General features: G+C 41.1%; 3 protein-coding genes and 1 pseudogene across 3 annotated transcripts; 2 read left to right on the top strand and 2 right to left on the bottom strand.

Moving 5' to 3' along the window:
* Nucleotides 1-2,381: 2,381 nt before the first annotated feature.
* LOC101447747 (olfactory receptor 1L8-like) lies at nt 2,382-3,314 on the bottom strand. The gene has a single exon (XM_004482563.2). It carries the CDS (start codon nt 3,312-3,314, stop codon nt 2,382-2,384), a length of 933 nt encoding a protein of 310 aa, XP_004482620.2.
* A 43,915-nt stretch (nt 3,315-47,229) lies between these two features.
* On the top strand, nt 47,230-103,555 carry LOC101411218 (olfactory receptor 1J4-like). Its single transcript, XM_004482564.3, has 2 exons — nt 47,230-47,726; nt 102,613-103,555. Exons 1-2 carry the CDS (start codon nt 47,230-47,232, stop codon nt 103,553-103,555), a joined length of 1,440 nt encoding a protein of 479 aa, XP_004482621.3.
* Nucleotides 103,556-107,477: 3,922 nt separating this feature from the next.
* Nucleotides 107,478-108,872, top strand: LOC101411668 (myb/SANT-like DNA-binding domain-containing protein 2 pseudogene; annotated as a pseudogene).
* A 26,290-nt stretch (nt 108,873-135,162) lies between these two features.
* On the bottom strand, nt 135,163-137,103 carry LOC139439388 (endogenous retrovirus group K member 24 Gag polyprotein-like). Its single transcript, XM_071216535.1, has one exon. It carries the CDS (start codon nt 137,101-137,103, stop codon nt 135,163-135,165), a length of 1,941 nt encoding a protein of 646 aa, XP_071072636.1.
* Between the last annotated feature and the right edge of the window lie 7,076 nt (nt 137,104-144,179).

Below are 144,179 nucleotides of genomic sequence, written 5' to 3'. Positions count from 1 at the left end.
CATAAAAGACTAACTATTCAGATTTTCTATTTATTCTTGTGAAGAATTATTTTTTTAAAAGGAATTTGTCCATATCATCTTAGTAGTCTAATTTATGGGTATAGAGTTGTTCATACTATTCTCTTATTATATTTGTATTTATTGTTGTATTTATAGTGATATAGTTGTTTTTGGCTTTGCTGGTATGCTCTGTTTTGTGCTTGTGTTCTATTAATTTCTAGTAATTCCTACTGATTTTTTCATTCCCTTGTTCTGTCAGTTTTGGAGAGATGACTGCCAAAATTTTCTACTATGATTGTAAGTTTTATTTTTTCCTGTTATTCTGCCAATTTTCTGTAAATATTGTGAGGCTAAGCTATTAGGTGAATAAACATTTATTATTGTTGGATCTTCCTGTTGAACAGATACTTTTGATTTAGTGACAAAATTCTTCTTTAGTCCTAGTAAAAGTTTTTAAAACTATTTTTTAAATTAGAGAAGTTGTAGGTTTACAGAAATATCATGCAGAAAATACAGAATTCCCATATACTCTCCCTCACACAGTTTTCCCTATTATTAACACTTTGTATTAGTGTGTCATCATTATTACAATTGTTGAAAAACTATTATATATATAATATTATAATTGTACTATTATCTATAGTCCATGTTTTCATTAAGTTTCATTGTGCTGTATAGTCCTATGTTTGTTTTTAAATCTTTAATCATGTGACATATATAAACCTACAATTTTCCCCTTTAACCACATTCCAATATGTAACTCATGTTAATTACATTCACAATGTTGTGCTACCCTTAACAAAATTTTTCCATCACCCCCAACAGAAATTCTGTATTAATTAAGCATCAACTCTCCATTCCCCATCCTACGCTGGCTACTGGTAACCTATATTTCAATTTATGATTCTATAACTTGCTTTTTTTAGTCTTTTCATATCAATGAGATGATACAATATTTGTCCTTTTATATCTGCTTATTTCACTTGACTTGATGTCTTCATGGTTTATCCATGTTGTCATATATATTACAACTTCATTCCCTAGTAATGCTTTTAGTCTCAGAATTTGTTTTGTCTGATATTAATAAAGTTATAAAGCTTCCTTTTAGTTAGAGCTTGCATGTTGTATCTTTTCCCATTTTTTCTTTCACACTTTCTTTTTTTTTGAAAAGATTTATTTTATTTATTTATTTCTCCCCATCCCCCATTTTTTGTGCTCACTCTGTTCATTGTGCACTCCTCTTTCTTTTAGGAGGCACCGGCAACCAAACACAGGACCTCTCATGTAGGATGGAGGTACCTAATCGCTTAGCCACCTCTACTTCCTGCTTTTTTGTGTGTCTCATTATGTTTTTCTCCTTGTATCTCTTGTTGCATCATGTTTTTATGTCAGCTCACCATGCCAGCCCATTGCATCAGCTTGCTGTCTTGCTCCTCTTCTTTAGGAGGCACCAGAAACCGAACTTGGGACCTCCCATGAGGTTGGCAGGAGCTCAATTGCTTGAGCCACATCCACTTCCCTTTCAACCTTTGTATGTCCTTATATTTTGGATGTGTCACCTTTACGGTCCAAATAATTATTGCTGTTGTTGTTTTTAAACCAAGTCTGAAAATGTTTTTCTTTTAACCAGGGTATTTAGTTGATTTTAATTTAAAAAATGTAAATTATATATCTATGCTTAAAATGATCAAATTACTACGTGCTCTCTAGTTTTCCTGTCCATTCTATGTTCCTGTGCCACTCTTTCTTGACCTCTTTCCAAATGATTTTTAAAAAAATATTTCTTCTTCTCCCTCTATTATTTTGGAAGTTGCATCATTTAGCTCTCACTACATACGAAAACACATCAAAACATAGTGGCTTAAAACAAGAATTATTTTATTTAGATCATAATCTGTGGTCTGGTTTGGTGCTTCTCCTCTCTCTCTCTCTTCCTTCTTCTCCTAATCTCTTCTCTTCCCCTTATATCCTTTCCTCTCTTTGTATGTTTTCAAAGGCATTCAAATTCTAATTGTTTTCAGCAATATACTGGATTGTGACGTAATTATTTTCAGCAATATACTGAAATGTGAAGAATTTTTGAAGGTCAGTCTTAATAAACAGATATAATTTGTTCAGTAAATATTTGTGGGAAAAGATTAATTTAGAGCAATATTTGGAGAAAGAAAAGGGATGAAATTTCTGGGAAAGAGAAGGAAAGGTCTCTTGATTTAAAAAGATAGAGAACTAATTGTTTGGATGTGATCAATGGTTTTAAGTGCCCATGAACGACTTGCTTCATATGCATTCAGCACACTAATCGCTAACAAGTTTATGAAGCCCAAGAAGAAACTATGTCCAAGGGAGCAGATCCTACTCCTGGGTTTGTCAAGAGGTGCTGACTAGAATTGCCTTTTGCCCATCAGTTTCTTCAAACCTCGTTTCAGGTCTTTATTCCTCAGGCTGTAGATAAAAGGATTTAGCAGGGAGGATAAAACTGTGTAGACAATAGTTGCCACCCGGTCCCTGACAGTGTAGGCTGACAGGGGCTGTAAATAGACATAGAAGATGCTTCCATAAAAGAGGGTCACCACAGTGAGATGAGAACCACAGGTGGAGAAGGCTTTGCGTTTGCCAGCAGCTGAGGGAATCTTGAGAACTGTGATAAGGATTCGTGCATAAGAGAAAGCTATGAATAAAAAGGGGGTCACCAAAACAACAAGTCCTTCTGTCTTTATCACAAGTTCATTGACAAATGTGGAGGAGCAGGACAATTTTAGCACAGGGTTGATGTCACAGATGAAATTGTGAATAATATTGGAGTCACAGAAGGTGAGACGATTCAGCAACAGAATGTGTAGGAGGGAGTGGATGTGAGAGAAGGAGCAGGAGAAGGCCAGCAGCAGGACGCAGCGACGCTGGCTCATCATGGTGATATAGTGGAAGGGGTCACAAATGGCCACATAGCGGTCAAAGGCCATGGCTGCCAGGAGACAACTGTCAGTGTTACCCACAGCATAGAGGAAATACATCTGTGTCAGACAGCCAGCATAGGAGATGGTCTTCTTCTCTGAAAGGAAGTCCACCAGCATTTTGGGGACAGTGTTTGTTGTGAAGCAAATATCAGTGAAAGATAGGAAACTCAAGAAGAAATACATGGGGGTCTGGAGCTGGGGGTCAGAGTAGATGGCTAGGATGATGATCAGATTCCCTATTATGGTGACCAGGTACATGGTGAGGAAGAGGACAAAGAGTGGTGTCTGGTCTTCAGTCTGGGAGGAGAGTCCCAGGAGGATGAACTCAGAGACAATGCTGGTTTGGTTGATTCTTACCATGATGACAGAGCCAGCTAATAGAGAGAATGTCCTATTATCTAACACAAATATCTTTTATCACTGTAATAAAAAAAATCCAGAAGTCTATGCTTCTCCCTTCTTCTACTTTGCAACCTTGGGGTCATGATTAGCCATTATGTGAACAACTTGCCAGTCTCAGAGTCCTTGATGTTAACCCCTCCCAAATGTAAGGCTTGACAGGGCTCTTGTGGTGATAGCATGGGCTTAGGAAGGAGAATTTCCTTCAGGAACCAAGTTGTACCTCAGGCTGGAAGGAGATTCCCAGGAGGATGAAATTGGGAGGCAATGCTGCTTTGGTTGACTCTTTCCATCATCTTGACCCAGTTTTATATAAGAACTTTCTGTACTTACCATGCTCTGATTCCATAACTCATGTGATCATAATTAGTCACTGTTCCAGGACAGCTTGTAAACATTGTGGTTCTTTGTGTGGTCCTCACTTCCAAAATCCATGGGCCTATGGTAGAAAGTTGGAGTGACAGAGTTTTCCTTTAGAAATCATCAGAGGTGGATCTCTCTGATACTTTTCATTGGTTTTTATTCCATGAAAATTCACAGTTCCCCTGATGGAGACAGTGCAATAAAGTTGACATATCCTTGCCTTTGTGGAACTTAAATTTTAATTGGGAGATAAAACATAAACAACAAAATCTGTATTATAGTATCATTTTGGGAAAAATTTTATGAGCAAATTCAGTCGTGTCATGCTGAAGATCATCTTTGCATTGCCTTTGGGAAAAGTAAAAGGGATTTGGAAAGCTAGCCAAGGCAAATCTAGGAGGAATGCTAGACTCAGTTCAACAAAGTGGTTTTTCCCACTCGCCTGGGGCACAGAATGAGAAGCTTGTTCTCCTTATCATTGGCATTCTGTCATCATCAGTCTAAGGGAGCACCCCTCTTTTTTTGTAAATTATTTTTCCTCTCTTTAATCCTCCCCCCCTACAGTATGAACACCCATTGCTGAGTATTCAATTATGTTCTTCTACGTCATTATTCATGTGTTATCCAAAAGTATCTGTGAAGAATTTTTTATATATATGTTTTTTTTTTCAGTTACATCTAGTCACTTAGTGACAGAGATCAATGTCCCTCCATTTTTTTTGGTAAGAATGAAAAACTCTTGTTATCAGGTATTATTTTAAATCAATTCTTTAGAGTTAGCATATTCATCTATGACATGGGAAAAGACATGCTACATAAGGAATTTAAAACATTTTAAGACATTGTCATTTACATATTTTTGGTTGCCATCAAAATCTCTACAATGAAAACACTACATCAACAAAGTTGAAAATAATATGTTTAGAATCAACTTATTCTTTCACACTTGTGAACAGGCTTATTTGAGACAGTCACACATTTTAAAACATTGTCCGTTAAATATTTATTCATTTGACAATTAAATGCCTATATTTTAGGTACAAGTTATTAATATCTTTAAGACTCAGTTTCCTCATGTGTAAAACTGTATATTATTATCTTTATTTGTCAGGATTTAATAAGATAATGGATTGAAAGCACTGAAATGAGAGACAGGCATATAACAAACAGTCGGAATGAACTGTTTTTTGCCATCATCCATAGTGTCCTCTTGCCTTATCTGCTATTCCTGGCTATTCTCAAAATTAATTAATTCACACATTAAAAAAAAATCTAGTCCTACTGCCTAATTTGCAGACTAATGTCATGACTTTGCAAGAATTTATAAAAGGAAATTGGACATGTGTTGAAATGAATTAAGGCTATTAATAACCAATGTTTGTTGAAAATTCGTTGTGTCAGATGCATGCTAAGCATCTCATTAAATCCCACAATAACAGATTGTGAGGAATGTGCAGTTATTACAGCCATTTTACATGTTAGAAAACAGGCTTAGAGAGGTGAAGTGGTTGCTCAAGGTCATTGAACAATGCCTAGCAACAGGATTTGAACCCAAAGCTGCCTCACTCTGAATCCCACACCCTTAACTCCTGCTACATATCCCCATGCTTTGGTAAAATTATATACTTTTTGTCTGTCTCAATCATGCACAGGCACTGTGTTTTCCTCACTTTACATTCTTTGTGGACTTTTAAACTCTCTTGAATACCAAGCTTTCTTTTCCCTTGATGTTGCAAGAGAAGTGACCTATCTTTCTCTGCTGTATGGATGCAGGATTTTGAACTTTGATTATCTATGACTGACAGGTAACAAAGAGATGGAAAAAATTGCACTGTGTGCCTGGGATGTGTGTGGTGTATGCAGTTGTGGTGATGCATGGATGGAGTCCTGGCTTTTAGGCAGAGAAGGGGGGTTTTATTTGTCTTCCATTACTCCCTCTCAGCTAGTGACATACCTGTTCTGAAAAGCAGTTTGTCAAATACAGATCAGTATTAATGGGGAATGTGGAGTACAAAAATTAGTACATATCAGTATGGATTTGGGTTAATTAAGTGAGAATTGGTGCTTCAGGTTGAAGATGTGAGGATTACCCATGTAGAGAAGTAGGATAAAGGAAGATGGTTTTGGATATTGGAATCAGGAACCATATTTCTAAAAGCATAGGTGAGTGAATGAGGCTGGGAAAAAAATATTTTTTCATTTTTTGTGATTGGGCTTTATTTTGAGCATCAGTTTTGGTGTAGAGGTCAAGCTGAACGGACCTAACTCAAAATCTGAATAGAGGTTTCAGTTGGCCCCTATGACTTCTTAATTCATGGCATATTTGAAACTATCAAGGAGGAAACAATAAATGCGAACTGGATTGGTTTGGCAAAGAGAAGGCAGGTTTACTTAAGCTCACCTCATATCCAGATGCTTTTCTTTTCTTCCCAGTTTCTTTAGAATCTGATCTTTCTTCTGCACCACATCTGCTAATTAGTTCCAAGTCCACATTTTAGCCAAAGGCTGGTCCCTTCAAGTGTCATCCCTGAACTTCTGGCTGTTTAGCAAGGAGAGATGCAGGAAAGGAAAGAAGACCTGCCACACTTCTCTAGAGGCTTAACACATTTCCCTGCTCTTGCCTCAAACCCCTGTCTGTTTCCTAATGTCTAGCTCTCAAGAATCCTGCTTTTCTCGATTCCACATTTCAGAAGACAGACATATCCCCCATTCAAGGGCAAGGACCTCTTGGTTGTTGGAACTCTGTCAGCTCACAGGTTTGTGCTCTGCTCCCCTGGCTGCTGGGGACCTTGCAGAACTGAGAGAGTTGTGGTGTGCTGACCTCTCAGGGGAGTTTGTTCTGTGATTTCTCCAAGAAGAAAAGCAGCATGTGTGTTTCAGGTAACAGAGCTGATCCAAGCCACAGGGGACTCCTGAGATATCCCATCTAGGTGCTGGGGCTATTCTCAGAGCCTCTTAATCTCATCTCAAGGGATGCTTCAGTTTCCCCAACTATGAATCATCAAGGTGGATAAACATTTAAGATCATCTCAATAGATAAAATAATATTTGATAAGATGTGTTTATTTATGATAAATATATTAGGAAACAAGTACTGAAAAGAAACTTACTTGATGTAAAAAGGTATCTACCTTATATTTATAATAAATTGGATAGTAAGTAGTAAAATGTCAAAATATTCCCTTTAACATCAGGAGGAAAAGAATTTCCATTCAACATTATAGATGAGGCCATAGAGAACATACTTAGGGTAATAGAGCAAAGGGGCATAAAAGATACAGCTGCATGAAAGTTTGAATATGTGTTTTCTCTAAGACTTTTATGGAAGAAATCATTGAATTTTATTGAAATACAAATAAATTCAGGTTCATGAAGACATGGCTCAATTTCTTTTAAATATAAGTTCTCTGTCAATTAATCTGTAAATTTATGGCAATTTCAATTAAATCTGAGGCAAGATTTGTGGAACTTTACAAGCTGATTGCATAATTTAAATAAAATGTAAAAGGATTGTAGCAGTTTAGTTTGGCATTGTTTATGAATTTCAAAAAGGTATTGGATTATGTTTGTAAACAGGTCTGTCAGAGGTATCACTTTTCAATGATTAAATTATGATTAGGACTTTGATTGGGCTATGTCAATAAGGTGTTGAGTCACTGCCCACCAAGGCAAAAACACATGGCAAAGGACAGAGTTGGGAGTTTTGGGTTGGAACCCTGAAAGTGAACACACAGGAGAAGAACACAGAGGAATAGAGACATCTCCTTAGACAAAGCAAAGCCCTGGGGACAGAGTCAGAGCCATTCACCTGATATTTTACAGCTGGCCTTGTAGAAAGCAGCTGAGCCCAGGGAGAAACAGAGCCCTAGGAAGAGAGGAACCCAAGAAGCATGAACTCTTGGCAGATGTTTACAGTCATCTTGCCCCAACACTTGGCAAGAGACTTTGGTGAGGGAAGTAACTTATACTTTGTGGCCTTGTAATTGTAAGCTTCCACCCCAAATAAATACCCTTTTATAAAACACAATAGACTTCTGGTATTTTGCATCAGCTCCCCTTTGACTGACTAATACAGAATTTGGTACTGAGGAGTGGGAAGTGCTTTTGCAATTACCATAATGCTGGAATGTTCTTCTAAATGGGTAAGGGGTATATTTTGGAAGAATTGTAAGATGCTTGTTAGAAAAGACTTACATTGCTTTGAAGAGACTGTTGACAGTAATAAAGATGCTAAAAAAACTTTTTTTGAAACCTTAGAAGTAAATGATAAAAATATTATTGGAAACTGGAGGGAAGGTGATCTGTGTTTTAAAGTTGTGGAGAACTTAGCAAGATTAACTCCTGATGTTTCATGAGGGACAGAATTTGAAAATGGCAACCTTGAGCATTTAACTGAAGAACTTTCCAAAGCAAACTCGGAGAACACAGCTTGACTTCTCCTTGCAGCTTATTGCAAAATGCTAGATTAGCAAGATAAACTGAGACTGAATTATTGGGCACAAAGAAACCAGAAATGGATCCCATAAATTCCAAGCATCTGGAAATCAAGTTCCTAGACAATAGTGTCCCATTTGAGGACTTAACTAAACTTGGAACTTGTCAATCAAGTGGAAAGTGTAGTTATCTAGGAAAGATTTGTGTAATGTCTTACTGTCTGATGGCTTGGACCCCTGCTTCTTGCGTACTAAACCAACAAGCTTTCTGAGCACCCTGTATGAAGTAAACCACTGTCAGCTTGGACAACAAAGGGCGCTGATGAGAGAGATAGAAGGGGAGACAGCTTTAAGAGGTAAACCATGGAAGATGAGAGCTGGAATTATGACAGTGCCTTGGGTCAAGAGAGGATCCCCACCCATGTGTACAGAAAGGGTGAGTTTGCCCTGGCAGTTGAAGAGGATGGATGTTCCAACCTGATGTACAGTGAGAGTTTTGCCATCTCAGGGTACAAAGAGGGTGGGACACATTCCTCAAAGATTAGGGTGGCTAAATTTAGCACCCCATAGGTCTGAGAGGGGTATGCCTGTCCCCCATGGATTAGGAAAGGCCAAATGGTCAACTCATTGTTCTGAGAGGGTTGCACTTATATACCAAAGGTTAGGGGAAATGTTTTCTTCATGTCACTGTACTGGGAGGTTAAGACTCTAACCCAAATTTGGGTAAAGTGTGGCAATTACCCTAATACTCTTGGAGGGTGATGTCACCCCACAGATGCTTGATGACTATGGAACCAAGAAAATGGCCTTTGGGCAAGCCTGTAGAATGGGTGGGCTCCCACAAGGCCCCAGGAAGAAGAAGCCATCATCTTAAGAATTGCTCTCAGACTTTGACATCTAATGAAGTATGTCCAGCTGTTTTATTGAACTGTAGAATACCCATGACTCATGTTTCCCTCCTGATTTCTCTTTATGGTAAAGAATATGTTTATCCTTTATGTGTTCATTTGTGTACTGGAAAAAGATAAATGGTTGTGTAAGTTTCAGAGGTCTACAGCAGACAGGACTTGGCCCCAGGACAAACTATTTCTTTAAACCAATTATAATATGATTTTGTACTTAGTATTGTTACTGATTTAAAGTTTTTTGAATATTGTAATGTCTTTTTGGAAATCAGAGGGTGGAGTGTAGCAGTTTGGCATTGTTTATGAATTCCAAAAATATTTATTGGATTATGTTTGTATACTGGTCTGTCAGAGGTATCACTTTTGATTAAATTAAGATTAGGACTTCGAATGGGCCATGTCAGTAAGGCATTGAGTCCCTGCCCACCAAGGCAAAAACACATGGCAAAGGACAGAGTTGGGCATTTTGAGTTGGTGGCCAGGAAGTGAACACACAGAAGAAGAACAAGGAATAGACCTGTGTGGGCAGCGGCGGGCCTCTGGGAGGGTCGACGTGGATGGCTGGGCGGGCTTTCTGGACGGGGGCTGCCTCATGGTCGAAGGAGAGGAGGGGGTCGGCACGAAGCCGTTGGGCCCTCGCTCTCTCCGCTCAGGCACGGGGGACGCGCGGTGCAAGCAAGAACACCACGGAGACAAGGTCTGGCCACAAGTCTGCTTTATTGTAGAAGGGGACATGGTTTTATAGGGTCTAGGGATACGTAAAGGGACTTGATTGGTGCCGGCGGGTGCTGTTGCTTGCGTAGACGGTTACTGGACAGTAGGCGGTTACTGGACAGTAGGCGGTTACTGGACAGTAAGCTGGCTAAGGGGTTAGGAGCAAGGGAGGGGAAGGGGAAAGTGTGGGCTGTCTAGATAACGGCTAGGCGGAAGACGGAGAAGGGGAGAAGGAGGGGCAGCGCCGGCTGCCAATACTGGGCGGGAAGGAGACGGGGACAATTGCTCCCTTTTGTTTAAAAGTATGTGCTTCGGGGGAGGTGAACTGGTGGCAGCAGGGGCAGTATGGGACGGGGTACTGGGGTAAGACGAGGGGAGGAGGGAGACCACGAGGATCGGCTGGTGGTGAGAAGCAGAGGGCCCTCCCAGCTGCTCTCAGCTGCAGAGGACACAGCGTCTGGCCAGGATGCATGTGCCTGCTGCTGGGGTCGGCGCACGCCGGTGCCTGGCGCGCGCCGAGCTCTGCCAGCAAAACGGGGTCGTGATGTTCCTGAACCCCTCACCCGATTGGGGGAGAAGGAGGGAGATGAGTGAGGAAAGGGAGACAGGAGGTTACAGGCGTGTGGTTCGGTGTTTGCGGCGGGGGCGGGAGGAGCGCGGCGGGTGGCTTGGTGGTGGCTGTTTAGTGGCGAGACGTTGATAATGAACCTGCACAAAGGAGCTGAATACTGCGTTGGCTTGGTCTTTGGCGAGGCGGACTATTTTTTTGACGGCCCAGGGTCCTACAGTGAGGGCTAAGATGATGATGATGAGTGGGCCTAAAAATGGAAGGAGGTATGGGAGGAGGGTATGGAGAACACTGGAAAAATAGTTCGCATTTTCTCGCTCTTTGCGGCGCTTATCCAATCCCTCCTGGACCTTTCTCAGGTTGTCCTCGACTAAGCCGGTGGAGTTGGCGTATACGCAGCACTCCTCTCCAAGGGCGGCACAGAGACCCCCTTCCTTAAGGAGGAGGAGGTCGAGGCCGCGGTGGTTCTGGAGGACTACCTCAGAGAGAGAATTGAGAGAATTTTTTAGATGTTTTACAGCATTTTGAAGGTAGGTGATATCTTCATCGACGGCCTGTCTGAGAGAGGAGAGGGCAGAGGACTGTGTGGCGAGGGCGGCGATCCCTGTGCCTGCCCCTGCAAGACCTAGAAGGGTAGCGACTGTCAGGACTGCGGTGACAGGCTCTCTCCTTTGTAAGTGGAGGGAGGTTTGTCTGCTCAGCACGCGGCAGAAAAATTCGTGGTCAGAATGGTAAACGACTCGAGGAGCGAGAAGGATGAGCAGGCAAGTCTCATGGGTATCGTTGAGGGTGGTGACATTGAGGCAGGGGGTTAGCCCGGTGGAGGTGCAAAGCCATTGGGAGGTGTTAAGGGGGATTAAGAACTTGGCAGAAGTGCTGGGAGAGGAGTAGTTAGAGCAAGCACTAAGGGAGGGGTGGGAACCTTGACGAGAATGAACACAGCGCCCTGTGGAGGAAACAGATTGAAGGGTTAGGGGGACGGAGGAAGTGTTCCAGTTGCACTTGGCTGGGGCTACTGAAGTGGATTCGTTGAACGTGAAGTTAACGGCGACAGGCTCATAGATAGGAAGGGAGGGGGAGAGGCAGAGCCAACAGTTCTTGGTGAGGTTGGGTTGAGAAGTATTTAGAGATAAGTAGGATGCATAGATTAACGCGAGAAGGGGACTGGAATACTTGGTAGGGGGGGCCATAGCTGGGGAGTGATGGACGAGGGGGGGGTGCCGCTGGAAGGGGGGGGAGGCGGGGGGATTGAGGACTTTATTGGGGCCAACGGCGAGTGGTGGGGATTCAGGCGTGGGCAGTAGATTTCTGATGATGAGGAAGGCTTCCTCTTGCCAGCACTGGAGGGTCCAATTGGAGCGTTGATGGGCCGAGTTGACAACGGCCGGGGAGATGAAGGGAAGCATGATGATGAGAGCAATGGGAAGAACGGAACTACCCGCGTTGCGGCGAATCATCTGTGGAGACAAAAGAGAGAGAGAAAACTACAAAGGAAACAGCGATGGGAAGGAGGCAAGTTAGGTAGGCAACTTGTTAAGATGATCATTGGTGTCAGCGTTAGTGGAAGCCTCTGCGGTGTGGGGCTTGATGAGACGTCCTGGGACCCAGATGGGCTGCGGCTCTGATTCAGGGAAAACGCAGGCGAATCCCCGTCCTTGGGCTAAGAGAGGGGCAGGTCCATGCCATTGGGTGGTCTGCGGGTCACGCCAGAGGACAAGCGGTGCAGGGGTGGGCCGGAAGGTAGGCCCCCAGTGCATGTGGACCGGTGAAAAGCCTTGGGCATTGAAGGTCATCAGGTTGTGTCGGATCAGGGCCTCTGTGACGACGTCGCGAGGGGTGCGACGCGGCTGGTCGGCAGATGTCTTGAGAATGAGGGTTTTGAGAGACTGGTGAGCACGCTCTACTAGGCCTTGTCCCTGCAGATTGTAGGGAATGCCGAAGTGATGGGTGATGTCGTAGAGTTTGAGGAATTTGGCAAAGGAGGCACTCCGGTAGGCAGGTCCGTTGTCTGTCTTGATGTTCCATGGAACGCCCATGAAAAGAATAGATTCTCTGAGCGCTTGGATGGCGTGCTTGGCCGTTTCTCCGGTGAGCGCAGTTGCGTAGCAGAGATGAGAGAAGGTGTCGATGGCCACGTGGAGGTATTTCCATCGGCCAAACTGGGGGACGTGAGTGACGTCCAGTTGCCATCTGGAATTGGGGCGGAGCCCATGAGGGTTAACTCCCTGTGGTTGGAGCGGCCCCAAGGGCAGCAATGGAGCGCACGTTCGGCATGACTGCACAAGGTGTTTGCAGGTATGGATTGGGAGGTCTGGAAAGAGTTTGTGGAGGCCAGCTGCTGAGAAGTGAAATCTGGCGTGCAGCAGCTTGGCCTGATTGATGAGGTCTCCGACGGCGACGGTGGTCTGGGCTGGAAGCAGGTGAACGGCCTGATCAGCAAGGTGGTTGCCGTGGGCCAGGGGCCCGGGAAAGCCGGAATGGCTGCAGATGTGAGCGATGAACCAAGGCTGTCGGCGGTTCTCTATGAGCTCTTGAACGTCCAGGAGAGCGACGTTAATGCTTTCACTCGCTGAGTTGTCGGGCAGAAAAAACGCAGAAAAGGCGATGACTTGGCAGACTTGTAGGCAGTAGAGGCTGTCTGTAAAGATGTTCAGTGGACAGTGGTGATGGGTTTGGAGTGCTAAGATGACAGCACACAGTTCGGCCACTTGCACAGAGGATTGATGGAGGCGCACATGTGAGCGTGGCTGGTGCTCGCCGGGTGCAAAGACAACGGCGGCAAACTTAGTCTTGGAGGCGTCTGTGAAGATGATGGTGGTGTCTGGAAGAGGCTTGCTGGATGGAAAAGGGAAATGGCCGGGAGCGGCGATTTCTAGCAGGGGAAGGCCCTGCAGTAACCGATGCTGTGGAAAGTGGTTATCGAAGTTGCCATGATAAAGCTCCATAAGAGTTTGCATATCAACGGAGCTGCGTAGCAGGGTGGTGACTTGCCCGGCGGTGAAGGGCCACACAATGGTGTCAGGTGGGCACCCATAATGATGGGTGGCTTGTGTGACTAGGACGGTGGCGAGCTGAACGAGTAGGGTGGTTTGAGGTCCAATCTTTCGGAGCTTGCTCTTTGCCATATGGACCCAGAGGAGCGGTCTGTCTTGCCAAAGAAGGCCAGTAGGTGTTCCCCGAGTGGGTAAGACTAGGCCTAACAATGGTTTCCCAGGCTCATGTCGCTGGAGTTGGCACTGTTCGATGGCTCTATTTACCCGGGCCAGGGCATTTTTGACCTTGTCGGTGAGGCGAATCCTCTTTCCGGGTGCGGATGATGGCGGAGCGTTGGAGCAGAGTAGCCAGTACAGGGGCTGGAGTTGCTCTGTGGTAAGCGGCAGCGCTGGGCGCAACCAATTGATCTGTCCGCAGAGTTGTTGTAATTCGAGGAGCGTAAGCAGGTCAGGAATTCTGATGTGTGGCGTTTGGGGCGCAACGGTGGAAGTGATGGAGAACCCTAGGAACTGGTAGGGTGGATGAACCATTAGCTTCTGTGTATTGACTTTGAGATCTAGGTCTCGAAGGTGGCGCAGCAGTTGCTCCAGGACTGCATGCAGGCCTGACTCTGAGGCATGGGCCACGAGCAAGTCGTCCATATAGTGGATGATGTTAGCCTACTTCACGAGTGGCTGGATGGCTTCGCGTACATACATCTGGCAAATGGCAGGGCTGTTTCGCATGCCCTGAGGCAGAACGCGCCAGTGGTATCACAGTGCCAGTTCCCGATGGTTGGTCTGAGGAACCGTGAAGACGAATTTCAGTCGGTCGTCTGGGTGCAATGGGATGGAGAAAAAGCAGTCTTTAATATCTATCACTGCAACAAACCAATGCCGGGGCACCGCGGTAGGGTGGGGGAGGCCGGGCTGCGGCGATCCCATAGGCTTGATGTGTTTGTTGATTTCTCTTAAGTCTTGAAGTAGACGGGACTTCCCGTTCTTCTTTTGAATGAAGAAAATTGGTGAGTTGTATAGGCTGGTGGAGGGCTCGATGTGGCCCGCGTGAAGCTGCTCATCAACAAGCCCCTTAAGAATGTCCAGTTTAGGGATTGGGAAAGGCCACTGCTCCACCCAAATGGGCTCCTCTGTATCCCATTGCAGAGGAACGGGTGCTGGAGGTTGAACGCGAGCAATGGCCGAAACTATTGGGGGGGCAGCTGCGGTGGCGTGGCAGTGAGAACGGCTCCCGACTGATGCAGGATATCACGGCCCCAAAGAACTTGCGAGGTTTCCTTCAGAACGAGGGGGCGGAAGGTTCCCTGTTGACCTTCTGCGTCTCTCCAGACGACGTCCTGGGCAACTTGCTGGGAGGGCGCTTGGCCGGTGGCTCCCACCACTAGGGGGCCATCGGTCAGAGGGAGGTGCCCGGCCTGGTCGAGTGGGATGCAGGAAATTTCTGCTCCTGTGTCGAGTAGCCCTGTGAGCCAGCAGCCGGAGACTTGGATAGAGAGAAGAGGCCTGGTGGAGGGTGCGATGGGAATAGACCAGAGTACTTTCATGGGCGGGGGCGCTGAGTTGTTGTGGCCTCTTTGTTGTGGGGCTGAGGCTGCGACGGTTTGCTCGGTCGGTAGAGGTGGGGTCTGGCTGCGGACGAGGGGTCGGTCCAGCTCTGGACGAGGGGTCGGTCCCACTTGGGACGAGGGGTCGGTCCCACTTGGGACGAGGGGTTGGTCCGGCAGCAGACGAGGGATCGGTCTCACAAGGGGTTGCTCGGTTCGGCTGACGGGGTCGCCCGGAGAAGCCAGCGACGAAGGGGTCGCCTGGAGAAGCAGGCGACGAACTGGGGACAAGGGAGGCCAGGCCCTTGTCGGGGGCTCTCAGGACTGGAGGGCGCACGGCAGAAGAACTACCGCGGAGACAAGGTAAACACGCAAGTCCACTTTACTGAGGGAGAGGCAACAGTTTTATAGGGGCTGGGGAAGGCTGATTGGTCGAAGCCACGCCCTGTTCTGATTGGTTGCCGGTGAAAGGTCAGTGGGCGGTACTGGACGGGGGAGGGGTGGTGGTTAGGGATTGGCTGTCGCTGTTGCTGGGGGAAGGGGCAGGGTTTAGGGATTGGTGGCTGCTGTTGCTGGGGTGGAGGGCAGACTGGATTTTTCCGCCCACACCTGGCTATTGCTGCTGTCAGGGGAAGGGAAAAGGGCGGGCTGGATTTTTCCGCCCACACCTGGCTGTTGCTGCTGTCGGGGGAGGGGAAAAGGGCGGGCTGGATTTTTCCGCCCACACCTGGCTGTTGTTGCTGTCGGGGGAGGGAAAAAGGGCAGACTGGAATTTTCTGCCCTGCGCCTGCGCAGGGAGAAGGAAGAAGAAGGGTGCCGCCCCACAAGGCATCGGGTGGCGCCATCTGGGAGGAGGGGCGGCCGCGGAAGCATGGCTGCCGAGAAGGGGAGACCCGAGGGCACTCTGCGCCCATGCCGAGTTCCTTTCAGGGGTGGCAGTGAGTCCGACCAGCCACCCTATTATGGGGGCAGCGGCTTGGCCTACCGCGGCTGCTCCCCCGCCAGGCCAGCAAACCACACTTCAGCCCGACTGGTGACCGCATTTCCCCCTTCTTTTCAAATAAGGGCCAGGATGGCAGCAGCAACAAGTAGCCGAGGCCCAAGAGGCAGTAAGCAATGAGGGAAGTGGGGCTGAAGAGGGAGGTGAGTATGACGGGGATACAAATGTACAATTTGGGGGGCGGTATCTTGCCGTTGCAAGCAAGGGTGGCTAATGTCCAATTCCCGTTGATCTCGGTGGCTATAAGGTCTATCTGTTGTAAGTCCAGGATGATAGCGCATTACAGGTGGTTGATCTCTTCTTGGTGGCGAAGAGCGGCAGAGGTAGACTATGTGATGGTCTGGAGGATCGCAGTGGTGAGGACAAGTTGCGTCAGGGCACCAGCGACGGTGGTGGCGGCAGCGTCGGGAGTAGTGGAGACGTAGGCGAGGACAAGAAGGCCAAGGTCTTCACGGGTGCGAGAGAGGCCGATGTTAATGGGGCGGGCCGACATGGGGCGGCCCAATCTGCAACGCAGTAGGGGTTCAAGCGAAAAAAGGAGGGGGGCGGGGGACGAGAAAGGACGCTTTGGATGGCTGAGAAGAGGAGTGAGGTCAAGACAGGAGGAAGCTCCGCAGAAGTATGGGGAGCTGTTAAAAGCAGAAACGTTATTAGATGCTAGAAAGCAGGCCGCAGGCCGGGGAAAGCAGGTTGCGGGCCGTTTCGCGGGGCTGGAGCTGCTTGAGAGCGATGGCGGCATGGGGGGCCGTGGTTACAATCTTCTGGGGTGGTAGTGGCTAGACAGATGGCAGAAAATATTATCAAGAAAGCAAAGGTTATGAGAAAGAAATAGAGTATTAAAGGCTGTGGGGGAAGTGAGAAGATCATTTAGAGGATAGGGTTGAGAATGGTATGTTTAAGACAGAAGCTTTGTGGTTTGTAGGAGACTGCTTTATAAACGAAGGAGAATGAGGGCAGTAAATATAATAACGATAGATAGGAAGATGACAGTGAGGAGGAGTCTTTGTTTAAGGTTCCAATCGTCCGGCGCAACAGTGGCTAGGCCGATAGCGAGGGGTGTTGCTAAATAGACAATAGCTGCAAAGACAAAATCATCTTCTGTTTCCTCAAAAATAACTTTTCTTTAAATACTTAGTAGCATGCAATATTAGAAACCGTTTCCTAAAAGCAAGTTGGTAGGGGAGCTTGGTTGCTGTTAATCTTTCCTGTTATAAAATTACCTTTTATTATTATTATCATCAATTCAGTTTTATATATATATATTTAAGAATGACCTTTTGGAATTAGCCATTTAATACCTTAATGTAAACTATTGAAGATAAATTTTATCCTTACAGAACACATTCCCTTACGTAAAGTTATCACAATACCTTTTACACTTGCCGCATGCAAATTAAATTTCAAGAGTTTATGAAAAATTAGCCATCTTACTTTAGGACAAAATACGTCTTTTTGCAAAACTTATTACATTTCCGTTAGCATTTTTACAAAATTTTAACCTTTTTAATATTCATATAAGTTTTGCATTCTTTATATTATCCTGTGAAGAAAAATAAGTTATTCATTTTAATCTAGGCAAGAACAACTTTTTATGAAGACGTACAGTTAATTTTGTTAATTAAGACTTACAATTTTTTTTTAAATTGTAGATATCTTATTAACATTTAAACTTATGTATTAATATAATAAACTTAAGTATTAATATAAGCGCTTATTTAATTTTTGGCCATTTGAATAGAGCTCTTTTAAAGATTTCTAGTAATTTATATTTACCATCCGGAGGTATCACAATATACGTTGACATTGAACGAACAGACAGACAAACACAGAACAATTACAACACATTAACAGAAATATATAATTTATTTACAGTTGACTCATAACTCTTACTTTCTTGGTATAGCTGCTTTTAAATCCTTTTTTATATAGCATATCATAGATTATAAGCTGTTTGAAAGAGATCTTACACCGGTGAGTGTCTAGGAGACCGGCGAGGGCCCGAACTTGTGGGGCTTGCTTAGCAGATAGGATGTTACCCATTGCTAATGGCCTTTTGGAGCCGATAAGAAAAGGGGCCCTTACCTTGAGAGCGCGGCGATGGGAGCCGAGGTGCGCGGTGAGACGAGGGGTCGGAGCCGATGGGACTCCGACGGTGGTCGCGGGCCAAGAGAAGGCCCCGACGAGGGGAGGGCGGGACGACGAGCAGTGGAGCAAGGCAAAGGGGAGCAAGCACAGAGGGGAGGAGGCAGAGGTGAAGGCAGGGGTGGAGGTGCTCAGGCACGCGCTCCTGAGAGTTTTATTGGCGCCTCTTAATCATAGCGGGTCGGTATAAGCCCCCGACATGGAAGGAGAAAGCCATCCAGCGATTCTCCCAGACCGCCGTGGATCGTATGAGGTCGCCAAGGTTCAGGAGCAGCAATGCAGAGCGAAAAGATAGGGGTGAGAAGAGAGGAGAGTGTAGGGCTATGGTAGGATTACTTCAGACGTGCAAGCGTGTGCTCCCGAGAAATCCAAGGCTCCTCTTAATCATAGCGGGTCGGTATAAGCCCCCGACATGGAAGGAGAAAGCCATCCAGCGATTCTCCCAGACCGCCGTGGATCGTATGAGGTAGCCAAGGCTCAGGTAGCAGCAATGTTGCATGAGAGAAGTCCCAAGGTGAGAAGAGAGGAGGGGGTAGGGCTGTGGTAGGATTACTTCAGACGTGCAAGCGCACGCTCCCGAGAAATCCAAGGCTCCTCTTAATCATAGCGGGTCGGTATAAGCCCCCGACATGGAAGGAGAAAGCCATCCAGCGATTCTCCCAGACCGCCGTGGATCATATGAGGTAGCCAAGGCTCAGGTAGCAGCAATGTTACACGAGAGAAGTCCCAAGGTGAGAAGAGAGGAGGGGGTAGGGCTGTGGTAGGATTACTTCAGACGTGCAAGCGCACGCTCCCGAGAAATCCAAGGCTCCTCTTAATCATAGCGGGTCGGTATAAGCCCCCGACATGGAAGGAGAAAGCCATCCAGCGATTCTCCCAGACCGCCGTGGATCGTATGAGGTAGCCAAGGCTCAGGTAGCAGCAATGTTGCACGAGAGAAGTCCCAAGGTGAGAAGAAAGGAGGGCGTAGGGCTGTGGTAGGATTACTTCAGACATGCAAGCGCACACTCCCGAGAAATCCAAGGCTCCTCTTAATCATAGCGGGTCGGTATAAGCCCCCGACATGGAAGGAGAAAGCCATCCAGCGATTCTCCCAGACCGCCGTGGATCATATGAGGTAGCCAAGGCTCAGGTAGCAGCAATGTTGCACGAGAGAAGTCCCACAGTGAGAAGAGAGGAGGGGGGGGGCCGCCAGGTTATAGAGTGAGGCTGTGGTGGAGTTACCTTGCCCCACGTTGTGCTGTGGTGGGGTTGCTTTGCCCCACGTTGGGCGCCAACTGCGGCGGCTTGCTCGGTCGGTAGAGGTGGGGTCTGGCTGCGGACGAGGGGTCGGTCCAGCTCTGGACGAGGGGTCGGTCCCACTTGGGACGAGGGGTCGGTCCCACTTGGGACGAGGGGTTGGTCCGGCAGCAGACGAGGGATCGGTCTCACAAGGGGTTGCTCGGTTCGGCTGACGGGGTCGCCCGGAGAAGCCAGCGACGAAGGGGTCGCCTGGAGAAGCAGGCGACGAACTGGGGACAAGGGAGGCCAGGCCCTTGTCGGGGGCTCTCAGGACTGGAGGGCGCACGGCAGAAGAACTACCGCGGAGACAAGGTAAACACGCAAGTCCACTTTACTGAGGGAGAGGCAACAGTTTTATAGGGGCTGGGGAAGGCTGATTGGTCGAAGCCACGCCCTGTTCTGATTGGTTGCCGGTGAAAGGTCAGTGGGCGGTACTGGACGGGGGAGGGGTGGTGGTTAGGGATTGGCTGTCGCTGTTGCTGGGGGAAGGGGCAGGGTTTAGGGATTGGTGGCTGCTGTTGCTGGGGTGGAGGGCAGACTGGATTTTTCCGCCCACGCCTGGCTATTGCTGCTGTCGGGGGAAGGGAAAAGGGCGGGCTGGATTTTTCCGCCCACACCTGGCTGTTGCTGCTGTCGGGGGAGGGGAAAAGGGCGGGCTGGATTTTTCCGCCCACACCTGGCTGTTGTTGCTGTCGGGGGAGGGAAAAAGGGCAGACTGGAATTTTCTGCCCTGCGCCTGCGCAGGGAGAAGGAAGAAGAAGGGTGCCGCCCCACAAGGCATCGGGTGGCGCCATCTGGGAGGAGGGGCGGCCGCGGAAGCATGGCTGCCGAGAAGGGGAGACCCGAGGGCACTCTGCGCCCATGCCGAGTTCCTTTCAGGGGTGGCAGTGAGTCCGACCAGCCACCCTATTATGGGGGCAGCGGCTTGGCCTACCGCGGCTGCTCCCCCGCCAGGCCAGCAAACCACACTTCAGCCCGACTGGTGACCGCAGAGGCCTGCCCCCTTGGCCGTTTAAAGGCTTGCGGCTGGAGTTAGGGACGCAGCAGTCGCGGGCCCAGTGGTATCCTTTTCTGCACCGCGGGCACGGAGTGGAAGGAGGCCGTGGTGGATGGCCTATGTTGGGCACGTCCGGCGGTGGCCGTGGCTGGTTGGGGCAGTCTCGAGCGAAGTGGCCGAGTTCACCACAGCGGAAGCATTCGTTGGAGGCCGAGACGGCAGTGAGGACAGCCTGGGCCACGGCAGAGGCCTGGGTGTTGACTCCGGAGCAGGTGAGGACCCAGTTGTGGAGGGACTTGTCTCTCAGCGGCCTGATGATCGCCTTGCAAGTTGGGTTTGCACCCTCCTGAACAATGTCCTTGATGAAGGAGGTCGGGGCCTGCGTGCCAACGACCTTGCGCTCGGCCGCAGCCTGGACACGCGCCATGAAGTCGGAGAACGGTTCGTCTGGTTTCTGGAAAAGTCTGGTGAGTGGCTCGGGCGCGGAGGCGGAGCAGTTGCGGAAGGCACGGAGGGCACACTGCCTTAGCTGGATGTAGAAGCCTTGAGGGAGGGCTACGTAGCTCTGTGGCATGGCGTAGCGCCCCAGTCCGAGGAACGCGTTGGCAGGATATCGGGTGCTGTCGCGGGCATTCTCCGTGATTTGTTTTTCGTTCTCGGCGGCGAAATGTGCGCGCCAGTCAATAAACTGCCCCGAGGGAAGTATGCCTCTCGCGAGGGATATCCAGTCGTAGGGGAGACAGCGGGCAAAGGTCATACGTTCAAGGAGGTCTTGAGCATGGGGGCTGGCGAGACCATCCTCTCGGATAGCGCTGCGGAGGGTTTACACGTCTTTTGGGGAGAAGGGAACCCATATTTGGGGGTTCGCTTGAGAACGATTGGGATTTAGCGGATACATATCAGCGATTGGAGCAGTGGGGGGCTCAAAGAGAAGATTATTAGAGCGCAGGAGGGGCTGTCTATTCGGTGGCACATAAGATGGCGGGCGCTCGTACGCATCATCTAGGTCGTCATCAGAAGATGGCGGATGAAGCGCTTCCGGTTCCGGGTAAGGGCAAGATGATGCCGGTTCCGGGTAGGGGCAAGATGGCGCCGAGGCAGGAAGGGGAGGGTACAACGGTGGATAGTCCTTCCGTGAAGAAGCAGGAAGGGGCGGGGAGTGCGGCTTCTTCCTCTTTTGGGAGGAAGAAGGAGGGAGCGTGCCCTCTTGGGTGGGCTTTTCTTTGTTTCATGAGGAAGAAGGTGGAAGTGCGCTATCCTGGTCAGAGTCAGAATCAGCGGCGCAAGGGGGGTCAAGCTCAAGCGCGGCCTCCAACTGAGCCGAGAGCGATTCGGCATCGGAGTTGTTACCGGGAGCGCCGTCTTGGCGGCTGCGCCCTTCCCCTGACTCATCCACGGTATCGCACGGGAAGGCCTTGGCCTCGGGAGCGGGCACGCCTTGCAAACAAGCATGAATGGCCACAAGAGCGGGGAGGAGGCCGGGGGGAAAGATCCGGCCCTCATGTTCTATGGCTGAGGCTACTCGTTCGATTAGCTGGGCATAAGTCTGAGGACTCCAGAGCGGGCAGGTGATGAGCCAGGGATTGAACGGGAGAAGTAAGTCCCAGTAGCGCTGAAGCTGGCGGGTGGAAACTCTAACCTGGTTAGTTTCCAGGAGGGCAGCCAGGGCCCGAACCTGCGTGACCTGACGGGAGGAAAGCGAAGCACCCATTCTGGTTTGAATGGAAGACGCTGAAGAGTCCCTACCTTGAGCGAAGGGTGGGGGGTAGGCGTCAGAGTGGGCCCCACCCACGTTGGGTGCCAAATGTGGGCAGCGGCGGGCCTCCGGAAGGGTCGACGCGGATGGCCGGGCAGGCTCTCTGGACGGGGGCTGCCTCATGGTTGAAGGAGAGGAGGGGGATCGGCATGAAGCCGTTGGGCCCTCACTCTCTCCGCTCAGGCACGGGGGACGCGCGGTGCAAGCAAGAACACCACGGAGACAAGGTCTGGGCACAAGTCTGCTTTATTGTAGAAGGGGACATGGTTTTATAGGGTCTAGGGATATGTAAAGGGACTTGATTGGTGCCGGCGGGTGCTGTTGCTTGCGTAGACGGTTACTGGACAGTAGGTTACTGGCTAAGGGGTTAGGAGCAAGGGAGGGGAAGGGGAAAGTGTGGGCTGTCTAGATAATGGCTAGGTGGAAGATGGAGAAGGGGAGAAGGAGGGGCAGCGCCGGCTGCCAATACTGGGCGGGAAGGAGACGGGGACAGACCTGGGCAGGGAGACAGAGCTGTTCACCTGAAACTCTACGGCTGGTCTTGTGGAGAGAACACAGCAGCTGAACCCAGGCAGAAAATGAGTCCTCAGAAGAGAGGAACCCAAGAACACTGAATTTTTGGCAGAAGTTGGCAACCTTCTTGCCCCAAAATATGGCAATAGACTTGGTGACAGAAGTAAATTATGCTTTGTGGCCTTGTGACTGTAAACTTCTACCCCAAATAAATACCCTTTTATAAAATCCAACAGATTTCTGGTATTTTGCACCAGGACCTCTTTGGCTGACTAATTCAAGGATCATGAATATTGGAGATGCTCTTGAAAAAATGATGGGACACTAGTCTTATCAGATATCGATATTTATTATAAATCTGTATCTATTAAGACAGTACAATACTAGTGCACAAATAAAGCAGAAGACTAAAGGAACACAATACGATGTGTTCTTTAGTATAAGAACTAGGCATGTGACATCAGTGGGGTAATTATAGACTATTTAACAAACAGTGCAAGGATGATTGGTTATCAATCTGAAAAATAATGTAACTCATTATTTCACTTAAAGCTCAAAAATCCAAAAATTGTTGCTCAGTTTCCTCATCTGTAAAAAGGGAAATAATATGCAGGTTTGTTGTGAAGAATGCTGCATAAAAATATATGAAGAACAGTTTCTGAAACATAGGGTTACTTAAATGTTATCTAACATAGTAATTATTATCACAATTATTATTAATATTAAAGGCTTATATATGAGAAGCAAAACCAAAATTTTTAGATAAAAATACTGAGAAAAATTTTCTGTCCTCAGTGGTATTATTTCTCAATGATTTTTAAAATTATAGTAACATATATATAAAACATAATTTTTCCCTTTTTAAGCATTTTTAAGTGTACACTTCAGTGATATTAATTACATTCACAATACTGTACTACCATTCACCACAGTCCATTACCACGACTTTTTCATGATCACATCCCCCAAAGCAACTCTTGCCCAATAAGCAAAACCTCCCCATTTATCCCTCCCTGGCCCCTGATACCCTCTAATATACTTTCTGCCTCTTAATTTGCTTAATTTAGTTATTTTATGTAAGTGGAATCATACAATATTTGTACTTTTGTGTCTGGTTTATTTAAGTCATCATGTTTTCAAGGTTCATTCATGTTATATTGTATTCCAGAACTTCATTTCTTTTTACAAAATTGAATACTATTCCATTACATGTATATACCACATTTTGTTTATTCATTCATCTGTTGATGGACACCTGGGTTTTTCCATCTTCCAGCAGTTCTGAAAATGGCGCTATGAACATTGGTGTACAAATGTCTGTTCACATCTTAACGTTCAGTTTTTCTGAGTCTATACCTAGAATTGGGTTTGCCAGATTGTATAGCAGCTCTGTACTTAATTTCCTGAGAAATCACCAAATAGTCTTCCACAGTGGATACACCATTCTCCACTCCTACTAATAGTGAATAGGCATTCTTATTTCTCCACATCCTCTCCATCACTTGCAGGTTTCTGTTTTTTTTAATAGTGGCCATTCTAGTAGGTGTAAAATGATATTTCACTGTAGTTTTGCTTTGTATTTTCCTTATAGCTAGTGGTATCAAACATGTGTTCATGTGCTTTTTTGCCATTTGTGTTTCCTCTTTGAAAAAATATCTATTCACATCTTTTGCCCGTTATTTTAATTGGTCATTTGTTTTTTTATCATTTAGTTGTAGGATCTCCTTATATATTATGGATATTAAACTCTTCTTGGAGAGTGGATGTAGTTCAGTGATTGAGAACCTGTCTCCCACGTATGAAGTCCTGGCACCTGCTAAAAAACACAAAACCCTTGTTGGATCTGTGGTTTCCAAATATTTTCTCCAATTGAGTCAGCTTTCTTTTCACCTCTTGACTAAATCCTTTGAATTACAAAAGCTTTTAGTTTTGAGAAGATCTCATTTTTCTATTTTTTTCTTTCATTGTTTGTGCTTTGGGTGTAAGGTTTAAGAAACCATTTCCTACCAAAAAATCTTGAAGATGATTTCCTACATTTTCTTCTAGGGATTTTAACCTCCTGGCTTTTTTTCTTCTTTTTTAAAAATATTTTTGTCTGTATTAATTTTTTTAATATTACATTAAAAAAATATGAGGTCCCCATATACCCCCTACCCCCCTCACCCCCTCCTTCCCCCATAACAACAATCTCCCCCATCATCATGAGACATTCATTGCATTTGGAGAATACATCTCTGAGCACCGCTGCACCTCATGTTCAATGGTCCACATCATAGCACACACTCTCCCACAGTCCACCCAGTGGGCCATGGGAGGACATACAGTGTCTGGTAACTGTCCCTGCAGCACCACCCAGGACAACTCCAAGTCCCAAAAACGCCCCCACATCTCATCTCTTCCTCCCACTCCCTACCCCCAGCAGCCACCATGAATAAAAGGGGGAAATGGAAAGGACAAATGAGTTTATATGGCTATGAGTCTCCAGAAAGAGCATGAGGTGATCAGAGGGGTTGCCCTTATGTACACCTCAGCAGAGTCCCAGAGACAGATGAAGTAAATACAACCCCAGGTATTGCTTCTTCTGAGGGCTACAGAGACCCATAGGTTCTATGGTCATGGCAGATGGAGTTCAGTGCCATGTCAGTTGGTCCTACTTTGGAGTTTGTCTTTCTGTGGGATGGAGCTGGACTCAGATGTGATCTTTGTCCATAAGCCTCTCCTGTTACTTTTACCAGAACTGTATTTGGTGCTGGGGGTTAATGTATACCCAGGGGACCTGAATCTCCGGACTGACCATGTGATAGCCAGGCCCTGAGCCTCAACAGACTTCAGCTTCTACACTATGGTTTATTGGACTTACCCTACTCAGCTAACATGGAGGTGAAGAAGGTCAACCACCACACCATGGAGCCAAGAGTGCCTACAACTGAAAGCAGGAGAATTGCATCCAGCATCCATGTGGAATCTAAGCTCCTGGCTTTTATATTTAGCTCTTTGATCTATTTAGCTCTTTGATCCATTTTTTAGTTGATTTTTGTGTAAGGTGTGAGATAGGGTCCTTCTTCTTTCTTTTGAATATGGTAATCAAGTTCTCCCAGCACTATTTGTTGAAGAGACTGTTTTGTCCCAGTTGAGTGGATTTGGTAGCCTTGTCAAAAACCAATTGACCACAGAGGTGCAGGTCTAATTCTGAACTCTCAATTTGATCCCATTGACCTATACGTATATCTTTACTGAAAACCATGCTGTTTTGACCACTGTAGTTTTCTAATAAGCTTTAAATCAGGAAGTGTGAGTCCATCACCTTCATGCTTCTTTTTAAATATAGTTTTGGCTATTCAGGATCCCTTTCCTTCCCAAATAAATTTGGTAAATGACTTTTCCATTTTTACAAAGGATGCGGTTGTAATTTTTTTTTAAACTTTTATTTATTTTATTATTTAGTAGACCCCTCCCCCCCCCGGCTTGCTTGCTGTCTGCTCTCTGTGTCCATTCGGTGTGTATTCTTCTGTGTCTGCTTGTCTTCCTTTGTTGTGTAATCTTGCTGTGCTAGCTCTCCACAGGTGCAGGCTGTCAGCTCTCCATAGGCGTGGGCCATCAGCTCTCTGTGAGCGCGGGTCATCAGCTCTCCGTGGGCATGGGCAGGCTTGCCTTCACAAGGAGGCCCTGGGACACAAACCCAAGGCCTCCCATATGGTAGATGGGAGCCCAATTGATTGAGCCACAGCTACTTTCCATGTTATTGTAATTTTAATAGATTTACAGATTGCATTGAATCTGTAAATCAATTTGGGTAAAATTGATATCTTAATGATATTTATTCTTCCAATCCATGAACATGGAATGTCCTCCATTTGTTTAGGTCTTTGTTAATTTCTTTTAGCAATTACTTTGTTAATTTCTTTACTGTACAAAGTACTGTAATTACTTTGTTAATTACTTTTAGAAATTAACTGTACTTTGTTAATTTCTTTTACAGTACAGTAACAGAAATTACTGTACTGTTAATTTCTTAGTACAGATCCTTTACATCATAGGTTAAATTTATTCCTAGATATTTTATTCTTTTAGTTGATATTATAAACAGAATATGTGTGCTTATTTACTCCTCAGAGTGTTCATTTCTAGTGTAAAGAAACACTACTGATATTTACATGTTGATCTTGTATCCTGCCACTTTGTTGAATTCATTTGTTAGTTCTGGTAACTTCATTTACTATTTTTCCGTTTTCTAAGGATAGGATTGTGTCATATGCAAGTAGTGAAAGTTTTACTTCTTCCATTCCAATTTGGATTCATTTTTATTTCTTTTTCTTGCCTTATTGTTTGGTTAGACCTTCTAGTAGAATGTTGAATGACAGTGGTGACAGTGGGCATCCTTGTCTTGTTTCTGATCTTAGAAGAAAAACTTTTAGACTTTCACCATTGAGTAGGATATTGGCTGAAGGTTTTTTGTATATGACCTATGTTATGTTGAGGAAGTTTCCTTCTATTTATATTTTTCTAAGTATTTTTATCAAGAAAGGATTCTGGATTTTGTCAAATGTCTTTCATCATCAATCGATATCATCATGTGATTTTTCTCCTTCAATTTGTTAATGTGGTGTATTACATTAATTGATTTTCTTGTGTTGAACTACTCTGGCATACCTAGGATAAAATTCACTTGATTGTGCTGTATAATTCTTTTTTTAAAAAAAGATTTACTTTTATTTATTTCTCTCCCCTCCTCCCCCACCTCCCAGTTGTCTGTTCTCTGTGTCCATTTTGCTACATGTTCTTCTTTGTCCCCTTCTGTTGTTGTCAGCAGCATGGAAATCTGTGTCTCTTTTTGTTGCGTCATCTTGCTGTGTCAATTCTCCGTGTGTGCTGCGCCATTCCTGGGCAGGCTGAACTTTCTTTCGTGCTGGGCGGCTCTCCTTACAAAGCACACTCCTTAAGCGTGGGGCTCTCCTACGTGGGGGACACCCCTGCATGGTAGTGCACTCCTTGCATGCATCAGCACTGCTCATGGGCCAGCTCCACATGGGTCAAGGAGGCCTGGGGTTTGAACCACGGATCTCCCATATGGTAGATGGACGCCCTAACTACTGGGCCAAGTCCACTTCCCTGTGCTGTATAATTCTTGTAATGTGCTGTTGCATTTGATTTACAAATATTTTGTAAAGGATTTTGCATTTATATTCATTAGAGATATTGGTCTGTAATTTTCTTTCCTTGTAGTATTTTTATCTGGCCTTGGTATTGCAGTGATATTGGCTTCATAGAATGGGTTAGAAACTGTTCTTTCCTCTTCAAGATTTTGGAAGAGCTTCAGAAGTATTTGCATTCATTCTACTTGAAATTATTGGAAGACTTCACCAATGAAGCCATGTGGCCCTGGATTTTTCTTTGGGAAATTTTAAAAATATTTTTTAAAATTTTATTTTAAAGAAGTTTCATATTACAGAAAAGTTACATCAAAATATAGGGGATTCCTCTTTACTCCACCTCCTCCCCTTCCTACACTTGCCCCATTAACAATATCTTTCATTAGTGTGGTACATTTGTTACAATTGAATGCATATAAAAGCATTACTACTTACTGTGGTCTATAGGTTACATTATGGTTTACACTTTGTGTGGCACAGTTTTATAGGATGCTGAATTTGCTTAATTCATATCAGTGAGGTCATGTAATATTTTTCCTTCAGTGCCTGGCTTGCTTCACTGAACATAAGGTCTTCAGGATTCATCCATGTTATCCCATCTGTTAATACTACATTCCTTCTTACAGCTGAGTAGTATTCCATTGTATGTATATATCACATTTTGTTTATCATTCATCTGTTGATGGACATTTGGGTTGTTTCCAACTTTTGGCAATAGTGAATAATGCCACAATGATCATTGGTGTGCATATATATGTTCATGTCCCTGCTTTCAATTCTTCTGGGAATATATCCAGCAGTGAGTTTGCTGGTTCATATGGCAGTTCTGTAGTTTCCTGAGGAACTGCCAAACTGTCTTCCACAATGGCTGCACCATTCTACATTCCCACCAGCAGTGGATAAATGTTCCCATTTCTCCACATCCTCTCCAACACTTATAGTCCTCTGTTTTTTGTTTTTTGTTTTTTTTTAAAATCACCTCCAGTCTAATGGGTGTAAGGTGATATCTCATTGTAGGTTTGATTTGCATACCCCTTATAGCTAGTGCTGTTGAACATCATTTCATGGGCTTTTTAGCCATTTGTATTTCTTCTTTGAAGAAGCATCTATTCAAATCACTTGCCCATTTTTAAATGGGTTGTTTGTCTTTTTATTTTTCAGGTGTAGGATGTCTTTATATATGGTGGATATTAGATCCCTATCCTATTTATTGTTACCAATTATTTACTCCCATTGAGTAGGCTTCCTTTATTTACACTTTCTTGACAAACTCCTTTGAGGTGCAAAAAATTTTAATTTTCAGGAGATCCCATTTATCTATTTTTTTCTCTCATTGCTTATGTTTTGGGTATAAGGTTCATGAAACCATTTCCTAATACAAGTTCCTGTAGATACTTCCCTATGTTATCTTCCAAGATCTTTATGATCTTGGCTTTTACATTTAGATCTTTGATACATCTTGAGTTGGTTTTTTTATAAGGTGTGAGATGGTGTTCTTTCTCATTCTTTTGAATATGGATAGCCATTTGTCCAAGCACCGTTTGTTGAAGAGGCCATTTTCTCCCCATTGAGTGGCCTTGTAAAATATCAGTTGACTGTATATGCGAGGATCTGTACCAGAATTCTTGATTTGCTTCCATTTGTCATTTTATCTATCCTTGTGTTAATACAGTGCAGTGTTGATCACTGAAGCTTAGCTTTGTACTATGTTTTATTCTTATTTATTTTTGACATGAAATATATATATATTTAATTTCATATTTTAGCAAATTTTAAAATTGTCCTTTTTTTGGGATACATAGATCACAAAAAATGTTACATTAAAAAATATAAGAAGTTCCCATACATGCCACTTCTCCACCCCCCAGAATCCTCCCACATCAACATCTTTCAGTAGTGTGGCACATTCATTGCATTTGATGTATACATTTTGGAGCACTGCTACACTGCATGGATTATACTTTACATTGCAGTTTACACTCTCTCCCAGTCCATTTAGTGGTTTATGGCAGGGTATATAATGTCCTGCATCTGACACTGCAATATCATTCAGGACAACTGCAAGTTCCAAACTGCCCCCTTATCACACCTCTTTTTCCCTCTCCCTGCCTTCAGAAAGTCTTATGGCCACTGTGTCCACATTAATGTAATTTCTTCCATTGCTAGAGTCACAATAATTCTATAGTAGAATACCAGTAAGTCCACTCTAATCCATATTTTATTCTTCCATCCTGAGGACAAATAGTACATGACCTCTCTGATATGTATTAAGTAAATCAAACTGTCTCAGAGAACTAGAGACTGGAAGATAGGCTTACAGGAAATAGAGTGGGGGAGAGGAAGGTTGTGAGCTGATGCCTACAAGGGCAAAATCTATGATAGGGTGGAGGTAAATAGTTGTGCAGTGAAGGGATAAGATGGATGCACAGGAATACTATCGGGTGGGGCTTTGCAGGCTTGAGGGGGAATTGGATTTGGAGGATGGTTTTGATGGTCCCAAGAATTAAGGGAAGAGTTGTGGGGAAGAGGTGAACACAGGAGATTGTCGGGTATGTGACTGAAACTGCAGTGTTGAGAAACTCTTTAGAAAATATAAGAAAGAATGGTTACTAGTTTAAGGTGTTTGATGGGGACATCTGGCACAGGGTTCACCTGGGGCAGGCTTCTAGGGAGCTTGTGAGTGCTCCTCTTGTCATAGTGTGTTATATCAGTGTGTGGAGACTCATACAATGAGCTGTATGAGCCATTCTGGGGAGGTCTAATGTTCTCAAACTGAAGGGAGGTTGTCTCTTGAGAGCATGGGTGACTCCCTTCTGGGAGGACAGACTACTGTGTCAAGCCCTCAGCATTGTTGCAAGTATCTATGAATCTTGTCCAAGCAGTGAAGCTTGGTTTTCACTGTGCGCCCTCAGGGGAGGGGGAGAGAGGAAAAGAATAGATGGAAGAGGAGGTAAATGAGGACAACAGAAGGGTTCTGCATGACCCTGCAATGATGGATACAGACCATGTTAAATTTCACCAAAAAATTATAAATGTGTATAGTTTAAAATGTCAACAGTTATGTAAAACATAATGGAACCATGGTTAGTAGCTATGTTTCAATATCTGTACATCAGTTGCAGTAAATGTAGTATCCACATGTAAAAGGATCATTGCTGGAATGAGGAAAAAGGGTTTGATGTTGGGTGTATGGGAGTCCCCTATGTTTTATATGTGACTTTACTGTGACCTAAAACTTTTTTGAAGACATAATTTTTAAACAAAGGATGTCAGCACTGAGGAAAAATGGAAAAAATTGCCTTGCCAGTATACATACAGGGCAATACCTATTACAGTGATGAAAGGCAAAAGTTCAAAAATAAATTTATATGATATTTTTCATTTTTTATACCCCAATTTATTTTTTACTTTATTTTAGTTTTTCTAAATTATTATGTATTCTATTTCTAATACAATTTTCTACTAATTGAGTTTGGCAATCTATTAGGCTTCATTTTTGAAGAAGTTTTGGATCACAGAGGGGTTCAACTAAGGCAGATGAGGAGCACAGGTGTTGAGTGTCATTGATGGGGGGATGCATGGGTGGGAGGGAGTTCTCCAGGGCATGCATATAGGGTATATAAATATGTTCAGATATTCATTGGCTATTGTCATGGTAGGTAGAGTTACACACAACAACTGAGTGAATGCTGAGTTCCCATCTGGGGGAACTCTGTTGCATTTCCCAATGGAACAGCAACAATCCCCCAAGGGCAAGGGCAAAGACCAGTAAAGAAGGATGGTCCAGTGATGTGCCCTTGATACTGATGACTATGCTTATGAGCCTATGTGCTTGAAATTTTGATGTTGCCTAGAGTTGCAAGGTGTCTAAGAGTCACCTCCTGAGAGCCTCCATGTTGCTTGAATGTAGTCACTCTCTAAGCCAAGCTCAGCATGTAAATACATTACCTTCCCTGCAGCATGGGACATGACTCCTGCGATGAGCTTGCCTGGTGCCGAGTGATTACTACCAATCACCAGCTGGTGATGCAACTAGAAAAAGACCTTGAATAAAAAGGAGAAATGGTAAATACAAATGAGTTTATATGTCTAAGAAACTTCAAAATGAGTCAGGAGGTCATCAGAGAGGTCACACTTATGCACATCTCAGCAGGATCACAGAGACAGCCAAAGTAGATACAACCCCATGTAGTGGTGCTCCTGAGGGCTACAGAGACACCCAGGTCCTATGGTCATGGCAGATGGCTCTGGAGTTCAGTGCCTTGCCAGTGGGCCCAACTTTTGGAATTTGTGCTCCTGAGTGTGGTGGGGTTGGACTCAGATGTGACCTCTCTACACATTCTTTTTCTTTCACTTTTAATGAACCTTTGGTTGGCACTGGGGTGAGTGTATGCTCAGGAGACATGAATCTCTGGATTGTCCACATGCCAGCTGGGCCCTGAGCCTCAACAGAGTTGCAACACCTACTTTCCAGTTGGTTGGACTTACTGAGGTCAGCTAACAGGGAGGTGAGGAAGGTCAACCACCACACCAGGAGAGTGTACAACTGCAAGCAGGAGAATCACATATATCAGCCATGTAGGATCTAAGCCCCCTCTTGATTTAGAGGTGGAGTGGATCTTGCCATCCCAGGGTCCACAGGATGGAGGAATAAAGTATGTATTAGAGTGGACTTATTGGGTATTCTACTATAGAGCTATTGTGACTCTAGCCTTAGAAGGAATTGTATCCTTGATGTAGAGATAGTGGCCACAGGAGTTGTTGAGGGCAGATAGAGAGAAGAGGTGTTATGGGGGTATTTTCGGAGCTTGGAGTTGTCCTGAATGATATTGCAGGGACAGATGCAGGACATTATATATCCTGCCATAAGTAACTGAATGGGTCAGGGAGAGTGTAAAGTACAAATGTAAACTATATTCCATGCAGTGTAGCAGTGCTCCAAAATGTATTCATTAAATGCAATGAATGTACTACATGGATGAAAGAGATTGTTGATGTGGGAGGAGTTGGGGTGTTGGTGTGTGGGGTATATGGGAGCCTCTTATTTTTTCTAATGTAACATTTTGTGTGATATATGTATTTTTTTTAAAAAGGCAATAAAATATTTGCTAAAAAAGCATGCCCTCAGAATTTCCCCCATTTAAAGGAAACTGAGTGCCCCTTCTTCTTCTTTTGAAATATACTTCCCCCACCTCCATTGTGCTTTATTGTATTATTTGCAGGCAATCTTTTGCCCCAATCTGCTTTGACCTATTCATTTTTAAAAAACTTTAGTTGTTCTCAAATGCTCTTGCCCACAGGGCAAATTTTGGGAGGGTGAGGTAGAGTTAAATATCCTAGTTTAGTATTTCCAGCTGCCACTCCAAAATTGACAGCAACATGTAGGCACCCCTGTATGCACATAAGGTTTACCTGCTCCTTCTGGAACAGGGCCAGGAACCCTCAAGGTGAGTGCAGGCAAGATCCACATCACACCACACTAAGGAGTAGCTTAGTGAGGGTCCAGCAAAGGTACAAGGTGCTTCTCATATTTTTTTTAAAGTTGTATTTTCTTGGTTCGGCACCTACCCATTTGCTGCAAATGTTTAACTTTTTTCTAGAGTTTTGAGGAAGATTGCACTGCTGATGTGCATAGAAGACAATGCTGAGTGACTAGGATTTTGAGAAAAGAAAGAGTTTATTTAGTAGTCAACCAACAAGGAGACTGGAGGCACACTTCAGATCAATATCAATGAACAAAATGGGCATTGGGTTTTATATCATCTAGAAAAGGGTGGGCTTAAGGGCATGGCTAAGAATGGTGTGAGATGGTGTGGGACAATTCAGTTGGGGAAAGCTCGCTATGAGGTATGGTTATGGATAGGGTGAAATGATGTGGACCAATTCAGTTTGGGAAAGGTGGGTTTAAGGAGAGCATGGTCACTTGAAATTAGGCTTTGTCTTAAAATGGAGGCCTAGCATGCTCTGTGACTTGAACTGATCAGAGCTGGTGTTAGCAGGTACTGCAAGGGGGAGAAGAAACAGTAACTTGTCTAGTGAAGGAACAAGCCTTCTATGATTAACATGAGGAGGTGGGCCTTTGGACGAAAGGGAAATAGAAACTTCTAGAAAATTTTACAAGTCAGTAAGGGAGGGCTACTCTGAAAAGTGGGTTCTTAAGTGGTTATTTCACTGCCATCTTTGATAGTTGTTCAGAAATTCTAGAGAGAATGGAACCCTGGAATATCTTATGCTGCCATCTTGCTAGAATGCTTGATTGCTCTCTAAAACCATTTTACAGTGGAGGAAACATTTATTTATAGCCAACCTTTGAGACCCAAAGATATTAAATGAACATTTTCTTTAATTTAAATTTTTGTTTTTTAAAAGTACTTAGATTACATAAATGATACATAAAAAATGTAGGGGATTTCCATATGCCCCACTCCCTATCCCTCCACTCTTTCTCACATTAATAACATCCTTCAATTGTGTGGTACATTTGTTACAATTGATGAACATGGATTATAGTTTACATTGTAGTTTATACTCTCTCCCTCAAAATTTTGTAAGTTATGACAAGATATATAGAGGCGCATATCTGTCATTGCAACATCATTCAGGACAATTCCAAAGGCCCTAAAATGCCTCCATATTACACCTATTTTGCCCCTATCCCTCCTCTCAGAACCTCTGGTGCCCACCACCTCAATATCAATGATAAAAGTTCTTCCATCGCTAGACTAACAATAAGTCTATAGTAGAACAACTGTAAGTCTACTCTAGTCCATCATTCATTCTCCAATCCTGAGGATTCTGGGATGGTGATGCCCACTCTGCCTCTAAATGAGAGGGAGTCTAGATCCCTTGGGGTAGATGGATGGGACTATCTTGCTTGCAGTTGTAAACTCTCTCTGTTCCTTGGGATGGTTGCTGTCCATCATCATTTCCTGGTTAGTTGTCCTGGGTGAGTCCAATGAACTGGAGAGTAGGTGTTGCAACTCTGTTGAGTTTCAGGGCATGACTGGCACATGGAAAGCCCAAAAATTTAAATCTCTTGGGCATAACACTATCAACTCTAGTACTAACTATAGGTTCAACTATAGGGGGCAGAAGAGCCATGTGTTGGGAAATCATCACTCTGATACACTGGGGAGCATATATTCCAAAGTGGGGACCATAGGCATAGTGCCAAACTCCTGAGATGTCAGCCCTTCATATAGTGTCTGAATGTCTCCAGAGTCCTTAGGCTCTTTGCTCTTTGAAGCAATATTTACTGTTGCAGTCAATGAGATCTTGCTGAGATGAGCATAAACATACCTCTGGAATAACCTCATGATACACTTTGAGGACTCCTAACCATATAAACTCATTTGTCTTTACTCTTGCCTCCTTTTGGTCAAGATTTTTTTCCAGTTGCATTGCTATTCATTGTACCTTAAAACTAATAATTATGTTCCCTTTGCTCTATAGGAATATCATAAACCCTTATTTACCTACCCAATTTAATAATTTATTAAAAATTAGCTACTCTCACTGATGAGGCTCAGCCACTCAAGGAAACCCTAGAGCCTTCGGCATATGAAGGGGGTATAAGACTAATGTTCTGGATAATATTTCTTATAGAGCTACCAGGAACTGGTTCTTGATTTATGAAAATCAATCCAAGGTTTTAGTCCTCCAAAATCATGCCAATAAAATCAGATAATTAGTACCTAACAGTTATCATAGAGATATGTTTTTATCTCACAGTGTAAAAGAATAAGAATACAAAACTAAAAGAATAGGAAAAGATATACCATGTTAACCTTTATCAATACATCTGAATTGTTTAGAGTAATATCAGACAAATTAATTTCATAGGAAAAATATGTGCAGAAATAAAGAACATCATTTCAAAATGACAAACATATCAGTTAATCAAGAGTACATAATAATTCTAAACATTTTTCCTCCTAATAAGAAATCTTAAAATTACATGTAGTTGGGCATTTTTAGGACATTGGAATTGTTCTGCATGATACTGTAATGACAGATACAAGCCAATATACGCTTTGTCAACCTATGAAATTGTGTGGTATGAAGTGTAAATCATAATGTGAGCTATAGACCATGATTAGGAGCATTGCTTCAATATGTATTCATCAATTATAACAAATGCACCACTCTAATGCGAGATCTTGTTAATGGGGGAAAATATGAGAGGCAGAAGGAGTGGGGTATATGGGAATCCCCTATATTTTTGATGTACCATTTATGTAATTTAAAGCTTCTTTAAAAATGAAAAAAAAATGAACCCAAAATATATTTAGCAAATCACTTAGCACTGCAAGTAGAATTAGACATATCTGCAATTATAATCAAATATTTTGACACCAATTTTAATTCAAGGTATTAATTCAATTTATTGAAGAAACAGAAGAACAGTAAGGACATAGAAGGCTTAATTCATATTCTTTAGTTTGCCTTATCAACCTAAACAATAGGAAACTATCTCATTGTTTAGGAGTCTAGAAGTCTGAAAGTAAGGTGTTGACTGGCTCATTCTTTGTTGAACTCTGCCTGTACTGGTGGTGGCCTACTGGAAATGTAGAGCTTAGTCTCTGCCCCTGTCAATGGCCTTTGACTCCTCTTCCACTGAGTACAATTTCTTGCTTAATAGCAAGTATATTGGATTAAGTCCCACCCTGATTCAGGTTGTCTTTACCTTAACTGATGACATCATCAGAGATCATATTTATAAATGAGTTTAAATCCACAGGACCAAGGGTTAGGCCTTGTATATATCTTTCAATTCAAAACAGTCTTTCCTTTGAGCTCCTAAAAAGAATGTTGGTATCACATTCAAAAATGCATACTCTTTATCAATTACCAAAAAGTCTTGAGCTATGTCAGTAACAACTCTTGCCCCAAACCTCATCTAAATCATTCATGAGTATGGTCAACTTAAGTCAATATTTCCTTCCAAGTGTGGACCTATAAAACCTAGACACACATTATCTGCTTTCAATCTACAATAGTGGAAAGGGATAGGATAGACATTCTCATTACAGAAGGAAGAAGGTGGAAGGAAAATAGGGGTCATAGGTCCAAAGGAAGTCCAAAACCCACAGGCCAATTTCCATTAGATTCCAAGTTCTGAGTATAATCTGTGACTTGATTCTGTGTTCTTCAGCTCGGTGGAAGGGCACCCCCATCCCTTATGAGGTCACAGTTGTGGCCATGATCTCCTGTAACACTGGGATATGTCCATCCTTTTCACATGCCACAGTGGTAGCTCCTCTCTCTTGGCCCAAAGAAGTCCCATCAAGCCCAGACCTCTGTATCTATGTTTCTGCCCATGAGCTGATGGTTCCTTCACTTTGTCATATACCTCTGTATCTTCTCGTTCAGGCTGGTAGTGTTTTTGCTATTACAAAAATCTCAAATATCTTGTTATTCTGTGCAATTCAAGAGGTTCTAAGCCATTACACAAAAAGATCTTCTGCAGATCTTTTCTGTAAAATTGCATATCTATTTCTGACATTTTCTGAAGAGGATTAATTAGGTCCATGAGTCATGTAGTGTGAAGAATAGTATTTTATGAGCTAATGATTCTGGAAGACTTAAATATCTGTATTCATCAATATGAAATTCTAGCAAGACCTTGCACTATGCACAACATAGAACTCAAAGTGTGTAATACATGTAAATGTAAAACCTAAAATGACAAAATATCTAGAAGAAAACATATGAGAAATACTTCATGGTTCTGGGTTAAGCAAGATACCACTACACAGTTAGAATATTAAAATTAAAGAGTGAGACCATACCATGTGCTGGTGAGGATTAGAAGGGATTTGAACTATTGTGCATTGTTGTTGGGAATAGAAATCATACAGCAATTTAAAAAATCCACTGGTAGTTTCTGAAAATATTGATCATGCTCTTAATATATGATCTTGTTATTATACCCTTAGGTATATAACATGAGAAATGAAAGCACATATCCATTCAAAGTGTGGTCCATATTGTTCAGACTAGCTCTATTTTTAATGGTCCAAAATAGGATACAAACCCAATGTTAACCAACAATAACTTAAGTATTAATCAACTCCTGGAATACTACTTAGTAATGAAAAAGAATTGACTCATAAAAAAACACCAACTTGAATGAATTTCACAAGAGTCATGCTTAAAGAAGTCACGCAAACTCTAGTATATACTGTGTGATTTCATTTATATAAAATTCTAGAAATGGAAAATTAATGCTTAGTGTTAGAGCACAGATCAATGGCTGTCTGGTTATAGAGAAGAGGGTTTGAAGAAGAAAATTGTAGGTGGAATCTCTTACACAGTGGAATGAGGAAATCTTTGAGAGCGTTGGATGTTTTCACTGACTTGACTGTTGTAATGGATGGTTTCTTTGTGTATTCATATGTCAAAACTTATCAGAATGAATGCTTTAAATATCTGCAATTGCATGCCAATTACACATCAATAAGACTGAAAAAACTAGAAGAGAACTAAGGTATAGGTAATTTTTTTCTATTTCTTAAAAAATTATTGAAGTATACCACCCATACATAAACATATATAGATAGTAAGTGTATAGTAATAGTTGTGAACTTACAAAACAAACATACATAACATCATACAGGGCTCTCATACTTTTCCCTACCACCAATACCTTTCATTATTATGAAACACCTTAAACTAATGATTAAAGTCATCCTCAAAATATTACTACTGTATTAGTTAGGATTCTCTAGGGAACAGAATCAATAGGAGATATCTGTAAATAGCCTGAGATTTTATAAGATTCATGTGACTGTGGGGATGCACAAGTCTGGGTTCCACAAGCAGACTGTCAACTAGGAGCTCTGATGACAGTCCACTGAAGGTCCTTGATGAGTTTCCAGGACTCTCCAAACTCAGGAGACGTTGGCTGTCCAAAGACAAGCTGGGAAGTTCTTTCTGAATGCTGAATCACTTCCCATTTTAAGGCATTCATCTGATTGGATAAAAAGTCACTTATTGCTGACAGCAATCTTACTGGTTGATAATAGATGTAATCAGCCATGTATGCAGTGTAAACTCACTGATGACTAAAGTCTATAAATGCCCTTGTATTACAGTTAGCCCAGTGCTTTCTTGACCAAGTAATGGCACAATTACCTGGCCAAGTTGACCCATTAGCCTAACCATTACAGTCCACCCCTTGTCAACTTGGCAACCATACACATTACCTTAAACCATAATTAGTCTCTAAGTAAAAACAATAACAGACAAATATATATATATATATACTTTTTTTTCTATCTGCCTAACAATGTTCAACTCTCCTGCGTACAACTGAAATGCATTAATTCCCTACAGAATAAGGTGCAAGTCCTTGCATAATATTCACTTTCAAACTTGACATCCTTAAATACTACGACATGAAACTAATTCAACTTGCATATGATAAGGGAAAGTATAAGGGAAGAAAACAAAGCTTTTCATTTTATGTACATATACAACCATACTTATAATGAAACAAGGAAGAAAGATTAATGACTATTATAGTCCTCATTTCTGGTCACATGGTCAAAGTTCATATTTATCACTTTCTTCTTCCACTATCCATTTCACATTCCCATTACCTTCAGCAAGCATTTTGGCTGGCTGTGGTTCATTTCCTGGTTGGGTGACCCTAAGTTTCATTCTTGAAGGTTCTGGGCCATTATTAGTCCTGCTTGGATTTTGTTGTTGCAATTTTCCATTGCCTTTAATCACAGGGCATGACAGTACTAAAAGATGCCCTAGAGAACCTCCTCTATTCCAACCAAACTCTTCTTTACCCCTATTATGTACATGCAGTCCTATTTCCTCTTGATAGTCAAGACCAATCACCCCAGCAAGTACATTAAGTCCCTTCTTTGCTCATTGATTCAGAGGTAAGAGGAGCCCAAAGTATCTAGGTGGTAGTCTTCTGGACCAATGGAATCATTGTTGTGTTCCCTAGTGGCAGCCCTCTTTCTGTTGGAACTAAGTCCTGTAGACCAGCAGAGCTTAAGATTGCAGAGACTGAAAGCAAAAATTTTCCTAGTGGATCACTAGAGTTGATTCCAGGCCTCATGTATCCTGGCTATGGAAGAAATAGCACCATAGAATGGACACTTATTTTGAGCATACACACCCTACCGGACAACATTGCCCCAGCTTTGCAAGGTATTGCCACCTAGTTAGTGCCATAATTGAAACTTCAAAAGGCCTTTCCATTAACGGGCTTCAGGATTGTTAGAAAACATGGTAAGACCAGTGAATTCCATGTGCCCATGCCTATACATCTTTTGCTGTGAAATGGTTCCTTGATCAGAATTTCCTCAGGGTTGAGAGGAGGTCCAGACTTCCTGGGTTAGGCCAGTGGCTGGGCAGTGCAGGCTTTAGTTTGACTGGTACCTGTCTCAGAGCTGGAAGGAGGTCTGGACTCCCTGGGGCAGGCTGGAGGCTGGGTGATACAAGGTTGACAAAGTGTGTTCTCCTTTGGGCAGGCCACCACAGACTTATCTGGTAAAGTCTCAGCAGAATTTAGGGTTCCAATGTCTCCAAAAATATAATCATCATCCCACATGTCTCTATCCCAGTCCTCTGGGTTCCACTCCTTTCCAGTCAATGCCTTCACTTTAATCGCATTTACCCTGTGGGGTTAGATTTTAGTTTCCTTTGTAACTCTTCTACTCATACAATGAGAGTCTGAGCCTGGTTCTCAGATAACTCAAGCCTGTGGTTGCAGGACACAGAAGTTTCTTTCAGAGCACACATAGAATGCTGGTGGAAATTTTATTGGGATTGCACTGAATCTGTATATAAGTTTGAGTAGAATTGACATCTTAATGATATTTAGTCTTCTAATCCATGAGCATGGAGTGTTCTTCAATTATTATAGTCTTATTTGATTTCTTTTAACAATGAGTTATAGTTTTCTGAACATAAATCCTTTATATCATTGGTTAAGTTTATTCCTAAATATTTGGGATTTATCTGTCATATTTTATTTTTACCACCTTTTTGACACTTTTCAGTACTTTTACTGATAAAATCTTCATTTCTAGACTCTGTTTCAAACCTCTCTATCCTGTCTTTTCATTTCAGACTGCAGCACATCCTTTAGTATTTCTTGCAAGTCCAATCCCTTGGTTGCAAACTCTCTCAGTTTCTGTTTATCTGTGAATATTCGAAACCCACTCTCTTTTTTGAAAGACAGTCTTGCCAGATATAAGATTCTTGACTGGAAGTTTTTCATTTGCAGTATCTTAAATGTATCATACCTCTGTCTTCTTGCCTCCATAGTTTCTGATGAGAAATAGACATTTAATCTTTTTGGGTATCCCTTATATATTAGGCATTGCTATTCTCTCGCTGCTCTCAGAATTCTCTTTGTCTTTGGCATTTGACATTCTGATTAATATGTATCTCAGAATTGGTCTATTCAGATTTACTCAGATGGGAGTACATTGTGCTTCTTGGACATGGCTATCTATATTCTTCAATAGGGTTAGGAAATTTTCTACCATTATTTCTTCAAATATTACTTCTGCCCCTTTTCCCTTCTCTTCTCCTTCTAGGACACCCAAGACATGTATAATTGCATATGTCTTGCTCTTATTTAGTTCCCTGAGACAAAGTTCAATTTTTGTATTCTTTTCTTCATTTGTTCTTTTGTACATTCTCCTTCAGAGACCATATCTTCAAGCTCACCAATCCTTTCTTTTATCTCTTCAAATCTGCTATTATATAATACTAGTGTATTTTTAATTTCAATTATTGCAGCTTTCATTTCTGTAAGATATGCTATAAAGATTTATTTTATTTATTTCTCCCCACTCCCATCCTGCCCATTTTCTGCTCTCTGTGTCCATTTGCTGTGTGTTCTTCTGAGTGTGCTTGTATTCTCATTAAGCATCTCTGGGAACCAATCCTGGGATATTCCAGAGTGGGAGAAAAGCTAGTACTCTCTTATGCCACTCCCTGTTCTGCTACATCTTCTTGTTTTCTCTCCTCTGTGCCTTTTGTTGCATCATCTTGCTGCTCCAACTCTCAGCATCAGGTGGCACACCTGCCCAGAGTGCCTTTCCCACACTGGGCAGCATTCCCATGCAGAGGGGCACTCCTGCAGGGGATGGCATTCCAGCATGGGCTGGCATTTTGCATGGGCCAGCTTGCCACATGGGCCACCTTACCCTCACCAGGAGGTTCTGGGCATCGAACACTGGACCTCTTACATAGTAGACAGGAGCCCAACTGGTTGAGCCATATCCATTTCCTCTAATGTGTTCTTAATATCCTTAATCTCTTTAGCCATCTCATTGAATTTTTATTTGTTTGCATATCTATGATTAGTTGTCTCAACTCCTTTATGTCATCTGGAGGCTTATCATGTTCCTTTAACTTGACCATATCTTCCTGTTTCTTGGTGTGGATTGTAATTTTTTGTTGGTGTCTTGGCATCTGGCTTACTAGATATATTTATTCTGAGTGCAGTTTCTCTCTGTAGTTTATGACTTCCTTGCCCTTTCTCCCTTGCTGTTTGTACAGGAGAAGCCAAAGACATAGTTGATGCTGTAAGCTGTGGAAGCTCAAGCTGCCCTCATTGCCTCGAGGATTGATGATACTTCTCCCAAATTTCTCCTTTGACAGGGGTAGAGAAAGAGCCATAGTCATCTGTAATAATTGAACTCATGCAAGCCTAGACTGTAGTTGCCCAGAAAGACTGATGAAGTTTCATGCTGTTTTCTCACCTGCCTGGGGCAGGGATATAGCTATAGGTGTGGGCAGCAATCTATGCTGCATTGTACCAAAATGACTGCATTTGCTTCATAGACTTCTGACTATTCTGTCAGTGCCAGCCAAATGTATGTGCAGTTACCCAGAGAGGCTGGTGCAAGGCCTGCCAGATTCCTCCTTGCTAGAGGTGTAACTGAAACCTAAGCCAGGCTGCAGGTTGATCTGGGTGAAAGAAGCCAGTCTTTCTGACTTGGAGAGGTTCAAACTTTAGCTGTTCTTAGGATTATACTTAAGCCAGCTGAATTTACTAATCAGTAGTTGAAGTTGATCCTAACATCTCTTTCTCCCCCATTTTTAGGAAGTGGAGCTTCTAATTGCAGCAACAGAATAGCTCCCAAGGTGGTTTTTGCAGCCAGTGGAGTATGGGCATAGGCCTCTGCAGTGTAGAGTCTCTAGTTACAAACCTTCTCTGCAAATGGGCAGTCTCCTCCTTCCTTTCTTTCAAGGATGTTGCAGGATACTCTTCTAGTCTCCTGTAGCCCCCAAACAGTTTCTTTAGATAGCTCTGGGTGATTACTAACTGTCCTGTAGTATGAGCTGACTTTAGGAGCTCCTTACTCTGCTGCCATCTTGCTGGCTGTCAGGTAAGTTAACTTTGAAAGTTTTATAACAATTAATGAAATTTAGTTTTTCATTAGAAACATCACCAGAAAAACCTTCAGGCAAAGATGGTCAGTGATAATGCTATTAGCCATTTAATGAAGAAATAATAGCAATTCTATACATACTCCTCCAAAACATTGGAAAAGAGTGAATACTTCCTATGTTATGTTGAATTATGACCCCCAGAAGAAAGCATGATCTTAATTTTAGTTTACAATGGTGTGAACCCTTTGTAAAGAGGAATTTTGAGAATGTTATATTAGCTATGGTGTGGCCACGTGAAACAGGATAGGTCTTACTCCCGATTACAGGACTCTTTTACAAGTAGAAGAAGGTTAGTGTTAGAGAGTGAAATTCACAGAAAGAAGCTGGAAGCCAGAAGTCAAGGGACCTTGGAAGAGAAAGGAGAGGAAAGCTTCATGTAAGAGAAAAGAAAAGGAGCTCCAAGGAGGACCAGCAGAGAGCCCCTGGATTCCAGAGGCTTCAGGAAGAAAGCATTGCCATGATGATGCCTCTGTTTTGGCCTCTTCCTAGTCTCAAGACCATAAACCAATAAAGTCCTGTTTAAATCTGCCCATTGCATGATATTTGCTTTAGTAGACAGAAAACGGAGGGATCTATTATCCTGATACATACACGCTGCAGGAAAAGGATACAATTCAGTAATGCCTCTCACTTATATAGATATAAACATTGAATAAGATATATAAAAAGGGAGGAACCTTGGACATTCTTTTTTTAGTAAGTTTTTATATTTCAAAAGGCTTTATACAAAACCTATTCCCCTGGGTCTTCATGGTAGCACTTATTGAATATTTAAATTTTGAGAGTTAGAATTGCTTTAGACTTCTTTAAATGCATTTATGTTAATGAAAATTATTTTTTATTTTCAATTACTGAAGGTTCAATATTTGGAATGGAAATTTTTCACTTTTTTACTCAGTTCATCTGATTTTTTCAAATCTTACTTCGATTTCTTAAAATACTAGGATGATTTTTACCAACTTTTCAAGTAGCATACTCACTGTTGCATTCTTCAGTTAGTAGTAAATGTACTGTGTAATTATTATTTCCTAGTAAATTTCTTACCTAACTTTTGTTTTAACGTTTGTGGAGCAACAATTTGTAGAATCTACTAATTTACTTTCAATGAATTGGCCTGGTTGTATGTAAATAAAGTGGTACAGAGGACTATGACAATTAAGGACATGCATTGTCTTGATCCAGTTCCAGTTTTGTCTGACCTTGTGCATTGGTTACATCAAAGTTAGAGGATACCCGAGCCACTCCTACTTTCAGTCATAACTCTGTGCAGGCAGAAAGAAGCTCTGTGTGTCCCTCATAAATTGGGACAACCTCTCTGGTGGCTCTACTAGCCCAGTCTCTCCTGCCTAGCCTCCTCCCCAAGGTCTTAATGGGAAATTAGAGGTAATTAGACTACAGGATTATATCCTTGGCCAGGAGCTGAGTTCTCCTGGTTGGAAAAAAGGAAACCTACTGCTCATTACTCTGGAGCTCTTGAGGTCATACATAGATTTTGAGGTTGTGGGCTTGCAGTCTTTTGCTTAATCTTTTGTTCCTGATGTTGGAAACAAAAGTTGAGAATCAGAAATTGGATCTGAAGGTGCCAGAGCTCTCCAAGGACTGGCAAAGGTCAGGGTGAGCTGGGAATTTATCAGTGGGCAAGGTATAGCTGTGTGCTTGTAGCTTTGCAGTTATATTTTTGTTGGGTCTAAGTGAGTTTTTTTCTGGGAATTATAATATAGGTATATGCATATTTTCTTTGTCAGGTTTATTTCTGCATGTTGACTGAGTGTGTGTCTGTGTATAAAATGACTAACAGTCTTATTTTTGCCTATTTGACTCAGAACATACAGTTCCTTAATCCTTCCCTGATTAAGGAAGCCTACCACCTGTGTGCATGATTGGAGTTTCTTAATCTGTGTCATTGATCCAAAATTTTTGGCCTCTTCTCCTTCAATAATTCCCACTTTTCCACTATTGGACTGACATCATAGCTAAGTAAATGGAAGTGTAGAATTTGGAGAAAGACTGATATGCTTCTTAATCAGAGCACAAGATTTCTGACTTTTCTTTTTTTTTTTTCAATAGAATCAAGATAACTTTTTATTACCATTTACTTAAATATGTACCTTGCGGTGGCCTTTAGACAGGTTTTATTATTACGAAGTTATTTTTTTGCAACTAATACTAATCTAAGTTTTATTATTATTTTTTAAATTATTTATTATTTTTTTTAATTACATTATGAAAAATATGAGGTCCCATTCAACCCCACCGCCCCCGCCCCCCACTCCCCCCACAGCAACACTCTCTCCCATCATCATGACTTTTCTTATAACATGCATGAGAGAAGGCTTGGATCCAACTCAGTGATGTGGGTGTGTGAGATCTTTTGTTTGTTTATGAGATTATTTGTCTGTATGTGAGACATGTGTGCATGTGTTGATGGTGTTTCTGTATTTATCCTTCATTTTATGTGGAGGTAGTGACTGTGTGTGAGGGGGCCCAACGGACTCACACACTGAGTGCATCACCTGTGCTGTGTAGAGGCCTGGGCTGGAATCTGTCATCCATTATGAGGGTGTATGTGTGTGACCAAGTGTGTAATTTATTGCCTGAATGTGAAGAGGCACATGTGTGCAGTTGGTGTGTTTCTTGTGTATGTGTGTATGATGCAAGTGACATTTTGTTAGTTCATATGTGCTTCCTTATGTGTCTAGACATAGAGCATGAATTAAGGACATGTGATATGTGATTTATTAGTGCAGTGAGGGGTTTCAAACCATCTTGTGGCTGTTCCAGTATTTGGGTTTGCATATAGTTTTGTTGTTTCTTTTCTTTTTTAAAAAAAAGATTTACTTAATTTATTAATTTTTCTCCACCCTCTCATTGTCTATACTTTGTGCCTGTTTGTCTTTCTTATTTATTTAAGAGGCTCAAAAACTGAATATAGGAGGGAGATGCCTAATTGCTTGACCCACCTCTGTTCTCAGCTTTGTTATGTCTCTCATTGTGTTTTTCTTTTTTGTGTGTCTCTTGTTGCATCAGCTTGCCCCACCTTCTGGATGCAGCAGCTCAGCATCTTGCTCATCCCCTTTAGGAGGCACTGGGAATCTCTGCTCTCTGCTTTGTTCTGTCTCTCATTATGTTTTTCTTCTTGTGTTTCTTTTTGAGTCAGCTTGCTGTTCCTGCCCATTGTGCCAGCTTGCTGTCTTCTTTAGGAGGCACAGGGATTCAAACCAGGGACTTTCTGTGTGGTAGGTGGGAGTGTAATTGCTTGAACTACAGCTACTTCCCTGTGTTGTTTCTCATGTGTGGTGTGTTTAATCTTTGCGTGCATTATCTGTATATTATGTTTATATGACTGTGTGGCTAACTGAGACAGAGTTACTGTGTGATCACAGGTGGCTGGATTCCCAAATCAGCAACTTACATGTTTGTGTTTATATGTGTGGATATAGTTCATGCATGTGCCTTAGGGTTTCTGACTGATTTTTATTAAGAAAAATATTACTCAAATTCTCTTTCAATAGTGGCCATATTTCTTCTAGGGTTGACACATTCCTGTATATTTCCACCAGTGGCAGGGATCATATTCTCAGTGTCTGCTGTAAGTCAAACTAGGGCCCAATACTATCTCTGGTCCTTACAAGTTTTGTAATCTTAGGAAGTGACTGCAGCTCTTTTAGATTCAGTTTGTTTACTGGTAAGAGGTACAACTATTCCTACTTAAAATGCCTCTATGAGGTGTAAATGAGGAAACACAAAAATTGCTCAGTACAGGGATTGGCACAGGCAGAGATTTTGTATTTAGGCTGTTAATTCATTAGTCCATAAATATTCGTTGAATGAAAAAAAAATGTCCTGTACCCTCCATGGAAGGAAATTTGTTATTGTGAAGTCTAAATGCATCAGTGCAGAGAAAATATAAGAGACTTGTGATGCATGCAACAAAGTGTTTATTTCTTACAATAAGCCTAAGTGTAGCTAAAAATCAAAAATTTTATTTGATAAAGGATATTACTATAATGTGATGGGCATGTTGACTCTTTTTAGGTCCTTGACATTTCCCACTTTTCTAAATTTCCATCAAAGAAAAGAGCAGCATGAGGTGGGAGAACCAGAGCAGTGTGTCTGAATTCCTCCTCCTGGGACTCCCCATCCGGCCAGAGCAGCAAGGCGTGTTTTTTGCCCTGTTCCTGGGCATGTATCTCATCACGGTGCTGGGAAACCTACTCATCATCCTGCTCATCAGGCTGGACTCTCGCCTCCACACCCCCATGTACTTCTTCCTCAGCCATTTGGCCCTTACTGATGCCTCTTTCTCATCTGTTATTGTCCCAAGGATGTTAATGGACATTCATACTAATCACAAATCCATTCCCTATGTGGGGTGCATTTCTCAGATATATTTTTACATACTGTTTGCTTCTGTTGACACTTTTCTTCTTTCAGTGATGGCCTATGACAGGTACGTGGCCATCTGTCACCCACTGCACTACACCACCTTCATGAGGGAGGAGCTGTGTGTCTTGTTGGTGGCTGGGTGCTGGTTCTTCTCTTGTGCCCATGCCCTGTTGCACACTCTGCTCTTGACACACCTGTCCTTTTGTTCTGACAAAATCATCCTCCACTACTTCTGTGCCATCACAGCCCTGTTCAAGTTGACCTGCTCAGGCAGCTCACTCAATGAGCTAGTCATCTTCATTGAGGGAGGAGCGATTTTCTTCCTGTCAGTGAGTGCTCTTTTGGGCTCGTATACCCACATTGCGGCCACCATCTTCAGGGTACCCTCCACCAAGAGGATTTGCAAAGCCTTGTCCACCTGTGGCTCTCACCTCTCTGTGGTGTTTCTGTACTATGGGACTCTTGCCATGGTGTACTTATTTCCTTCATCAAACAATTATGACATTAAGGACATAATTGCCTCGGTTATGTACACAGTGGTGATTCCCATGCTGAACCCTTTTATCTACAGCTTGAGGAACAAAGACATGAAATCGGCTCTTGGGGTACTTTACAGAAGAGGGACTACTTTTGTCAAGTAACAACCAACTGTTCATGTTTTTAATTCTCCTAGTGATGCCCCATGATGCCTCCTTGAAAAAATTGTGTAGGTGATTATGGAAGATTGCAAAAGTCACCAAAATATTTTGTAAGCCTTTTTTCAATGTGGAATATATTTTCCTACACCTTAAATCTGGATGGAGCTGTTGTATTGCCTTGACTAATAGATTTATTGGAAGTGGTTTGGCAAGAGACTGATGCCAAGACTTCAAATGTCTGTCAATTCTGTTTCAGAAGCTCTTGGACCTTGATACCACCATGTGGGCAAGCCCAAGCGAGGTTTCCTGAAGATAAGAGGCCACATAGAGAAGATACAAGATACCCCAGAAAGTTATCAGCCAGTCCCCAGGGACGTGGTAGGTAATTGCAGAAGCATGTAATCCCTGCTTAGATCAGCTGACCCTGGCCAGACCAGAAACACCATCCGGTTTAGTCTAGTCCTAGTCAAAATGTCAATCAACAGAATTGTGATGCAAATAAATGATTGTTTAAGCCACTAAGTTTCAGGATGGTTTGTTATGCAGTAAAATACAATGTCAGCCTTTGTCTCTGGTATACTCCAAAATGTCCTTTCAATGTTCCCTTCCTGTTTCTGGTCCCTGCTTAGGATTTCTTCCTTGCATATTTTCCCACAATCCAAAGAACTTAATCCTGCAGGTTCACAGAAAATCTGTGATAATAAACAACCAATTGCTTTAGCTTTAGGTATATTCATTGTTCCTCCATTCCTGTATAACTCTGTTTGGCATTGCCATTGGTTCTCATTTCTGTCAAGTGTGAGTATTATATTCCTCATCGTATTAAAGTGCTGCCTTACCTACTGGAGAAGATATGAATGACTTGCTATGACTAAGATTAGAGTTGTGAATAATTTATTTTGAGCAAGTTATATTTTTTAACTCCTTATTTTACAGATACTGTATTGAAAAGATAAGAACTCTCAAAAGTAATACGATACCTATATTGATATAGGGAATGAGTTTCGTTTGGATCCTTACAGTTGAGTTTATTTCAACTGTTATTTTAGATAAATACCATATTTTAGATAAATAGATAAATACCATAATATTTGTAATTTGAAATTTAGTGATAAATCATACTATGTATCTTTTATGTAAATGGAATAGAAATCAGATTTTTGGTTTTACCATCATTTTGTCTTTAATTTTCTATAGTTACAGAAAATGAATATAATTTTACTGTTTAAGATAATAGAATTCAGAATCCCTTCCTCTTTAATGTATTTGCTAATAATACAGTGTGTCTGATAATTTACTATATTGGAAAGATTTTGGCTTTATTATCCTTAAATTTTATTGTGCCTGTGAGAAGTTTCCATTTGAGGAGAACAGAGTAATCAATCCCATTACTAAATTCCCAAACCAATGTAAAATGTACTTTTTCTCTATGTCAGACTTTCTGTGGACCATCTAAACTGCCTGATTATTCCAGACTTTGATGATGAATTAACTGTTAGTGGCCAACAGCAAAGTGTCTTCCATTAAGAGAATGCTAGGCATATGCCTGCCATTTATTCTTTGGTAATTATTTACCATGTCTCTGGATATGTCTATAAATCTGAAGTGAAATTAAATTTGCCTTGTAGAGCTTTTATTTAGTGAGGAAAAATGAATACAAGGATAATAAAACAGATTTCATGACGTATAAGAAGCAGCAGGCTTATTTCACTCAACATGATGTCATCAAGTTTCAGCCCTTGTGTTGCATGTATGAGAACTTCCTTTCTCTTTACAGCTGAATATTATAATGTTGTTTACACCACATTTTGTTTATCTGTTCATCTGCTGATGGATATTTGGGTTGCTTTCACATTTGGCAATTTCAACTAATATTGCTGTGAATATTATTATACAGATTTCATGTTGGGTGAAATAAGCCAGACAAAAACTGACAAATATTGTATGCTCTGACTGATAGGAAATACAACAAATAAATTCATAGGGAATGAAATTTAATTACAGTTTCCTAAGAGTGTAGGGATATGTTATATTGAATTATCTCCTTGAGACAAAGACATCCTCTTAATCTGCAATCCTGTAGGTGTGTACTCATTTGTAAATAGGACCTTATGAAAACGTATTATCATTTATGGCATGGACTCATTTATGAATAGGACTTACTAAACTCCTATTACATATGGTCAGATACAATAAGTTGTTCCTTAATTTGTATTTCTGGATGCATAATAAGAGAGGTACTTCAGAAGCCAAAATCAGAGATAATCTGAAGAGAAGACACATGGGTGAGAGATCAACATGCGACATGAGGCAGAGGTACAAGACCAGGATTTCAACAAACCTGTGCCTCAGCACAACAGACTTCAGGGAACAAGCAAGGACTTGTTGATGCCTTAATTTTGTGTTTCTTATCTCCAAATCTGTGAGCCAGTAATTCCTGTAGTTAACTAACCCATTTTATGATATTTTTCCTAGCAGCCCTGGCAAACTAATGCACGGGGAAATAAGAAATGGGGAGATATTACTTAGTGGATGCAGAATTTCTGTAGAATGGGTAATGAAAACCATTAGGCAATATATGTTTGTGATGGTAGCATAATATAGAGAATACAATTAATATCAATGAGTTGTACAACTTAGGATAAAATGATAAATTTTGAGTGTGTAAATGTTAGTAAAAAAAGAAAAATTAAAAAAATTAAAAACCAAGTTTAGTTAAGACATCAGGAATGAAGGGAATAAGCTGTAATTTTAGTTGTGTGATGAGAATTCATTTCATTGAGATGATATTTGAACAAAGAATTGAAGGTGTCAAGGTAGTGAGCCATGAGGATATTTTTAGGCAAAACATTCCAGGGAGTGGAGACAACTGCATATCTGCTAAGATGCATTGAGTGTCAGCTATGGTCCAGGAAAAAAGGAGGTTAGAGTGACTAGGCAGGAGTGAAGAGGTAAAAAGCAGTTGGGGCCAATTTTTGAGCTAATGAGACTCCAGGTCTTATAAACTTTGCATTTAGATTTTCCTGTGAATTATCTGTGAATCCCTTGAAACTTTTCTGCAGATGAACAATATAATTAGCTTTAAAAAAGGATTATCCTGGCTGCTGTATTGAGAACAGACAATAAGAAAAAGTTCACGTATGGAAGGAGAGAGAACATCTAAGAAGCTATTACAATAGAGCAGTTAAGAAATGGTGACCGTTCAGTCTATCTGATGGCAGTGGAGGTGGCAATGTAGTTGGAAGTTAGAAACCAACAGCAAATTGCTGATGAACTGAAGGAAGTGTGAGAAAGAGAAAAGTCAATGGCTATTTCTACAGTTTGGTTTGAATGACATAGTGTTATGGTGAGCTACCATGGCTAAGAAACCAAAGGGATGTGTATGCATGAGCAGCAGAAAGCAATGAGTTTATAAATAATAACAACACAACAAATAATTAATATTTGTTGAAGGCTTACTAAATGCCACATAAGCTAAGTATTTTATATATTTTCTCTCATTAAGTCCTCTCAACTATTTTGAGACATGGTTTTAATATCATCCTCTCTGAGAGTCTCATGTGGGAAATGGTCTTATCTCACCTGGAAGTGCCAAGGAAAAGACACTGGCAAATGCTACAGGTGATACTCTACATAGATGATCTCAGGAATTCTCAGGGGATCCATCATATTGCTTAATGCCCATTTGGTTTGTTTCAGGGAACATTATCAATCTGGCCAATCTGCTAACTTCTGGTCAGGTTACTGAGAATGTCTCCAGTTTTTCTTCCTTCTCCTTCTGTATGAATACTGATTTTTACCCTTTCAGAGACAGCAACCTATTGTTTGTTTATCCTTATTTATTATGGTAAATGTCCAGGAAACTTTAAAAGGAAACTAAATGCATCTGAGTTCTTTTTTTTTTTTTTAGAGGAGTTGTTGGTATACAGAAAATTTATACAGCAAGTACAGAGTTCCTACATACCCCAGCTCTTCAAACATAGTTTTCTCTATTAACAGGATGCATTAGTGTGTTGATGAAATGTTGAAATGTTGATGAAAACATTATTACAATTATTGTATTAAAAACAGTCCAAAGGTTACATTGGCCTTCAAAGTTGGTGTTATACTGTTCTATGTTTTTTTAAAATATATTTTTAATTTTTAAAAGAAAGTTAGATTATACAAATGTTATACAAAAAAATATAAGGGATTCCCACATGTCCCACTCCCCACTCCTCCCACCCTTCCCCACATTAACAACTTCTTTCATTAGTGTGATACATTCATTGCAATTGATTAACACATTGCCACTAAACATGGATTATATTTTACATTGTGGTCTACACTCTTTCCCACTCAATTCTGTAGGTTATGACAAAATACATATAATGGCCTGTACCTATTTTGCAGTGTCATTCAGGACAAATCAAGTCCCAAAAGTATCCCCATATTACACCTCTTTTTCCCTCTCCCTGCTATCAGCACCTCCAGTGGCCACAGTCTCCACATCAATGATATAATTCCTTCCATTGTTAGAAGCACAATATGTCTATAGTAGAATAGCAGTAAGTCCACTCTAGTCCATATTTTATTCCCCAATCCTGAGGATTCTGGGATGGTGATCTGTGATCTAATTATAGGATGGCCTCGATCCCATATGGGTGATGGATGGGACCCTCTTGCTTGCAGTCGTAGACTCTCTCAGTTCTTTGGTATGGTGTTTGTCCATGCTCACCTGCTTGTTAGTTTACCTGGGTGAGTCCTTTGAACTGGAGAGTAGGTGTTACAACTCCGCTGAGGCTCAGGGCCCAGCTGGCACATGGACAGCCTGAAGATTCAAGTATCTTGTATGTATACCTACCACTCCAACATCAATTGTAGGTTCAAATAGAGGGGACAGACGAGGCATGTGTAGAGAAGTCACAACTGAGTCCAACTCTGTCACACTCAGGAGCACAAACTCCATATTAGGGCCCACTGGCAAGACTCCAAACTCCAGAGCTACCTGCTATAGGACCTGGGTATCTTCAGAGCCCTCAAGAGCCAACTATTTGGGGTCATATCTACTTTGGCAGTCTTTGAGACCCTGTTGAGATGTGCATAAGCATTAGCTCAGGGATCACCTCCCAATTCATTTTGAAGTCTCTTAGCCATTTAAAGTCATTTGTCTTTAGCTTTTCCCCTTTATTCAATGTCTTTGCAGTTGCATTGCTGACTGGTGCTTGGTAGTAATCCCTTGGTGCCAGGTAGCCTCGTCCCTGGGAGTCATGTCCCATGCTGGGGGGAAGGTAATACATTTATATTCTGAGTTCACCTTAGAGAGAGGCCACATTTGAGCAATGCAGAGGCCCTCAGGAGGTAACTCTTAGGCACCCTTCAGCACTAGGCTAAATTGCAAGTTTAAGAGCAAAGTTTCATAAGCATAATTATCAATATCAAGGGCCTGTCATTGGACCATCCTTCTTCATTAGTCATTGCCCTGTACTTGGAGGATTGTTGCTATTCCATTAGAGAATGTGGCAGAGTTCCCCAGGATGTGAATTAAATATTCTTTTGGTTGCTGTGTGAATCTCCATCCACTGTGACAATGCCCCATGAACATTTGAACACATTTATATACCTTATATATATGCCTAGGTGAACTTCCTCCCATGTATCCCCCCATAACTTACACCCCACACCAATGGTCCTCCCTGCCACAGTAGTAAAGCTTCTGTGGTCCATAGCTTTTTTGAAAATGAAGCCAAGAATATTGCCAAACATAATTAATAGGAAAATGAAATAATAATGATAGGTTTAAACATAAGAAATAAAATACTCAATAATTTAGAAAAACTAAAACTAAAATAAAATTAAATAATTGGGATGGTAAAAAAATAATGAAAAATATTAATTTCTTTTACATTTTACCTTTCATTGCTATAATATCTGCTGTCCTGAAAGTAAAGTGACATTTTCTTCCATTTATTCCCCAGTGTCTTACTTCTTTTCATTTTGATTTCAAAGAAGTTTTAGGTCACAGAAAAGTCACATAAAGGTCACAGGGGACTCCCATATACCCAACACATTCCCCACCTTTTTCACCTTCGCATGTCAATAACCTTTTTATATGTGAATTGTATATTTGTTACGACTGTTGTAGGAATATTGAAACATAGCTAATAACCATGGTTAATGGTTTACATTATGGTTTACACTCTAGATCATACATTTTTATAATTTTTTAATGAAATTCAACATGGCCTGTGTCCATCATTGCATGATCATGCAGAACACTTTCATTGCTCCCTAAATACCCCCTCTTCCATCTGTTCTATCCCTCCCTCCCCCTTCTCTTGGGGCCCATGTTGACCACCAAGCTTCACTCCTTGAAAGACAAAATTCATAGTTACTTGCAATAACACTGAGGGCTTGACACACTGGTGTGTCCTCTCCTATTTGGAACCACCCATGCTCTTGAGAGCTACCTACCCCTCTGTTTGAGAACATATTGGGCCTCCCCAAGAGGGAAATCCAACTCCTTCCTGCACACTATGTGGATCATCACCCACTGATACAACATACTATGTCAGAATGATCACTGGCACATTCTCTAGAAGACTGCCCGAGGTGTGCCCTGTCCAAAATGCCCCCCCCCCATTCAACACCCTAAACCTGTAACCCTTTCCCTTTCTTGTCTTATTGCCAAAAGAGCTTTCCCAACATTGTACTTTCAACCACATACCCACCACAATGTAGTTTCAACCACATTTCCAGGGTTCATCTGCTCCCTGCCCCAGCCCTACTCCTGTTCCATGGAGTCCAACCCACCATCCCCACCCTAGACCCCTGTCAAACTTGCACCACCCAACCCAATAAGTATCACTACACCCCTGTCATATGTCTTCACTGCACAACTACTCATTTCCATCTTATCATAGATTCACCCGTATGGTTGTTTGCTCACAACTTTCTTCTCCCTTTCTATTTCCTGTAAACCTATCATCCAGTCTCTAGCTCTCTGAGTCTGCTCAGTTTGCTTAATTCATATCTGTGAGGTCATGTAATATTTGTCCTTCAATGCCTGGCTTGCTTCACACAGCATAAGGTCCTCAAGATTCATCCATGTTGTGTCATGATGATGGGAGTGAATGTTGCTGGGGGGGGGGGGAGTGGTGGGGTGGGGGTGGTGGGGTTGAATGGGACCTCATATTTTTTAAATGTAATATTTTTACAAAATCAAAAAAAAAATTCATCCATGTTATCCTGTGTGTTAGTACAGTATTCCTTCTTACAGTTGAGTAGTAGTCCATTGTGTGTATATACCACAATTTGTTTATCCATTCATCTGTTGATGGGCATTTGGGTTGATTCCAACTTATGGCAATAGTGGATAATGGTGCTATGAACATTGGTGTGCACATATCAGTTTGTGTCCTTATTTTCAGTCCTTCTGGGTATATACACAGCAGTGGAATGCTGAATTGTATGGCAAATCTATGGCTAGTTTTTTGAGGAACCAACAAACTGTCCTCCAGAATGGCCACCAACAGTGGATGAGTGTTTCTATTCTTCCACATCCTCTTCAACACTTGTAGTCCTCTGTTTTTTAAATGGCCGCCAGTCTAATGCGTGTAAGATGGTATCTTATTGTAGTTTTTTTTAAAGATTTATTTCTTTACTTATTTTTCCCCCTTCCCCTCCTCCCACCCTACTGTTTTTTGATGTCTGTGTGCTGTCTTCTTTTCTCTTCTTTCTTTAGGATTCACTGGGATTCAATCCTGGAGACTCCTGGTGTGGCGAGAGGTTCCCTGTCAATTGTGCCATCTCAGTTCCTGGTCTCTGCTGCACTTCACCTTGACTCTCTCCTTGTCTTTCTTTTGTTGCATTATCATCTCTCTGAATGAATCACTTGTGAAGGCAGTGGCTCATTGTACATGCACTCATGCTCTATTTCCACTTGGGCCCTTGTGCTCATCATGTGACCACTCACATGGGCACTGGCTCACCTCGCAGACACTCTTGCTGGCATTGTCTCACTTCATGGGCACACTTTCTCTTCTTCTTTTTTGCCAGGAGTGCCCATATGGTAGGCAGAAGCTATATCACTTGAGCCACAGCCACTTCCCTCTCATTGTAGTTTTAATTTGCATTTTCCTAATAGTTAGTGATGTTGAGCATCTTTTCATGTGCCTTTTAACCATTTGTATTTATTTTTGAAGAACCATCTGTTCAAATCTCTTGCCCATTTTTTGAATGGGGTTTTTGTCTCTTTATTTTTGAGATAGAGGAGAATTTATATATGCAGGATATTAATCTCCTATCAGATATATGGTTACCAAATATTTTCTCCCATTGAGTAGGATGTCTTCACTTTCTTGACAAATTCCTTTGAGGCACAGAAGGCTTTAATTTTGAGGAAGTCCCATTCATCTATTTGTTCTTTTGTGGCTTGTGCTTTGGGCGTGAAGTTCATGAAGACATTTCCTATTACAAGGTCCTATAGATGTTTCCCTTCATTGTCTTCCTATGTCTTTATGGTCTTAGCTCTTATATTTATATCTTTGATACATCTTGAGTTGATTTTTTTTTCTTTCCTGATTTTTTCCTTTTTATTAGCAAAGTTGTGAGTTTACAGAACAATCTTGTTTACCATACAGGATTCCCATACATCACTCCACCACAAACACCTTACATTGTTGTGACAATTTGTTACAAATCTCGAATGAACTGTGCCATGTTATTCCTCCTATGTATAGTCCATTGCTTCTACTTGGTATATTTTTCCCACAAACCATCCTATTATTAACACGATACATTAGTATTGTATATTTGTTTCCATTCCTGAGACAAGATGCTTTGTACAATCCATCCAATGTTTACACTGAGTGGATCTCAATTTCATCACAGATTTGTGCTGTAATAAAATCAGCCCATTTTTGAACATTTTCATTACTCCAAAGGTAAAGTCCAAGACCACCTTAAATCACCCTTGTTGACCTTTTACATTGATACAGTACCTTCTTTACCTTTGCTGCTAAAAAGTTCAATATTACTGTTAACTATAGTCTATAAGTTACAATAGTCTTCCCACGTATCATCACAATATTCTTAATAATTTGTAGTAGAGGAACATTCTCGTATTTGTACTATTAACCACAATTCTCACCCAACAATGAAATATCTATTATACAGCCCATGGATATACTGTAGTTGTCTTTTAAAACATTTTTTATTTTTATTTTTATTTTTTAAAAAGATATATAGGTCACAAAAAAATGTTACAAAAAAACTATGAGGTTTCCATATACCCTCCCTCACTCCTCTCACATCAAAAATCTCTTTCATCCTTATGGCACATTTGTAGCTTGTGGTGAATACATTTTGGAGCACTGCTACAACACATGGATTATAGTTTACATTGTAGTTTATGCTCTCCCCCAGGCCATTCAGTGGGTTATGGAAGGATATATAATGTCCAGTTTCTGTTCTTGCAGTATCATTTAGGACAACACCAAATCCCAAAAATGCCCCCACATCAGATCTCCTCTTCCCTTTCCCTGCCTTCAGCAATTACTGTGGCCACTGTCTCCACATCAATGATACAATCTTCCATTGTTAGAGTCACAATAGTTCTTTAGTAGAATACCAGTAAATTCACTCTAATCCATATTTTATTCCTCCATCCTGTGGACCCTGGGATCATGATGTCCACTCCACCTCTAAATCAAGAGGGAGCTTACCCCTCTTGACATAGAAGTGAAATGGACACAACCAAGCCAAGGTCCACAGGAAGTAGGAATACAGTAAGGACTAGAGTGGACTTAATGATATTCTATTCATGAACTATTGTGGTTAATAATCGAGAAAATGTGGCATTGGTGTGGAAAAAGTGGCCATGGTGGCTGCTGGGTGTGGGGAATGGGAGGAAGAGATGAGATATGGAGGCATTTTCGGGACTTGGAGTTGTCCTGGGTGGTGCTCCAGGGACAATTGCCAGACATTGTATGTCCTCCCATGGCCCACTGGATGGAACATGGGAGAGTGTGGGCTATGGTGTCGACCACTGGCCATGGGGTGCAGCAATGCCCAGAGATGTACTCACCAGATGCAATGGATGTGTTATGATGATGGGGGAGAGTGTTACTGTGGGGGGAGTGGTGGGATGGGGGTGGTGGGGGTGAATGGGGACCTCATATTTTTTGAATGTAATATTTTTTAAAAAAATGAATAAATAAAATAAAAATAAAAAATAAATCAAGAGGGAGCTTAGATACCACATGGCTGATGAGTGTGATTCTCCTGCTTGCAGTTGTAGGCACTATCAGTTCCCTGGTGAGGTGGTTGACCATCTTCAACTCCCTGTTAGCTGACTTGGGTAAGTTCTATGAACCGGAGAGTAGGAGTTGCAACTCTGCTGAGGCTCAGGGCCCAGCTGGCACATGGCCAGTCCAGAGATTCAAGTCTCCTGAGTATACACCAACCCCAGCACCAACTACAGGTTCAGTAAAAGTGACAGAAGAGGCATGTGTAGAAAGGTCACATCTGAGTCCAACTCCATGACACTCAGGAGCACAAATTCCAAAGTAGGACCCATTGACTAGGTAAGCCCTCAGCATAGTTGCAAGTATCTGTGAATCTGGTCCTTCAAGCAGTTAAGCTTTGTTGTCACTGTGGGCCCTAAGGGGAGGGGTAAAGAGGAATAGAATAGATGCAAGCAGGGGTAATGGGGGCAATGGAAGTATTCCACAAGGTTGTGCAATGATTAAATTTTGCCAAAAATTTATAAAGGTGTATTGTCTAAAATGTAAATCATAATGTAAACCATAATGTAACTAAAAATTGAGTTGATTTTTGTATAATGTGTGAGATGGTAATCTCTCATTCTTTTGCATACAGATATCCAGTTCTCCAAGCACCATTTGTGGAAGAGGTCATTCTTTCCCAGTTGAGTGAGCTTTGTGGTGTTGTCAAATATCAGATGACTGTATATGCAAGGATCTGAATCCAAACTCTCAATTTGGTTCCATTGGCCAGTGTGTCTATCCTTAGGTCCATACCATTCCACTTTGACCACTATAGCTTTGTAGTATGTTTTAAAGTCAAGAAGTGTGATTCCTCCAATTTCATTTTTCTTTTTTAATATGTCTTTGGCTATCCAGGGCTTCTTGCCCTTCCAAAAAAATTTCATACCTAGTTTTTCCAGTTCAGTAAAAAATGTTATGTTGATTTTTATGGAATTGCATTAAATCTGTAGATCAGTTTCATAGGATATGTACTGTAATGATATTTCTTCTTCCTATCATTTATTTAAGTCTCCTTTGAATTTCTTTAACAATGTTGTGTAGTTTTTTGTGTATAAGGATTTTAGTTAAATTTATTTCTAGGCATTTGATTTTTTAATTTATTATTGTAAACTGTATTTTTTTCCTGATTTCCTACTTGGATTGCTCATTTTTGGTGTGCAGAAATCCTACTGATTTTTGTGGATTGATCTTATATCCTGTGACTTTACTGAACTCATTTGTATGTTCTAGAAGTGTCGTGGTAGATTTCTCAGGGTTTTCTATGTGTAGGATCATGTCATCTGCAAATAGTGAAATTCTGACTTCTTCCTTTACAATTTGAATGCCTTTTATATCTGGTTCTTGCCTCAGTGTTCAAGCAAGTACTTCCAACACAGTGCTACATAGAGCAGTGATAGTGGGCATCCTTGTCTTGCTTATGATCTTAGAGGGAAGAACTTTAGGATTTCACCATAGTAAATGATGTTAGCTGTGGATTTTTCATATAAACCATTGATCATGCTCAGAAAGTTTCCTTCTATTCCTATCTTTTGCAGTGTTTTTATCAGAAAAGGGTGCTGTGTTTTGTCAAATGTTTTTTCTACATCTATAGAGATGATCATGTGATGTTTTCTCCTTTAATCTGTTTATATGGTGTATTTCATTGATTAATTTTCTTATGTTGAACCATCCTTGTATACCAGGGATGAAACCCACTTTGTTATGGTGTATAATTCATTTGATGTGTTTCTGAATACTATTAGTAAGTATTTTGTTGAGGATTTTAGCATCTCGGTTCTTCAGAGAAATTGGTCTGTAATTTTCCTTTCTTGTGTTGTCTTTGCCTTTAGTATTAGGGTAGTGTTGGCATCATAGAATGAGTTAGGCCATGTTCCTTCTATTTCAATTTTTTGGAAGAGTTTAAGCAAGATTGATATTAGTTCTTTCTGGAATGTTTGGTAGAATTTACCTGTGAATCCATCTGGTCCTGGGCTCTTCTTAGTTGGGGGGTTTTTAATGACTGATTTTATCTTTTTACTTGTGATTGGCTTGCTGAGATCATCAATTTCTTCTTTTGTCAATGTAGGCTACTTATGTGTTTCTAGGAACTTGTCCATTTCCTCTAAATTGTCCTTCCTGTTGGCATATAGTTTTTCAAAGTGTCATCTTATGATAGCTTTATTTCTGTGGGGTTGCTGGTGATATCTCCTTTCTTGTTTTTTATTTTGTGCATTTGCATCTTCTCTATTTCTTTGTTAATCTAGGTAAGGGTTTGTTAATTTTACTGATCTTCTCAAAAAACCAGCTCTTTGTTTTGTTTTTTTCTAATGCTTTCTTATTTTCTATTTCATTTAGTTCTGCTCTGATCTTTATTATTTCTTTCTTGCTTCTTTCTCTGGGATTAGTTTGTTGTTTTTTTTTTCCTTACTAATTCCTCCAAGTGTGCAGTTAGGTCTTTGATTATATCCTTTTCTTCTCTTTGGATGTATGAATTTTGGCTATGAATTCCCTCTCAGTACAGCTTTTGCTGCATCCCATAAGTTTTGATATGTTGTATTGTCATTTTAATTAGTTTTGAGGTAGTTACTGCTTTCTTTTGAGATTTCCTCCTTGACCCACTGTTTGTCTAAGAGAGTGTTGCTTAACTTCTATATCTTGGTACCTAATCTGGGTCACTGCCCCTTTTAGATTTCCAGCTTCATTCCACTGTGGTCAGAGAAATTATTTTGTAAAATTTCAATCTTTCTGAATTCACTGAGACTTTCTTCGTGGCCTACTATGTGGTCTATCTTGGAAAATGATCCATTTGCACTTGAGAAGAATGTATATCTTGCTGTATTTGGGTGTGGTGTTCTGTATATGTCTATTAGGTCCATTCCCTTTAAAAAATTATTCAACGTCTTTGTTTCTTTATTGATTTTCTGTTGAGATGTTCTCTCTAATGGTGGTAATGATGTATTAAAATCTCCCAGTATAATTGTAGAGGCATGTATTCCTCCAGTTAGTTTTTCCAGTGCTTGTCTCATGTATTTGGAGGCACCCTGGTCAGGAGCAAAAATATTTATGATTGTTCTTTCTTCTTGAAAGATTAACCTTTTTTAATTAATATACAGTGTCCATCTTTGTATCTCAAAATAGCTTTACATTTAAAGTTTATTTTGTCTGATATTACTATAACTACTCCTGCCCTTATGTGGTTATTGTTTGCTTGTAAGATTGTTTTCCAGCCAATCACTTTCAACCTCCTTGAATCCCTGGGTCTAAGGTGAATTCTTGCAGACAGCATGTACATGGGGCTTACTTCCTTATCCATTCTGTCAATCTGCATGTCTTGATAGGTGAGTTTAATCCATTAACATTAACATATTACTCTTAAGGAATTACATTAGCCATATTTTCTTTGGATTTGTGTATGTTATATGTTGTTTTTATTTCTCTTTTTGTCTTTTTGGTTGTTGTTACACTCTCCTCCAACTCTGTCTCTCCTGTTTCTTCTTTCCTCTTGCTGAACTCCTTTTAGTATTTCTTGAAGGCCAGGTTTCTTATTGTCATACTCTCTTAGTTTCTGTTTATCTGTGAATATTTGGAACTCTGTTATTTTTGAGTGTCAGCTTTGCTGGATAAAGTATTCTTGGCTGGAAAGTTTTTTCTTTCAGTACCTTGACTATGCCATACCACTGCCTTCTTGCCTCCATGATTTTAGATGAGAAATCAGCACTTAATCTTACTGAGCTTCCCTTGTATGTTATGGTTCTCTTTTCTCTTACTGCCTTCACTATTTTCTCTTTGCCTTGAGCATTAGAAAACTTGACAAGTATATGTCTTGGGGTAGGCCTGTTGGGATTTATACTGTTTGGGGTATGCTGTACCTCCTGGACATGGACATCCATCTCCTTCAATAGGCTTGGGAAGTTTTCAGTCATTAATTTCTCCAATACCCCTTTTGTCCCCTTTCTTTTCTCTTCTCCTTCTAGGATGCCTATAATGCATTTGTTTGTGTGTTTTGGGTTGTCATTCAAATCCTAAGTCCCTGCTGGATTTTTTCTATCTTTTTGTGTATGAATTCTAAAATCTGTTTGATTTCAGACGTACTGTCTTCCACATCACTAATTCTTTCCTCTGCTTCTACAAATCTGCTGTTATTTGCTGAGAGTGTATTTTTGATTTCTTGAATTGTGTCATTCATCACCATGATAGTTGTTATCTTTGTGAGTATGTTTAAAATTTTTTCAGTATGCTTTCCAAGTGTTTCCTTAATATCCTTAATCTTTTCCTTCACTTCATAAATTGGTCCATGATATTTGTTTGGAGAGCTTTGATTAGTTGTTTGGTGTTCTACTCTTCTTCCTGGTTTTTAATTTGTTCATTGGACTGGGTCACATCTTTCCGACTGTTGTTATAGTTTGTAAGTTTTTGTTGCTGTCTGGTCATCATTTTACCTTGGTTCGTTTGTTCAGCTGATTAGCTTCTCCCTCTAGTTTTGGTGTTTTTTAGGTGCTGTTTCTGTGTGTGTTTTCTCTTTGACACTTTGTTCTTCTTATTCTATTTCCTTGTTCTTGTCTAAATTACCTTGAGGAAAAAAGGTTAGGGACAGGGAAATCAAAAGAGGTAAAAAAAAAAAAAAAAGAAAAAGTTTAATAGTAGTATTGGTAGTACATGTTTGCAGAAGAACCTTATAGATCTAGGAGGAAAAATATTAAACTCATGTGAGCAGTGTATAGTTATAGGAATAAGAAAGTGGAGTACCCACAATAACTTGGAAACTGAGTGTGGAGAAGAATATAGTATTAATTAAAAGACTAGTGTGGGAAGTGAATGTGGTTCAAGTGATAGAACTCCTGCTTACCTTATGGGAGTACCTGGGTTCAATTCCTGGGGTTTCCTGGGGAAAAGGAAGTACAGAAAGCATGCCCACACAGCAAGTCAGTGCCCACACAAGTGCCCACATGATGAGCCAGTGCTTGCATCACTACCTGCATGAGTACCCACATGAGTGCTGCATAGTGAGCCAGTGCCTTGCACAAGTCATGCAGCAAGATGATGACAAGTCAAAAGAGAGACAAGGGAGAGTCAAGGTGATGCACAGAAGAAACCAGGAACTGAGGTGGCAAAATTTACAGGGAAATTTCTTCCCATCAGAGGTCTCCAGGATTGAATCCTCATGAATCTTAGAGGAGAGAAAATGAGAAGAACAGACTGCAAAAACAGCAGGGCAGGAGGAAGATAAGGGGGGAAAATAAATAAGTACATCTTTTAAAAAAAAGACTAGCATGATCAGGAGAGAAGAAGAGAGAAAAGAAAGGACAATAACATAAAGACATAACATAAAACAGATTAGAAGTGTTTGAAATAAAAAGCCAGAAAAAGTGGGGGCTAAACAAAGAGAGGTGGAATGTAAGAGCAACAATAGAAGGTGGAAGGTAGAAAGATGTAAGAAAAGAGATAGCATTGGTAATCAAAATCAGTACATGCAGAAATGAGGAAACTGAGGACGAAGAAGCACAGAAAACAACAAGTCAGAAGCACTTAACTGGAAAAATAAAAGAAAAAAACACAAAAGGAAAACAAGAGTGGGGGTATAAAGAGGAAGGAAAGACAATATAACAAGAAAAGTAGCAAAACAAAACAGAACACAAGACCTCAAGCAAGGAGTCAACCAAACAGTAAAAAAAAAAAAACAAACCACACTTCTCTCTTAAGCTCTTATTTAGGGAAAATAAGAGACCCAAGGGAAGTTAATACCAAGATTATATCTATGTTTTCCCTGTCTCAAATTATCAGCTCATATCTCAGTGGGTTACCACTCTAAGAGGAGCAGGGAACTGAATGAGAAACCTTGCATATTCAAGGCTGAAACTCCTCCATTGAGCCAAACCCTCCTTCCCGGTGGGTCAACCATCTCCTCAAAAAAGTCCCCTTCCAGGGGCGGGATAGACTCTTTGCAGTTGAATAAACTGATTAGGAGTCTGTCCTACCCCATTTCTCCCTTACTCACTTCCCTCTCTGTCAGGGCAGCAGGAAGCCTGTGTGAGAGCTCCCCTCCGAAATTCAAATGGCACACTGGTGAACCAAATCACCATGGAAAAGAATGACTCTCAGTCTCTTTGAGAGCCAGCACCCACAGCTTGCTGGGAACCCTAAATATGCTCTTGGAAGCCTACAAGCACTCCTACTGTCCCCCTCCCTTAGGTGTGCTCTACAGGATTACTTAGTTGCCTGGCTCGACCTTCTCCCAGACATAACCCACAGAAGTTAGGTAAATTGGGTTGCCTCAGCAGATTCACCTCAGCAGATTTTCCTCTCCCCTCTTCTTGGTTTCTCCTCAAGCCAGCCAATATGCTTCTCAAAGCTCAAAAAGGGGGGTCCAGTCAATTGAACCCACACTTATAGGACTCCACTCCACCCTTCAACAGGACCCTCCCACTCTTAGAGTTTTTCTCCTACTGGCTGTGTGACTGGTAAGGTTCAGGGAAAGCTGCTGTTTCTTGCCTGGGGGAGGGGCAGAAACCCATGGTTTTACCTTGAACTATCACTCTTTTTGTCATGCTCTCTCTGGATCAGTATTCAAAAGACCCACACTTTGTGGGTTCCCAGAACAGCTCACCCAGGCAGGATTTTGTCTCCACTCAGCCATTCTTTTGTAGGAGCAATGATATGGGTGCATCTACCCTGACACCACCTTGCCAGGAGGTTTTTGATGATGAGTTCAATCTCCTTACTTGTGATTGGTCTGTTGAGTTCATCAATTTCTTCTTTCATCCATGTAGGTTGCTTGTGTATTTCCAGGAATTTGTCCATTTCCTCTAAATTATCCTTCTTATTGGCATGTAATTTTTCAAAGTATCCTCTTATGATACTCCTGTTTCAGTGGGATCAGTGATGATATCCCCTTCTTCATTTCTTATTTTGTGTATTTGCATCTTGTCTCTTTTTTTTCTTTGTTAGTTTAGCTAAGGGTTTTTCAATTTTATTGATCTTCTTGAAGAACCAGTTTTTGGTTCTTGTCTTCAACATTGCTAATCCTGTCCTCTGCCTGTTCAAATCTGCTCTTATGTGCTTCCATTGTATTTTTGATTTATTGGATTGTGCCTTTCATTACCATCATATTCATTATCTTTATATGTATGCTTACAATTTCTTCAGTATGTTCTCCCAGTGTCTTCTTAATATCCTTTATCTCTTCCTTCACTTCAATAAGTTGGTCCATGATATTTGTTTGGACATCTCTGAATAGTTGTTCCATGTTCTACATCTTCCTGTGGTTTTTACTTTGTTCAGTGTCCTGGGCCTTATCTTCCTGTTTCTTAGTATGCTTTATAATTTTTTGTTGGTGTTTACGTATCTCTTTACCTTGATGGGTTCATAAGTTGATTAATTTCTTTCTCTACTCTAGGGTTTTATTTAGTTGCTGTTTTTGTGTATGTTGTAAGTTTTCTCTTTGACATTTTGTTCTTATTTTATTTCCTTGCTGTTGTTTACATTCCCTTGAATGAAAAGGTTTAGGACCAGATAACTGGGAAGAGATAAGAAGTTGTATGAGTCAGCCAAAGGGGTGCTGATGCAAAATACTAGCAATCGTTTAGTTTTTATAAAGGGTATTTATTTGGGGTAGGAGCTTACAGATACAAGGCCATAAAGCATAAGTTACTTCCTGCACAAAAGACTATTTTCACATGTTGGAGAAAGATGGCTCCTGACGTCTGTGAGGGTTCAGGCTTCCTGGGTTCCTCCTTTCCAGGGTCTTGTTTCTCTTTGGGTTCAGCGTTCCTTTCTTCCCAGGGTTTGCTTCTTCTTGGGCTAATCGTTCCTCTCTTCCTGGGGCTTGCTTCTTGTTCCTTTGTGAGCTTACTTCCCAGGGCTCCAGCTTAAGATTTCAGCATCAAACTCCAACATCAAAAACCCCTCTACTCTGTCCCTTGCCATGCATTTTATCTGTGGGCCACACCCTAATGATGTGGCCCAATCAAAGCCCAAATCATAACTTAATCATATCCAGGTACAGATCAGATTACAAACATAATCCAGTATCTATTTTTGGAATTCATATCCACATGAAACTGCTATAAAAGGGAAAAAGGGCAAGAGTAATAATAATAGTAAAAGTTAGAAGAGGAACTGTATAAGACCTAGGAATATGAATAATTAACTCATGTAAGCAGTGTAGAGTAAAACTATGGTGTACCTACAATGAAATGGGAAACCGAATAGAGAAAAATATATAGAATGAATTAAAAGGCCAGAATGATAAAAGAGGGGGGAAAAAAAGAAGAAATAATAAGAAAAAAATTTAAAAAAGAAAAAACAGAGAATAGAGAAGATAGAAATAAAAACAAGAAAAATTGAATATTAAACAAAGAGAGGTAGAATGTAAGAACAAAAACAGAAAGCAGAAGATAGGAAGATGAAGGGAGGAAAAGAAATAGCATAGGTAGACAAAATTGGTATACCAAAAAAAGGGGAAAAAAGGAAGGAGGAAACACAGCAAACAAGAAACGAGGCAGCAGCACCTAATTTAAAAAAGGTAAAAACCAGGGGCGGGAGGGGGGAAGCGGAAAAAAAAAAACAAAAAAACAAACACTCAAGCAATCAGTCAAACAAAATCTTAGAATAAACAACCTTGCCCGAGACCCCTTGAGCTTCTCAGTCTGCTGCTGTTCGTAAAACAATTACTCTGCAACCTGTCCTCTGCAGGTTTTGAATTGGGTTTTAGCAAGTAAACTTAAATTTTAAAAAAGGAACCCTTTTTAAGAAAATTAAGATACTCAAGAAAAACTAATACAAAAATAATGTCTATGTGTTCCCTGTCCTAAAGTATCAGCTGGATGTTTTATAACCTGGTGGACTGATTACTACTTTAAGGAAAGCCGGGAATTTAATCAGGGACCTCATATATTCAAAGCAGAGATTCTTCCACTGAGCTAAAATTTTTCATTGGGTCTGTTTGCTAGAGAGCTATCTAGTCACTTTCCCTAGGGCAGATTTAACTCTTTGGAGTTGAATAGATTCCTCTGATTAGGAGTCTTTCTGTCCCTGTCCCCTTTCTATTCTTTCTGTTTTCTGTTCCAGGGCAGCAGGACAGGATAGCTTGTGTGATTGGAAGCCCCTCACCTCTCCTGGTCAGATTGAGATCCCTTTTGAAATTCAAATGAAACCCTGGTATCTGAACTCGATGTAGATAAATGACTCAACCTTCTAGACCACCCCTCTTCTCAGGGGACAGTAAATAGGCATTTGTAAGGTTATTAAGCACTTTCTACTGCCTGCCTCCCTTAGGAGAGTTGGGATTTTGATAGTTTTCAGCACTGGACCAGTCAATTGCCTGACTCTGCTCTCTCCCACCCCAAGTTCCTTTGTCCCAGGTCGGCTAGGTAAATCAGGCTACCTAAGCAGATTCACCTCTCCTTTCTTCCCAGAGCCACCGCTTCCCAGCTGGTATATTCCCTGAAGTTCAAAGGGGGTCCAGGTAACCAAACCTGCAGAAAGGAAACCCCTCTCCACCCTTCACCATAACCGTCTTATTCCAGGAGAATGCTCCCTCCTTCTAGGTGGCTGGTGGGAGTCAGGGACTTGGAGTGGCTTTTTGCTTCCAGCGTGGGGCTTAGCTGCCCACCATTTCTAGCCACCAGGGTGAGAAACTCATGGTTTTCCCTTGGGATTTTTATCTTTGTCCTGTTCACTCCAGATCAATGCCCTGAAGCCTCCTGCTCTGTGGGTTTCTAAAACAGCTCACTCAGGCAGGACCTTGCCCCTTCTCAACTGTCTGTTGTGAAAGAGGTGGTGAGTGCCCACTTAAATCAATGCCCTCTTGCTGGATCTCTCTGTTTCATGGTTTTAAAAGTTTTATTCTGGTAACATATGTTCAATTTGAAAGTTTTCCTTATATCCACATTCAAATGTATAACTGTGGTGTTAATTACATTCACAATATGATGCTACCATTACCACCTTCCTTAACAAAACTCTTCCATCACTCCAACAGAAACTGTACCATTCAAGCATTAACTCTCCATTTCTTACCTCATTCTGGCCCCTTTTAACCTGTATTCTAGTTCCAGACTCTATAAATTTGCATAATCTAATTATTTCATATCATTCAGATCATATAATATTTTTCATTTTGAGTCTGGATTATTTACTCAACATAATGTCTTCAAAGATCATCAACTTTATTGCATGTTTCAGACCTTTATTACTTTTGTAGGTGAATAATGGTATATTGTAGGCAATCATGGCCTTAGGAATTGCCCCATTTAAAAGGAACTGAGTCCTCCCCTCTGCTCCCTCTGAAATAGTCTCTCTCCACCTCCAGGATGCTCAATTGTTTGACTTATCGGTAATCATTTGCCACAGGCTGCTTTGTCCTATTTGTTTCTTAAGTAGAAGGTCCCTAACTATTTCTGCCTGCAGGGCAAATTATGGAATGGTGAGTGAGAGACAAATATCCTAATTCAGTATTTTCAGCTGCCATACCCAAAAAGACATCAACATATAGGCACCTCAGTATGTGCTAAGGGGTCACTCTTCTCTCTCTGGAACAGGGCCAGATACCCAAAAATGAATGCAGGCAAGCTCCACATCACACTGGGGTGGGGGTAAAGTAGTCCAGCAAAGGAGGCATGAGCTCCTTAAACAATTTTTTAATGTTGCATTTTTCTATTCTGCACTTGTCCAGTTACTGCAAACCTTTAACTCATTTCTGGAGTTTTGAGGAAGGTTGCACTGCCATTTTTGCTAGTTGTTCAAAAATTCTATGGAGAATGGGTCCTTGAAACATCTTTTGCCACAAAGCAAGTGGAGGAAACACTTATAGCCAGAGCTATAAGACCTAAGGATATCATTTGTACCTTAAAACTAATAATCTTGGTCCCTTTGCTCTACAAGAATATTATGGACCCTTATTTATCTATCCAAAGCAATTACTTATAAAAAATTAGCTACTGCCACTAAGTCTCAGAGTCCTCAGGAAACCCAAGGGATTTCAGGCATAGGAAGGGGTATAAGACTAATATTATGAATTTTATTTCTTATAGAATTACCAGGACCTGTTCCTTGAATTGAATTACTGAACTCCACCCAATGTGTTATTCCTCCACAACCATGCCAATAATCAGTTAATTAGTACCTACCAGTTACCAAAGAAGATACATTTTTATCTTTAGGTATAAAAGAATAAGAACAAAAAAAGTAAAAGAATGGAAAAAATTATACTGCGCTAAATCTATTAAAAACCTGGATTGTTGGGAAGCGGACCTGGCCCAGTGGTTACAGCATCCATCTACCACATGGGAGGTCCGTGGTTCAAATCCCGGGCCTCCTTGACCCGTGTGGAGCTGGCCCATGTGCAGTGCTGATGCGCGCAAGGAGTGTTGTGCCACGCAGGGGTGTCCCCCACGTAGGGGAGCCCCACGCACAAGGAGTGCGCCTTGTAAGAAGAGCTGCCCAGCACGAAAGAAAGTGCAGCCTGCCCAGGAATGGTGCCGCACACACGGAGAGCTGGCACAACAAGATGACTCAACAAAAAGAAACACAGATTCCCGTGCCACTGACAACAATAGAGGCGGACAAAGATGAAACAGCAAGTAGACACAGAGAACAGACAACTGGGGTGGGGGTGGGGGAAGGGGAGAGAAATAAATTAATAAATATATCTTAAAAAAAAAGGAGTACAAATTATAAAGCAGATTGCAAGTACCACCATTTGCAGAAAATCAGGAAATTTCAGTGGCACAGAAAGTGCATTGACATGCATCTAACTACAGTTAAAAATGCCCTGTGTGACTAAAAAATTAAAAATGGAACCCACCAGTAACAAACGTATGGTCAATTACTTATGACAAGAACAAATGCTGTAGAGCCCCTAAATTGTAATTATTGTCTTTTAAAAATTTCTTTAAAAAGACATTACATTTTTATTGCATTATTCTATTAATAAAAACACATGAATAAAAGTTTCAGGAAGATGGTGTCAGAATAGGCAGGCAGGTCTCAACTCATTCACAGAAACAATGGAGAAAGGACCAAAAGGTGTCTGAGGACCTGTTTGGGGGGTCAGCAGATGGGGATAGGGCTGTGCAATGATCAGGAGGGTGAGGGACAGAGAAATGAAGGACCTGAAACAACAAACATGAGTTATGAAAGCCCCATGGTGGCCAGGAAGGGCTCCCATCCCCCACCCTCAAGACATTAAGCCTGGATAAAATCTTTGGCTTAATTGTAGCTGACCGACAGGAGAATAGACAACTTCCTCCCAATTAGCTGTTACAACAGAAGAAGGGGGGGCGGGGTAACTTGGAGGGCTTCTCTTAGTGAATTTGGCCAACAAGCCCACTTTGAATCTCAGCTACGGCCAGACTGGAAACACAGGAAAGTGGAGGTTGAAAGAAATCGCTGTGGAAAGGTTCACTGATGAGCACCATCTGCTAGCCAGCCAGGAAACTGCAAGTAGAAATTCTACTTTTAAGTCTCTCTTTAGCTGCACCCCTGAAAGAAAATCTGTGCCCCATTAGTTACACCCTGGCCTGATTCTGAATAACTTAAGCTAGGAAATTTTAAAGACAGAATAAGTTGAATAAAAAATCAAAGAAGAGCTGTGGGGGGGAAAAAAACTAAACAAGACAGAGAAATTTATCATCAGAGTAAATTCACCAATATATTCAGATGCCTATATATCAGCAAAAAATTAAATGAAAGCCATTGTAGAAAACAGGAATAAACCATCCATACAAATCAAATGTCTTGATGAGATACAAGATTTAAGACAAATAATCAATGATAATCACACAAATCTCTTAAATCACGTCAAAGAATTTAAAGAAAATATGACTAAAGAGATAAAGGACATTAAGAAGATACTGGAGGGAAGTGGATGTGGCTCAATCAATTTGGCTCCATATACCATATGGGAAGCCCTGGGTTTACTTCCCAGGGCCCCTTGTGAAGGCAAGCTGGCTTCTGCCTGCCCCAATGGAGAGCTGACAGCCCGCGCCTGTGGAGAACTGATGCAGCAAGATGATGCAACAAAGGGAGACAAGCAGACACAGAAGAATGCACAGTGAATAGACACAGAGAGCAGACAGTAAGCAATAAGAAAGTGGAGGGGGATAAATAAATAAAATTTTAAAAATCCACAACAACAACAACAACAAAAATATATATATATATAAAGAAGACACTGGATGGGCATAAAGAACAATTTGAAAGCCTACAAAGAAAGGTAACAGAGCTTATAGAAATGAAAGTCATTATGGATGAGATTAAAAATACATTAGAGGCACTTAAGAGGAGATTTGACATATTTAGTGATTTCAAGGACAGAACATCTGAACTGGAAAAGACAGGAAAACAAAAAGAGAAAATAATGGGAAAAAAATGGAACAGGGTCTCAGGGAACTGAATGACAATGTGAAATGTACAAACATACACATTATCAGAGTCCCAGAAGGAGAAGAGAATGGAAAAGGGCCAGAAAGAATATTTGAGGAAGTAATGATCAAAAACTACTCAACCCTTATGAAAGATATAAATATCAATATCCAAGAAGGATCACACATCCCAAACTGAATAAATCTGAATAGAACTACTCTGAGACACCTACTATTCAAAATGACAAATATCAGAGAGGATTCTGAAAGTAGCAAGAGAAAAGTAAAGCATCACATACAAGGGAACTGTGATAAAATTAAGTACCAAAGTCTTATCAGAAACCATGGAGGAGAGAAATAAATGGTATGATGTTTTAAGGTACTGAAAGAGAAGAACTGCTAGCCAAGTATTCCGTGTCTGGCAAAGCTGTTCTTCAAAAATGAGGGCGAGTTTAAAGTCTTCACAGACGAAACTGAGAGAGTATGTTACCAAAGACCAAGCTGCATGAGAAACTAAAGGGAGTGCTACAGACTGAAAGGCAAAAAGCAAGGGTGAAAGACTTGGAGAAGAGTGTAGAAATGATTATTAGGAAGGATAAATTAAATGGTAAAAAGACAATAGTAAAATATGACAATAGAAAGCTGGATGAAAAATTGGACAAAATAAGTAATGCCTTTACAATAATAACATTGAATGTTAATGGCTTGAACTCCGCATCAAAAGACATAGAGTGAGAGAGTGGATAAAAAATATGAGCCATCTACATGCTGTCCACAATAGACTCACCTCTGAAGTAAGGACACAACCAGTTTGAAGAAACATATTCCATGTAAATAGTAACCAAAAAAGAACTGTAGTAGCAAAACTAATATAGGACAAAATAAATTTAAATACAAAACTGTTATAAGAGAAGAAGAAGGTCATTGCACATTGATCAATGGGGCAATTCTCCAAGAAGAAATAATTATAATAAATATTTATGCAACTGACCTGGGTGCTCTGGGTACATGAGGCACATACTGACAAAACTGAAGAGAGAAATAGATGTCTATATTTGGGGACTTCATAGTTGGGGAATTCAATACTCTTAGTATTGAATATAACATCTGGACAGAGGATAAATAAAGAAACAGAGAGCTTGAATAACATGATAAATGAACTAGACCTAAGAGACTTTTTATAGAACCTTACACCTCCGAACAACAGGTATGCATCTTTTTTCTTTTTTTAATGAGCATTTATTTTTTATTGTATTTTTTGAAGATACATAGATCGCAAAAAATGTTACATTAAAAAATATGAGGTCCCCACATACCCCACACCTCAGCCCCCCACTCCTCCCACATCAACAACTTCCTTCATCATTGTGGTAGATCCTTTGCATTTTGGTGAATACATCTTGGAGCACTGCTGCACTGCATGGATTATAGTTCACATTGTAATTTACAATCTCCCCCAGTATATTCAGTGGGCTATGGCAGGATATATACATTCTTTTTAAGTGCTCATGGATCCTTCTCCAGGATAGATCATATATTGGGACATACACAGATCTCAATACATTTAAAAAAATTGAAATTATACTAAATGTTTTTTCTGATCATAATGGAATGAAGCTAGAAAACAATAATGGATAGAAAAATGGAAAATTCATAAATATATGGATATTAAACAATACACTCTTAAATAATCAGTGGGTCAAACTAGAAATTGCAAGAAAATTCAGCAAATATCTTGAGATGAATGAAAACCAGAACACAACATATCAAAATGTATTGGACAGAGAACCAGCAGGATGGCGGAGGAGTAAGGAACTCCCATAGTCAGCTTCTGATACAGGGCAGTTAGCAAATACCCAGAGCTCTCAGGAGCTAGCTGAAGTACTTGTTTGGGGGCTCCAGGAGATGAGAAGAGCATCCTGCAATGTCCTTGGGGGAGTGGAAGGAGGAGACTGACCCTCTGCAGAGAAGACTAGTAAGTAGAGTGCTCCATGCTATGGAGGCTGGTGCCCATCCTCCACTGGAGGCACAAGCCACCTTGGGAGCTGTTCCTAGGCTGGAATTAAAATCTCCACTTCCCCAAAATGGGGAAGCAAGGGATGGTTGGGCACAAATTTAAACTATGATGAGGAAATTCAGTGGGCTGCTGAATGATCCTGAGAACAGCTAAGGTTTGAGCCTGTCGAGGTTAGAAAGAGGTTGGGAGCTGCCATATTAACTCTGCACCTGGCACTAGGGGAAGCCGGGTGGACTGAAAATCCCAGTGCTGGTGGGGAGCAGCTTCTTCCCATTCAGATTATATTGCAGGTCTAGCCTACGCCCCAGTGCCACCTCCAGCAGGGAGGAAGCTGTGGGGACCTGTGCCAGCCTCTCTGGGAAATTACCAGCCAAGCCATGGAAGCTGGTGATCATCCTACTCTGGTGGCATGAGACACCCCAGGAACTGTTCTATGATGGGATTTGGAAGATCCATTTCCCTGAAATAGGGCAGGAGGAGATGGTTGGCTGCCAATGTCGGTTACTGAATGGGAGACTTGGCTGGCTAAGAGATAACCCTGGGAACAGCTCGGGTGAGAACCAGCCCAAGTCAGAAAGAGGCCAGTAGCCACCATTCTGACTCTGCCCCCAACCTGAGAGGAAGCCAGGCTGACCGAAACTCTCAGTGTTGGCAGGAACCAGTTTCTTTCATGCAGATCAGCTTGCAGTCCCCCTTGGCTTCAGTCTGGCCTCTGGCAGGGAAGAGGCTGAAGAGCCCTGCACCAGCCTATATAAGTAACTGCAGAGAACTTTGGCTGGCATAGACTGAAAATCAGAAGTCTACAAGGGCAACTGCAGTCACTTGGACCTGTACTGCTTAGATTGCTGCCCATACCTGCAACTCCATCCCTGCACCAGGCAGGGGAGAAAGGGATGTGAAGTTTCTTTCTGGACAACTAGAGTCTAGGCCTGCACATGGATTATTCCACATAAATGTGACTCTGTTCCTACCCCTGCAAAGGAGAAAGTTGGAAGAAGCTTCATTGGTACCTGGTATAATGAGAGCAGTTTGAGCCTCCACAGCTTACAGCACTAATTACATGCTTTACTCCTACTGCATAACCAGCAAGGGAGAAAAAATAGGAAGCCCTAATTAAAGAAAAAAACTGTATCCAGAAAAAATAATCTAAACCAGATGTGAAGACACCAACCAAAAATTACAATCCACACCAAGAAACTATGGCCCAGTTAAAGGAACAAGATAAGCCTCCAGATGAAATAAAGGAGTTGATGTTTTTTATTTATATATGTTCAAACAGATCTCCTTAATAAATTCAATGAGATGGCTAAAGAGATTAAGGGTATTAAGAAGAGATTGGATGAGCAAAAAGAAGAACTTGAAAGCATACATAGAAAAATAGCAGATCTTATGGGAATGAAAGATGCAATCAATGAAATTAAAAAAACATTGGAATCATATAATAGCAGGTTTGAGGAGACAGAAGAAAGGATTCCTGAACTTGAAGAAATGGCCTCTGAAGGTGAACATACAAAAGAAGAGATGAAGAAAAGAATGAAAAAATTGAACAAGGCCTTAGGGAACTAAATGACAGCAAAATGCATGCAAACATATGTGTCATGGGTGTCCCAGAAGGAGAAGAGAAGGGAAAAGGGACAGAAGGAATATTTAAAGAGATAATGGTAGAAAATTTCCCAACCCTATTGAAGGACATAGATATCCATGTTCAAGAAGCACAACGTACTCCCATCCGAAAAAACCCAAATAGACCAACGCCAAGACACATAATCATCAGAATGTCAAAGGCCAAAGACAAAGAGAGAATTCTGAGAGCAGCAAGAGAAAAGCAATGCATAACATTTAAGGGATATTCAAAAAGATTAAGTGCTGATTTCTCACCAGAAACCATGGAGGCAAGAAGACAGTGGTCTGATATATTTAAGATACTACAAGAGAAAAACTTCCAGCCAAGAATCTTATATCCACCAAGATTGTCCTTCAAAAATGAAGATAAACAGAAACTAAGAGAATTTCTAAACAAGAGACCAGAATTTCAGAAAATACTAAAGGGTGTGCTAGAGCCTGAAAAGAAAAGATAGGAGAGAGGGGCCTGGAAGAGAGTCTAGAAATGAAGATTATATCAATAAAAGTACCTAAAAGTGTCAAAAGAGTGGTGAAAATAAAATGACAGATAAAACTCAAATAGTCAGGAATAAACTTAACCAATGATGTAAAGCACTTGTATTCAGAAAACTGCAACTCAATGTTAAAACAAATTTAAAAAGCCCTAAATAACTGGAAGAACATTTCATGCCCACGGATTGGAAGACTAAATATCATAAAAATGTCAGTTCTACTCAAATTGATATACAGATTTAATGCAATCCCAATAAAAATTCCACCAGCATTAAAGAAAAAATTGAAAACACAATCATTAAATTTATTTGGAAGGTTAAGGAGTTCTGAATAGCCAGAAACATCATAAAAAGGAAAAGTGAACCTTCATCTCCAGACTTTAAATCATAATACCTACCTATAGTGGTAAAAACAGTATGGTACTGGCACAGATGCAACAGACCAAAGGAACCATATTTATGGTTCAGAAACAGACCATCACTGGTATGGTCAAGTGATTTTTGATTAGCCTGTCAAACTCACACAACTCGGGCAGAACAATCCACTCAACAAATGGTCCTGAAAGAATTGGACATCCATAGCTGAAAGAAGGAAAGAGGACCCCTATCTCACAACTTATCCAAAAATTCACTCAAAATGGATAAAAAATCTAAAAATAAAAGCAAGAACCATAAAACTTCTAGAAGAAATTACTGGAAAATATCTTCAAGACCTGGTGGTAGGTGGTAAATTCTTAAAGGAGATAAGAGAAGGATTGAGTGGACTACTGATGTTTAATGTATGTAGAAGTTTTAATTAGCTTTAGTCTAAAATTGTGGAATTGTATAGAGTGGATGGTAACACACAGTGAGTAAAAGCTAGTTTATAAATGGGAATGTGACTGAAAATGGTAGTCTAGTTATGTAAATGCCAATTGACAGAATGCTTGAGAATAATCTAAGAACTGGATAGCACAGTAAAGCAAGAGGTGGGTGAGAATTGTGGTTGATGGTACAGATGCAGGAACGTCCTTTGTTAGCTAGAACAGATGTATATCACTACTGCAGGGTGTTGGGAATGTGGAGAAGCATGGGAAAAATACAGGTGGAGTGACCTATGGACCGTGGTTAGTTGTAATAATATAATATCCTTGCATATATCCAAAAGATGTACTGTGTTGATACTGAGGCAGTACGGAAAATGAGAGCCAAATGTACAATATGGACATGGCAATAATCAGGTGATATTATTTTATCTGTAGCAAATAACACACTACATTGTGGTGCATTGATGGAAGGGTGTTTGGGAATTCTGCACATGTGCATGATTGTTTTATAAGTTTACAACTTCTGTCATAAAAAAAACTATATTTGAAAATTAATAATAGGGTGTGTTGGGGGAAAAACACACCAAATGTAAGAAAAGAATTATGATTAGTAGTAAGATTTTGACAGTGTTCCTTCATAGTTTGTAATAAACATCTCATGACAATGCAAGGTGTTGATGGAGTGTTGATGTATGGGATCCCTGTATGATGTTATGCATGTTTGCTTTGTAAGTTCACAACTTTTACTATACACTTAATTGTTTATGTATGTTCATATATAAATGCTATAAGGATAATAATAATCAGATTGGTTAGGGGAACATTACTTTGTTTAGTAGTAATATTTTGACAAAGTTCTTTAATCATTAGTTAAAAAAGTTTAAAAACAGTGCAAGTTATTGGTGGTAGGGTGAGATGTTATATATGTTTGATGTTATATATGTTTGTTTTGTAAGTTCACAACTATTATACATTTATTGTTTATGTATGTTTATGTATGAGTGATATATTTCAATAAATTAAAAAAATGTATCGGACACTGCAAAGGCAGTGCTGAGAGGGAAATTTTTAACCCTCAATGTTAAATTAGATTAAATTAAATTAAAAATTTAAATTTAACCTCCCAATGTTTAAATAAAAAAGTTGAAGATCTAATTGCAAATGTGGAACAAATAGAAAAAGAATAGCAACCAAATCCCAAACCAAGCCAAAGGAAAGAAATAGTAAATGTCAGAGCAGAAATAGATGAAATTGAGAATAAGCAGAAACAGAAACAGAAAAACAAGAGAGAGTATCAACAAAACCAAATGTTGGTTCTTTGAGAAGATCAACAAAAGCAACAAAATCTTATCCTAGTGACAAAGAAAAAAAGAGAGAAGATGCATATAAATAAAATCAGAAATATGAAGGGGAACTTTATCACTCATCCATCAGAAATAAGAGTGATCATAAATGACACTATGAACAACTGTACACCAAAAAACCAGACAATGTAGATGAGATGGAAAAATCCTAGAAACACATGAACAACCTGCATTGACCCTAGAAGAAATAAAAAACCTCAACAAACCAATACTAAATAAATCGATTGAAACAGACATCAAAAATCTACCAAGATGAAAAGCCCAGGACAAGATGACTTCACAGGTTACTTCTACCAGCAATTAAAGACAATCTAGTACCGATCTTGCTCAAGCTTTTCCAAAAAATTGAACAGGAAAGAACATTACAAAACTAATGCTATGGGGAGGTGGATTTGGCTCAACTGATAGAACATCCTTGTATCACATGGGAGGTTCAGGATTCAAACCCAGGGCCTCCTGACCCATGTGGTGAGCTGGCCCATGTGCAGTGCTGATGAGCACAAGGAGTGCCGTGTCATGCAGGGTGTCACCCGCATAAGGGAGCCCCAATGCACAAGGAGTGTGCCTTGTAAGGAGAGCCGCCCCACGTGATAAAAAGCACAACCTGTCCAGGTGTGGTGCCGTACGTACAGAAAGCTGATGCAGCAAGATGACCCAACAAAAAGAGACACAGTTTTCCAGTGGCACTGATAAGAATCCAAGTGGACACAGAAAAGCACACACAGCAAATGGACACAGAAAGCAGACAAGGGGGGTGGGGGTTGGGAAGGGGAGAGAAATAAAAAAATCTAAAAAAAAAAACCAATGAAACCAAATTCTATGAAGCCACCATCACCCTAGTACCCAAACCAGATAAAGATACTATGGGTCTGAGTGAGTGCACCTTATGGTCTCTCCTGTAAAGAGGCAGGTGAGTGGGGTTGGAGTCTTGCCGAGTGGGCTGTCTTGGGGGCTTGCAGGGTGGAGGGTGTGTGGACACTGATTTGGAGAAAGAGTGGCAGAGGTGGTGCTTGCTAAAGGTAGAATTGCGGCTTACAAGTACAGAGGTTCGAAGTTGTGGACTGGCGGGAACCTTCCCCCTGGGACTGGTGGCTGTGGTGTTTCCTAAGAACTGTGGGTTGTGCGGTGGCATTCCTGGGCCCCGTGGTCCCCAGATGAGTGGTCCCCAGGTCAGTGTCCCCTGAGCCCCCATAGCCTGTGTTTCATGGACCTACATGCTCTGGGTCTGCAGAGTCTCAGACTTCCCTTTCCCAAGTCCACTGCTCCCAAAGGTCTGGGATTGCCTTAGCCCTCTGGTTTTGGCCTGACTCCATGGGTGGGATGGATTCAGTGGGGGGTGTAGTAGGGGGGGCCTGGCTAGTGTGGGTTCTATTTTCTGGTGTTTCCCCCACCCCCCTTTTCTTTTCTTTTTTCTTTTATTGTGCTTGGAGGAGCATACTGGCTGGCTTGGGGAGAGTTGGGAAGAGAGGAGTGGTGAATCTGCTGAGAAAGCCCAATTCACCTAAATACCCTGGGATTGGAAACTTGGCCTGGGAGGAGGTGGAGTCAGAAAATCAATAAGCCCTCTCATAGCATACCTAAAGGAAAGGGACTGTAGGAGCTGCTTTCCAAGCCTCCAATAGCATACTTGGGGGTCCTGGTGGGGTGTGGGTGCTTTCTCTCTAGAAATTAAGAGTCGTTGTTTTCTGTGTGGAGCTAATTCAAGAAGGACCCACTTGAATCTCCTACAAGACCTCTCAGGCAGCTTTCCTGCTGCCTGGGAGAGAGGGAAGTGAGGAAGGGAGAAAAGGGAGAACATCAGATCCCTAAGCATTTTATTTAATTACAAACAGGATTCCTTGCTTGAAACTTTCCCTAGTATTTTGTTGGTTTTTCCTTCCTCTTTATCCCCCCAAGGCCCTTTTTTCTTTCTGTTTTCTTTCTTTCTCTTTTTCCTGCTTACTTCCCCACTCCCTTTTGTCCCTTTTTTTCTCTCTTCCTTTCTTTGCTTTCTTATTCTTCCTACATTAGGTGCTGCAGGGAGAGCTTCACATTTGCTGTATTTTCTCATCCTTCATTTACTCTTTTCTGTGTATATTCATTTTGGCCACCAACACTATTCCCATTCCTCTACATCTTTCTATCCTCCATCATTGAATGTTTCTCTTACATTACACCTCTCTACATTTGCCCCCTTATTTTTCTGACTTTTTATTACTAATACCCTTATTCTGTTTTCTGCCTTATATTCACTCTTTATATTATTGTCCTCTCTTTTTTCTTTCCCTCTCTCCTGAACACACAGGCCTTTTAATTCACACTGCATTCCTCCCCATATTCAGATTTTCATGTACTCTACTTTTCTTACTGTTATAACTCTACATATCTTACATGAGTCTAATGTCCATTCCCCTACATCTCACATGGTTCCTCTGTTAATATTTCCTATCAATACTACTATTATTCATTTTCTTTTCTTACTCCTATTGTTTTCTCTGGCCCTAATATTTTCCTTCAAGTGAATTTAGCCAACAACAAGGAAACAGAATAAGAAGAACAAAGTGACAAAGAGAAGACTTAACATGCATGCAAAAATAACAACTAATTAAACTCCAAACTAGACAAAGAAGCTAAGCAACTGACTAAACCTGTCAAGATAAAATGATGACCAGACAGCAATAAAAAACTACAAACCAAACCAATAATCAGGAAAACATGGCCAAATCCAATGAACAAACTAAAAACCAGGAAGAGGAGCAGAACATCTAATAAGTAATTAAAGATCTCAAAACATATTAGGGGCCAATTCGATGACATGAAGGAAGAGAATAAGAATATGAAGAAAACAATTGGAGAGAATACAGAAGTAATTGCAATCATACACAAAAAGATAAAGGATATGATGGTGATGAACAGCACAATTCAAGAAATCAAAAATACACTCTCAGCAAATAACAGCAGACTCAAAGAGGCAGAGGAGAGATTAAGTGACGTGGTGGAAGACAGTACATTTGGAATCAAACATATAGTAGAACTGGCCAACAAAAGATAGAAAAAATCCAGCAGGGACTTAGGGACATGAATGATAATGCAAAATGCGCAAACATGTATTATAGGCATCCCAGGAGGAGAAGAGAAGAGAAAGGGGACTGAAAGGGTGTTGGAGGAAATAATGGCTGAAAACTTCCCAAACCTGTTGAGGGAGATGGATATACATGTCTAGGAAGCACAACACACCCCAAACAGCATAATTCCCAATAGGCCTACCATAAGACATATACTTGTTAAATTATCCAATGCTCAAGACAAAGAGAAAATCCTAAAAGCAGCAAGAGAAAAGAGAACCATCACATACAAAGGAGGCTCCATAAGATTAAGTGCTAATTTCTCATCTGAAACCATGGAGGCAAGAAGACAGTGGTATGACATAGTCAAGGTACTAAAAGAAAAAAAATTCCAACTGAGAATACTCTATCCAGCAAAGTTAGCATTCAAAAATAATGAAGAATTCAAAATACTCACAGATAAACAGAAACTAAGAGAGTATACCAACAAGAATCCTGCCCTTGAAAAAATACTAAAGGGAGTTCTGCATGAAGAAAGAAAAAAACAAGAGAGGCAGAGTTGAAGGACAGTGTAAGAGCAACTAAAAAGATAAAGACAGAAAAGAAAATCAAACAGAATATGACTAACACAAATCCAAAGAAAATATGGCTAATATAAGTAATTCTTTGAAAGTAATAACATTGAATATCAATGGATTAAACTCACCTGTCAAGAGACTCAGACTGGAAGATTGGATAAGGAAATATGACCCATTTATATGCTGTCTGCAAGAAACACATCTTAGACCCAGGGATTCAAGGAGGTTGAAAGTGAATGGCTGGAAAACAATCTTACAAGCAAACAATAACCAAAAACAGGCAGGAGTAGCTATACTAATATCAGAAAAAAATAGACTTTAAGTGCAAAACAATTGTGAGAGACAAAGATGGACGCTACATATCAGTGAAAGGGATAAACTTTCAAGAAGAAGGAACAATCATAAAATTTATGCTCCTAACAAGGGTGCCTCCAAGTACATGAGGCAAACACTGGAAAAACTAAGTGAAGGAATAGATGCTTCTACAATTATAGCAGGGGACTTTAATACACCAATATCAACTTCAGACAGAACATTTCAAAAGAGAATCACTAAAGAAACAAAGACTGAAAAATATATTAGAGGAGCTGGACCTAATAGACATATACAGAACATTACACCCAAATACAGCAGGATATACCTTCTTCTCAAGTGCACATGGATCATTCTCCAAGATAGACCACATGCTATGCCACAGAGAAAGTCTCAATGAATTCAGAAAGATAGATACAAAATAATTTTCTCTGACCACAGTGGAATGAAGCTGGAAATCTGCAAGGGCTAGAGACACAGATTTGGCACCAAGATTTTGAAGTTAAACAACACACTCTTAGACAAACAGTGGGTCAAGGAGGAAATCTCAAAAGAGATTAATAACTACCTTGAAACTAATGAAAATGATAACACAACATATCCAAACTTATGGAATGCAGCAAAAGCAGTACTGAGAGGGAAATTTATAGCCGTAAATTCATACATCAAAAAAGAAGAAACAGCTAAAGTTGAAAAACTAAATGCACACTTTGAGGAATTAGTTAAAAAACAACACCTAACCCCAAAGGTAGAAGAAAAAAAAGAAATAACAAAAGAGCAGAGCAGAGCTAAATGAAATAGAAAATAAGAAAACACTTGGAAAAATAAACAAGACCAAGAGCTAGTTCTTTGAGAAAATCAATAAAATTGAAAAACCATTAGCTAGATTAACAAAGAAAAAAAGAGAGAAGATGCAAATACACAAAATAAGAAATGAGAAAGAAGATATCACCACTGATCCCACAGAAATAAAGACTATCATGAGAATACTTTGAAAAACTATATTCCAACAAAAATGACAATTCAGAGGAAATGGACAAATTCTGAGAAACACATAAGCAGCCTACATTTACAAAAGAAGAAGTTGACAATCTCAACAAACCAATCACAAGTAAAGAGATAGAATCAGTCATTAAAAACTTCCCAACTAAAAAGAGCCTACAAAACATTCCAGAAAGAACTAACACCAATCTTGCTTAAACTTTTCCAAAAAATCAAAACAGAAGGAACATTGCCTAACTCATTTTATGATGCCAACATTATTCTAGTGCCAAAGCCAAACAAAGACACCACAAGAAAGGAAAATTACAGACCAGTTTCTCTAATGAACCTTGACGTGAAGATCCTCAACAAAATACTGCTAATCATATTCAACAACACATTAAACCAATTATATACCATGACCAAGTGAGTTTCATTCCTGGTATGCAAGGATGGTTCAACATAAGAGAATCAATTAGTGTAATACACCACATAAACAGATTGAAGAAAAAAAATCATACGATCATATCTATAGATGTAGAAAAAAACATTTGACAAAATACAGCACCCTTTCTTGATAAAAACACTACAAAAGATTGGAATAGAAGGAAACTTTCTGAACATGATAAAGAGTATATATGAAAAAAACCACACATAACGTCATTTATAATGGTGAAATCCTAAAATCTTTCCCTCTAAGATCAGGAAAAAGACAAGGATGCTCACTATCACCCCTCCTATTTAACTTAGTCTTAGAAGTACTTGCTCAAGCGCTGAGGCAAGAACCAGACATAAAAGGCATCCAAATTGGAAAGGAAGAAGTCAAAATTTCACTATTTTCAGATGATAGGATCCTATATATAGAAAATCCTGAGAAATCTACAACAAAGTTTCTAGAACTTATAAATGAGTTCAGTAAAGTGACAGGTTACAAGATAAATGCACAAAAATCACTAGCATTTCTGTACACCAATAATGAGCAATCTGAGAAGGAAATCAGGAATCAAACACCACTCACAATAGTAAATAAAAAAATCAAATACCTAGGAATTTAATTTAACTAAGGAGATAAAAGACTTATACACAGAAAACTATACAACACTGTTCAAGGAAATCAAAGAAGACCTAAATAAATGGAAGAATATTTCCTGTTCATGGATAAGAAGACTAAATATTATTAAGATGTCTATCCTACCAAAACTGATCTACAGATTCAATGCAATCCCAATGAAAATCAACACATCATTCTCTAATGAACTAGAGAAACTATGAAATTTATTTGGAAAGAAAAGAGGCTCTGAATAGACAAAGACATATTGAAAAAGAAAAATGAAATTGGAGGAATCACACTTTCTGACGTCAAAACATACTACAAAGCTACAGTAGTGAAAACAGCATGGTATTGGCACAAGGATAGACACATTGACCAATGGAACCGAATAGAGAGTTCTGGTATAGATCCTCATTTATACAGCCATATGGTGTTCGACAAGGCCACCAAACCCTCTCAACTGGTAGAGAATGGCCTTTTCAACAAATGGTGCCTGGAGAACTGGATATCCATATGTAAAAGAATGAAAGATGATTACCAACTTACACCTTATACAAAAATCATCTCAAGATGGATCAAAGACCTAAATGTAAGACCCAAGGCCATAAAGACCTTGGAAAGCAAAGTAGGGAAGCATCTACAGAACCTTGTAATAGGAAACAGCTTCATGAACTTCACACTAAAAGCATGAGCAACAAAAGAACAAATAGATAAATGGGACTTCCTCAAAATTAAAGTCTTCCGCATCTCAAAGGAGTTTGTGAGGAAAGTGAAAAGAGAGCCTACACAATGCTAGAAAATATTTGGTATCCATATATCTGATAGAAGACTTATATCTTGCATATATAAAGAACTCCTATATCTTGAAAATAAAAAGACAAACAGCCCATTTAAAAAATAGGAAAAAGATTGAACAGACACTTCTCCAAAGATGATATACAAATGGCTAAAAAACACATGAAAAAATGCTCAAAATCCCTAGCTATTAGGGAAATGCAAATCAAAACAAAAATGAGATACCATCTTACTCCCATAAGACTGGCAGCTATCAAAAAATCAGAAGACTATAATTGTTGGAGAGGATGTGGAGGAATGGGAATACTCATACACTGCTGGTGGGAATGCAGAAGGATTCAGCCATTCTGGAGGACAGTTTGGCAGTTTCTTAAAAAACTAGCTATAGATTTGCCATATGACCCAGCAATTCCACTGCTGGGTATACACCCAGAAGTTTTGAAAACAACGACACAAACTGATACATGCACACAAATGTTCATAGCAGCACTATTCACTGTTGCCAAAAGTTGGAATCAACCCAAATGCCCTGAAACAGATGAATGGATATATAAAATGTGGCATATTCATACAATGGAATACAACTCAGCTATAAGAACAAATACAGTACAAACACATGTGATAACATGGATGAATCTTGAGAACCTTATGTTGAGTGAAGCAACCCAGGCATCGAAGGACAAATATTACATGACCTCTCTGATATGAAGTAAGTAAATCAAGTTGTCTCAGAGAGCTAGAGACTGGATGATAAACTTTAAGGTAGTTGGAGGGTAGAGGCAGGTTGTGAGTTGACAGCTCCTTGGATGAAATCTATGAAAAATAAGCTGGAGGTAAGTATTTGTACAGGGAAGGGATAAAACGGGGGCATAGGGATAACTTTGGGTGGGGCTGTGTAGGCTTTAGGGGCACTAGGGATGAGAGGGTGGGTCAGATTGCCCAAGAAATTGGGGAGACGGTGAGGGGAACATTTGATCATGGGAGATTGTCAGGTATGTGGTTGAAATTGTGGTGCAGAGAAAACTCTTTAGAGAATGTAATGTGGAAGGTTGCCTGTTTGGGATGCTTAAGGGAGGGGGCTTCTGACACAGGGCAAGCTTCTGGGGAGTGTGTGAGTGAGTGCTCATTGTGTGATAGTGGATTATATCATTAGGTGGAGACCCATGCAATGAGAGTGAAGATATACCCACATCCTGGGGAGGATTGATGTTCTCAAACAGAGGGAATTGTATCTTTGAGAGAATGGGTGGCTCCCAATAGGTTAGGGCAGTCAAGTATGTCAAGTCCTCAACATTGTTGCAAGTATCTCTGAATATGGTCCCTCAAGTAATGAAGATTGATTGTCATGGTGGGCCCTGAGGGGAGGGGGAAAGAGGTGTTGAATACATGGAATCAGGGTAACTGTGGGGCAATGGAAGCGTTTCACAAGATCATGCCATGATGGATATAGATCATGTTAAATTACACCAAAAATGTATAAAAGTGTATAGGCTAAAATGTAAACCATAATGTAAAACATAAGATAACTAAAAATTTAGAAAATTGTATAGTCTAAAACATAAACCATGATGTAAACCCAAATGGAATCATGTTTGAAAGCTATCGTTTCAATATCTGTTCATTAACTGCAGCAAATATAATATGAACATGTAAAAAGATCATTGTTGGGGAAGGGACAAAGGATTTGATGTTGCATATGTTGGAATACTATATATTGTATATGTGAATTACTGTGACCTAAAACTTATGTCAAGAGAAACTTAATAATCTGGAAATAAAAAAGAAAGAAAGGAGGTAGACACTGAGGAAGAAATGGAAGAAACTGCCTTGCCACTGTACATAAAGGGCAACACCTGTAGCAGTGATGAAAAGCAAAATGTCAAAAACAAAGATTTTTCATTTCTTTGATATCCCAATTTATTTTTCCTTTATTTAATTTTTCTTAATTTCTATGTATTCTATATCTAACCTTTAAACCCATCACTATATTCCATTTTTCTATTAATAGATTCTGGCAATATATTGGGCTTCCTTTTTGAAGAAGTTTTGGACTACAGATAGGTTCAACTATGGTGGGGGAGGAGCACTTGTGTAGGGTGTCATTAGTGGGGGGCACATGATTGGGAGGGAGTTCTCCAGAGCATATATACAGGGTACATAGAAAGGTTTGGATATTTTCATAATAGTTTCAGTTGGAAATGACAGATAAGAGAGTGCTGAGTTCCTGACCAGGGGAGCTCTATCTCATTCCTCAAAGGAATAACAACAATCCCCCAAGTGCAATGGCAAAGACCAATAAAGATGGATGGTCCAACGATGAGCCCTTGATACTGATGGCTATGATTATGAGCCTGTGTGCCTGAAATATGAACTAGCTCTAGAGCTGTGGGGTGCCTAAGAGTTACCTCCTGAGAGCCTCCATGTTGCTCAAATGTGACCACTCTCTACACCAAACTCAGCATGTAGATGCATTGCCTTCCCCCCAGCATGGGATATGACTCCCAAGGATGAGGCTCCTAGGCACCAAGGGCTTACTACCAAGCACCAGCTGATGATGTAACTACAGAAAGACCACGAACAAAGAGGTCAGCTCAGACCGGCAGAATATCTCAGCCTACATGTAATATCAGGTGTTAAAAACTGCTTTTTGACTTTGGATAAAAAGGGGGAAATGGAAAGGACAAGTGAGTTTATATGGCTAAGAGTCTCCAAAAAAGAGCCGGGAGGTCATCAGGGGGTGATGCTTATGCATGCCTCAGCAGAGTACCAGAGACAGCCAAGGTAGATGGAAACCCAGGTGCTGGTTCTCCTGAGGGCTGCAGCGACCCAAAGGTTCTATGGTCAAGGCAGATGGCTCTGGAGTTCAGGGCCATGTCAGTTGGCCCTACTTTGGAGTTTGTGTTCCTGAGTGTAATGGAGTTGGACTCAGATATGACCTTTCTACACATGTCTCTTCTGTTACTTTTACTGGACCTGTGGTTGACATTTGGGTTGGTGTATACTCAGGAGACCTGAATCTCTGAGCAGTCCATGTGATGGCCAAGCCCTGGGCCTCAGCAGACTTTCAGCTCCTACCCTCTGGTTTCTTGGACTTACCCTGGCCAGCTGACAGGAGGCGAAGAGGGTCAACCCCCACACCAGGGAACCAAGAGTGCCTACAGCTGCCAGCAGGAGAATTGCATCCATCATCCATGTGAAATCTAAACCCCCTCTTGATGTAGAGGGGGACTGGACATAGCCATCCCAGGTCCACAAGATGGAGGAATAGATTATGGATTAGAGTGGATTTACTGGTGTTCTGCTGGGGAAATATTGTGATTAGTAAGGGAAGAAATTGTAGTAGTGATGTGTAGAGGGTGGCTATGGTGGCTGCTGATGGTTGGGAGAGGGAAGAAGAGATATGGTGTGGGGGATTTTCAGGATTTGGAGTTGTCCTAGGTGGTGCTGCAGGAACGGATGCTGGATGTTGTATGTCCTGTCATGGCCCACTGGGTGGACTGGGGGAGAGTTTGTACTATAATGCGGACCACTGTCCTTGTCTGCAGTGGCTCTCCAGAATGTATTCACTGGGTACAGTGGATGTGCCACTATGATGGAAGAGTTTGTTGATGTGCGATGGGTGCCATGGGTGGGGTGGGGGGTATATGGGGACCTCATATTTTTTGAATGTAACATTTAAAAGAAAATAAAGAAGGAAAAAAAGATACTATGAAAAAAGAAAATGACAGACCAATGTCTCTAATGAATATAGATACAAAAATCCTCAGTAAAATACTTGTAAACTGAATCCCAAAGCACACTGAAAGAATTATATACCATTATCAAATGGATTTTATCCCAGGTATAAAAGGGTGGTTCCACACAAGAAAATAAATTAGTGTAATAAACCACATTAATAAATTGAAATAAATTACATGATCTTCTCAACTGATGCAGAAAAGGCAGTTGACAAATTACAGCATCCTTTCTTGATAAAAACAGAAGAAGTAGAAGGAAGCTTTCTCAATATGGTAAAGTGCATATATGTAAAACCTACAGCTAGCATTGCACTGAACAGTGAAAGAGAGGTTTCCTGCTGAGATCAGAAACAAGGCAAGGATGCCCACTGTCACTATTGTTATTCATTATTGTGCTAGAAGTTCTAGCAGGAGCAATTAGACTAGATAAAGAAATAGAAGTCAACCAAATAGGAAATAAAGAAGTAAAATTTTCACTATTCACTGACGATATGCTCCTATATCTAGAAAATCTTGAAAAACACAAGAAATCTTCTAGAACTAATAGATGAGTTCAGCAAAGTGGTGGGATATGAGCTTAATATGCAAAAATCAATAGCATTTCTATACTGATGAGCAATTTAAGGAGGAAATCAGAAAAAAATTCCATTTATAATAGCAATTAAAAGAATCAAATATTTAGGAATATACTTAGCCAAGGACATAAAGGACCTGTATTCAGAAAAACACAAAACATTGTTAAAAGAAACCAAAGAAGGGGAGCTGATATAGCTCAGTGGCTTGAGCCCCAGCTTCCCATGTACTAGCTACTGGGTTCAATTACCACTCTCTCCTAAAAAAAAAAAAAAAAGAAATCAAAGAATTCTCATCTATAAATGGAAGGAAATTTCATGTTCATGAATGGGAAGACTAAATATTGTTAAGATGTCAATACTACCCAAACCAATTTACAGATTCAATGCATGCCCAATAAAAATCTCAACAGTACTTTTGTTTTTTCATAAATGGAAAAGCTTATTATCAAAGTTATTCAGAAAGGTAAGGACCCCTGAACATCCAAAAGTGTCTTAAAAAGGAAGAATGTAGTGGGAGGACTCTCACTTCCTTACTTTAAAGCATATTACTTAGCTACGGTGATAAAAATAGCATGGTATTTGTATAAAGACAGACACATTGACCAATGGAACCAAAGTGCGAACTCAGAAATAGACCCTTACATCTATGGTTATGTGATTTTTGGCAAGACTCTCAAGCCCTCCCAGCTGGGCCAGAACTATCTAGTCAACAAATGGTGCAGGGAGAACAGGATATCCATATCCAAAAGAAAGAAAGATGACACCTATCTCACATCTTATACAAAAATCACTCAAAATGGATCAATGACATAATATAAAAGTGACAACCATAATATTCCTAGAATAAAATATAGGAAAACATCTTCAAGATCTTGTGGTAGGTGGTAGTTTATAAAAACTTACAACTAAAGAACAAGCAAAAAAAAGAAAAAATAGATAAATGAGACCTCCTCAAAATTAAAAACTTTTGTATCTCAAAGGACTTTGTCAAAGGGGTGAAATGCAAACCACTCAATGGGAGAAACTATTTAGAAATCACACATCCAATCAGGGTTTAATATCCATGATATGTAAAGAGATACTATGACTCAAAAATAACAAGACAAACTGCCTGATTAAAAAATGGGGAAAAGACTTGAGTAGACAATTGGCCAAAAAAAAAAAATATGAATGGCAAAAAAACCACACAAAACAATGTTCAACATCACAAGTGATTAGGGAAATGCAAATCAAAGCTGTAATGAGATATCATTTCATACCTATTAGAATGGCCACTATTAAAAGGTTGGACAACTACAAGTGTTGGAAAGGATGTAGAGAGAGTTGTATATGTAGCTTAGTGCCAAAAAAAAGGAAAAAATAAAAATGAAAAACCCAGCTTTGTTAAGAGATCAAGATTGATGGGAATAGGTTCCCATTTTAAGTGGTTCAGTGAAGATTATTTTCATTGAGAAGGTGATATTTGAACAAAGTATGAAGGGTTCATGGTAGTGAGCTGTGATGATATTTGAAGGTAAAACATTCCAGGGAGTGGAGACAACCATTGAATGCTGCTGGGAAGAGCTAGTGCTGGGTATGCTCCAGGAATTGAAAGTAGTTTAGAGTGACTGAAAATGAATAAGGAGGTAGAAAAAATAATCTGAGATTATTTTAGAGCAAATGGGACTTCAGATCTTAAGAGCTTTGTAATTTGATTTTTCCTATGAATTATTTGTTAATATCTTGGAAACCTTTCAGCTTATGAACAGCATAAATCGGCTTGAAAAAATATTGTTCGGTCTGCTGTGTTCAGAATAGAGAGTAGTAAACAGGTCTTGAGTAGAAGAAATGGTGGGTTTTCAGTCGATACTGGAAGCAGTGGAGTTGACAATGTAGTTGGAAGTTAGAACAAGAGTTGCTGATGAATAGAAAGCACTGTGAGAGAAAGATAAAAGTCATGGATTACTCTTTCCTTTTGGTTTGCATAACATAGCTATGCTGAACTACAATGGCTATGAAACAAAAGGTGCATGTATGCATGAGCAGCAAAAAGCAGTAGGTCTGTGTATTAGTCAGTTAAAAGAGTGCTCATGCAAAGTACCAGAAATTGGTTGACTTTTTAAAAGGGTATTTATTTGGGGTAAAACTTACAGTTACAAGACCCTAAAGAGTTCTACTCAAGGCTGTTTTTTTACCAAAGTCAGTTGCCACTAGTTGAAGCAAGAAGGTGGTGATCTCTGCCTGGTCTCTTGGACCTTCTCAGCTTCTCAGCTGCTTTGCTCTCTTTAGGTGAAAGCTATCAGGCAAATGGCTCATCTTTTTTCCTCTGGCTTTAGTTGTTTGAGCCTTTTCCTTTCTGTCTCATGTAAGGACCAAAATGACAAAGTTCTCTCCTCTTCCATGTCTTCTTCATGTGTCTTCTTGATTGAGTGTCCATTTATACAGGCCCACCAAGGGAGCAGGGACTCAACCTGAATTATACCCTACTGACATGATTGAATCAAAGCCCTACTCTTAACATAATTAAATTGAAAATATCTCAGCTGAATCTAATACAATCAAAGTGTGTCATACCCAGAGGAATAGATTAGTTTATAAACATAATCTCTCTTTTTGGGGATTCATAAATAATCTCAAACTTCCACAGCCTGTAAATAATAATAATAAAATAACTATATTAATGAAGGCTTAGTAAATGCCAGATAATCTATGTATGTGATGTGTTTTACACCATTTCATCTTCTCAAATATTTTAAAGGTGGATTCGCCACCATCCACATTGAGCAATTCTAATGTGGGAAATGGTGTAGTCATGTCTTATCTCAATTGGAAGTGCCAAAAAAAAAAAAAAAAAAGATACTGGCAAATGTCAGAGAGAAACTCCACACAGATGGTCTCTCAGAAATTCTGGGAGAATCCATCATTTTCTCTAATGTCCTAGGTCACTGTTTTTAAGGGAACATTATCAAGTATGGCCAATTTGCTAACTTCTAGTCAGTTTACTGAGAATGTCACTAGTTTTTCTTCCTTTTCCATCTGTTTATACCCATTCTAGAATAGCAGTCTATTGTTTACTTATTCTTTTTTTTAAATAAAATTTCATTGAAATATATCACTCATGCATGAACATACATAAACAATAAGTATAGAGTAAAAGTTGTAAACTTACAAAACAAACATGCATATCATCCTACTGGGCTCCCATTATCACACCATCTATAACACCTTGCATTACTATGAAATATTTGTTACAAGATATGAAAAAGCATCATCAAAATATGACTACAATCTATATCCCATATCTAACATTTGGTGTATTCCCTCCCCAACCCAGATGTATTAGTCTGCCAAAAGGACACTGATGCAAAGTACCAGAAATCTGTTGGCTTTCACAAGGGTATTTCTTTGGGGCAGAAGCTTACAAGGTCCTAAGAGTCCAAATCAAGGTATTATTAGAGGTATTTTGTTACCTAAAGTCATTTGCCATGTGTTGAAGCAGGATGGCAGGAAATGTCTATGAGGATTTAGCCTCCCTTCCTCCTCTTAAGGCTCCATGGTCCCAGCTTCTTCTAATCTCAGCTGTAAGCTGGTATAAGCCCCATTTCTCAGGGCTTTTCAGCTGCTCTGCTCTCTTCAGCTTCATATTATCAGATTCGTCTCTCTTCCCAGGGCCTTTCCCATGCCTATGATGCTGTCTTCCTGTGTTCTTTTCTTTGTATCTATTTCTGTGTTCTTGATTGAGCACCTGTTTATAGCAGGGACTCAACTCTGTACACCTTAATGATATGGTTGTATCAAAGCCCTAACCTTGATTTAATCAAGTCAATGTAAAACCTTTGAATTTAAATCAAAGCGTATCATGCCCAGAAGGACAGACCAGTTTACAAAAATAATATCTCTTTTTGGAACTCATAAATAATATCAAACTCCCACACCAGCCAATTATTAACACCCTACATTATTAGTATTATATGTTTGTTACTGTTCATGAGAGAATGTTCTCATATATGTCCTGTTAACCACAGTCTATCATCCACTACTGAATTCCTTGTATTATATAGTCTCGTGCTTTGTACAATCCATTCAATGTGTAATCTCTGTGCCTCTCATTTTCATCACAGAGTTGTGTTGTCATTGCCTCAGTAAATTTTAGAATATTCTCATTACTCCAAAAGGAAAAATCCCATGCTCCTTTGTACTTCCCTATTCTCCATTAGGATTGAACTGATATGTTCTTGTCATTGCTGAAAAATATTACAATATTCCTGCTATCATCCATAAATTGTTAGTTATAATTTCCCCATATATCACCATATTCTTAGTACTTTGTAAAAGAAGAGTATTCTTATATTTATACTATTAACCACAATCTTCATCCACCATCGAAATCACTATGCAGCACATTCCCTAGACTATTCCTTAGTTTCCTTTCAATTGACGTTTATATCCACAGACTACCTCATTCAGCCTCAACTCAATTTATAAATCAGTTGTGTTAGTTATGCTCAGTATAATGAGTTACCATCATCTATATTCATCCTCACATTTTTACAATTATTATTATCAATCATTCATTCTTATTTTGTATAGGAAATATCTAACAATCTATAAAAGGAAACTAAATTAATCTGAGTTTTTTTATTTAGAGAAATTATAGGTATGCAGAAAAATTTTGCAGCAACGCAGAGTTTCCATGTATCCCACCACCTCAAACACAGATTTCCTTGTTAACAATTTGCATTTTGTGGCACTTATGTTACAATTGATGAAATCATATTGTTGTAATTAATACAGCAGTCTTTAGTTTACTTTAATGTTCATTGATGGGATTGTACAGTTCTATGGCTTTAAAAATTATAATGGTGTACTGCCATCACCACTGTCCATTAGCAAAGCTTTCCATCACTCCAAACAGAAACTCTGCCATTTAAAGATTCTCTCAATTTTCTAACCTACCTGGCCCCTCATCCTGTGAACCAGTCAAGCTTAAATACTCTGGCTTCAAACTATAAATTCTAATGATTTTATATCATTGAATTCATACAAAGTTTGTCCATTTGTTTCTTGCTTACTTAACTCAACATGATGTCTTCAAATATCATCAACCTTATGTATGTATCAGATCTTCATTACTTTTTTATTTGTGAATAATATTCTATTGTACATGTTTATGGCCTTCAGAATTCCCACATTTAAAGGGGGCTCAAGGTCCCTACCATCCCTCTGAACTAGTCTCTGGCCACCTCCAGAGTGCTCTATTGTGTGATTTAGAGCAGGAATCCTTTGCCTAGCTTGCAGTGTCTAAACTTTCTTACAATGCTTTAGCTGTAACTGAATGTTTTATCAGCAAGGCACTTTTTGGAAGGACAAACTAGAGACACATATCCTAGTTGTGTATTTCAAGCTGCCACCCAACAATCAGCATCAACATACAGGCACCCAAATATATTCATAGGGATTACTCTGCTCCCTCTCCCTCTGGATCAAGCCAAGTAACCCAAAAAAAGGAGTGCAGGCAAGCTCCACATTGCACTGAGGCAGGGGAAAGATAGGGTTCAGCAAAGATGCCTGGAGTTCCTCAAACATATTTTTGAAGTAGCATTTTCTTGGCTCAACATTCACACAGTTGCTACAAACTTTTAGCTCTTTTCCAGAAATTTGAAGATGATTTCACTGCTAGTTTTGCTAGTTGTTAAAAAATTCTACGGGGAAATGGATCCCTGGAGCATCTTTCACTGCCATGTTGGCTGAATGCCTGATTAGTCTTTGAATATATAATACAGTGGGAAGAAATATTTTATTTATAATCACATCAATAAGACCCAAGGGTACTGATTGTACCATCAACCTAATAACTGTGCTCCCTTTGCTTTAAAAGAATATCATAATGGTTTAAGATGTATGGACCCCAGAAAAGTATGTCCTTTAAGTTAATCTATTCCTATTGGCATAAGCCTATTGTAAGTAGTGCCTGTTGTTTAGGTTGCTTCAGTGAGGAATAGCCCAGGATGGGTCTTAATCCTAATACTGGAGACCTTTATAAGAGAATGGAATTCAGACAAAGAGAGAGTAAGCCACAGAAGAAGCTGAAAATAACAAAACCTGGAAAGAAAGAAGAGACCAGCAGAGGCTGCTAGGTGCCTCGCCATGTGATAGAGGGATCCAGAACCACAGGAAGCCAGTTTTTGTGAAGAAAGCTTTGCATGATGATGAATTGATTTGTGCATTTTTTCTCAGCCTTAAACTGTAAGCTTGTAAGTTAATAAATTCCCAAGTAAAAGTCAATACATTTCTGGTATTTTGCTTTTGGCAGCTTAACAAACTAGAATAGATTTTGGTACTAGGAGTGGGTGCCACTATTACAAATACCAAAAATGTGTGAATGGCTTTATAAATGGGTAAGTGATAGATTCTGGAAGAATTGTAAGATGCTTGACAGAAAAGGCCCAGATTGCTTTAAATAGGCTGTTGGTAGAAACATGGATGTTAAAGGCATTCTGATGGTGACTTAGACAGAAACGATGAATGTATAATTGCATACTGGAAGAAAGGTGATCCTTGTTTGAAAGTGGCAGAGAATTTGGCATGATTGAGTCCTGATATCAGATGGATGGTAAAATTTGAGAAGAGTTCCAAACTAAATGTGGAAAGTGTGGGCTGGCTTCTCTTTGCAGCTTATAGTAAAAAAGCAAGAGGAAAGGGATTTAAGAACTAATCTCCTGAGAACAAAGAAACAAGAAATTGATGGTTTGGAAAATTCTGAGCTTCAAGAAAATGGGTCCCCAGAGATTAGTGCTCCTATGTGAGAATTTAACTGAACATGGAAACAGTCAGCCATTTAAGTGCAAGTCACCATTGGAAATGCAGTTATCCAGAAAGGATTTGTGGAAAATCCTACTGTCTGATGGTTGGGACCTTTGTATGGTACGTGCAAAAACCAATATCTTTTATGAGCTCTGTATGAACAGAACAATTGCTAGACAGGACTACAAGGGACAGAAAGGGACAGATTTAAGGAAAAATGACTTCCACAGCAGAACCATGAAAGCTGAGGTCTGGACTAAAGAGCTGGGCCAAGAGCAGATTCACCCAACTAGGTGGAAAGTCTGAGTATGCCCCAGAGATTGGAAAGAATGGGCCTTTTGTCCCATTAACCAAGAATAATGTTACCACCCAAGTTTCTCAGATTCCTTGGGGATTGTGGTGAAGCTGGATGCACCCCAATGTTGATGAGGGTGGAGCCCAGAATTTGGCAACCACCCCCATGCTTGAGGAAGATGGAACCTGGAGACCAGTTGCCACCCTGATGCTAGATGAGGGTGGAGCCAAGAATCTGGCCATCACTCCAATGACTAAAGACATTGGGTCTTCATAACAGTGTTTGGGGAGGTCAGGTCCACTGAGAAAGCACTTAGAAAGTTGCAGTTGTTGCTCCATAAGGCTAGAGGATAAGAAATCATTTTATAGATTACTATCAAATCTTGAAATCTAATGATGCATTCCCTGCAGGGTTTTGGAATTGTTTGGGATCCATGACCCCTGTTTTCCTTACAATTTCTCCATAAGGAAATTGGAACTTTCATTCTATGGCTGTCCCTCCATTGTATTTTGGAAGTAGATATTCTGTTCTCTACATCTTACTGCTCCAAAGCCAGAGGGGAATTTTATTCCCAGACAGACCATACTTAAAAACTGATTTTGCTGAGGCTTTATATTTAGTATACTTACTGAAATGATTTAAGGCTTTTGGGATATTGTGAAAAATGAATGTATTTTGAATAAGAAAGGAACAAGTCTTTTTGAGGTCCAGAGGGTGGAATGTGATGGTTTGAAATTGTGCAGACCTGAAAAAAGTAAGCTCTTAAAGTTAATCCATTCCAGTGGTGTAAACCTATTATAAGTAGTACCTTTTGATTAGATTACTTCAGTTGAGGCATGGCCCAGACTGGATTTTAATTCTCTTAACTGAGTCCTTTATAAGAGAATGAAAGCTAGGTAAAAACAGAGAAAACCATGAATGCAAGAAGCTGAAAGCAATGAAAATATGGAAGAGAAGGGAGAAACCAGAAGACAGCACCATGTATCTTGCATGTATCCAGGATAACCAGCTGCTGGTCTTCAGGAAGAAAGCATTGCCTGATGTTGCTTTGATTTGGACATTTTTTTCAGCCTCAAAACTGTAAGCTTGCAAGTTATTGCAAAAGCCAAATCATTTCTGGTGTTTTGTTTCTGGCAGCTTAGTCATGCTCTCTCAGAACACTGGGATGTGCCATGGATGTGCTGCCTCTTTATTTTCTTAGGGAAGTCTGTGGCACTTTGGTATCGTTTATGAATTCCAAAAATAGATATTGGGTTGTGCTTGTAAACTGGTTTGTTCCTTTGGGCATATTAGATTGTATTAAATTCAGAAGTTTCACTTTTACTTGATTAAATTAGGATTATGGCTTTGATTTGGCTATGTCAGGAGGACATTTAGTCCCTGCCCCTTTGGTGGGTGGGGACTTGACATGGCAGAAGAGAGAGTTTTAGTTTTTGATGCTGAAGCCCAGGGAAGTAAATACACGGAGAAGGAGAACACAGAAATTAGTACACAGGAGAGATACACAGAGGAATAGAGACTGCTCATTAGATAGCACAGAGGCCCCAGTAAAAGAGAGTGCTTCATAGAAGGAGCCCTCCAGCCTACAACTGAGATCAGAAGAAGCTGGGACCACAGAGCCTTAGGACGGAGAGAAAGGCCAAACACTCACAGAGACCGGCAGCCATCTTGTTCCAACATATGGCAACAAACTTTGGTGAAGGACGTAACTTACTCTTTTATGGCCTTGTGATTGTAAGCTGCTACCCAAATAAATATCCTTTATAAAAGCCAACTGACTTCTGGTACTTTGCATCAGCACCCTTTAGGCTGACAACTACAAGGTCCTATCAAACCTAGACCTTTGCACTATTTTTCAGTCCATAGGATCATTGTACCTTCATTTTGCCCCCTTCCTCTCCCGTCTCATTCTGACTGGCTGTATTTCTGCTGAAGCAAAAATCTTTTTGTTATTCTGTGTAATTCAAAGGATTCTAAGCCATGAGGCAAAAAGATCTTCGGCAGATATTTAATAAAGAAAAGGGTGTGAAGAAGAGAATTATGGGAGGAATGCCCTACAAAGTGGAATGAGGAAATCTTTGAGGGTTTTGGTTATTTTTGCTAACTTGATTATTGTGATGGTTTCTGAGTGTATCCATATGTCAAAACTTATCAGATTTTACACTTTAAGTATCTGTCATTTATTGTATGTCAATTATATAGCAATAATATTGACAAAACTAGAATAGAAACAAGATATTGGTAAATTGAACAATTCTATATCAATTAAAGATTTTGAATTTCTCATCAGAAACATTACCAGATAATCCTTCAGGGAAAGATGGTCATGGTAAATGCTATTAATCGTTTAATGAAGAAATAATACCAATTGTATTTAAACTCTTCTAAAACAATGAAGGGGACAGAATACTCTCTGTGAAAGGTTAATTTATGTATCCCAGAAAAAACGTGTTCTTAATGTTGATTTACAATATTGTTAGCCCATTGTAAGGAGGAGGTTTTGAAGAAGTTTTTTTTGTGTATGTGTGGTCACCTGAAACAGGATGGGTCTTAATCCAGATTGCTGGAGTCTTTTACAAGTAGAGGAGATTCAGAAATAAAAACAAAACCAGGAGGAGGTGCAAGAAGCCAAAATCAAGGGGACCTTGAAGAGAAAGGAGAAGTCATCACCATGTAACAGAAAAAACAAGGTCCTGCTAGGATCACCAGCAGCCAGTCTTGAACATAACAGTGTTCAGGGAGAAAGCTTTGCTGTGATAACTTTTCTATTTTGCTTCCTCTTATAGCCTCAAAACCATGATCCAATAAATTCCCTGTGTTCAAGCCAATCCATTGTATGATATATGTTTTAGCACCTGGGAAACGGGGACACTTCCCTACTCCTTCCATGAGGCCAGCATTATCGTACTACAAACACCAGATATACACGCTGCAATAATGGATACTATCCACTAATGTTTCTCACAAATATAGATACAAAATTCACCCCCAATTTTAGCAAATTGAATATCATACAGAAAAAGGGAAAGACCTTTCTATTCTGATTTTAGTAAGCTTTTATATTCCAGAAGACTTCTATAAAACCCAGTCTATTGTGTCTTCGTGATAGAACTTAGGGAATATTGAAATTTTGGAAAGTTAAGGGCCATGGACTGCTTTAGTCTGTTTTAAATGCATTTATTTTAAGGAAACTTATTTTTCATGCTCAATTACTGTTTCAGTATTTGGAATGGGAATTTTTCACTTTTTTTGCTGAGTTTATCTGAGTTTTTTCCAAATCTTATTTCTGTTTTAAAATATATTAGGAAGTTTTTGCCAACTTTTCAGGGTTTATCACATTTATCAATTAGTAGAAAATGTACTCTGCTTATTATTTCCTTTTATCTTCTTACTTACGTTTTAACATTTTCAGAGTTACTGTAGAATTGTCTATGCTACTAATTTACTTACAATGAATTGGCCTATTTGTATCTAAATAAAATAGTACAGAGTACTATAACAATTAATGCCAGGCATAATGAACTGGACCCAGCTCCAGTTTTGTCTGATCCAATGCTTTGGCTAGATCAAATTCAAAGGATGCCTAGGCTACTATTGCTGTCAATTAGATCTCTTTGCAGGCCCTGAGAAGCCCTGGGTGTCCCTTATAACAATCTCTCTGGTGACTTGACTAGTCCAGTCTCTCCAGTACCCACCCAGGCACCTCCCCAAGGTCTGATAGGAAATTGGAGGCAATTAGCCTACTAGATTATTTCTTTGGCCAGGAGCTTAGGGACATTTTGAGTCCTCTATATTGGTAAAAAGGAAACACTGCTCATTATTCTGGAGCTCAAGTTCATACATAGACAGCTCTCGAGCCTGTGGGTTAGCAGTCTTCCACTTAATCTTTTGTTCTGGGTATCAACTGAAGTGGAGACTCAGGGAAGTGGATCAGAAGGTGTCTGAGCTTACCAAGGACTGGCAAAATTCAGAGTGAGCTGGGAGTTTTTCATTAGGCAAGATATATTTGTAGATTATAAATCTGCATATGTATTTCTAGAGGGTTATTTGCAAGTGTAATTTAAGTATATGCATATTTCTTGGTTAGTACAGTCTATGTGTGTGCGTATGTATGCTACAGTGGTGTGATGGTGTGTATGGTAGTGTACCTGACTCACAGTCTGAACTTTTTCTCCTTTGACAAAGAACAGAGCTTCAAATAGACTCTCATTAAGGAAGTGTACTGATTTGATGCATGATTGGGTTCACTTAATCCATAGCACTGATCTCAAATATTTGGCATGCTCTCCTTTAATAATTCCCACTTTTTCACCACTGAACTGACATCATAGCTAAGTAAATGAGAACATAGCATCTGGAGGAAGACCTCTGTACTCCCTAAGTGGGCCACAACTTTTCTGACTTTTCCTAAAACCAAACTAAAATAGAAGGTTTGAAACCTCTACTGGGTGAAGTGACTATCTGTTTTCGAGATTTATTTGCCTGTCTGTGAGACGTTTGTACATGTTTGCTGATTGCTTTTGTGTACTTGCCATCCATTTTATTTGTAGGTACTGACTGTGTGACTGTGTCTGAGAGTGAGTGGGACCCAAGTGACTCACACACTGACTGCTTCACCTGAGCTGTTTAGAGGTCTGTGGGGCTGGAATCCCTCACCCGAAATGAGGGTTTATGTGTAGGACCAAATGGGACCAAATGTGCCATTTGTTTGCTGCCTAAATGTAAGGAAGCACATGTGTGCAATTGGTGTGTTTCCTGTGTGCTTTGTGTGTGATGCATGTGAAATTTTGTTAGTTCATGTGTGCTTCCTTATGTGTGTCTAGATACAGTGTATGAACTATAGATAGGTGAAATTTGACGTGCATTTCTTGCTGTTTGTCTTGTGACTGTTTCAGTGTTTGTGTTTGTATGTAGTAGTATTGTCTTGTGTGCTGTGTGTCCAATCTTTGTGTGCATTATTTGTTTGTTGTGTTTTTATGACTGTGTGGGTAACTGAGCCACAGATTTACTGTGTTGTCACATGAGACTAGAATTCCCATATCAGGAACTTAAGTGTTTCAGTGTGCTTGTGTGTGCACCTGTGTGTTGTGTGCATGTATCTAATTCTTTTTTTTAATTTAATTTATTTTTTAAAATTTATTTTATTTTTAAATTATCTTTTATTTAAAGTTAATAGATCACACAAAACTTTACATTAAAATACATAAGAGGTTCCCATATAACTCACTCCCCACCCTCCTACCCCCATCATTTATTTTAAATTGTATTTTTTTGAAGATACATAGATCACAAAAAATGTTACATTAAAAAATATAAGAGGTTCCCACCTCACCCCACCCCACTCCTCCCATATCAACATCCTCTTTCATCATTGTGGCAAATTCATTGCATTTGGCGAATATATTTTGGAGCACTGCTATATCACATGGATAATAGTTTACATTGTAGTCTACACTCTCCCCTAGTCCATTTAGTGGGTTATGGCAGGATATATAATGTCCAGCATCTGACCCTGCAATATCATGTAGGACAATTTCAAGTCCCGAAAATGCCCCCACTTCACATTTCTTCTTCCCTCTCCCTGCCATCCCATCAGCAACTACCGTGACCACTTTCTCCACATCAATGCTACAATTTCTTCCATTGCTAGTTACAATAGTTCCATAGTAGAATATCAGTAAGTCCACTCTAACCCATATTCTTATATGTGTTAGGGTTTCTTGTTGATTCTTATTAAAATATTTCTTAAATTCACTTCCAATAGTGGTCATATTTCTTCCAAGGGCAGACAGGTCCCCGTGCATCTCCACCAGTGGGCGGGGATCAAAACCAGTAACTGTCATAAATCAAACCCAGGCCATATCTTCTTTTAGTCCTTACAGGTGTTGTAATCTTAGGGCATGACTATAGTTCTTTTAGATTCAGATTATTTTTACTGGTAAATGAAGAACAACTATTCTTACTTCAAATGCCTTTTTTGTGGTTAAATGAGGAAATATAAACTACTCTGCACAGAGCCTGCCACACAGAAACAGAGTTGTACATTTCCTGTTCTCTATTCAGTGCTTGTTGTTTTATCTGGGATAAGGCTGTTATTCCATCAATATTGCTTGAATGAAGAAAAATGTCTTCTGCCCTTCTATGTAGATGTGCCCTCCCTAAAAGCAAACTTTATTGGTTATTGTGAAGTCTTAATGCATCATTGTAGAGAAAATGTGAGAGACTTCTGATTCTTGCATCAACTGTGTGAGAAATAAATATAAGTGTAGTTAAAAATCAGTAATTTTATATTAAAAAGGGCATTCTTATAATTTATGAGCATGTACGTATTTTTAAGGTTCTTACATTTCCCAATTTCATAATTCCCAAGAAAGAAAAGAGCAGTATGAGAACCAAGAACCAGAGCAGCGTGTCTGAATTCCTCCTTCTGGGACTCCCCATCCGGCCAGAACAGCAGGGCGTGTTCTTTGCCCTCTTCCTGGGCATGTACCTCACCACGGTGCTGGGGAACCTGCTCATCATCCTGCTCATCAGGCTGGACTCTCGCCTCCACACCCCCATGTACTTCTTCCTCAGCCACTTGGCCTTCACTGATGCTTCTTTCTCATCTGTCACTGTCCCCAAGATGTTAATAGATATTCATACTAATCACAAATCCATTCCCTATGTAGGGTGCATTTCCCAGATGTATTTTTACGTGTTATTTGCCTATGTTGATGGGCTTCTTCTTTCAGTGATGGCCTATGACAGGTACGTAGCCATCTGTCACCCTCTGCACTACACCACCATCATGAGGGAGGAGCTGTGTGTCCTGCTGGTGACTGGCTGCTGGATCATCTCATGTCCCCATGCTCTGTTACACACCCTGCTCTTGGTGCAACTGCCTTTCTGTGCTGACTATTCCATCCCCAACTTTTTCTGTGCTCTCACAGCCCTCCTGAAGTTGTCATGCTCAGACACCTCCCTCAATGGGCTAGTCATCTTTATTGAGGGAGGATTGTCTGTCCTCCTGTCAGTGAGTGCTGTTTTGGGTTCTTATATCCGCATTGGGGCCACCATTCTGAAAGTCCCATCCACTAAGGGAATCTGTAAAGCCTTGTCCACCTGTGGCTCCCACCTCTCTGTGGTGTTTCTATACTATGGGACCCTTGCCATGGTATATTTCTTTCCTTCTTCAAACAATTCCAAAATTGAGGATGCAATTGCCTCAGTTATGTACACGGTGGTGACTCCCATGCTGAATCCTTTCATCTACAGCCTTAGGAACAGAGACATGAAATCGGCTCTAACAATACTTTACAGAAGGGGGATAACTTTTGTCAAGTGACAGTTGTTCATGTTATTCTAGGGTGCTCAGAGATTACTCTTTGAAAAATAGGGTGGGTGAAAATTTTAGTAGATTGAAAAAGTAGGCAGAATACTATGCAGTCCCTCCTTCTTGTGTGGAGTCTATTTCCCCTCCCCTTAAATCTGGTCATGGCCATGAATTGCTTCAACCAATAGTTTTATTGGAAGTTATGTTGCAAGAGGTCCATGCCAAGACTTCAAATGTTTTTGTAGCTTCTGTTCTAGCAGCTCTTAGTTCTTGATACCATCATGTGAGCAAGTCCAATCTAGGCTGCCTAAAGTTAAGAGACGACATAGAGAATAAACCAGGTGTCGCAGGAAGCTCTCAGCCACCCTGAAGTGACCTGCTAGGTGATTGCAGAGGCATGTGACCCCCTGCATTGATCAGTGGAAATTGGAAAGCCAAGAAGCACCATTCAACTGCACTCAGTCCCCATTCAAAATGCCAACCTAAAATATTCTGATGTAAATAAGTGCTTTTTGTTTTTGCATGGTTTGCTATGAAACAAAATACAGTGCCTGACTTTGTCTTGGGTTCACACTAACCTGTCATTTTCAATGTTCCCTTCCTTCTTTGATCATTGCTTAGATTATCTTCCTTGCCTAATTTTCTAGAATCCACAGAATTCAAAATCTGTAGGTTCATATATATTGGGTGTTAATCTTCATGACCAATTGTGTTAGCTTGAAGTATATTCATTGTTTCCACTTCCTCTCATAAGCCCTTCTATATAGTATTGCCTGTGACTACCATTTCTGTCAAGTTCTGTTTATAATCATGTTAAGGAATTGCCATACATGCTGAAAAGATATGAATGATTTATATGATACCAAATTCATGCTCCCTTTTTTTCTGAAGGAATATGTAACATGGGAAATATATGCTCCCTCTTTAAGAAGAGAAATACTTTCAGACTAAGATTTGAGGTCTGAATAATATCACATTTTGGGTAAGTTACATCTTTTTACTCCTTAATTTACATATTGAAAAGATAAAGACTTCTCAAATGTAATATGAATAAGACCCACCACAATGTTGTTTGGCCACATGTAAATAGGAAGCCACACCATAACTCATAATGCATCTTCATAGGGTTCCATGTACACCCACAGGAATGCTGTTTGGGCTGTAAAAAATAATTAGCTTTCAGATTCTAGAATAAACAGGCAGATGTAGGCTTTACCCACAAGGTCTTATATACAGAAAAAATATATTTTACATTGGTTTGGGAATTTAGTCATGAGATTCATGTTCTGTGTTCCACTGATGGATTCTTCACCCAATCATAAACATGTGTAAGGAAAATAAAGCCAAAATCTTTCCAAGATGTTTGTATTGTTCATGTTGGAAATTGTTTTCTAAATCAGTCATATTACATTGACATAAATGGTAGTCATTCTCTTTTTAAAGGACTCCAGTAAGAAGATTAGTCCCTCTCTGGGTCACACTTTACTGATGTAACCTAATCAAAAGGTCCTACTTTCAATAGGTTTACACACACAGGGATGGGTTACCATTAAGATCATGATTTTCTGGGGTCCATATAGCTTCAAACCATCCAGTGTTAAATGGGTCAAGGTAGTGAGCCATGATGATATTTGTAAGTAAAATATTCTAGGAAGTGGGTTCAACAACTGCAAAGTTGCTGAGATAGGGTAATTCTCCATCTATTCTCCAGCTAGTCTCCAGGAAAAGAACACAGATTAGATGACATAACAGAATTGAGGAGGTAAAAAAGCAACCAAAGACAATTTTAGAACTATCAGGTGTCCAGGTCTAATAAGATTTGTAGTTTGATTTTTCCTTCAAATTATTAGTGAGGACCTTGGAAGATTTGCTGCAGATGAACAACATAATTGAGATTTTCAAAGGATCATGCTGTCTGCAGTATTCAGAGTAGACAGTAGGAAACAGGTCATGAGTAGAAGGAGGGAGAACAGCTGAGAAGCTATTACAATAGAGCAGTTAAGAAATGGTGGTCATTCAGTCTATGCTGGTAGCAGTGGAGGAGGCTATGCAGTTGGAAGAACTAACAAGAGTTGCTGATGAATTTATAGCAGTGGGAAAGAAAGCTAAAGTCAAGGTTTACTTCTAATTTTCTGTTTGGATAACAGAATTTTGCTGAGCTATTATGACTGTGAAACCAAAGGTGAAGGTGTGTCTAAGCAGTAGAAAGCCATGAGACTCTAAATACTAACAATGAAATAACTAATATTTAATGAGGCCTTATTAAATGCTAGATGATCTAAGTATGTGATGTGTTTTCCCTCATTTAATCTCTCAACTATTTTTAGAGGTGGGTTCACCACCATCCTCACTGAACAATTATAATATGGAAATCTGCCTTAACTGGAAATGCCAAGGAAAAAAAACTGGCAAAACTTATAGAGACACTCTACACAGATGACATCACAGTTCTTGGAGAATCCATTATTTTCTCTAATGCCCCGAGTGACTTGTTTAAGGGAATATTATCAAGTGTGGCCAAGTTGCTAATTTTCTGGTCAATCAGTTTACTGAGAATATCTCCAGTTTTTCTTCCTTCTCCATCTGATTTTACCTTTTCAAGGATAGCATCTTATTGTTTATTCATTCTTTATTATAGTAAATGTCTAGAAAACTTTACAAGGGAACTAAGAGTTATTCATTTTTCTTATTTAGAAAAATTGTAGGTATACCAGAAATTTATGCAGTAAGCACAGAGTTCCCACTGCCTTACAACTGATGAAATCATATTACTAAAATTATACTATCAATCCCTTAGTTCAGTTTAATGCTCCCTGGTAGTGTTATACAGTTCTGTGGTTTTAAACATTTTTCTTCTGGTAACATATATATAATCTAAAATTTCTCTTTTTAACCACATACAATCACATAACTCAGTTGTATTAATACATTTATTATACAATGTTGTACTGCTATCACCACCATCCATAATAAAAAAATTTTCATCACTCCAAATAGAAACTTACTATTATTGAAGCATTCTCTCTCCATTTCCTACCATACTTGTCCACTCTTAAGCTGTATTCTAGTTTCAAATTCTATAAATTTGTATATTCTAATTTTACATATCATTGAGATCATACACTATTTGTTCAGATGTGTCTTGCTTATTTAACTCAACATGATATCTTCAAATATCATGAACCTTGTAGCATGTATTAAATCTTCATTTCTTTTTATAGGAGAATATTTCATGTATACACCCATTGTCTTAGAAATTCCCTCATTTCAAAGATCTCAGTGCCATGCCTGCTCCCTGTGAAACAGATTCTGGCCCCTTCCAGGGTGCTCTATTGTATGACTTAAAGCAGGTAATCCTTTGCCTGGCTTTCTCTGACTTGCTTGTTTCTTCCAGTGCTTTATTTGTACTCAATTGCTTCTACCAACAAGGCAATTTCTGAAAAGACAAGCTAGAGAGAAGTACCGTATCTGTGCATTTTAGACTGCAAACCAAAAATTGGCACCAACTTACAGGTACCCCAGTAATGTGTTTAGGGGTCCTCTGCTCCCTCTGGAACAGGGCCAGTAACCCACATGGGGAGTGTGGCAAGCTCTACATCATACTGGGGCTGAGGTAAGGTAGGGTCCATCAAAGGTGACAGAAGCAACTCATACCTTTATTGATGTTGCATTTTCTTGGTTTGGCACTCATTCGGTTATTGCAACCTTTAGCTCTTTTCTGCAGTTTTGAGAAAGATTGCACTGCCAGTTTGCTTGGTCAGATGTCTAATTAGTCCTTGAAACCATTTTAGAGTGGAGGAAACATTTTATTTATAGCCGTACCTATACCTATAAAACCCAAGGGTACTAATTGTACCTTAAAGCTAATAACCAGGGAAGTTGCTACACCCTGTAGCTCAGCACTGTCTGCTATTTCGCTGCAAAAATTCAGAAAATGGAGGCGCTCTCCCTGGGCTCGCCTGGTGGCCTGAGTGACAGTGTCCGACCCATCTTCGCTTCGGGTGCCTCCAGGTTTGCGCTGGGCAGTGCCCAGGCTCGAAGGCAGTGGCGTCCAGGGGTCTTGGTCTGGGACTGGGGACTGCAGCGCCACTTTGTCCTGGGTCTCCTATGTCGTGGACACAGGTCAAGATACGGTGTCCATTGCAGTGCGAGGCTGTGGAGGTGCAGAACCAGCAGCTGGAGTGAGCTGAACTGTGTTCCGCCCCATGTCCTGGGGTCTGCCATTACAAATGCGTGTCCCGGCCTTGGCCGAGGTAGGATAAGAGTGGATCCTGTCCCAGTGCTGGGAGCGCATCAGGATGACATACCTGTTACAAAGAGAACATTAAAGAGAAAACAAATGTCTTCTGAAGAAGCACAGAGAAGAATCATGAAGAATATTGTATAGGTTTTGAAACCGGTACAAACGGAGTGCGAACTATTTCAAAGTTGGACAGACTTTTCAAGGCTTCACCTTTCTAATACTGACCATTTTGGCATTGATTGTAACACCTGTTGGAAAGAGGGTATCTGTTATCATTATGCTGAGATCAGGTCCCAGGTGCCACTGGCAAACGACTTCAGGAATACTTCAATTCGGAGAAACCAGAGGGATGGATCGTTATCACCAGAGTGCAGAAAATGAACTAGAAAAATGTTTACTACAGATTTTTAGAGCTCACTATTTGTGAAGCTAGGTGCCTGGAGCTGCACATGGAAACTGACTGGACACCTATTGCCCACTCCAACCAACTCCCTGGACAAGTCTTTCAGTATTTATTGCCAGGAGGCTGTCCTACGGGCCCGGGCCTTTATGCCATTGGCTATGAACAATGCACTGAGAAGACTCTCTCACCCCACATGGAATGGTGTTCCCTGGACCCAGGAAAGGAGGGCGGGTCCTCGAAACCCTTGCGGTCCAAGCCTCATTATAGGTGGAAATGGAACCCACCTGGATGATCTATTGCTACCTGGGAATTGCTGAGGTCAGGACTTTGCAGCATTTATTTTTACATTTCCAAGCAAATACCAAAACCTTCAGCAAAGATTGGGTTGGTATTAATGGTTTTAGTCTCAGAACTGTATTGTGGATCCTGCAGATCTCCCCAAATAAATATATACCAAATTTGTAGAAATGAAGAGGGATTTTTATTCTGCTGGCTCTTTAGTTGAATGCCTGGAAAAAGTCATTGGATACCCCTTAAAATCTAACACCTGCAAGTCATCCTTCATAAGGATTTGGGTTCTTCCCCTCCCTCTTCCAGAACCTGTCCCTGTGCCTCATCCAGATGCTGCCATCAGACTCCTTCTCAAAATAGACTTTCTACAATTGGGTCAGTACATCTTATAAGGAATCATAGTAGACTTTGGTAAGAACAAACAGACCTCACCTGAGAATGCTCATTTTGAGCAAGCAAAATATACAGCAACCTTGCATGGTGCATCAGCTGTTCCTTTTTTAAAAACAAAAGACAGGGAAGCAGCTGTGGCTCAATCAGTTGGGCTCCTGTCTACCATATGGGAGGACTGGGTTTGAATCCCAGGGCCTCCTTGTGAATGCAGGCTTGCCCTCATGCTGTGGAGAGCGGCTGGCCCGGGTACTGTGGAGTGGGCTGGCAGGCCAGCCCCGTGGAGATGCAACAAAAAAGGGAGACAAGTAAAAACACAGAGCATGCAGCAAATGGACACAGAGAGCAGACAACAAACAAGCCATAAGGGGGGAATAAATGAAAGTAAATACAGACACACAGAACACACAGAGAGCAGACAGCAAGCAAGCCGCAAAGAGGGCGGGGGGGGGGGGTGGGGGAATAAAAACCAAAAAGACAAAATTTAAATCGATTTTAGATTCCTATATAAACAAATGCAAGTGCATTCCATATTGAACAAAACTTATTCTTTAAGTTTCATATGAAATTGAAAAACTATTTTTTCATGATGTTTCATTTTTAAACATACCTTCATGTCTCTATATAAGTGTTATTTATAACACTGAATAAATAAGCAATAGATAATGGCAGTTAACTCTTTAGTCATATTAAATAAGATTGTTTTTCAATATCACCCTTAGCTACTATTGTATATAATTTAGAGTTTCTTTTTTTCCCACTGAGTTTTTTGCTATTTCCAAGACATACCAGCTTTATGGTTGTGTTGCCATTTAAACTTATATATATATATTTATATATATAAAATATATAGTACATATATATTAAGTAATATATTACTATATAAAAAACATATAACTTAAAGTAATACTTGACCCTTGACATTAAAAAAAACTAATAATTATGCTTCCTTTGCTCTGTAGGAATATTATAAGCCCTTATTTATCTACGTAATTTAATTATTTATCAATTAGCTACTGTCACTGATAAGTCACATTCAAGGAAACCCAAGGGATTTCTGGCATGGGAAGGGATATAAGACTAATATTATAAATAACATTTCTTATAGAAATGCCAAGCACTGTTTTTTGATTTACTGAACTCCATCCAAGGTGTTATTCCTGCATAACCTTGTCAAAAAATCAGATACTTGGTACCTACCAGTTACCATAAGAGATACATTTTACCTTTTAGTATAAAAGAATGAAGACGAAAAAGTGAAAAAATGGAAAATGATGTATCATGCTAACCCTGATAAAAAGTCTGGATTGTGAACATTAATATCCAGGCAAAGTATATTTCATAGCAAAAATATTTTCAGGCATAATGAATATCATTTCAAAATGATAGCTATATCAATTAATCAATAATACATAATAATTCTAAGCATTTACAATCCTATTAACAGAACTTCAAAACACATGTAGCAAAAACTCATAGCACTGAAAGGAAAAGTAGACATACATGCAATTATAGTGAAATAATTCAAGACACCACTCTTTTTAAAAATATTTTTTTTTATTTTTAAAAGATACATGTATTGCACAAAATGTTACATTAAAAAAATATAGGAGATTCCCATATGCCACACACCCCAACACCCCACTCCTCCCACATCAACAATCTTTTCATCAGTGTGGCACACTCATTGCATTTGATGAATACATTTTGGAGCACTGGTACCCCACATGGATTATAGTTTACATTGTCATTTGTACTCTCTTCCAGTCCATTCAATGGGTTATGGCAGGATGTATGATGTCCTGCATTTGTCCCTGTAATATCATTCAGTACAACTCCAAGACCCAAAAATGCCCACATATTACACCTCTTCTTCCCTCTCCCTGCCTTCAGCACCTCCAGTGGCCACTGTCTCCACATCAGTGATATAATTTCTTACACTGCTAGAGTCAGAAAAATTCTATAGTAGAATACCTGTAAGTCCACTCTAGTCCATATTTTATTCCCCAGTCCTGAGGACTTTGGGATGGTGATGCCCACTCCACCTCTTAATTGAGAGGCGGCTTCGATCTCACATGGCTGATGGATGGGATTCTCCTGCTTGCAGTTGTAGACTCTTGGTTCCTTGGTGTGGTGGTTGTCCATCCTCACCTCCTTGTTAGTTGTCCTGGGTGAGTCCAATGAACTGGAGAGTAGGAGCTGCAATTCCACTGAGGATCAGAGCATAGCTGGGCACATGGACAGCCCAGAGATTCAAGTCTCCTGGACATACACCAACCCCAGCACCAACCACAGGTTCAATAAAAGGGACAGAAGAGGCATGTGTATTCCAACTCCATCACATTGGAGAGCACAAATTCCAAAGTAGGGCCTACTGGCAAGTCACCAAATTCTGGAGCCATCTCTATGACTGTAGGACCTTGTGTCTCCATAGCCCTCAGGAGCACCACTACCTAAGGTAGTTATCTACTTCTGCTGCCTATGAGATCCTGCTGAAACATGCCTAAGTGTAACTCTAGGATGACCTCCTGACTCACTTTGAAGTCTCTTAGCTATATAAACTCATTAGTCTTTAGCTTCCCCCCCTTTTATTCAAGGCCTTTTTGCAGTTGCATTGCTAGTGGTGCTTGGTAGTAATCCCTTGGGGCCAGGGAAGCTCATCCCTGGGAGTCATGTCCCATACTGTGGGGAAGGTAATGCATTTATATGCTGAGTTTGGCTTAGAGAGTGGCCATATTCGAGCAACATGGAAGCTCTCAGGAGGTAACACTTAGTACCCTGCAACACTAGGCCAAGTTCAAATTTCCAGCACAAAAACTCAGAAGCATAGTCATCAGTATCAAGGGCCCATCGTTGGACCATCCTTCTTCACTGGTCATTGCCACTGCACTTGGGGAATTGTTGCTCTTCCACTGGGATGTGGCAGAGCTCCCCAGGATGGGAACCCAGCACTCCCTCAGCTGTTGTGTGAGTCTCTACCTCTGTGTCAATACCCAATGAACATCCGAACAGATCTATATACCTTATATGCTTGCCCAGGAGAACTTCCTTCTTTGTATTCCCCATCAATAAACCCCACATCAATGCTCCTCAAATCTTATTTCTAATTTAAAATATATTAGAAAGATTTTGCCAACATTTCAAGTAGCATATCCATTTAGCAATTAGTAGAAAATTTACTGTGTGATTATTTTTTCTTAAAGATTTATTTCTCTCATGGAGTTGAAGAAGGACAACCACCACACCATGGAGCATAGAGTGCCTACAACTGAAAGTAGGAGGATTGCATCCAGTATCCATGTGGAATCTGAGCCTCCTCTTGACATAGAGGTGCAACGGACACAACCAATCCAAGGTCCACAGAGAAAAGGTGGCATTGGTGTGGGAAAAGAGGCCATGGTGGCTGATGGGTATGGGGAATGGAAGGAAGAGATGAGATGTGGAGGCGTTTTTGGGACTTGGAGTTGCCCTGGATGGTGCTTCAGGGGCAATCAACGGACATTGTAAACCCTCCCAGGGCCCACTGGATGGAACGTGGGAGAGTATGGGCTATGATGTGGACTATTGACCATGAGGTGCAGAGATGCCCAGAGATGTACTTACCAAATGCAATGGATGTGTCATGATGATGGGAGTGAGTGTTGCTGGGGGGGGAGTGGTCGGGTGGGGGTGGTAGGGTTGAATGGGACCTCATATTTTTTGAATGTAATATTTTTACAAAATGAATAAAATTAAAAAAAAAAAAGATTTATTTCTCTCCCCTTCCCCCCCACCCTGGTTGTCCTGTGTCTATTTGCAGCATCTTCTTCGTCTGCTTCTGTTGTTGTCAGTGTTTCTTTTTGTTGCGTCATCTTGTTGTGTCAGTTCTGCATGTGTGTGGCACCATTCTTGGGCAGGCTGCACTTTCTTTTGCACTGGGCAGTTCTCCTTACAGGCCGCACTCCTTGTGCGTGGGGTTCCCCTACGCAGGGGACACTCCTGTGTGGCATGACACTCCTTGCGCGCATCAGCACTACACGTTGGCTAGCTGCACACGGGTCAAGGAGGCCTGGGGTTTTAACCGCAGACCTCCCATGTGGTAGACGGACGCCCTAACCACTGGGCCAAGTCTGCCACCCCTACTATGTGATTATTATTTCCCAGTCAATTATTTACTTGACTTACCTTTTAGCATTTTCAGGGTGACTGTTTGTAGAGTTGTGATATTACTTTCAATGAATAAGCCTGGTTCTTTGTTTATTGGTTTACTATGGTAAAAGAGTGTTCTGGATGTCTATTAGTTCCCTCTCTCTCTGACACAGGAGGTCAGAAATGAAGAAATAACATGGCCTGTGAGCTAGGTTTTGGTCTAAAGGGTTCCTCTGGTGATCTCTTGGTTTGGATGTCAGAGGTTAGGTTTCACAACCTGCTACTTGATGAGTCACTACTGTGTGACCAGATATTGTGAGACTCTTGAGTCATGGGAGAGAGGTGAGGAGTAAGTACACAACCTCTGTCCTAGTGGTGATTTTAACGACTTGTAACATGGGAAAGAGAATGTCTCCATTATAGGGTGGTTTGTATGTATGATTTAATCTGGAGGTTATGGTCTGAACATTTGGTAAAGTGGAGAGGAAAGAACCATGAGAAAGATACTGTAAAAATGGGCCTTGTCCTAGAATTAAAGAAAGATCTTGCCAGAAGTCCAGGCACTATAGCTTCCAGCTAAATGTGCAAAACAAAGGTGTTGTAAAATTGAATTGATGGATCTATTGAAATTTGAGTACATAATGTCTTGTTCTTCACGGACAAGTTAGGTTTTTCTTAGGGATGGCATGGGTTGTTACTAAGTTCTGATGATTTTAATTGTGAATTAATTTGGTCATTCATTCAATATCAATAATTATATACATATGCATGTGCATGTATGTAATTTCACTTTTTCAGATACAAAGATAATTACCGTAAGAATGAATTTCATTGTGTACTTAAGTGATTTAGTATATGTTTTTTCATTTAACTTTAATTATAGTTTCATACATGAAAATACTGTTATTTTTGCACTTCACAGCTAATAAAACAAGGCTGAAAAAAGCTGCTTTCTTGCTCAGGGCCAACAATTAATGAATGGCATTGTTCAGATCCAGATTCAGTTTTGTCTGACCCAGTGCTTTGACTACTTCAAAGTTGGAGAGTCCCTGAAAAATTCTTTCCATTTGAACTCGATGCAGGCAGAGAGGAAAGTCCTGGGTGACCCTCATAATTGGGACAAACTCTCTGGAGATCTAATAGTCCAGTCTCCCTTGCCCAAGCTCCTCCTCAAGGTCTGATGGGAAATTAGAGGCAATTAGCCTACTAGAGTATTTCCCTGACTTAGCGAATTTTTGAGTCTTCTCTGCCTGTTTAGAAAGTCTTCTCCTGCTTATTGCTCTCTAGCTCAAGGTCATAAAGGTAAAGCCCTAGAGATTGTGGGCTCACTGTCTTTCACTGAATCTTTTGTTTCTGGTTTTGTCAACAGAAGTGGAAGGCTCAGGAAAATGGATGAAAAGGTAACTGAACTCACCAGGAACTAGCACATTTTAGAATGGGCTAGGAATTTTTCAGTGATCAAGTATATCTGTGTGATTATAGAACTGCATATATATTTCTGGTGGGTCTGTGAGTTTTTGTTTTGCAAATGTAATATAAGTATATGCTTATTTTCTTAGTTCAGTGTCTGAATATGACATGAAATCAGCTCTAGGGATACTTCTGAGGAGGAGGATTGCTTTTGCCAAGTGATAGTTAGCTGTTCATTTTTTTAATTCTCCTAGTGATGCCTCCAGTGATTTCTCTATGAAAAGTTGTGTAGGTTATTATGGTAGATTGCAAAAACTAGGACACTGTGCAGTCCTTTCTTCACATGTGCAGCCTTTTCCCCCACCCCCTAAATCTGGGCAAAGCTAGTACATTTTTTGACTAATGGGTTTATTGGAAGTGATATTGCAACAGGTCCATTCCAAGGCCTCAATTGTCTGTGTAGAGTCTCCAGCATCTGTTGGACTTTGAGGCCACTATGTGAAAAGTTCAAGCTAGGCTGCCTGAGGATAAGATACCACATGGAGTATAAATAAGATCCCCAGGAAGCCATCAACCAGCACTTAGGAGATCTGGTAGGTGATTACAGAGGCATGCGTCCCTGCTTACGATTTCAGAGCCTGGACAGACTAGAAGCACCATCAATCTGAGTTCTGCATTTGCCCAAATTATCAATCCACAACATTGTGATATAAACAAATGGTTTTTATTTAAGCAAAAAGTTTCAAGATGTTTGTTATGCACAAAATACAGCGTCTGTCCTTGTCTGTGGTACACTCCAACCTGTCCTTTTCAATGTTCTCTTTTCTTTTTGGTCTCTGCTTAAATGTGCTTCCCTGCCTATTTTTCTAGAATAATCAGAGTTTAAAACTTGCCGGTTCATGGCATTCTGTGATAATCTTCATAATCAATTGCATTTGGTTTAAGTATATTCATTTTTCACCCTTTCCCTCATAACCTTCAGTGTCTGGCATTTCCCATGAGTTTCATTTGTGTCAATCAAGTATGAGAATGATATTCCTAATCAGGTTTAGGAACTGTCTTACTTGTTGGAAAGATATGAATGACTTGCTATGCTACCAAATTATATAAACCATCTCTTTCTGAAGAAAGATATTACAAAGAATGTATGTCCTCTCTATAAGAAAAGAAACAATTTTAGACAAAGATTAGAGGTCAGAATTGATTGAATTCTGTGCATGTTACCTCTTTTAACTACTCAAGCTCTTGATACCATATTGAAAACACAAGAATTCTCAAATGTGACATAGTTGTATTGATTTACAGAAAAATGTTTCATTTGGATCCTTATAGTTGAGTTAGTTTTAAGATTTGTTGGATATTATTTTATAAAAATACCATAAAATTGTAAATTGATATTTAGTTATAAATCATAGTTTATGTCTTTCATGTAAATAGGATTGCATTCAGATTTTTTATTTCTCCATCATTTTGTCTTTCATTTTCTATAGTTATAGTAAGTAAATGTACTTCTAAGTGTTTAAGTAACAGTTCAGAATGCTTACCTTTTTAATGCATTTGCTCATTAATATATTGCATCTGATGATTTGCTAAAATAGAAATACATTGGAAAGATTTTGGCTTTCTTGTCTTTAAATTCGTTTTTGCCTATGAGAATAATCCATTGAAGTATCACAGAACAGTCAGTCCCATTATTAAATTGCAAAACCAATGCAAATATATTTTTTCTCTCTCTGAGACTGGTTGGGGACAGTCTGTACCTGCCTGCTTAATTCTAGACTGAGAAAATGAATGTTCATTTATTGTGCAACAGCAAAAGCGAGTTCCAAGTAAGGCAAACCCAAATGTACACCTGTTATTTATTCTTTGACAATTATTTTCTGTGATCGTGGATATTTCTAGATTTACACAAATCAGAAGCAAAAACAATTTTCCTTTGAAAAACTTATATTCAGTGGGGGAAAATGAAAACAAACTTGTTATATTAGTGGATGTCATGGTGTATATTGGTTAAAAAACAACGAATTTATTTCACTCAATATGATGTCATTGAGGTTCATCCCTGTTGTTGCATATGTGAGAGCTTCATTTTTTCTTTACAGCTGAATATTTTGACACTGTTTGTTTTTGCTACATTTTGTTTTTCCATTCATCTGCTGATGAACAATTTGGCTGCTTCCACCCTTTGACAATTTTGAGTAATACTGCTGTGTACTTATAATACAGATTTCATGTTGAGAGAAATTAGCCAGAAACAGGCTGACAAATATTGTATGAACTTAGTTACAGGAAATACTAATAATAAACAAAATCTTAGAAGAAGACACTTGATTACAGTTACTAAGGGTCATTGGGTGTGGTAGATTGTATTATGTTCCTAAATTTGATCCCCACCATAATGTGGGTTAGTCATTTGTAAATAGGCTCATTTGTGAATAGGATCTTCTAAACTCCTCTATAAGTGTGGCCAAACTGAATCAGGGTGGGCCTTAATCTATATTTCTGGGTGCCTTATAAGAGGAAAATTCATAATCCAAAATCAGAGAAATCCTGAGAAGAAGACACAAGCGGTAATATATCACTATTTTATAGGAGTCAGACATAGAAGACTTGGAACTACAAGAATTTTGACAAACCTGAACCAGAGCACCATAGAATGCAGGGAGAAAGCAATAGACTTGCTGATGGCTTGATTGTGAATTTCTTACCTCCATATCTGTGAGCCAATGAATTCCTGTAATTAACCAGCCCGTTTTGTGGTATTTTTCATAGTGGCCCTGGCAAACTAAGGCAAGAGGTAAGAGGAATGGGGACTTATTGCTTAAAGGATGCAGAATTTCTGTAGAATGGGTGATGAAAAGGTTTAGGCAATTACATGGGTGATGGTAGCATAACATAATGAATATAATTACTATTACTGAATTGTATATCTAAAAGTGTATAAAATGGGAAATTTTGAGTTACATATGTTAGTACAAAAAATTTAAAAAAACATTCAAAATTCAGCTTGCTTAAGAGATCAACAATGATGGGAACAGGTTACAATTTTCAGTAGTGCAATGAAGATTATTTAATTGAGAAAGTGATATTTGGTCAAAGATTTGAAGGGGTCATGGTAGATAAGTCTTGAGGATATTTTTAGGTAAAATATTCCAGGGAGTGGAGACAACCATCTGCAAAGCTGCTGAAATGGCTGAGTGCCAGTGATGCTCCAGGAATAGAAAGGAGGTTAGATTCACTGGATAGGAGTGAGGAGGTAATACGGGGGCTTTTTCAGGACTTGGGAATCATCCTGAATGACACTGCAAAAACAGATAGAGGCCATATATATCTTCCCATAACATGCAGAATTGTGTGGCAGAGACTGTAAACTACAATATGAACTATAGTCCATGCTCGGTGACAATGCCCCAGGATGTATTTATCAATTGCAATGAAAATGTCACACTAATGAAAGATGTTGTTTATGTGGGAAGGTGTGGGAGGTGTGGGGAGTGGGGATTATGGGAATCCTTATATTTTTGGTGTAACATTTATGTAATCTAAGTATCTTTTAAAATGTATTAAAAAATAATCTGAGATCATTTTATAACTATGGTACTCCAGGTTGTACAAGCTTTGAAATTTGATTTTTCCTCTGAATTATTTGTGAAGCGCTTGGAGGCTTTTCAGTTGATGGACAACATAATTCAGCTTGAAAAAAGATAATTCTGTCTGCTATGTTCAGAAAAGACAGTAGGAAATGGATTGTGTATGGAAGGAATTTACAATAGAGAAGTAAGAAATGGTGGTCATTTGGTCTATGCTGATAGCAGTGGAGGTGGCAACGTAGTTGGAAGTTAGAACTAACAAGAGTGCTGATGAATTGAGAGCAGTGTGAAAGAAAGATAAAAGTCAAGGGTTAGTCATACTTTTTGGTTTGAATAACAGAGTTGTGCTGAGCTACAATGGTTATGAAACCAAGAGTGTATATATGCATAAGCAGCAGAAAGTAATGAGTTTGAAACTAATAATAATAAAATAATCTTTAATGAAGACTTACTGAATGACAGATAATCTAAGTATGCGATATGTTTTCCCTCATTTAATCCTGTCAGCTAGGTTTAGAAGTGGTTTCACCACCATTCACACTCAGCAATTCTAATGTGGGAACAGTCTTATCTTATCTCAATTAGAAATGCCAAGGAAAAGACACTACAAACATTACCGAGTAACTCTACACAGATGATCTCTTTGGAATTCTAGGACAATCCATCATTTTCCCTAAAGTCGCAGGTGGCCTGGTTCAGAACACATTATCAAATGTGGACAATTTGATATCTGGTCAGTCAGTTTCTGAGAATGTGTTCAGTTTTTCTTCCTTCTCTTTTTGTATGAATATCATTTTTACTCTTTTAAGGATTGTAGCCTATTGTTCATTCATTCTTATTTAGTATAGTATATATCTAACAACCTTTAAAAGGAAACTAAATGCCTCCGAGTTATTTATTTTTAATTAGAGATATTGTGTTTATACACAAAATTATGCAGCAACTCGAGTTCCCACGTATCCCACTTGCTGAAACACAGTTTACCTTATTAACACTTTGCATTTGTGTGGTAGCTTTTTTACAATAGATAAAACCATATTATTATAGTTATACTATTACCAAGAGACCTTAGGTCAGTGTTCACTGTTGCATTGTCCTGTTAATATGGTTTTAAAAATTTTATTCTGGTTACACATATTTAACATAAAATTTCTTCTTATAACCACATTCAAGTGCATAACTCAGTGGTGTTAATTACATTTACATTGTTGTACTACCATCACCACTATTCATTAGCAAAATTTTTCCATCACTCCAGACAACTCACTACCATTTAAGCATCATCTCTCCATTTCCTACTCCACCTGGCCACTCTTAGCCTGTACTTCAGTTTCAGACTCTATAAATTTGCATATTTTAATCATTTCATATCATTTAAATCATACAATTCTTGTCCTTCTGTGTCTGATATATTTAACTAAACAGATGTCTTCAAGTGTCATTAACCTTGTAATATACATCAGATCTTCATTACTTGACTAATAATCTATTGTATTTGCACATGGTCTCTGGAATTCCAACATTGTCAGGGATCTAAATGCCACATCCTACTCCCTCTGAAATAGAACCCCCAGGGGACACTCTTATTTTATGACTTAAAGCAGGTAATTCTTTGCTCCAGGCTGCTTTTACTTAATTGTTTCTTATAATGCTTTAGCTGTCTCCAACTGCTTATGCTTGCAGGGCCAGTTCTGGGAGGGCAACCTAGAGACAAAAGTCTGAGCTCAGTATTTCAAGCTGCTACCCAATATTTGGCACCCACATACAAGCACCCCATGCTCTTAGATGGTATTCTGTTTACTCCAGAATGGGGCCAAAATCTACAAGGGGAGTGCAGGCAAGCTCCACACTGCACCGGGGAGAGTGTTACGGAGGGTCTAGCAAAGGTGCCAGGAACGTCTCATAATTTTTTTTTAAGTTGCATTTTCTTGATTGGCACTCTCCCAGTTACTGCAACTTTAACTCTTTTTCTGAAGTTCTGAGGAAGATCCCACTGCCTTTTTTGCTAGCTGTTCAAAGATTCTGTGGAGGAATAGAACCATGTAACCTCTTATACAGCCATCTTGGTCCACTGCATGAGTTAGTCTTTGAAATCATTTTACAGAGGAGGGAACATTTAATTTATAGCCATACTTACATGATCCAAGGGTATTAATTGTACCTTAAAACTAATAATCATACTCCCATTGCTCTATAGGAATATTATAAACCCTGCTTTATCTAACCAATTTGCTTATTTATCAAATATTAGCTACTGTTAATAAGTCCAAGACATCCAAAGAAACCCAAGGATTTTCAGGAAAAGGAAAGGTTATAAAACTAATACTATGACTAATATTTCCTTATAGCACTACCAGAAATTGTTTTTTGATTTATTGAACTCCATCCAAGTTGCTTTTCCTCAAAAACCATGCCAATAAAATCAGATAATTGGTAACTACCCATTAGCATAAGGGATGTTTGTATCTCCTAGTATATAGTCTCAAACTAATCTATGTACTCACATGGACTTCCTATGTATCCTGCATCAAAATGTGACTGGGCCTTTGGGAAGACTCATTCCTCTTTTGTGAGTATTCAAAATATGCTGTTATTAATATTTAAGTAAAAATCAAGTATGGTAACATACCATAAGGGCAGATACAAGTTTTCACGGGCGTGTATATAAATGTTTCTGTCCTTTCTCTTATTTTCTTTATATACCTGTTTTGCCTTTTTGTCAACAACAGCAATCTTATGAATGTTTTTGCGAATGGGAGTAAACCCTTTTGTGCTTTAAGAGGTAAACCCAGTATCCGTGTTGAGGCAGGATAGAATTAGGCCCGAGGAGGAAGGACAGAAAACCATGAGGACCAATTCTCAGAACACAAACATCCTTATTAGAATGCAACTTGCAACGTTTTCAAACAGCAGAGAGAAGGAAAAGCAGGAGGGACCCCTACCACTCACCTACTTTCATAAACACTTCACACAGTAAACACCAGCAAAGCTTATGAACAATAACCAGAGGCTAATCACAGCTAGGCAATGTGCTCTGCAGAGCTCATGGACAGTGACCAGAAGCCGACTGCCACTGGACAACAACCCCTAAAAACCAAACCACTCAGTGATTGTCCCCCTCTGTCTTAAATACACCAATCAGTGCAGACCCTAACACCCTATGGTAGCCAATAAAACCAGAAAACCCGAGAGATAGCAAATCTGCACTAGTGTGCCTTGAGTGTGTACTTTCCCAATTAAACTCTTTCCAACTTTCTTTTAACTGTGGTGCGTCTCTGAATTCTTTCTTACAATGTGACTGAGAACCTGGAATAACCAGCTCCGGCAACATTTCTTGGTGAGCCAGCAAGGAGTAGTCTCTGGTAACTCTCCTACACCTGATGAGACTGGTGAGTTTTTGGCTTCTAACAAAAGCTTGCTTATGTGTCCTGCCTAGTCTTTCTCTCTCTCCCTCTCTCTTTCTCACTCTTTGCCATTCTGAATGGGTCCCCAGCCCTGCTCACAAAGGTCATGTGGGAAACGGTTAAGTTTAATTTTCATAAAGGGGCAGCTGGAGCTAACTCTGCTACTGGAGCAGGTAGGGTAGGGGTTCTAGCGGCTTTGGCACACCAAGAATTTGAAAAGTGGCCCCCAAACAAGGGAAGGCCAATGGTGAGTGCTGGGGTTGGGGCCAAAGTGAGAGGACCGATGGTGAGAAGTGGGGGCCGGGCCAGTAGTGAAAGCAGAGTCAACTTAGAAAACTGCCCCAGGGGTGAAAGCAGTGCCGAGCCTGCCCAAACAGTGGGAACTCGAGGCGGGGCTCAGAGTGGGAACCGTGTTACTTAGATCTCTCCGATAGGCTGTAACCCCTGAAGTACCCAATCAATGGGGAACAGGGGAGGGACCCATGTGTTAGGTTTAGGTTATAAATATCACTGTTGTTGTTTGGCTGGCCAGCCATTTTATCCAGGTCGAGTGCCTGTTCTTGTAAGCTCATTAATAAAATTCTTTTCTCCTCTACAATCGGGTGAGCTTTTGTTTTGTTACAGATATAGCTTTCTTTCTAACAGTCATAATCTTGGTTTACTTAAAGCACTCTGGCTCCCTCTTTGAAGGTGGCAGGGGCCAGCCCTCATGCTGTGCAAATCCAAGGAGGCTCTGGGCAATGGGTGACACCATCCTTGAAACTTGACTTGGGACATTCTCTGAGTCACGTACGAGTCCAATGGGAGCACAGGAGTCCAGGAGATCCTTCTCATCCTCAAACCACTTTCTGACCCTCCACTTTTGTCTCTACTCAAGGGAGACACAGAACTCTCTATTGTTGCAATAACACTCTCTTTCCCAGGTACTTTCTGACTTTCCGTTTATGTCACTTTATCTCCACTCTAATTCTAATTATCTCCTCCTTTTGTGCCTTCTAAAATGCTCAAAGCTATCATTGCAGCGTTAATTCATCTGCCTCTAGCCCTCTTGTGGCAGGCCCTTCTGTCACCTTTGTGAAGATCATCTTAAATGTTGGGTTTGTAAGTACAAAAATCTAGGCTGATTCATTTGGCCTGGCTCAGAACTCAGACCTCACCTTCTCCTCCTAGAAGTGATGAAATCGATCCTAGTCCATTATCTTGGCTGCCCCAGCAATTGGGCACAAACTTCCATTGGCAGTAAGTAGATCCTGGTTACTTAAATATTTTACTTGGAAGCTGCGAGGAGTCTATAAAAACATTCGGAGTGGATGTGGCTCAAGTGGTTGAGCACCTGCTTCCCACATGGGAGGTTTTGGGTTTGGTCCCCAGTGCCTCCTAAAAGCAAAAACAAACAACAAGCAAACAAATGAAGAGACAAACCCAGGGAAGTCAATGTGGCTCAGTGATTGAGCACTGGCTTCCCACAATTCCAGCCCTGGTACCTAAAAATATAAAAGTGTTCTGTTTTGCTGTGGGCCAGATCCCTGATCCCAATTTTTAGCCTTTTGGACAGCAATTAAGCTGCTTTTCCTCAGCAGGATGAGGTGAGGGACAATCAGGTTAATGTGACCCCTTTCTAGGAAGGGTAGTCATCTTGAGAGCTGAGCTTCAGCCTGGAAGTTGACACCAGACATCCCCCACAATCTAGGGAGCTGCAAGGATGCCCTAGGGCATGGCATCTGCATTCTGGGAACCAGAGCAGCGGCACCGAATGTCTCCCAGGACCTAAGCAACTTGGGAGCTTCGGTTTAGAGGCTCAATATTCAGTCAGGCTGAGATCTGGGACACCAGTTCATCTGACGAATGTTTCTTCCTCTCTCCCTAGACTCATGGGTGTGACTGGAAAGTGGACATCCCCCTGAGCTGCATCCTCAAGAACAGGACAAACTTGCCCACTGAGGGTTTAAAGAAAATAAAAAAAGAAAAATGTTGGCTGCTTTGTGTTGCAATCAGTTCACAACAGGTTGGCTTTTTCGGAACTGAGACCCTCGACCCTAGTTTCCACCTCTTATTTATTGGAAACTACCAAGCAGTTGTTTGCTATTAAAATTGCAACATCACTTCCAATAATAGGGAATAACTGCAACATCTAAGAACTGCAACATCTACAATAGAAGAGGTGTACCATTTATAATAAGGAACAGGTAAGCCAGTTTCCCACAACAGCTTTGTAAAGCCTGAAATTCAATCATGGCTTAGCCCTGAGCAACGAGCACACCCTGCCAACTTGCCTCTAGAAAACTGTTTCAGAAATGTGTCCTTGTACACGTTTCAAAATATCTCACTGAAATACTAATAAAGTAGTAAGCTAAAGAAAATATATTTCTGAAAACCATTCCCTATAATCAGTCAATGTTCTAGTATTGCATACTACTAGGTATTTAAAATGAAAAAAAATTATGATAGCATATAACCAAATTGAGTCACTACTCTGACAAATTTGCTTAATTTTGATGGTAATTTTATGTTGTAAGAGGTTGGCTTGGAGACAGTTTCCAAAGTTATTTTGGTACCTTAAGTATGAAAGATATTTAGAATGTGCTTTTTTATTAAGGAAAAAGAAAGTAATTTTGTCCTAAGATAAAACAACTGTTTATTAAGAAAGAAGAAAATGTGAGACAAAACATGAATGAATACAGAAAGTGCAGAAGGTTGTGAGGAAAAGGAATGTTTGTGGTCAAACTAATATTTGATAGGTTTACCTATAAAATTTAAAGAGGCTTAGTATAAAATAGAATACTGATGCAAACTAAAATTTGATTCTTTCCCTGTGAAAATGACAAAGTTTCTTAAATCATTAGTCTGTTTTAGTAGATGGTTACAAAGAATTTTTAGCTTCTTGTACTTTAACTGTATTGTGTCCTTGGTGGTTTAAGAAAAACAAGTCTTTTCACTTTCAAAAGAGGATAATGTTCAAACCAAAAAACTTTTAACATTTTGCTTTCTCAAAGTAAAATCCTGAAAAGAATCTTTTTATTTCAAACTCTTCCAAAAGATTTGTTCTTTCACCTTGTAAAAAGTGAAATACTATAAATAGTTGAGTTCATTTAATATATTTTAAGTTAAATGAAAAGTGTATAAAAATTAGAAGATACTGTTTAACCTTCTGTTAATCAAAGTTGCATGAGTAAATACTTAAAGATTGTATAAGATTCCTAGAGATTTAACAGTTTTCTGCATAATACTAGATAACAGTATAATGTTGTTAATCATGGTTTTAATTATTTTAAAGATGTTATATGTCACAGAAATAACCTTCCCACCTGAGAATCAAGAAGCAGAAGCTCTGACCCATATCTGAATGGTTTGTTTCACACTTGTTGAAGAAGCAGCCTTGTGGCCACACATGAGTGACCATTAAGGGCTGCTTCAGAGTGGTGCATAGCTAAGGCGCTAGGTATTCACATAAAGTATTCTCACATGGTATGTATCATCCAAAATTGTGAGGCCTGTTCTCAACTCCAGCCATGAACAATGCCTTATAGCAGGGAACATATGCATAAAGCCATACACTAAGGGATGGACTTCAGTGTTGTTGAATTCCCTTATGCATTTAAACTAGGCCCCGGTACTCTGCGTGGTGTCTCTCCATTTGAGTTGTTGGCTAGATAGGTCACCATACAAACCCTAAAAAATAAAAGTATCTGCCACATCTGGTCATGCTCTTCATGTAGATGGAAATGCATTGCTGCTTCAGATTCCTGCAACTCTGCCGTTGGCAATGGTCCATATTGCCTCCAGACCCAATCTGTTTCAGTGCCAGAAAGTGCTATGCACCAAGCTTGTGGAACACTGGAGCCTCTGCAGTATGCTATCTGTCTGAAGGATATACCAAGTGGAGAAATAATTGCCAGCATAATGTGAGTAGAACCTAAATGAATACAACTGGCATTAAGGCCTGCTTCCTTGGAGAGAAAACATGTATGGTACTACAATCTGGAGCTCACCCATTGGCAACCAATGTTTTAGGACTTATGGAAACTTCAATAGCCATTTTTTCTTACGGGAGAAGATTTCCTTCTCTGGGTACCCACTAAACACTTAGGTTTACATCCTTAGACTAAACTTCTTGCTTCATATGAGCTCATCTAATGTATTCCTGTTATCCATGGCAGCTGCACACAACCAAATGGACTGTTGGGTTTGTGGATATGGGCTGGCCTCCAGTGGCTCTGGTCTTTCTTGGAATATCTTTTCCTTATGCTTGACTAATTGAAGTAATAGGCTAATGACTATAAATCATAGCTGCCCTTCTAGGTTGTAACTTTCAGAACCCATAAACTCCTATAGTTACTCTGCATCTGTTAAATATGTCTCTTCTATTGTCAGGGAACATGCCAATAAAACCTGCCTGAACAGTAAGCCAGGCTTTACTGACAGAATAACCCCAGGCTTGTCAGCTGCCCTTATAATTAAATACCATCTTCGTGGCTCCTGGAGACCCCAATGCTCAGGGAATGTAGAAAGAACTAACTGAGCCCTGAAACAAATTCTGGCTAAACTTTTTCAGGAAACCATATCACCTTGGGTCACCAAGATACCTGCTGCTTTGCTGAGGCTATGCATAGCTCCAAAAGAACCACTTCAGCTTAGCCCCTTTGAAAAGATCTATGGGTGACCTTTCCTTACCTAGGACCTGTTGCTAGATCAAGAAACCCAGAAACTCACCAAATATTTTATCAACCTAAGAAAAACAACAAATGATCTGGGAGCTCAGGAACAAAAACCTCCCTAGCCCCAACCTGAGTTACCTTTACTTGATGTTAAACCTGGAGACCAGGATTTGAACAAAACCTGACAGGAGAACAGGCCTCAATCCCAATTAGAGCCAAAATGGAAGGGACCTCTTTGTTCCTGTGAAAAGAATGTTGTTTCTATATTAACCAATATAGAAGGAGAAACCAATTGAAGGAGAAACCAATATTAAAGACCTTAGAGAAAGAGCAAATAGGCTAAATAAAGCTGTTGACAACAATGGACAATTCTTCTTCTTATTTTCCAACCTCACTTGCCTTATTCCCCCGGTGGGCCCCCTAACAACCATCTTCCTAATACTCCTAATATGCCCCTGCATTTTTTCTTTTTTTGCTTGGCATATTAGCTTGTTTCCTCTTATTTATGTATTTATTTTTAAAGATACATAGATCACAAAAAATGTTACATTAAAAAATATAAGAGGTTCCCATATACCTCCACTACCCATCCTCCCACTCCTCCCACATCAATAACCTTTTTCATTAGTGTGGCACATTCATTGCATTTGGTGAATACCTTTTGGACCACTGCCACACAGCATGGATTATAGTTTGCATTGTAATTTACACTCTCCCAGTCCATTCCATGGGTTATGGTGGAATATATTTAATGTCCTGCATCTGTCCCTGCAATATCATTCGGGACAACTCCAAGTCCCAAAAATGCCCCATATCACACCCTTTCTTCCCTCTTTCTGACCTCAGCAACTCCCATGGCCACTGTCTCTACATCAATGATATGGTTTCTTCCATTGCTAGAGTCACAATAATTCTGTAGAACACCAGTAAATCCACTCCAATCCATGTTTTATTCCTCATCCTGAGGACCCAGGGATAGTGATATTCACTCCACCTCTAAATCAAGAGGGGCTTAAATTCCACCTGGCTGAGGGAAGGGGTTCTTCGGCTTGCAGTTGTAGACTCTCTCAGTTCCTTGGTGTGGTGGTTGACCATCCTCACCTCCCTGTTAGATTACCTGGGTAAGTCCAATGAACCAGAGAGTAGGTGTTGCAACTCTGATGAGGCTCAGGGCCTAGGTGGCACATGGACAGTCCAGAGACTCAAGTCTCCTGAGCATATAACAACCCCAGCACCAACCACTTCTGAGTCCAACTCCATTACACTCAGGAGCACAAGTTCCAAAGTAGGACCCACTGGCAAGGCACTGAACTCTAAAGCCATCTATCATGACTGTAAAACCTGGGTTTCTCCATAGCCCTCAGGAGGACACTATCTCAAATAGAGGGGATGGTGTCTCTTGAGAGCGTGGGTAGCTTCCAATGGGGCAGGACAGACTAGTGTGTCAAACCCTCAGCATTGTTGCAATTATCTATGAAATTTGTCCTTCAAGCAGCCAAGCTTGGTTGTCACTGTGGGCCCTAAGGGGTGGGGAGGGAGGAATAGAATAGATGGAAGAGGGAGTAACTGGGGGGCAATAGAAGTGTTCTGCATGGTCCTGTGATGATTGATACAGGACATGTTAAAGGTCCCTGCATTTTTAAATACCTAACATAGTTGATCTCTCCCAGGTTTGATGCATTCTGAAACAAATTGGAATGCATGGATTTCACCCAGTCCTGACCATTGCAATGAACACTCCTCCTCCACACCCAAATAGTGTAGAAAGAGAGTTTTACACCCTGTCAGACAGGAACTAAAATCCCTAATATGCAGAAAGCAGATGCTGAAGAATGATCCTCACCCTTCAGCTCTTCCCTTAAGATTAAGGGTGTACAACTTTCTTAGAGGATGGGGTAATGTTGAGGCAGAATAGAATAGGAACCTAAGAAAGGGAAGCAGAAAACCCTGAGCACCAATTCTTAGAAAATAAACATCCTTATTTGAATGCTACTTGCAAAATTTTCACACAGCAGAAAGAGGGAAAAACAGGAAGGACCTCCACCACTCATCTGTGTTCACCTGTGTTCATAAACACCTCCACAGTAAATACCAACAGGGCTTGTGGACTGTGACCAGAGACCAATTACCACTGGACAACAACCTCTAAAAACCAAACTGCCCACTGAGTTTCCCTGCTTTGTCTTAAGCACAACAATCAGTGCAGGCCCTAATATCCTATGATAGTAAAAAAACCCAGAAAATCCTAGAGAGTGTGTGCATGTCTTCTTTGAGCATATCTGTACTCATGTCTTGAGTGTGTACTTCTCCTATTAAACTCTCTCCAACTTTCTTATAACTGTGGTTCATCTCTGAGTTCTTTCTTACAATGTGAATGAGAACCTGGAACAACCAGTTCCAGTTAAGTGTTATTGTTTGCCACAATTTTACAAGAAGAAAACCGAGAAATAGAGAAGCTAATTAATTTCTCTAGATCGTGGAGTTGATAGATTATGGAGCCAGAAGTCACAACAAGCAATTTAGTTGTAGCTCCTGCACCCTCAACTACAAGAATCTATTTCCTAAACTTGTTTACTAACTATGTAACCTAGCTTTCATTGAGAGAAATTGACCCACATTAAAAAAAAAAAAACAAGTTGGTGTACTGTACTGCTCTTTCACCTGGAATAATGTACGTGCTTTTTTGATTTATTTGATTAAGAGAAATAAAGAGAAGTTTGGCAGCAGGCAGTGAGAATCCAGCCACAGGGAAAGGTGGTGTGGAGATTTAACCAAGAGAGCCTGAGGCTCCAAGAACTAATTTATTAGATGGAAAACTGGGTAGTTGTGAAGGTGTTGGCCGCCGCTGCGATGCCGCGGGTGGGTCGCTGGCACGCGGGCGGGTCGCTGCCGGGGGTCGGGCCTACGCCACGGCCTGACCGGGGCTGCAGCGGGCGGCTCAAGGCTCGGGGGACGCGCGGTTCGGTGAAATGAACCACGGAGACGAGGTCTATGCGCAGGTCTGCTTTATTGAGGAAGTACACTTGGTTTTATAGTGCAGGGTAGGGGAGGGGTTTGAGCTAGGGTGGGTTGGCTACGGGGTGATAGTGGATGGGCGGAACTGGGCAGGCAGCTATGAGGTAAGCAGTGGCTAAGGAAGGAGGCAGATTATATGTTGGCAACGTGGGCGGGACTGGCAGGAAGGATAGCAACGGCTGGAAGAAGAAGATAACAAAGGCTGGGGGAAGGGGTGGAGGGACGCAGCAACAATTGCTCCTTCTGTTTTTAAAAAGAAAGTAAAAAAAAATAGAGTATAGGTTAGGGAGGGCGAAGGGTAAGGGGGCAGAATTGACCGGCTATGGGCAAATGACATAGCATTTGATCAGGATGCATGCATAGCCCTTAGGGTCGGTGCGTGCTGGTGTTAGACGCAAGATGTTGCGCACGCTTATAGGGGTGGCCCGCGCTGTGGCTAACTTAACTGAGAAGACTTCCCGGAAATAGCAATAAAGGGGGGCGGAGGGTGCACCCAGACCCTTTACCCCGAGGGAAGCAAACCCGTGCCGGCGGCCAGAGGCAGGGAGTCTTACAGCAGGTAGCCTTACAGGCAGGATGTATGGCGGGGAGAAGGGCGAGGATGTGGGCGAAGGCGGGTAGTGGGATCAGCAGTAGCGAGACGTTGGTAATGGATTTGGACAAAGGAAGAAAATACGCTGTTAGCTTGATCTTTGGCAAGACGAATGATTCGTCGAATGGCCCAGGGACCAACAGTGAGACCTAGGACGAGGAGCAAGACTGGGGTTATTAAAGGCAAGAGGTAGGGGAGGAGGGGCTGCAGGAGACCCCAGGAGCTAGCAGCCTGGGCTCGCTCGAGTCGGCATTGGTTAAGGCCTTTTTCAAGTTCTTTTAGGCTGGAGTCTACTAAGCCGGTGTAGTTGGCATAGACGCAGCTTTCTTCTCCTAGAGCTGCACACAGGCCACCTTCTTTAAGGAGGAGGAGGTCGAGGCCTCAGCGGTTTTGCAGAACAACTTCAGAAAGGGAATTGAGAGAGTCTCTAAGATATTTGACTGCATCTCTGAGGTAGATAATGTCAGTGTCAACTGCTTGTCTGAGGTTTTGGAGGGCGGAGGCCTGTGTGGATAGGGCTGCGACACCAGTAGCGGCCCCAGCTGCAGCCAGGAGGGAAGTGACAGTGAGTACAGCAGTGATAGGTTCGCGTTTGTGGAGGTAGATGGCTTCTTGAGTGTGATCGAAGGCTTCAAAGAAATGTCTTGAGGTGTGATAAATGACTCGGGGCGTAAGGAGAATGAGGACACAAGTTTCGTTGGTCATATTGAGGGTAGCGACAGATAGGCATGGGGTGAGTCCAGTAGAGGAGCAGAGCCACTGGGTAGTGTTTAGGGGGACTAAGTATTTGGCGGAAACATCGGGGGAGGTATAGTTGGAGCAAACGGCAAACTTAGGAGTGTAGGTAGAGCGGGGGTGTATGCATAGACCTTTGGAAGAGATGTGTGTGAGAGTGAGCGGGGACATGGGTGGACTGATTCCAATTGCAGGAAGAAGGGGAATCTTCTGTAGAGGAGTAGAAAAGTGGTGAGGGGATTGCGAGTGGATCGTAAAGGGGGAGGCTAGGGGAAAGGCATAACCAGCAGGAGCGGGTGAGGTTGGGGTGGGAGGCATTGAAGGGCATTTAGGAGTTTGAAGTAGGGGCTAGAGGGGAGGAGGGGGTGTGGCTGCATGCGAGGAGCGGGGAGGGAGTTAAGACTTGCAGAGGGTGTGGTAATAGCCAAGGTGGAAGAGGCATCGGGAAGAGTAGATGGGGACGGAAAACGGACAGTGGATGAGGGGGGGGGTTAAGAATTTGATTGGGGCCAATGGCTGAGGGTGGGGTAGAGACGGGGCGCTTTTGGATTTCAAACAGAGCGCCGCGATCGTAGTGGCTCATATATAACTGGAGTCCATAGGGGCGAGCGGCCAACCAAGTATCGTCGTTTGGGTTTTTCACAGTCAGCCAGATGAAGTCCCAGCGGGTGCTGTTGACGACTCGGAGAGAAATATATGGGTCTCTGTTGGGGGCATTGGACCAACCATAGGCCATGGTCTCACATCCCCAGGAAGGGCAAAAGAATTGTGATGGGTTATGGCAACCTTGAGCACTAGCAGGGCAGATGTAAAAGCCGGATACAGGGTTGAACTGAGGACCAAGGAGGCGGTTGTTTCGGGTAAGCAAGCATGCTGTATCTCCGCCTCGACAGGATGAAGGAAGGTGAAAGCCTACTTTTGCTTTTCTGGTGTTTTCTATTCGGCATTCAGGACGGAAGAAAATTCCAGCAAGAGGGCAAATGTGTGTGAAGAAGGAGGGAGCTATGCTAGTAACATTGTAAGCGAGAACAGGTTTTTCTGGGAATGTTTGGAGGGTCCAGTTGAACTGCTGATGGGAAGAGGAGCCCTGAGCAGAGGAGGCTAGCGACAGCATGAGGATAAGGAGATGAATGAGATGAGGGAGAGTGGGGGAATAGGGGGCGTGGGTGTGGGCAGAGCGGGCTCGTCGGAGGAGCTGGAGAACTTGGCGTTCGATGGGGTCATCATCTTCAAGGGAAAGGCGGCTTAGGCGGCGGGCAAGGAAGCGATGCCGACGACGTTCGCGGCGAGAGAGAGCTGGTGTGGCTTCCACAGGTGACGGCACAGGAGAGGTAGACTCAGATGTGTTTGCCTGGGGGCGCATAGCGATCTTTTGAAGAAAACCTGCAACGACAAAAGGAAGAAAAAAGAGAGCCCTCACAGGGCGGGGCAATCAGTAGAAAGGCACTTGGAGAGAGCATTTGTTTAAACAGAAACACTTTAGGAGGGGGCTGGCTAGTGTTAAACTTGAGTGAACAGGGCAGCATCTGGGCTTCTGCAGTCAATGATCTCTCTACGGAGGGCATGGTGTGCTCATCATTTAGTGGAATTTTGGGGTCAGTATGGGTAAAAGAATCTCAATTGCTGTCATTAGCATTTGTTTTCTGGTGTAAAAGAGTCTCAATTGCTGTCATTAGCATTGTTTTCTGGTGTAAAAGAGTCTCAATTGCTGTCATTAGCATTGTTTTCTGGTGTAAATGGACGTGGGATGTCATCTGGGTTATGCGGTTGCGTCGCAGGTCGGATGTTTCGTCCTGGGACCCAAATAGGCTGTTGCTCTGTCTCTGGGAAGATACAGGTGAAGCCTCTTCCTTGTGCTAGCAGGGGGGCCGGATCTTGCCAGCGGTTAGTGGCTGGATCTTTCCAGTAGACTAGAGGAACTTGAGAAGGTGGCCACATAGGTCCCCAATGCTTATGTGTGGGAGAGAGTCCTTGACTGTCGAAAGTTAAGAGATTGTGGTGAATGAGACAAGCAGTCACAACATCTGCTGGAGCTTTGTGGGGAGAAGAGGCTCTCTCTTTTTGAATGAGCAGCTTGAGCTGTTGGTGAGTGCGTTCGACGATTCCTTGTCCTTGTGGGTTGTATGGAATGCCGAAGTGATGTGTGATGTGATACATTTGCACGAAGCAGGCAAAGGAAGCACTGCGGTACGCTGGCCCGTTATCTGTTTTGAGGTCCCATGGGACTCCCATAAGCAGAATGGCTTGGCGGAGCGCCTTGATGCAATGTTTGGCGCTTTCTCCTGCGAGGGGGACTGCATAGCACAGATGTGAAAAGGTGTCAATGGCCACGTGAAGGTATTTGAGGCGTCCGAAGGCGTGGACATGAGTGACATCTAATTGCCACCTCGAGTTAGGTCGGAGGCCACGAGGGTTAACGCCTTGAGGTTGTAGGGGCCCCAGGGGGAGAAGAGGCGTGCAAACGAGACACGAGCGCACCAGATGTTTACAGGTTTCGATGGGCAGATCTGGATAAAGTTTGTGAATAGTCCATGCAGAATAATGAAACCGAGAGTGCAGTAACTTAGCTCTATTGATGGAGTTTCCAAGCTGATCTTCACATGTATCGTAGTTCTTGGAGGCTAATGGAAAGACTTTGTGGCTCGACACAGCTGCGTCAGCAAGGTCGTTGCCGTGAGCTAGGGGCCCTGGGAGGTTAGAGTGACTCCTCAAATGAGTGATGTACCATGGCTGTTGTCTCTCCTCGAGCAGGCGTTGCACGAAGGCAAGTGCTCGATCAATGTTTGAATCGCCTGGTAAAAAGGTGGCGAGTGGCAGGCTGCGGCAAACCTGAAGTGTGTATAGACTGTCAGTAAAAATGTTAAGGGGCCGGTCTGGGTGGAGATTGAGGACTGCAGTGACAGCTAGAAGTTCGCCTACTTGAACAGAAAAGTCATTTGCGAACAGCAGTTGCCGGGGCTTAGGATTTTTAGGAGTGTATATGATGGCTGCAAATGCCGTTTTTGAGGCGTCTGTGAAGGCAGTGACGGCTGAGGGGATTGGGTTCCGCGTGGGCAATGGACGGAACGGGTTAGAAAACACCAATTGAGACATTCCCTGCAGCAATCGGTGATGAGGATAATGGTTGTCAAAGGAGCCATGAAAGAGCTCTACCAGGCTTTGCATTTGGGCATTGTTCATGATGAGGGAGGTAGCTTCCTTTGCATCTAAAGGCCAAACAATGGTGTGTGGCGGGATGCCATACGTTTGTATGGAGAGAAGTACCAAGTCAGTGGCCAACGCGATCCAGGCTCTGGTAAAGGGGCAGATTTTTGGGAGTCTGCTTTTTGATGTATGCAGGAAAAGAAGAGGGCCATCTTGCCATAAGAGACCTGTGGGAGTGATTGGCGTTGGCAGGACTAAAGCCAAAATTGGAAGGTTAGGGGAGAACCGCTCCAGGCGGCACTGCTGCAGAGCGGCACTAACTTGCTGGACGACTTCTCGAGCAGCAGGAGTGATGGTGATGCTGCGGGTGGCTGACGTTGGTGGGCTGTCTTTGGTTTGCAAGAGCTCGAAGAGGGGTTGCATTTGCGCGGTTGTGATGGGTAGCGCCGAGCGAAGCCAATTGATTTGTCCACAAAGTTGTTGGAGTTCAGTCAGCGTCATTTTGTGAGAGACATGAATTTGTGGGCTTGAGGGCTGAATGAAGTGATGAAAATGAAAGCCTAGAAATTGAAAAGGAGGTTGGAGGTTTATTTTGTCTGATTGCACGGTAAGTCCGAGGCTTGAAAGGTTTGTCATCATTGCAGAGAGTAAGTCATTGAGGAGCGCACTGGAGCTCGCAGCTAAGAGAAGGTCATCCATATAGTGGAGGATGTATGTCTGCTCTGGAGGGAATTTAGAGCATAGTGGCTCAATGGCATGGTTGACATAGAGCTGACATATGGCTGGGCTGTTTCGCATACCCTGTGGCAGTACCCGCCATTGGAATCGAAGCGCTGCGCCCTGGTTGTTAGTGCGTGGGACCGTAAACGCAAATCGCGGACAGTCTTGCGGGTGAAGAGAAATAGAGAAAAAGCAGTCTTTGATGTCGATGGTTGCCGCGTGAAAATGCTGGGGGACTGGGGTGGGATGTGGGCATCCTGGCTGAGGTGATCCCATTGGCTTAATATGCTTATTGATTTCTCGGAGGTCATGGAGAAGGCGGAACTTGCCTGTGTTTTTCTTGTTAATGACGAAGATTGGCGAATTGTAGGGACTGGTGGACGGCTCAATATGCCCTGCTTGCAATTGCTCTTCGACAAGGGCAGAGAGAGCTTGTAGCTTGTGAGCTGGCAAGGGCCACTGCTCGACCCAGATGGGCTCCTCTGTGTCCCATTCCAGAGGGATAGGGTCAGGTCTCGAGATGAGAGCAGTGGCCCCTATAAGGGGGGGGGGCAGCGCAGCTAAGAAGGCTTCTGTGGTGATTCGAGCTTTTAGTTGGCTGAGGACATCTCTCCCCCACAGGATGGTCTGGACTGAAGAGAGTATGAGCGGGCAAATTCGGCCTTCGTGTCCCTCTCGGTCGCTCCAATGCAGGGGCTGAGATGTTCTCCAGGAGGTAGCGGCTCCCGTGGCACCTATGACTTGACGACCAGTCTCGAGGGGCCAGTGATTGAACGCAGCGATCTCGAAGGGAATACAAGAGATTTCAGCACCAGAATCTAAAAGTCCATCAAGCCATTGTCCATTTATTTTGAGCTCCAATGAAGGTTTTTGGTGACGTTTAATAGGCATTGTCCACATTATGGTTTTGGAGCTTTCCGGAGGGCCTCTTCGGGGAGGGGCTGAGGCCTGCCCCGTCGCCCGTTTAAAGGCTGTCTTGGAACACGACAGTCGTGGGCCCAATGGTACCCTTTTCTGCAGCGCGGGCAGGGGGTGGAGGGCGGTCGGGCGGTAGGAGCAGGGCATGGCGGTGGCACTATAGGCTGGGCCATTGGCTGCGGTGGGGCCGGGAGGTTGGGGCATTCACGAGCGAAGTGGCCTAATTCGCTGCAGCGGAAGCAGGTGTTGGTTGTTTGAACTGCAGCGACGACAGCTGCTGCGAGCACAGAAGTTTGTCCGGACACTCCGGAACAGGCGAGGACCCAGTCTTGGAGTGGCTTGTCACGCAGGGGGCGGATGATGGCTTTGCAAGCTGGGTTAGCCCCCTCTTGTAGGATATCTTTAACGAAGGACTCACGGGCTGTGTTGCCGATAACTCGCCTCTCTGCAGCGGCTTGCACACGAGCTACGAACTCGTTAAACGGCTCTTCAGGTTTTTGGAAGAGCTTCATGAGGGGCTCTGGGGCGGCCGCGGCGCACGAGCGGAAGGCTCGAAAGACACAGTCACGGAGCTGGAGGAAAAACCCAGGCGGGGTGGCCGTGTAGGCGCTGGGGTCGCCGTAAGGGCCGAACCCAAGAAATGCGTTTGCGGGGTAATGCACACCTTGACGCGCGTTGTCAGCAATTTGATTGTCGATTAAGACACCGAGATGGGCTCGCCAGTCAATGAACTGTCCGGGGGAGAGAACTGCTCGGGCTAGGGAGATCCAGTCGTAGGGGATGCAACGAGGGATGGCCATGCGCTCAAGAATGTCTTGGGTGTGAGGACTGGCAAGGCCATCCTCTTTTATTGCGTTGCGAAGCATTTGAATGTCTTTGGGGGAAAAAGGGCTCCACGCTTGCGGGTTCTGCGGAGTGCGAACGGGATTAAGGGGGAACATCTGAGCCAGAGGCGGAGTGGGAGAGGAGAGAAAGGCGGTGTCGTATGCCGGTGGAGGGGGGTTTGCGGTGCTACCGCTGCTGCTGGGGCAGGCGGGGGGTGAAACAGGCCATGGAGGTGAGGCATTGGCAGTGCCGCCGGGTGCCGGCCAGGACGGCGCGGCGGCAACTGTATTTTCGACTGGCCAAGATGGCGGCACGGAGACGTCACGCCTGACATCACTTCTGGAATCAGGCCAAGATGGCGGAGTGGCCACGTCACTTCCGGGCACAGGCCAAGATGGCGGGGTGACTGTGTCACTTCCAGGCGCCGGCCAAGATGGCGGGGTGACTGCGTCACTTCCGGGCGCCGGCCAAGATGGCGCCGGAGGCGCTTCCGGTTTAGCGGAAAATGGCGGTCGGCAGGCATCCGGGGCGGGACCGGATGGTGACGCGACAGGAAGAGGCGGGTAGAGGCGGGAAGAGGGTGCAGAGGAAGAAGAAGGAGGAAGTGCGCCATGTTGGCATTGTTTGCAGGGCGCGGTCGGGGAGGAAGAAGGTGGAAGGTCGCCATCTTGGTTGGGGTCTGGATCGGAGGCTGTGGGGGGATTCAGTTCAAGCGCGGCCTCGAGCTGGGCGGGCAGAGAGCGAGTATCGTCATCTCCATCAGGGTCGCAGGTGAGAGGGTGACTAGGCTCACAGGCGAGAGCAGAGGCAGGGGAGGGCACACCTTGGAGACAGGCACGGATAGCGACGAGAGCCGGGATAAGGCCAGGGGGAAACTGCTTGCGTTCGTGTTCCATAGCGGACGTTACCCGCTGAATTAAACGTTCGTAAGTCTCTGGGCTCCAGAGAGCACAGGTGACGAGCCAAGGGTTAAAGGGCAGAAGAAGGTCCCAATACCGCTGTAGTTGACGGAGAGAGACCTTCACGTGGTGAGTTTCTAAAAGGGCCGCGAGTAAACGTACTTGAGGGACTTGGCGGGACGAGAGAGAGGCTCCCATTGTGATGGAGGGTTTAGGAGGGGGGTAGACTCGCTGTCGCTGAGGGCCGGGTTAGGTTCACGGGTGGGCTGGGACGGCGAAGAGGAAGGGAACAGCGCCGGAGAGTCCCTACCTTGAGCGGCGGCACGGGAGGACGGCGATGGGTCCCGTGTGGGAGGTCGAGCGGCTGGCCGGCCAAACAGGAACGCGACGATGTCGCTCCACCGCATACAGAAGGGAGCGGGGGTCCCTGTTCGGGCACCAATTGTTGGCCGCCACTGCGATGCCGCGGGTGGGTCGCTGGCACACGGGCGGGTTGCTGCCGGGGGTCGGGCCTACGCCACGGCTGGACCGGGGCGGCAGCGGGTGGCTCAAGGCTCGGGGGACGCGCGGTTCGGTGAAATGAACCACGGAGACGAGGTCTATGCGCAGGTCTGCTTTATTGAGGAAGTACACTTGGTTTTATAGTGCAGGGTAGGGGAGGGGTTTGAGCTAGGGTGGGTTGGCTACGGGGTGATAGTGGATGGGCGGAACTGGGCAGGCAGCTATGAGGTAAGCAGTGGCTAAGGAAGGAGGCAGATTATATGTTGGAAACGTGGGCGGGACTGGCAGGAAGGATAGCAACGGCTGGAAGAAGAAGATAACAAAGGCTGGGGGAAGGGGTGGAGGGAGGCAGCAACATGAAGGGAAGTCAGGAATGGAGACATAAGATGGGGGATATGTTCTTGGAACAGGGATGTCAGGCCATGACTTAGTTACACACAGCCTAATGAAAAGCCAGATGTGGGCAGCGGACTTGGCCCAGTGGTTAGGGTGTCCATCTACCACATGGGAAGTCCACGGTTCAAATCCCCAGCCTCCTTGACCCGTGTGGAGCTGGCCCATGCACAGTGCTGATGCACGCAAGGAGTGCTGTGCCACACAGGGGTGTCCCCCGTGTAGGGGAGCCCCATGCACAAGGAGTACGCCTCGTAAGGAGAGCCGCCCAGTGCAAAAGAAAGTGCAGCCTGCCCAGGAATGGTGCCGCACACACGGAGAGCTGACACAACAAGATGACAACAAAAAGAAACACAGATTCCCATGCCGCTGACAACAACAGAAGCGGACAAAGAAGATGCAGCAAATAGACAGAGAACAGACAACTGGGGTGGGGTGGGCGGAGGGGAGGCGAGAGAAATAAACAAACAAACAAATAAATAAATCTTTAAAAAAAAAAAAGAAAAGCCTGATGTAAGATTTTGCTGTCAGAATTAACCCAGGAAAGAGGGTGACTTGACACAGAGCACAGAGCTGTAGATTCAGTGGTCTTAATATTTCCCTGAATTAACCTCAGCAGCTGGAAGTAGGAATATAGGAGCAGGAGGGAGTTGGATGATCCCAACTGCCAGCTTCTAAGACTTTGAGGTAGAAAGGTCATCACAGCATCATGGGATGTCATCAGTAAGTCTGTCTCTAAAGCCCTATTCATATTAATTTAATGCTTTAGATGCTTTTACTCTGAATAACTACACTAATTCAAAAGAATGCTATTTCTGCCATCTATTTGCTGTTCTCAGCTTTATTCTAAATTATCGGGACACCTGGGGAAAGACAGGAAAGTGCAGGAAGGCAGGGAGCCATCTAGCTTGACCACTGCTACTTCTCTAGCACTGAGAACTGTTTCTAGTCCGTGGTGGGCACAAAAGAAATGATCATTACATTTTGGATGAATTACTACCTAATTATAGTGGCAATCATTAATTTGGATCTTACAGATTTAGAATTCTAATAGTTGAGAACTATTAGTCTGCAAACTGTAGGCTTGCTTTTCACATTGTAACGAAGTAAACAAGGACAATTAGGAATGATACTCAATAATTTGTTTTTAAGCAGCTGTGTAGTAAAACATTTGAATAAAATCTATGAATGTTCTGGTTAAAAAAAAAGAGAATAATTAGAGTAAGAGATCTTACTTTTTATTTTAAAGTGAATAATCTGACTGAAGTATAATTTACTTAGATTAGCCTTAGGTTCTGAAAAGTGGCTTAAATTGATGCTGTTGTCATTTTATACTGAATTGAATTTTTTGATAGGAAGAGATGGTATATGAAGTCAATGGTTGTGATCTAGGAGGTATGATTGGGAGAATATTAATAAGTGTTAAAAGCAAAGAGTGGCTCATTTCATGGTAAAGTAAATTAAAACATCAGTAAAGATCCTGGCATTGATGAAACCATGAGTATTGACCATGAGGTAATAACAACTAATTTTGTTTCTGATTTTCTGCCTAAAACACTGTATAACACATATAACGATATATTTGAAAAGCTCATAGTACCCTATATTTGCATAGCTGTCAATACATACATGCAATGACTTTACCATATATTAGCAAAACTCAAAGGAGAATCAGATATGAATTCCCATGATATGGTATTAGGATAGGTCTTGATAAAAATCTTGGGGGAAATTAATTCACATAATCAACTTCCAGAAAATAAAATAGGCACATTTCTGTCTTTGAAGTTTTTAAAATTTCAACTGCATATATACATAGTTTTAAACAAACTATATACATATTTTCTTATCTTATTTTAGTCTTATATTACAGATGACATTTTATGACTTCATGAATATAATATCATTCCAACTTATTTTCAAATTATAATTTATTTGATGTTACAAATGCAAATTTAGAAATTTCATATAGAAATTTCATATAGAAACTGTTTCCGAAAGGGACTTCTAGTTCCACTTATATGACGGAGTGAGTGGTATCAGACTTACCCTCCCTCATTAAGGAACTAGAAACAGGACAAAATGAAGGAATGAATTATTTTCATGCATTGACGACAGAGAGTGCAAGGCCTAGATCCTGAGAGCAGATAAACAAATGATGTAAGTTACACAATCAATCTTGTTTTCTGCTCAGGGAAAATTTCCACAATGTCACAAATGCAGTCTGAAGAGAGAGCAGCAAGTGTTAATGGGTAGAACAGAGATAAATAGTCAGGATGGCTGAGTCAGCTGTAATTTCTGGGATAGGGTATCAGAAAGGAGGCAGCTGTACAGAGAAAGAATAAAAAAGCTTCATAAAGGTTCCCTTTAATCTTAGCTGAGCAGTAAGATGCCCAAGTGCAGGACAAGAGTTTGTAAGCCCTTGCAGAGATCAGCTACTGGGGAACTATGCTCTTAATATGGAGCTTTAAATGGCTGGAGTGGAGAGACTTTATAACCACCATAGCCATTCGTTGTAATCCTTATGAGTTCACATCTTGGGTGTAGATCTCCCCTGAGAAAACCTACAGTCATGCCTTGAATGACCAAGTCTAGCCTCCAGTAAGGTAACTCGGTTTCGTAATGAAACTCAACACACTTAAATGAAAACAGTGTAATCCAGATGCTCAACAATGCATCATGAAAATATCCAGTGTGCCATCAACATTTTCTAGACATATAAAGAAGTTGATAAATGAGATCTCTAAAATGGAAAGATAAATGTCAATAGAAATGGACACAGAAATAACACAAATGTCAATATTAACAAATGAGAACTTATACTAATTCCAATACATTTACTACTTTAAATGAAAATGGCCTTCAATAAGTGAACAGATGGGGAATATGAAATAAAAATGGAAACTATTAAAAACTAAGCTAAAAAGTAGTCTTAGAAGCGAAAATGCAACAAATGAAATAAAAAATGGACACTGGATACCCTTAACTGAAAAGTAAATACCGTGAATTTAATAACAGTTCAGTAGAAACTATTTAAATTAAAGCACCTAAAGGGGGAAACTTTATCAGAATGTTAAAGGAATGATCAGTAACATAAGGCTGATATCAATGGTCTACTAGATTTCCTAATGAAGTCTCATAAAGAGAAGAGCAAGAGATTGTGACAGAAAAATACATCGGAAGAAATTATGATTAAAAATTTTTCAAAATTGTATAAGATGTCAAAGAAAAAATCCTGCCAGTGTAGAATTCAATATTTAGTGAAAATATCCTTCAAAATCAAAGGCAGGATGAAGATGTTTTCAGAAGAATAAAAGGTAAAATAGGTCATTACCACTAAATAGCACAGCAAGAAATTTTGGAGGAAGTTTATAAGGTAAAAGTGGAGTGACAAAAGATGAAAAATTGAAGATAAATGGGGGAAGGAAGAGTGATGAAAATAACAAATATGGGGGCAAATGTAAAAGAACTTTTTATTTCATGTCTTACATGGTTTTGAAAGAGAATCAGGGACTTCCTTCTCTGGCTATAATCGACTAGCACTTCCAATACAAACAGAGGAATTGAAAAGTATATGGACACATGCAAAGAACGATTGTGCTCTCTTGGAGAGGAAAACAAAAAATAGTGGTTTTATATTCTTCCTGGTTTTGTTGATTGGAAGCTCTTTCCAGACCTTAGCACTGGGACAGGGAACTCCAGTACAGTGGTCTTACTGAGTTGAAGAACTGAGATAATTCAAGGAGGCAGAGGTGGCTGGAATGTCTGGGTTTGACTATCATAAAAGAGGGAGTTACACAGAAGAAGGGCACCAGAAATCTTCATAAGGATACCTAGACTCTGTTTCTAAAAACTAAGATAAGAAGCATAGAGAGAATCTTCACAAGACTAGGAAAAGAACTCTAATGCTACAGACTGAACAATTCCAAGAGTACACAAAGAACTAGGAGATAAATGGTTATAGTTGAGTAGAGAGAAGCTATTGAAACTCTGCAGCATTCACCAGAGATTCCAGAAGAATAATGCATTAATAGAGTATTGAAATTTTCCTAGGGTAACCATAGATTCACCATAAAAAAAATTTTTTTTTAAAAAGCACCTTGATTAAACTGACATAACTATTGTCAAAATGAAAGGCATCCCACTTTATAAGAAAGCAACAAAATGCAAAACCTCACTAAATTATTCAAATGTTTTCTAATAAAACATGAGATGTAAAGAAATAGGGAATTTTTACTAATAAACAAAAGAAAATTACTCAATTAAAAAAGACCCAGATAAGATAGATTATGGAATTAACAGAAAATCATTAAAAACTATTTAAAATATGCTCACACTTTTAGAGAAACAAATGAGTATAATAAAGGGATATGGAAGTTATAAATATGACAGGCAAAGATTTACTTGAGAAGAAATAAAATAAGTATAATAAAATATTCACTGAGTATTATTAATTGCAGATAATATGTTGCAGAAAAATATCAATGAAGTTGTCTATATTGAAATAACCCTGTCCTATATTAAATTTTGAGGAAAAGTGAAATGAACAGATACAGTGATTTATGGGACAACTTCAAGAGGCTGCATATATGTGCAAGAGATTTTCCTGAGTGTGGAAAAATGTTTGAGGAAATAATGCTTGAACATTATCCAAAATTTGATAAACACTGTTAATACCACCAGTCTACAAATCAATGAATCTGAAGCAAAAGATAAAAGGGCACTACACTGTGGCACACCACAATTTAAATGATCAAAAACATGGATTAAGTATAGTATCTCAAAACCAGGGAGCATCAGAAATAGTATCTATATGCATAAATATATGATTCCTCCCTATTTAAATGTTTTTAAAGATAAGTGACTATTCAGGCAAAAAAATTACATGCTATTGTGGGGTATATAATGTAAGTACAAACATAATGTATGATGGAGAGTAGCATAAAGTCAGAAGGGAGAGATGTAATTATTCTATTGTATAGGTCTTATAGATTAATTGGTCTAATATCAATTGAAGGAAGATATTTTTATATTTTATAATTGCTCAAGCAGTCACTTATACAACCAGTTATAAGTAATAAAAAAAAACAAAGGTGATAAAATTAGAAATCATAAAGAACACTAAATCTAAAAGCAGTGATTTAAGAATGGAAAATAGAGCATTGGAAATTCTTTAGGACTAGGCTCTTTCGGGATTTTGCAGGGCAGGAGGTGTCTGGACATTGATTTGGTGGGTCAGTGACAGAGAAGATTCGTGTAAAAGGTAGAATTGAGGCTCTCTTTCACAGAGGTAGGAGCTGTGCACAGGATGCTCCCCACTGGGGTGAGCGACATGGCAGCAGTGATTCCTGGAGGCTCTGCAGTGTTGGTGAATTCATAAGCCCTGAGCGGGCTATTCAGGGGCTTGCAGGGCAGGAGGTCTTAGAAACCGATTTGGTGAGACAAAGACGAAGTTTTTTGCCAGGCGTGGAATTTTGGGTTTCTGACACGGAGATCAGTGCTTCTGGCTAGAGCCCCACCCCCTAGGCCTGGCTGCTGCTCTGCAGTGGTCCTTAAATCAGTCGTAATGGAGAGGTGTCACCAGCAGGCTGTTTCAGGGGCTTGCAGGGTGGGAGGTGTCTGGAAGGTGATTAGGTGAAACAGAGATGGAGGAGTCTTTTGCAAGGTGTGAAATTTTGGGTTTCTGACACGGAGATCAGTGTTTCCTACTAGAGCCCCGCCCCCTAGGGCTGGCTGACGATCTGCAGAGTCCTTAAATTGGTTGCAATATAGAGGCACCCCCAGTAGGCTGTTTCAGGGGCTTGCAGGGCAGGAAGTGTCCTGAAGTCGAATTGGTGAGACAGCGACAGAAGAGACTCTTGTGAGAGGGGAATTATGGGTTTCTGACACAGAGGTCAGAGTTTGTGGATGTGACCCCTCACCCCTTACATAGGGCTGGCACCCAGCTGCGGGGATCCCTGAAGGCTGTGTTGCACTGCGGTGCTCCCAGGCTCCCTGTTAACCAGATTAGAGGTTGCCAGGTCTGTGTCCCCTAAACCCTGGTGGCCCACACCCCAGAGATTAACACCTCTTGAGTCTGCAATATCACAGACTTCCCATCCCTGAATCCTCCACGCCCTGAGGTCCATCTGAGGTCCTTGATTGTCCTAGCCCTCGACATTTGCATTTTTTTTCTTTACCCATTTTTTCTTTTTTTTTCCTTTTCTCTTTCCTTTTTCTCTTTTTTCTTTCTTTCTTTCTTTTTTTTTATTGTCCTGGTTGCTAATATTGCATTATCTCCAAGTCTTTTCTCCCATTGTATCCCCCAAGGTCTTTTTTCATTTATTTAGGGTTTTTTTTTTCCTCTTTCTTCTTTTCTTCTTCTGGCTTGTTTCCCCCCC

This window comes from Dasypus novemcinctus, chromosome 8, assembly GCF_030445035.2.
Source record: "Dasypus novemcinctus isolate mDasNov1 chromosome 8, mDasNov1.1.hap2, whole genome shotgun sequence".
NCBI lineage: Eukaryota > Metazoa > Chordata > Mammalia > Cingulata > Dasypodidae > Dasypus > Dasypus novemcinctus.
The sequence above is the reverse complement of the archived record's forward strand: the minus strand, read 5'-3'. Positions and strand labels throughout refer to the sequence as shown.

What these genes read in the sequence shown, in the direction of transcription:
- LOC139439388 (XM_071216535.1), bottom strand. Translation starts at nt 137,103, where the DNA reads ATGGGAGCCTCTCTCTCGTCCCGCCAAGTCCCTCAAGTACGTTTACTC.
- LOC101411218 (XM_004482564.3), top strand. Translation starts at nt 47,230, where the DNA reads ATGAGGTGGGAGAACCAGAGCAGTGTGTCTGAATTCCTCCTCCTGGGA. An exon ending in ACTCTGCTCTTGACACACCT is followed by an intron (nt 47,727 to 102,612) that starts GTCCTTTTGTTC and finishes AGAAAAGAGCAG; the next exon opens with TATGAGAACCAAGAACCAGA.
- LOC101447747 (XM_004482563.2), bottom strand. Translation starts at nt 3,314, where the DNA reads ATGGTAAGAATCAACCAAACCAGCATTGTCTCTGAGTTCATCCTCCTG.